Source organism: Oryza glaberrima, chromosome 7, assembly GCF_000147395.1.
Source record: "Oryza glaberrima chromosome 7, OglaRS2, whole genome shotgun sequence".
NCBI classification, from domain to species: Eukaryota; Viridiplantae; Streptophyta; class Magnoliopsida; order Poales; family Poaceae; genus Oryza; species Oryza glaberrima.
Window position 1 is genome coordinate 19,295,867 of NC_068332.1, and position 142,562 is coordinate 19,438,428.

Here is a 142,562-nt window from a genome sequence, read left to right on the forward strand (position 1 = left end):
ATTTAACTATTTAGTGACGACTCTAATACGATATTGACAGAATTTAGAGAAAAGTATTTAAAAAACGATACTCGGTCAGTCGAGAATTTTCTTTCCACCATTTCCATCCCTATTTTACACACACTCAAAAGTCAAAACGAAGCCCTGTCCTGAATTGGTCTGTTCAACAAAGCGGGCCGTGGCCCATGCCTCGAGATTCCAGCCCAATCATGAAAACGTGGGCTATAACACGATTACCGAAATGGGCCAGATTTGTCCTATGAAGCCTGATGAGCCCAAAATGTCACGGCCTATTAACATTAATCTGCGGAGGCCGGCCCGCCGCCGCCGCCGTCGCCGTCCTCCGTCCACCCAACGGATTGCGAATGCGGATTGGATGCGTTTTAGGGATTTGAGCGAGCGATTTTGAACAACGTATGATCTGTTCGCGCATGTTTTGAGCAATTGAACTGAATGTAGCTTTATGCGTAAGTCTCCTCAAGTATTGATCCTGTAAAATTAGGATCTTATCTTTCTATGCTCTGTTCTACATGGGAGAGAGAGAGAGAGAGAGAGAGAGAGAGAGAGAGAGAGAGAGAGAGAGAGAGAGAGGTTCAAATGGTTCCAAAGCATTCAATCTGTAGAGTAACCTTTTTGAAGTTGATGCTGACTTGCCGAGTTTGCAATTTAATGAGCATGGACCGCTGCCTGAAGCCTGACTCTAGGTTTGCAATGAGAAATGGCATCAGAGCGTCAGGCAGGTGAGAGGCTTATATATATTGGGTAGAAATGAAATTAATATATCCACTAATACATGAAGCCCCAAAATAAATTTTGGGTGCTTAGTTGAGAAGCAAAACGAATTCTGCACCTATAGCACAAGCACACGGTTAATTCCAGGCTATTCTTACAATCTTACTACGTGATGGGGTTCTTGCTCTGCGTCAAAATTCTGCGCCTATAGCACAAGCATTGGTTGTTGGCTTGTTGCATCGGACACTGGATGCAAATCTGTCACTTGACGCTTTGCTCCTCAGCAGCGGCAGAGAGCTTGTACTTGAGATAGGCTCTGATGAAGGTGTCCAGCTCGCCGTCCATGACGCCGGTGATGTCCGACGTCTCGCAGGCGGTGCGGACGTCCTTGACGAGCTTGTAGGGGTGGAAGACGTAGTTGCGGATCTGCTGCCCCCACTCCGCCTTCACCGCGTCGCCGCGGATCTGCTTGATCTCCGACGCGCGCTGCTCCTCGGCGATCACCAGCAGCTTCGCCTTCAGCCGGCTCAGGGCCTTTATCTTGTTGGCCAACTGGCTCCTCTCCTCTGCAAGGTTTTGCAAGGAAAATATGGGAATATCTACTCGTGTAGTTACAGTTCTTGATGCAAAATTGCAAATACATTTCAATGGCAAATTCTCAGGTACAGAGTTAAGTCATGGTGTTTATGTGATAAAACTGAATTTAGCTACACATTTAACTATGGTCACAACGAGGGATTAGGTGGTTTTGATCATTTGGAGGATGTCTTGCTCAGTTCTTTACTTTACTTCAACGATTACCAATTTCATTTTTTCTTTTTTGGGTCTTTTGATGACCACATCATATCAAACTAAGATTGGGGGTCTTACCCAAACATGACAAAACTACCTATTTATGCAACATATGTGAAGGCATGGAGCCAATGATTACCAGATATTCAGATTCACAGCCGTAACAAAGATATGACACATCATGCAAGCTGCATTGACCATCTTTGAGTACAAACCTGTGCAACGAACAGCGATGCCCGTGGGAATATGGACCATGCGAACAGCCGTCTCCACCTTGTTCACATTCTGGCCTCCTTTGCCGCCTGCTCTAGTGAAGCTTATCTCCAGATCCTCTTCGGGTATTTCTACATCCATGGACTCTTCTGGCAGTAGAGGCATTACTTCAACACCAGCAAAGCTTGTCTAAAGAAATTAACACATTTAACAGAAAATTGAGCATAAATAGAGTAGATGTATTTTCTTTTCAAACTTGCGAGAATATGTATATCAATCGCGAAAGAGGAACTGAAAACCTACACATACCTGCCTAAGCCCTTTAGCATTGAATGGGGACTGACGAACAATTCTGTGTGTCCCTTTCTCCCCAGAGAGATACCCATAGGCATATCTTCCTTCTAATTCAATTGTAGCTGATTTTATTCCAGCTTCTTCACCAGGGGATTTCTCAACCACTCTTGTCTTGTACCGCTGCTTCTCTCCCCACCTAACATACATCCTCAGTAACATGTCAGCCCAATCCTACAAATTTAAGCCATTAAAAAAATTATAATCACAATTTGCTCATCTACAATATTTTTTTTTCTCCAGAAAAACACGAAACATCATCTATCGCCATTCTTATATGAGATAATGTAAGTTGAAGTGCACATCTTTAGAATTATATATACTACTACATATATAAAGTACGCGATAAATCCTGACACCTGGAAATCCAGTTATGGACAGTATGGATTTATAATCATCAAGAAGGTCATTATCATACCATACATTCACATGTGCACTAGTTTTCTAGCTGATGTTTATTCGGGGTCTCAAGGTCATCTTTTATAGTAACAGATAGAAATAGGACATGTATGAAAAAGTTATGATAATGGTACATATTTGGTACTAGAAGTATAATATCGGCAATAATAAAAGCTAACTTTTCTACTAGCGCAACAAGACTAAATGAACAAGTCATAAGATCCTAGAAAACTAAGACAAAAAACATCTTTCATACATTGTGAGCTAAGAAGGAAGCATGAGAATTAGTGAAAGCATACCTGGGCATCGGTGCCACCAGCACCTGCAGTAATATTAATCACAGCACCTTCCTTGTCATAAGGTCCAGAAAGAAGCTGAGTCATCTCAAAGTTATCTAGTGCTTTGTTTAATGCCTTTATGATCTTTGAGGCTTCTTCAAGAAGGCCAGTATCTATAGAATCTAACTCCTCAGTGAGCTTCACAATGGTCTCAGCTTCTTCAACCTGTAAATAACAATGGAAAGGCCACAAGCAAGAAGCCAAGAACTAGTGTTGGTAACCAATTAATTCCAGAAGTCATGTTCTTCAACCAAAATGGACAGCTTCTGTCGATTCTCAACTGTATTATGGATATACGCAGCAAATCTGTACTTCCTCCGCCCCCCCCCCCCCCCTCCCCCCCAACCAAAAAAAAAACAACCTAGGTGGATTAGACATCACGTAAGACAACGAATTTGGACAGGCGGTGTCAAACCTCCACCTAGGTTGGGTTTTATTGGGACGGAGGGAGGTACACATTATTATTAGTTACCATTACTTGTATCCTATCATTTATGAACGCGGCAAATCCACATTATAATAATGAGAATTACTAATTTACTATAGGAGGTATTAAACAATCATTTCAATATATATAGCTATAGTATAATAACAATTAGAATTCTACATCATTCTGTATCATCTCTAGTATGGGTGGAGAAGAATATCGAGTTGGTTAAACCTGCGACTTCAAATCGTTGAGAAGCTTGACTCTATCTTTGACCTCTGTCAGAGCAACAAGTATCTCTTGTGCCTTGGAAGGATCATCCCACAAGGAACTATCTGCAGATTTCTTCTCGAGCGAAGCGATTTCCTCCTCAAGCTGATCCAAACCAGCAGACTGCCTGACTTCACCGACACGCGCTAGAGCCAGCTCGACATCCTTCCGCAAAGCATAGAAATCTGTCACCAACTTCTAAGCATAAGGATCAAAACCCTGGCATTCATGGTCTCATGGACCGAAAGAAACACGATCTGCTATCCTGATTTGAGAATGTGGGGAAATTAGTTACCCTGCATGGCCCATTCGGTAGCCTCCGAACTTTCTGCAACGCTCGATTGGCCTCCTGACCCAGAGGATGCAGATTGCACTGTGTTGACCCAAGTCTGTCAATGTTTCATCCAGAGGATAAGAAAACTAAAGCATAAAATAAAACCATTTTTCCCTATTCAAGCTAGCATCTGTTCCAATTGTCGAGTTCGCACACATTACAAAACTTTGCATTATGCGTACTAGCTAACATCAAGTACGGTACAAGCAGTTTAATCGCAATTCGCAACAGAAAAAACAAACCCTAAAATCCTGCAAAACTTGAACGAGTACAAGGCAAGTAAGAACTGAAGCTCACCAGGAACGGAGGACCTGCGGCGGCGGCTGACACGGCAATAAACGGGTACGGGAGGGACTCCGGCAGTGCAGACCCTCCGGTGAGCGGCGGAGCTGGGGTACGGAGAGGCGCGCGCGGCCGCCAGGAGCAGCCGCGGGCAGTCAATCATTGCCGCACTTCAGCTACAGGACAAGGAGCGGGAGTGGGCGAAGATGGCCACCGGTAGGCGACGCGCCGACGAGGGTGTGGGGCTGGGGCGGCGGCGGCGGCGGCTCGCCGGCGAGCGGAGCGGGGCGGAGGAGGCGAGGCGGGAGTAGAAGCGAGCGAGTGGCGAAGGGGATGATGGGGGGTAGCCGGGAAGGGGATGATAAGGATCGGACGGTGGAGATTAATCAGTAATACCAATATAATTGCCAAAAAAATGTAAGAGAAAAATATCTGATACGGGTCCAAGAACAACCTTCAGGACTTATTAAGGTTTTGTAAAACCTTAAATTTAGTTTAAAAAAACAATAGTCAAAGATCAATTTTAATTTTAGAGCTGGTTTGGTTTGCAGGCTAAATTGACCTTACCAATATTTATCAATTTAGGCTAAATTGACCTTACTAATATTTATCAATTTATGATTAGAGGCTGTTTAGATTGATGTCATTTTCAACTATATTATTTTTTTTTGGTAAAGTTGTCAATAATGTGTCTACGTTTAGTTAGTTGCCAAATTTTGGTAAATATATAAGAAATCATGTCAAAATTTTCATAATATTACCAACTTGCCAAAATTTTGGTATTGCCAAAATTTGATAAGGTTTGTTTATTGGCTACAATCTGAACATGCCCTTAGTGTGTACTTGATTTGAAGCCAAATTTTGTCAAGCCTAAAAAAAAGGCCATTTCACTAGTTAACTTAGGATATTTTGGCTCTCACCCAAACACAACTTTGCCTTGCCAAGATTAACCATACTAAAACTTGCTACTCCCTCCATATTTTAATATATGACACCGTTGACTTTTCGACCAACGTTTAACCATTCGTTTTATTAAAAATTTTTGTGCAAATATGAAAATATTTATGTTATGTTTAAAGAATATTTGATGACGAATCAAGTCATAATAAAATAATTGATAATTACATAAATTTTTTGAATAAGATGAATGGTCAAACGTTGGACAAAAAGTGAACGGCGTTATACATTAAAATATGAAGGTAGTATTTGGTATTTTCAAAAGTTAGTAAAGTCAAGTTAGGCCACAAAACCAAATCAGCCCTTAAAGACCATTTTAAATTCCGTTTGGTAGTTTGATAGGTTCTTTCGACAATAAAGCGCTACCGACTAAAATTATAAAGCAATGTAACTTTGATGCCATTTTCAAAATTACCAAATTTTTGTAAAGTTGCCAAAAAAATGGCTACATTTAGTTTACTGCTAAATTTTGGTAAAGTTGAAATAGATGAATTTTTGGTGCTGGTCAAGGTCTTGGTTGCTCGCATTTCATAAAAGCTGAAATGAATAGCACATGAACCAAAACAGCAGATATTCCAATTGAAGAATCGAGATGTTCAAGAACCTGCAAGCCGAACAGATTCCAGCAATACCACACAAATCCGTTCCTCCTCTCACGTGTCACTGTGTTCCTGCTCTCTCACGTGTCGCTGTGTCAACACAATCTCAAGAGGCAACAATCCAGAGTTCAAAACAAATACGAAACACTCCAGAGCAAATATGAAACACTCCAGCAATTTGGGAGAAATGGAGCAAAATTCAGTGTGTTTAGGGACAGTACGACTGGTAGCTATCTCCAGAAAGGAGTAACATCGCAACCTGACTCGAAGGTTCAGCACATAAACTTTGGGTGTTACATTCAAAATAAGACAGATAAAATCTCAGCATCTAATAGCTACTAATGCGAACGGGAGCAAGCATTCCTGCTGCTACAAACAGCATGGTCTGGCTTTGATGCTTAAACCTCCTGGACAGTCAAACCTGAAGAAAGAAATTGACAATCATTGAGTTAGCAATGATGATCAATTGAACAAAAAAGAAATTTTGTACTGAATGAACAGCAGAACAGTAATGCATAGATACATAGTGCAAAACGTGTATAATTTCTGGATGAACAGCTTATGATCCAAGGATATCTGGAAAGCATGAAATTAGCTGGTCTTGTAGGCTACATCATTTTTTGGAAAAATATACAAAACCTTAGTTGGTGCTGGCTTTGTCTGCTGGACCAGATAGACAACTATGATGTCCTTGCTTAGTAGGTTGTTTCGTAGCATATTTGATCTGAAACAGAACTGGTATGCCCAGTGCTGTAATTACTTTTGTTGGTTTTCCAAAGACGAGGTAAATGACATTTTCTACTCTGCCAAAAAATTGTCATATATATGGCTTTACTTATGCACCGTGACATTTATACTGACATGAATACATGGAAATGACAATTAAAAGCTATACAGAGAGGAAGATGATTGCAACCGCGCAATCTCATCCCGGGACAAGTTCCAGACTTGCCAGTATCCTACAGCAAGATTTCCATGACTATCTCGAGAGACATTAGTTGGGTATCATTACACACAATGCGATTTCCAGACTAAATGGAAGGCCAATTTATCAACAACTCCACCTGATCAGCATGCCAGTTCAAATTGAATCCACAAAAGAACATGCATAACCATTCCATACCACATTCTCAGCCAGCCTTTTTAAATCGTAAAGCATGAAAAGATTTAACGATTCGTTCCAACAAAACACATGATTTCGCACACAGCAGCGACGTTTCCTTACTTAAAGAGAATACACAGGCAGTGGATAATGGAATACGGACCTGGGGGGAGCGACTGCTTGAGCTTGTTGGCCTTGTCGGCGTCGAAGACGCAGAGGGTGTAGAGGTACTTGGAGCAGCGCACCTTGAACTTGACGGCGTCCTTGGTCCTCTTGATCCGCACCGACCTCGCGTCCTTCCTCCTCGCCGTCAGGAGGAAGTCCTTGATCTCGTGGATCTGCTTCGGCTGCGAGGGTACAGCAACACCACAAACCAAACAACAACGGGGTCAATCGCACCGCCACCGCGCATCCGCCGCAAGCCAGGCGTAGCCATCGCGGCGGGGAAGAGAGGAGAGGAGAAGAACTCACCATGGTGGAAGGCGTTGCTGCTCGCTGCCGAAGAGAGTTGAGTTGAGGAGGCTGCGGCGGCGCAGGTGGAGAAGACGATCGAGGAGGCGAGCGAGACGGGAACCCTACTTGCTTTATATGTGTGTGTGTGTGTGTGTGTGTGTGTGGGGGGGGGGGGGGGGGGGGGGAGCAAGCAAACCTACTACCCTCGGGCCCATTAATCCAGACGGCCCAGTATGGCCTAGGCCGCCGGCCCATGAGGAAAATAGTATCCCCGTTATATTATTACTTGTAGTTTTTTTTTAATTTTTTCATTACTTTTTTTATAAATTTCAATTCAAACAAATTTCCTCAAACCATACTGGAAGTTACCCCTACCATGGCTAGGGTTTACCAAACCATTTGGGGTGGCGGGGGTGGGGTTACCGCCACCCCACAGTTTGGCGGTTACCGTGGTAACAGTACGGTTATCGCGAGGTATACAGTGGTTTCAAAAACTGAAAATATTACCGTACGGTTTTGTAAACCCTTATCGTGGCCCAGATCCGCGAATATACTTAGTTGATTTACATTGTTATTGAAAAAAAAAGATCAATTCATTTGGTAGACTCTCGGGCTGGCATGTGGGGTCCTCCCGCTTCCAGACTAAGAATTATGAGTATAGGAATGCGATTAAAAATGTTAAATCTGATCTAGCATCCTCTTTTAGGACCAATCAAATCAGGTATGTGGGCACAAAGCCATATTAAACTTGGAGAAGTTCACACAAAACAGGACGTTTTCGCACCCTTGAAGGCGTCAATCATGGTCGCGATATGGACTGAAACTCTGCAAGTGTCATCATAATTCATAGTACCAAGTAATATGCTCCAGAAGTCCAAATGCTATTTTTACAAAATAACCAACGTATCCATAGTTGGCATCTTAGACAAAAGAAACAGTAGAAGCACATCACTAGTTATTATGTTGGAAATCTACTACCCCAGTCCCCAGGTAATCCAATGGAACTCCTGCTTGAGATTGCTCTTATGAACAATAAAATTCTGCTGAAAATTCCCAACTTGTTCGCCTACAGTACTTCAAAAGGTGCATACGAAAAGCCTGCCTAAGCACTCCCTGATAATATATCTGAAAATGAATAAAACACAACCTCAGTAGTCAGTATAACAGACTATGATAGATTTCCCCAAGCAAGTTAGCATATGGTTCGATTTTTAATTGCTCTAGCTATGAGATATGTCTAAATATTGAAATTCTGAAAGAGCATGTGAGGACCTTTAGGAAAACTCAACACTTATAAACACTGAAATTGTACTGTCTAAGAGATGACCATGATTAACTCGCTGTAGGGAGCTGTATCGAAGAGCTAACTTTAAGAAATCAGCAACTTCCAGTCTAGATTGAGGACTGCATAAATCAACAAAAGAAACAACCGTTAGAACTTAAAAGTAACTACTACTTCCATGTTGCAGAACACCATAACTTCATACTATGAAATAGTAGAGCATACTATGCACAGTGTTAGCTCCCTTCTGTTGAAAACCTAGGATTTGTTGGGAGCAACTTTAAAATATTATTCTGAAAATGTAGCAATTTATGCTGACAGCTGTTTGGTGGTAGTTAAAGCCAGATAGCCTTGACCTTCACTGACTTTGGGTTTTCTCTAATTATTTGGCTTACATCTAGGACAAAATTGTGTAAACAGAAACAAATGAGGTAAAGAATTAATTTTGGTTTTCTTCAGCACAAATCAAACCTGAACATCCATGGTTGAGGAAAAACAATCTCGAATGATTTCATAATATATTTAATAATGGAATATATTTTAAATGTCAATGGACGGCAATACTCAAATATTTATTACAGATAATTAGAAACAAAGTCAAATGTATCAAAAATTTAAACAAAGTTATAAGTCTAATATTGCAGGAGAAGACTAACATGACAGTGTGACTTACCACACTAGGATTAATTGTTTTACTGGTTGCCAAATGGACCAAATCGCTTCCAAATATGCTCCATTAAGTCCCTTCTAAGTCGTGTATGTGTCGGTGGAGCAGAAACAGAAGCATTTCTCTGTAGCACTTCAGTAAAAGAATCAGCAGGCACAGTGTCGATGTCTGATAAAATAACAGCCAATGTCCCTGAAATTTCATCTGAGTCAAAACAAGCACTTGCCATATCTTTCTCATCCTCAATTGTCATGTTGTGAAGTATAATGCAAGCTTGCATGATTTTTGCAAGAACCTCTTGTTGAAAGAAACGAGTTGGACCACGCACAATGGCAAAACGAGACTGTAGAAGTTGGAATGCTTCTTGGACGTCCTTCCTTGCTCCTTCTTGATGCCGTGCAAATAATCGATCCTTTTCGCTCTGAGGGAGGAATACTGTTTTAATGAAGACATTGCCTTCTGGGTGTGTTTTATCAGCAAGATAGTAACCCGTATTGTATTGCTTCCTGTTGACAAAGAATTGCACCTGAGTATCTTGGCCTTTCAACACCTCGGTGAACAACTGTGGTTGACTGAGAATTTTCATCTCATTGTTGGACCCAATGACACCAAAGAAAGCATGCCATATCCAGCGGTCATGTGAAGCAATTGCTTCAAGAATCATCGTAGCAGCACCATGATCGGTATGAGTAAGGTGACACTTCCATTTAACTGGGCAATTTTTCCACTCCCAACGCATACAACCAATACTTCCTAACATGCCAGGGAAGCCCCGTGCCTCATTCACTTGTAGTATATGTTGCATATCCTCACTAGTGGGGCTTCGCAAATATTCTTCACCAAAATTGTCGATCACCCCTTCCACAAACCGCTCCAAACACTCTAGTTCTGTGCTCTTACCAATTTCTACGTATTTTTCATTGGCATCACCGAGGGAACCACATGCTAATATATGAATGGCTGCTGTGCATTTTTGCAAAGGTGAGAGCCCTTGACGACTGGAGGCATCTCTCCTGTTGGTGAAATAGGGAGACCACTCACCTAAGGCATGGACGATACGCAGAAAAATGGGTTTTCTCATCCGGTACCTTGCACGGAACTGTTTATCACTGTAGATTGGATCTTGAGAGAAGTAATCTTTCACAAGTCGTTGATGGCCCCCTTCATGATTCCTGTTTAAAGATTTCCGTTCACCCCTTGGATGGTGAGATGTACCAGCCTTCCGAGCTTCAATCTTGGCCTGAATTTTCACAGTGATCCGTTCAAGCAAATTGTCCATGATGCTTTGCTCAGAAATGAATTCTTCTATAGTGTATATGCTGGCTGGGTCGATGATGTTATCTTCGGAATCATCTGAACATGAAGATGTGTCTAATTGCTGGGACATACCTGAAAAGAGAGAGGCGTCTCATATTTTTCGGACGTAAGAAGGGTGACTCATATCTAATGGTACACGAACAAGTAAAATACTCTAGTGACCTCAAGTCCAAATAAAATTATACAGCAGAATTGAGCTTAGACAAAAAAAAAAAAATCTTATACCTCACTTATAAAAGAAACTTGATAGCTCAATGTAGGGTGAAACAGGAGGAGCTCAATGTCTGTTCTAAACTAGACTGTTACTAACATACTAATGGTAGCCACTTTGGGATCCATTATATTTTATTGTAGTTAATGAAATCTAAATGAATGGCATTGTTAATCATGCGTCTGCATTCTTGGGCTTCTAATCTCAAGGATTTGCTTGGTATGAAGTATGAACAACTAGCACTCTAGCAGTCCCCCAATTTATGCTGACAAAAAATAATTGGATGCTCACTTGCCCATTAAAACAATCTAGTACTCCATTTAATAGTTCCACGAGATATAAGATAAGGAAAAAAAAAGTAATTTACCTCCTCCGTGCGACCGTGCGGGAGGGAGAGGGATCGATTGATCGGTGAAGGCCACTGCGGGGGGGAAACCGTAGGTTTGAGGGCACAGTCACACAGGAGGTCCCGGCGTCTTTTCACGGCGAGGAGGGCAATCGGCGGAGGACGAGCGCTCGACGACCGAGGGAGGAGATAGGGTTTCGCGATGTTCTCGGTGCAGGAGGCGGCGACGGTGGCGCAACGCTAATACCGGAGGAACCGTACACAGGGCGGAAGGAAGGAGGAGGAGGAAATGGGCGGCGGCGGCGACGGTGGCCGCTGCGAAATCGGCCGGCGGCGAGCTAGGTCCGGCGGCCGCCAACGCGATGAGTCGCGAGGGGAGAGATGAGTGTTGTCGTGGGCCAGTGGGAGTAGGCCTTACTCTGAGCATGGGCCGAGCCTCTAATAAGTAAAGCCCAGTATTTTTTTTCGCGAAGTCGCCTTTGCCCACCAGGTAAGGAAAAATTACACCGAAGGTCCCTAACTTGTCATCGAGTTACAAAATCGTCCTCCAACCACAAAAACAGATATATGACATCCCTTAACTCACAAAACCGTTCACTTTAGGTCCTCGGGTGGTTTTGACCTTGATTTTGTCCAACGTGGCGGCTGAGTCAGCGTGGGACCCGCATGGGCCCCAAATGTCAGGTCGGCACGTCAGCACACTCTCTTTTTTCTCTCCTCTCCCTTCCTCTCTCTCACTTTTCTGTCTCGAGGAGCACGACCAATAGCCGGTAGGGGAGGAGGGCCGGCACGGCAGGCGCGCCGGCGGCTGGCGGCGGAGGAGGTCTAGCACGGCGAGTGCGGCGGGCGCGTTCAGCGGCCGACATGGGAGGAGGGCCGGCACGGCGCAGTGGGCACGGCTGGTGGCCGGCAGGGGGAAGCGTGGCGGAGAGGAGGGCCGGTGCGACGGGTGGCGGTCGGCGGTCGGCGATGGAGGAGAGCAGCTGAGAGGAGGGCTGGCGCGACAGGCGGTGGTCGGCAACGCGGGCGGCGGGGAAGGAGCGGGGTTGGTCTGACGATGGGCGGGGAGAGGAGAGGAGCTGGAGACGGGCACGGTAGCGGCGCCACCGGGGACGGCCTCTTCCTCGCCCTCGCCTCGCCTCGTCTCGTTCTCCGCTTTGCTCAACAGGAGGCGACTCTAGCAGTCGCCCGTGCATCCTCCTAAACCTGGTGGCGGTGGCCCTCGTTGGCAGCGGTGGCGCTCGCTGACGAGGACGAGCGGGGAGAGATCTCTAGAAGCGGCGGCCGACGAAGAGGAGCTTGGCATTGGCGGTGGCGGTCGTCGGCTAGACCCAGCGGGCGCCGTCCCAGAGCATGACGCGTAGGCGCGACGCCGCCAGCTCGCAGCGCCACGCAAGAAGGACTTGGAGCAGCAGCGGCGGTGAAGAGGATGCCGGCGAGCACGCAGGGAGAGGGAGGAGGCGGAGCGGAAGCAGGCCGGGGCTCTGAGTCTACCAAGTCCACATCCGCGCCCACCAAGCTAGCCCGCCGATACCACCGCCGCCGCGTGGTCCCTTCTCCCATGTCGCCCCTTCTCCCGTGTCCCCACGTCGCCTGTCGCCGGCGCCGCCTAGCTCCTTCCCCGCCGGTGCCGTGCAGCTACTCCCCCATTGCCGCCGCCCAGTTCTTTCACGCCGGCCGTTCGCCGTGCCCAGCTGCTGCCCTGCCGCTCGCGCCCACCGTACCGTACCCAGCTGCTCTCGTCACCTGTGGAGTGTGAAAAGGGGGGGGGGAGGAAGAGAGGTGGAGAAGGGAGGGCAAGTAGAGGCTGAAATGTGGGTCCCACGCTGAGTGGGCTGCCACTTTAGTCAAAACCGCCGAAGGACCTAGTTTGCACTAGTTTTGTAAGTTAGGGGATGCGTTGTATCTGGTTTTACGGTTGGGGGACGATTTTGTAATTCGATGACAAGTTGAGGGACCTTCGGTGTACTTTTTCCACCAGGTAACTAAGGCTACTAGGCCGCATGTTTTGGGCTAGCCCGGATCGGGATCCTTGGTGAGTTTCACATGTAATTCTGGTGGGAAAAGTTCAGTTGGGGTCTCTCATCTTGTCGTCGAGTTTTAAAATTGTCACTGCACCGGAATACCTGATATAGCATCACTAATCTTGCAAAATCAGGTCACATTGGGTCCCAAGGCAGTATTGCTACTGGTTTTTGCTGACGTGACGGCTGAGTTGATGTGGGACCCACACATCAACAGCCCAATCTTCTGTCCCCTCTCTTCCTATCTCAATCCACCTCCAACTCGACCACCAACGAGATTTCCGATACATAGTGGCATTGAGGCAACTGGGACTTTGGGAGTTGCCTCACCATCTCCCCCTTGTCAACGCCACCGAGTTCGACGAGATTGCCGACAACATAGCGGTGCGGCGTCCGTCGTGCCAAGCGTGTCTAGCCCGTGTGCCCATTGCCGGCTGAGCTAGAGGTGGATTAAGATGGGAAGAGAGGGGAAAGGATTGGGTTGCTAACATATGGGGCCCACATGGGTCCCACACTAACTTAGCTGCCACGTCGGCCAAAACCGGGAGCAATGATGCCTAGGGACTCAATGTGACCTGGTTTTGTAAGAATAGGATGCGTTATACCTGATATTTCGGTTCAAGATTTGAAACTCAACGAAAAGATGAGGAAACTCAAGTTAACTTTTTTCTGATTCTGGTTCTCTTCAACGTTACTCCCTTCGTCCCCGAAATATAGTTATATCCTTCGATCGTCTCCCAAAACACCGTTTAGCAGTTCAGAAAATGTGCACACATAACAAGCAGTTCGTGTTGATTTATTTTTTTTATCTATGGGAGAAACTTGACAGCACATACACAATTCATTACAAGTTACCTGTGAGTGTTAAGACTAACAAGTTCATGGTGACTCCAGTGTCCTTTTTGCATGTCTCCGCACCTAGATGTACGGGTGTTAGCGAGCGTCTCAGCACACTGGCGCCTGTCGTTTAGGCATATTATATTCTTCTTTTGTTTTAATCTATGCTAGAACAAATGGATCAAAATTCTAAGTTGTGAGATGTATGACATTATAGAACAACTAATGTCGGCAAAGTTTCAGCTCAACAATAAAAAATAGACCAAAATAAAACACATGCATTAATTTATCATTGTTTAATTTGCTCAGAAGAAGAGAAGTGTGGAAGACACACAATCAACCCCTCATCATGTTTTGTTCAGAAGAAGAAAAGTGTGGAAGACACAATCAAGCCACACAACTTTTAACATCCAAAAGTTGCACGAATTAATCTTGCAATTTTAAGGACAATCAAACATAAGCAACACCAAAAGCACACACAGGAGTGTTCACCAAAGTTGCTATTCGTTCAATCTATTACACCCATTATAGCACCATGTATTTATGTGTACATTTTCCTCTACACTAAATTAATATTGTTCTACTCAATGTCGCAATCTAATGTGTGTAATTGGCATAGATTTTGATTTTTTTTTTGCATGAGTGGAGACCGGCAGAAAAAAAAAAAAATGACAACTTCCTAAGAACTTTTGATCATCATAGATGTCCCAAAGCTATTGATAACTTCTTATCATAGATGTCCCAAAGCTATTGATAGCTAATTCTTCAAGCGGGTCCAATGAGATCTCTTGATCCCTCAAGTTTGGCGGTTGGTGACAAGTGTAGTTGGGCTCACAGTGAATATGAATTTCTGAGATAGAAAAAAAAATGAAGTGATATAAAAAAGAGCTGATTTTGATATACGAAGTAAATCGATGAAAGGTACTCAAGCTATAGATTTTATTGCTAGAAACTCACAGCAATCTATAATACAATAATAGACATACTTTTGGACATATTTTGAGAGAACTTTTGATCCACCTGCTTTTCTTGTGAAGGTGTACAATGATTAGGGCAAGCATGTGCTGATTCTTTTCTACAATAAGCCCTAGCTCTGAAATATATGGTAAATTCACATTGCGTATAAATTTTTTCTGCTCTTTCGATTCCTAACAAAGTGCCACCAAATGAATAATCAGAGTATAATTAATACAAATTGTACTACCAAAACACTGGTCTATTGATCTGTTTATGGTGGGTAATGTAACAGTGTGATTATATTTATATATAATAGTAACTAACTTGTGTTAGTCACATATTTTAAGACAAGTAAAGTTGTGCTAGGGACATACAGGCATGAAAATATATCTCTCATCTGATACTGCTAGGGGATGGACTTTCATGTGACAGAAATATGAAAATCTTGAATTGACTCCTCTAGCCTAGCTAGCTAGATAATTAAGCTACATATAATAACAATGTAGTTGTTTAGTTATAATAATCAATTTGTATGCACAGTCTTTATAGTAATGTGTAATACATTAATGCTCCCATACTAAACATATATAATCATTTTTTAGTGTCATATAATGCGCAACCTAATCATTAATTAGACCCTCCTGCAAAAAAATTAAACAAAACTAGACCCAAAAAGAACACAATAACAAGTCAATTTAGTACTCACACACATACTAATTAACCTATCTCTCTATATATAAGCAGCCAAGCTGACTTATTTTTATGTATATATACTCTCTCGACAGCTACAATACCACCCTCTGCTCTTTGTGGTTAGGACAAGATTTTATCATTTTTTTAAGTCTCGTACAATCAATTCTCTATTAGGATAAGTTTATAAAATCTAATAAGTTTATATGATATTATGATAATACTTTTCAATAAAAAAAATATACTATTAAGCATTTGAGAAATATGCTAGTAATGGTTGGAGTTTTATAAGCTTAATTGACCACAAAATCCTGTTCTACAAACATTGAATATTTATGACCGTAAATCCATAATATAATTAAGTCCATATACTGGCTCTAACAATGTAAAATGTTGAAGGCATAATAATATATAAGAAGATGAGATCTAGATATGTACCGGTTTAATACAAAATTCGATCCGTAGAATATCAGTGCAAGTGCTTGAGAATAACTCCAAGATCCTAGTATAATATGATTGGCTTCCTTGATCAATGACAAATATGTCAAAGCGAAGTCGACGCAGACGATCTTATGGAGGGCACCCAGCAGGTTCCATAACGAGCTTAATCTATTCAGGGCCACACAATATTCAACATTGTTAGAATCCATCCAAACAGATCAACCACTCATCATGTTTTGCTCAGAAGATTAAAGTGTGGAAGACACAATCAAGACACACAACATTTTAATATCCAAAGAATCTTACAATTTAAATAGCTAGAGTATGTTCCACAAGGTAAAATGTAAGATTATCAAACATAACCAACACCAAAATAGTACACATACGAGTGTTCAGCACACATGCATTCAAACACATGCATTCAGCAGTGTTCGAATTCATCCAAACAGATCAACCAATCATCATGTTTTGCTCATAAAATTAATAGTGTGGAAGACACAATCAAGCCACACAACATTTAATATCCCAAAGTTGCGCATATCTTACATTTTAAATAGCTAGAGTATGTTCCACAAGGCAATATATAAGACTAATTCAAACATAACCAACACCAAAATAGTACACACACGAGTGTTCACTAGAGTCACTATTCCGGTAATCTATTACAGCCATTATGGCACCATGTATTTATGTGTACCTTTTTGTCTACACTAAATTATTATTGTTCAACTCGATGGTGCACTATGATGTGCATAGCTGGTGTTGATTGTGCGAAAACTATTTGTATGAGTGGAGATTGACGGAGGAAACTAATGACACCTTCCTAAGTACTTTTGAGTTTATTATGATAAAATATATCAACTGCTTCTCATCATAGGTGCCCCCAAAGCCATCGATAGCTAGTTCTTCAAGCGAGCCCAACGAGATCTCTTGATCCCTACAGTTTGGCGGTTGGCGACAATCACAGTTGGGCTTGCATGAATATGAATTTTCTGAGATACATAAAGAATTGAAGTGATATAACAAAAAAAAAGCCAATTTTGTTATACGAAGTAAATCGATAAAATGTATTCAAGCTATAGATTTAATTGCTAGAAACATACAACATTCAATTATACAATAATAGACATACCTTTGGACATATTTTGAGAGAAAACCTTTTGGTCCACTTGCTTTTCTTGAGAAGGTGTACAATTGTTGGGTCGAGCGTGTGATGTTTCTTTTCCACAATGAGCTCTAGCTCTAAACAATATGGTAGATCCACATTGTAGAAATTTATTTTGCTCTTCCTATTCCTAGCAAAGTGTCACCAAATAAAAATAATCAAACTATAACACAAGTTGTACTACCAAAACACTGGTCTATCGATCTATTTATGGTGGGTAATATAACTATGTGAGGATATTTAAATATAATAACTAACTAAATTGTGTTAGTCACATATTTAGTTAGGTAGGGACAAGTAAGGTTGTGCTAGAGACATAAATGCATGAAAATATACTTAGACCTCTCATCCGATACTTTCATGTGACAGAAATACAGCAATATAGAATTCTAGAATTAACTCCTCTAGCCTAGATAATTAACTACAGTAACAATGTACCTGTTTAGTTATAATATATCATTATTTGTGCACGATTTTTATAACAATCTAATACATTAATGCTCCCATACTGAACATAATCAATTTTTTAGCATCATATAATGCACAACCTAATTAAATAGACCCTCCCCGCATCATCGTCGAGCTGTAGCTGTGGGAGGCTAGTCCAGACACGGACCTAGCAGTGGTAGAGCACGCAGTTGCAGATAGCCTCGACCACGGGGAGGAAGATGAGGATGTGGTGGAGCAGCGCGTTGGCGAGCGAGCTGATGCAATCGGGACCCTCATAGGTGGCGCCACCGTCGTGGCCGGATCCGCCGGAGACGGAAGCTCTCTCGCACCCGCGTTTGTCCAGTGAGCTCCTGCCGTCGCGAGCCATGGGGAGATGGATCTAGGGTTTGTGGCGGCTGACTGGCGGGAGCGCTGCTGCCTCAACACTAGAGCGAGTGGAGTTGGGGAATTGTGGCGGTAGCTAGGGTTCCGAGAAATGGGTCGTACTTTGCTACTAATGGTCTCTAGTTATATTACACACAGGCGTCCGCTTGAGTGGCTGAGTGGGAGGAATGGTGTGCTGGTAGCGGAACCCAAAGTGGCCAGTAGATTCATCTGGACCATCCATTGAAACATCCAATGGTATAATCATGTTTGCACTCAGGAGTATATCAAAGCTGGCGGTTGGCTGTGATGCTGAGCAAAGGGAGCAAGATGAAGAAGAAACATATTGGGGGTACGAGCGTGCATCGTTGGATGACAATGGATGGTGGGTTAGATGGAAATGCACGCTCGTGATTTTGCCATAGAAAGTCAGAGGATCTGCATCTGAAGAAGAGGTGGACACATGTATGTCACAGGACTAAAACTATGGATTTAAACTGCGGTGACAAGGTTGGGATGGTGATTTGTTTGGTTTGAAAAGTTGAAGTGTGTAAAATATCGGGTATTGGAGTTAGTATGATAAATCAAACTTTTGCAATATATAGTAAATCAGACTAAACCCCTATAGTATATATATATACCATAGAGTTCATACAACCCAACGACATACAACTATACAAGTGACTTTAATTTCACACGTATAGTTTGCATTAGGTTCATCGATCAAATTATAAGTGCAAACCAACAATGAGGGGGCACGCACTTTTATCCTTTAGTTAGCTGTCTCATAAAGATTGCAAATGAATGGCCACCCAACTAGTTAGCATAAAAAACTAGCTAGGGTTCTTTCATTACAATATTAAGAGAGCACATTCCAAAGGAATGAATACACATATAAAGTATTCCAGCAAACATATATATATATATATATATATATATAAGCTAGTTACCAGAATAGTGCACAAGGATTGTAGTTTTCCACAACCAAATTTTGGTACAGGTACATACTCAAAAAGTTTAATAAAATCACAGCACACTTCTTGAATGTTACCGGTACCCCTCAAGCCTTTGTCACTGTAATTGTTTCCATTCCGCTATAGCAGGATATCTCCCTACACGGAAAGTTCAACTCGATGGTGCATCCAGACGTGGATAGTTTACGTAGATTGCGTAGAAAGCGTCTATATGAACAAAGCCAACTTGAGAAAACAACAGTGATCTTTTTAAGCACTTTTGAATTCCGCATAATAAAGTATATCAGCCTTTTCCCTTCACATTCACCCCAGATGTGTTTGACACATAGTTGTTCAAGGGAGTCTAGCGAGATATCTTCATCCCACCATTTTAATGGTTCGTGGCAATTGCAATTAGACATGCAACATGGAGCACATCTTTTATCCTGAAACACAAAAGGAGAGACATAGTGATATAACTATATATATATAATGACTGAGAAAGTAAATGATCTCGATAACTAACAGTGCCAAAAAAAAAAGTAGATATGTTTTGGGCAAAGAGAGATGAAACGTAGATATTAAGAAACATACCTCAGGATGATATGGATGTAGTGTAAGAGTTAGGTTTCTGATGGAGCTATTTCTCTTGAGGAAGTGTACAACACTTGAGCCGTACGACTTATGCCCTTTTGCTATCACGCCGAGGTCTAGCTCTGAATAGTAAGGAAGTTGGACACTGTATATAAGGCTCTCTTGCTCTTCTGAATCCTACAAAATTAACATCGTCACCAATTGAATAATTAAACAAGGGAGTTATACACTTTCACGTGATTAAAACTAACTGTAATAAATTAATCTTCATAAAAACAGCATTATGTTTACAGCAGGGTACTGTAATTTTTTTTTAAAAAAACTTGTATACATTTGAAAAGTTGTGTGTTACTCACATTTTACTAGCTTGCTATTTGACCTATGTTAGTCACACAAAATGATTTGAAGATCTATTTATTGAACCATATACTACGTCAAGTAATTTAATTTAAACATAGTCAATACTTGAAGAAATATTGATTTATTGTAGCCTGAGAGGAGTAGCTCTTCAAGAATTAATAAACACAAACGAAAAAGTCCACTACCGAATATTGTAGTGGATAGACCTAAAAGTGTGACTTACACAAAAATTATAAACCAAATTAGCTGTGATATATATTGACAAACTAAATTCTATGCTTTTCTAAAAAAAAAAGCTAAATTAAAAAATGTTTGGAACGTAATTTACCCACCACGCCACATACTAATAAACGTCAATAAGAGAAATAAATAAAAATAAATAAGTAAATTAATGAATAAATAATACCAGTGTAGCAGTCATAGGAGAAGTAAGCTTTAGAACATCAGCCCCAGAAAAAAGCTCCAAGATCTTGGTGAAATCCGATTGCCCTATGCTGCGGATAATATGAGAAGGAAGCTCTCTGACGATGAGCTCGCTGAGGCACGTCGGTAACCTAATCCACTCAACCTCGTCGGGGCACGCGTCCTCCCAACCGAGCTCCTCCAACGCCGGCGCGTAGAGCCGCATCACCGCCGCCGCGCCGCCGCCGTTCCAGGGACGACAGGATCTCGTTTCGTCGAAGCAGTACTCCACTCGCATTCTGCGGAGGTTTCCGGCCTCCACTTCGAGCCGTCGGAGACGAGAGACCGAGGCGAGGCGCAGGCTGAGGAGCGACTCGCTGCGGAGGGTGAGCGCCTCCACGCCGGCGATGTGCTCGAGCTCGAGGCACTCCAGGCTCGGGCACCGGCGCGAGACGACGCCGCTGATGCCCTCGCCGGCGTCGCTGAACCGGAGCTCGGACATCTGCAGCTTCGTCAGGCGGGTGAAGTCTCCGTCGCCGGCGGCGTCGAGCGCCAGCCCGGAGGAGTAGAGGGAGGTCTACGTCGCCCGCTCGAAGCACGGGAGGTCGAGGAAGGCGCGCGCGTCGTCGTCGTCGCCGCCGCGGCCTACCTGGCTCGTCACGGCGAGGTCGAAGCGGCCGGTGACGCGCCGCGCGGCGAAGCCCGCCCACGCGGAGGCCCGGTCCCCGTCGACCTCGGGCCAGACCCAGTGGTAGGTGATGGCGAGGTCGGCGATGTCCACGTCGGCGGCGTAGCGGCGGAGGATGCCGTCGTAATGGTCCGGGATGTGCTCGGCCTTCGTCGCCTCCTCCTCCAGGAGGTGCAGCCGCGGGACGCGCTTCCAGACGCCGACCCACCGGCGGGACAGCGCGCTGGTGCGGACGGCCTCCGGCGTGGTCACGAAGCTCAGGATATGGTGGAGCAGCTCGTCGGGGAGGCGGCTGATACGGTCCGGACCACCGTAGCCACGGCCACCGCCGGCGCCGGCGCCGACGGATCCGCCGGACAGAGAAGCCTTCTTGTGCGCGATGCACCTGTAAGCCATGGGGGAAATGGAGATTTGAGCGAGCTCTGAAGGAGAAGAAATGGAGGAGAAATCTAGGGTTTCGTCTCGTGGCGGCGCGTTGCTGCGTCGATCGAGCGAGAGGAGGAGGCTTTACATAGCTAGCGGATGCAGCGGTTGTCTGGGAGAGCGACAACTGATGCATGTGACCGTTGGGTTCATCTGAGCCGTCCATCACGCGAGTATGTATGAAACCGTCCGAAACCTAGCTAGCTAATTTTTCCTTTTTCAAAACTGATCAATCCCTGTCTAGCGCTTGTATGTGTGAAACAGTTCGAAACCTAATTACCTACGGACCAATCCCTGCACTCTGGAGCTCAAGTCTAATGCATGGAATGATCGATGCATTCCCATATATATGAAAAAAAAAAAAGAGATGCCTGCGTTGTACTATGATGGAAGTACAGTAATTAACTTACTTGAACATGGAAAAATTAATTCTTTGGTTATATTAATCAATATATCACATAGTGCTGATTATAGTAATTCTTTGGTTTCAGAATCTGGAAATTCCTCATCTCATGTTTAGATTCATATATACTATTAATTAGTAATATATGCCACATCTCCTATTATGTTTATTTATTTTGAGACGGAGAGTGTATTTATGAGGTGATTTTTGGATGAGCACGTATCATAAAAGAAATAGAATCGTAAATTTATGGGAGATTGCGTCGCCATCCTTTGCTCTGAACGTGCAGCCTGGAATATTTTACAAATTAAAACAGGGTGATCTCTTGCTAGCAAAGAAAATACACTGCCTTCCAAGCCAAGGAATTTCGTTCCTTGGTATCTGTGGCTAGCTAGCTGCTCTGCGCTGTTGCCTGCAGCATGTACCGATTGTAAAGACGATGAACAGTCCCTGATTGTACCTATATATTCCCCAGTAGAAATATATTGTAAAGTCGATGAACAGTCCCAGCTGGTTGATTTTAGGCGGCTGATCGATGATTTCTCTGAAAGATGTTCTGCCCGTTCCAGAATTGAAACCGGGCAAAATAAAAAACAAGAGTGAAGTGCTCCGTCGTTTCGTTTATTCGGGGAATAAGGGAAACGGTATATTTGCAAACGAAAAATAATATGTGAATAAAACTTTTATATATATATGTGTTCTAAGTGACCTAAAAGCAAAAGCTGAAAAATAAACTCCGATGAAAAAACCTCAAAATCCCAGTAAAAAAAACCTCAAAATAATCAACTCTAAATTTAAAGTTGAAAATTTAAATTTTGGCTGATAAGAATAAGCATAAGCGAAAAAATGAGGCTGATAAGTATAAGGACTATCTTAAACTTATGCGAGTGTGTCATCTTGGTATCACTCTCAAAATATATTTCTAAATTCTCAAATTTGTCTTGGGTGTCAGCATGCAGGTCTAAAAAGATTCAAATCCACTCTTTACGTTGACTTAATATGTTATGGTAGCATCTACATGTCAGTGAGGCGTACATAATCTGCTAAAGCAGCTTATCATCAAATAATATAATTCGCCAGCAATTTCAGTATACTGTTGATATATATGAAATGACACATTTTCAATCACGTACATACATATACCACCGGCATATATATACTGAAATGTGTTATATATACTACGTATATGTCTAGATTCGTATGTAGTACTACAATATGTCACATCCGGCACTATGTTAGTTTCTAGTCATTAATATTATCTAGGGATCGAACTAAATATATATACTTTGTGAAAGGTTCCACACAATCTTGTCCTAAATGATAAATATTTTTTACCGGGGCGGGTATCTCTTAATATATGCCACACAATCTTGTCCTAAATGATAAATATTTTTTTACCAGGAGGATATCTCTTAATATATGACCGTGTAATAATATAATATCATAGTTACATTTTCTCATTTCAGGGGAAAGAATATCATGTGATCACTGAATTATATTGCATTAGCGCGCATGCGATTTCTTGAAGAAGTAATAATCTTTGCAAAACTTCAGCTGAAATTAGCATGAGGTTGATTGTGCGGAACTAATTAATAAAGGCAGCACCAGAAAACTTAGAAAGATGGAGTAGATTGCATTAACTGCCGTCGTTCGCTCTGAACTTGCGTGGGTGATCTTGCAGGCCAAGAACTTGCAAACCAAGAAATCTCATCTGCAACTTTTTTGACCGACGTATGTCTGCAACATCTGCTTCATTGGAAGTGCATGCGCAGTAGAAGAATTGATGAACATTTGATGGAAGTGAGCAGCCCCTTGTTGACTTCAGATAGTTTTTGGTTATAGAGACGATTTTGTTTTAAAGATGCTTCATATTCTTCTCTCATCAGAGAATCTGAACGAAACCAATGAAATATAAGCAGCACTTTGTGATGCTAATTTTTCTATGTTCAAGTAATTAATTTAATTACTGTACTTTCATCATACAAACGCAGGCATCTTTTTTTTTTTTACATGGGAATGTATCATTCCATATTTCCATTAGACTTCAGCTCCAGACAGGGATATTGATCAGTAGAATAGGTAATTATTACAGTATTTTTTAGAACAGGTACTTAGGTTTCGGACGGTTTCACACATATACAATCTCCAGTTCAGACAGGGATTATCAGTTTTGGATGTAGATGTCTGGTTTGAATCCATTTCCAAAAAAAGAAAAAAAAAGGATCGACCAGTATTATAGGAAATAAGCTAGGTTTCGGACGGTTTCACACTCACAAATACAGTACTCGCGTGATGGACGGCTCGGATGAAGCCAACGGTCATGCATCAGTTGTCTCTCTCCCACACAGCCGCTATGTAAAGCCTCGGAGCATAGGCAGCCTCCCGTACTCCTCCTCCTCTCGCTCCAGCAACGCCGCCACGAGACGAAACCCTAGATTTCTCCTCCATTTCTTCTCCTTCAGAGCTAGCTCAAATCCCCATTTCCCCAATGGCTTACAGGTGCGCCGCGCACAAGAAGGCTTCTCTGTCCGGCGGATCCGTCGGCGCCGGCGCCGGCGGTGGCCGTGGCTACTACGGTGGTCCGGACCGTATCAGCAGCCTCCCCGACGAGCTGCTCCACCATGTCCTGAGCTTCGTGACCACGCCGGAGGCCGTCCGCACCAGCGCGCTGTCCCGCCGGTGGGTCGGCGTCTGGAAGCGCGTCCCGCGGCTTCACCTCCTGGAGGAGGAGGCGACGAACGCCGGGCACATCCCGGACCACTTCGACGGCATCCTCCGCCGCTACGCCGCCGACGTGGACATCGCCGACCTCGCCATCTCGTACCACTGGGACTGGCCCGAGGTCGACGGCGACCGGGCCTCCGCGTGGGCGGCCTTCGCCGCCCGCCGCGTCACCGGCCGCTTCGACCTCGCCGTGACCACCCAGGTAGGCCACGACGACGACGCCGTCCTCGACCTCCCGTGCTTCGAGCGGGCGACGGAGATCTCCCTCTACTCCTCCGGGATGGCCGTCCGCCTCCCGGCGCTCGACGACAACGCCGCCGGAAACTTCACCCGCCTGACGAGGCTGCACATGTCCGAGCTCCGCTTCAGCGACGCCGGCGAGGGCATCAGCGGCGTCGTCTCGCGCCGGTGCCCAAGCCTGGAGTGCCTCGAGCTCGAGCACATCGACGGCATGGAGGCGCTCACCCTCCGCAGCGACTCGCTGCTGAGCCTGCGCCTCGCGTATGTCCCGCTGCGGCGGCTCGACGTGGCGGCCGGCAACATGCGCAAGATGCGGGTCAAGTACTGCTTAGACGAGACGAGCCGCTGTCCGTGGACCGGCGGCGCGGCGATGCGGCTCGCCGCGCCGGCGCTGGAGGAGCTCGGCTGGGAGGACGCGTACCCCGACAAGGTCGAGCTGATTAGTTTACCTAGCTGTCTCATGGAGGTCGCCGTCGTCGAGCTTCCTTCTCATATTATCCACGAGATCGGGCAATCAGATTTCACCAAGATCTTGAAGCTTTTCTCTAGTGCTCATGTTCTAAGGCTCACTTCTCCTATGACTGCTACAGCTACACTGGTATTTATTTCTTTATTTATTTGTTTAGTTATTTATTTATATTTATTTATCTTGTTGATGTTTAATTAGTATTTTGTCGTGCGTAAATTATGTCCTTGAGATTGTTTAGGTACATCGAATTTAGATTTTTTTTAAAGAAAAGCATAGAGTTTAGTTTGTCAATATCACAGCTAGGTTGGTTTATATTTTTTTTATCAATGTACATCTTTTTGTGTAAGTCACATACTCACACTTAATTAGGTTCATCCACTAGTTTAGCAACTAATGGATCTCGCTGAAATTCTTGCATGCCTTTATGATGCTATATATCTTCTTCTGCGTGCCCTCTGCAGATCAAGAAGTAGGCAATCACAATGTAAGCTACATACATATACATACGTTAGGGAAATATGAAGTTAATTAGTAAGTTGGGACCGAATAATTTGGCCTGTGCACTGACCTTACATGAGTACTATTGACAGTGTGTATTTACAATATTCCGTAAGTAGTGGACTTTTCGTTTGTGTCACTCCTTTCAGGATACAGCATGTTTTTTAATATTTCGTGTGAAAGTATATAAATACCTTGTTTAATTATTCCATTGGTGATGATGTTAATTTTGCAGGATTCAGAAGAGCAAGAGAGCCTTATACACAGCGTGCAACTTCCATACTATTCAGAGCTAGACCTCGGCGTGATAACAAATGGGCATAGCTCGTTTGGCTCAACCGTTGTACACTTCCTCAGGAGAAATAGCTCCATCAGAAACTTAACTCTTACACTAAATCCATATCATCCTAAGGTATGTTTTACCTTAATTAATTTCATCTCTCGTGCCCAAAAAATATCTACTTTTTTTTGGCACTATTAGTTATGGATCATTTGCTTTATCAATCAGTTTAGTTATATCACCATATCTCTCTGTTTCAGGAAAACAAATTTGCTCCATGCTGCATGTCTAATTGCACTTGCCACGAACCACTTAAATGGTGGGATCAAGATATCCCACTAGACTCCCTTGAACAACTAGTCATCAAACACATCTCGGGCCATCGTGAAGCAAAGAAGTTGGTATATTTTATTATGCGGAATTCAAAAGTACTTAAAAAGATAACTCTCGTTTTCTCGAATGGTCATTGTTCATATAGACGGTTTCTGCGCAATGTACGAAAACTATCAATGACTGGATGTACCATCGAGTTGAACTTTCCGTGTAGAGAGAAATACTGCTCTAGTGGACTGGAAAAAATTATAGTGATAAAGGTTTGATGGGGCAATATTCAAGAAGCATGCAGTGATTTATTGAACTTTTGTTGAGTATGTGTACCAAATTTGGTTGTGGAGAACTACTGTCCTTGTGCACTATTCTGGTATTACTAGCTTATGTATGTTTGCTAGAATAATATTGTAATGAAAGAGAGAGTTATTTTTTTGTGTTATAACTAGTCTAGTGGTCATGCATTTGAAATCATTGCGAGACAACTAACTAAATGATCGAAGTGCATGCCCCGCTTTGTTGGTTTGCGCTTATAATCTGATTCATTACAGCCTATTGCACACTGCATTGGTGATCGGAAAGTCACTTATAAATTGTTGGTTTGTATAAACTCTTGGGCATACTAGCTACAGGGGTTCAATCAAATTTGACCCCCTTAACTATAAATCGCAGAAGTTCAATTTACACCACTCAACTCCAATACAAAATATTGTACATCCTTCAACTTTTCAAACCAGAGGAATCACCACCCCCATCCTCACAGTGGTCCAAATCTGAAGTGGATTAACATATGAAAATTTTAGGGCCTCTAATTTTGGAGGCATGTTCAGTCGCCTGCACCTTGCACACCCTCACCGACAGCCCTGCATTTTGCCCAGCAGCTCGCTCTCCTCACTAGAATATCGGGGACTCTGCAAGGCGATGCAACAGCCTCTGGTCCTCTCTAGAGGCATGGTGACTTCCTTGCCGTTGCTCCCGACCTAGGCTGTGTTTAGTTCACGCTAAAATTAAAAGTTTGGTTGAAATTAGAACGATGTAACGGAAAAGTTAAAAGTTTATGTGAGTAGAAAAGTTTGATGTGATAGAAAAAGTTAAAAGTTTGAAGAAAAAATTGGGATCGCTACCTAGCGGTGTGAGGCCTCGATCGGTTGACAGGAATATAGTTGGTGCCGGCGCGAGTACTGTAGGTTTGCGGAGGTCCAGAGGGAAAACACCTGATGTGCCAGGCCTGGTGGCCGGGATGCCAGAGGCGAGGACGAGGCAACGTATAAAGGTAAGCTCAAATGCAACAACAAAAAAAGGTTATTCAAAATTTAAATTTTATTTGAAACTTTTGTTTGAAATTCTAGATTAATCTCTGAAATTCCACTAATACGATACAAGCAAGTATAATGCATTTTCAAATGCGGGTTGGTAGTCTTTTCTACTAGCACTACTGGAGACTGGAGTACTGGAGAACTGATCTTTGTTGGTTCAGCCTAAAACTACATTAGTCGCGGTTCCTATTGGAACCGGGATTAAAAATCATTTTTTGTCCCGGTTAAAAAGCTCAACACACTTTTATAATCTTTAGTCCCGGTTAGTGTTATCAACCGGGACTACAGATCATTTACTCCCAGTTGAAAAAAGCTTCCGGCCCCTAACACTTACCCTCTGGAACAAAAACTCCTCATCCCCTTTCCTCCTCTCTCTTATCCTCTCCTTCTCTTTTTTTCTCGCTGCTCTCTTATCCTCTCTTTTTTTTCTTGCAGCGAACGGCGGCAGCGGCCTACGTGCAGAGGCCCGCGTGGGAGCGAACGCCGACGGCTGGCGCGGGAGCGGGCGGCGGCGGCGGCGGCCCCGCGCGGCCTACGGGGGAGCAAGCATCGCCAGCTGGAGCGGGCGGCGGCAGCGGCTTGGTCGGCGCGAGGCAACTGCGACAGCGCGGCGGTGGATTTTGTTGATTTCTTATCTGTGAATGTGAGGATTTTGTTGATTTATTATCTGTGAACGTGATTTTTTTTATTTGTGATGCCTTTGGATTTGTATATTTGTGATGTGAATTCTTAATGCGGATGTTGATGATTTTGTGATGCTTTTGTGAATGTTGATGATTTTATGGTTGAGAGTTTAGTTAGAAATCAATATGGATACAGAAAAAACAATGAAAAAAAAACTTTACTCCCCGTTGGTGTTACTAGCCAAGACTAAAGGTCCATCTTTAGTCCGGGTATTTTAACTGGGACTAAAGATGTGTATCTTTAGTTCCGGATTCGCGCTCCCGGTTGCATACCCAGAATATAGAGGGTTGCGAACCGGGAGAGATGTGCATCTCTCCAGCAGTGTAGAATGAGTATTCAAATGCCCATTTTTATAGGAGGGGATAAGTAGCCGACTGTGAAAACAAAATTCCACATGTATATTAAGACGTCTACCACGAGATGCATTTACACACACACACATATATATATATATATGGGCTTATTAAGTTTGTGGCATACTCCAACGTAGGATGTGTCACATCCTAGTACAAGGTTGGGTATTTTTGGGACGGAGAGAGTACATTTTCAGCCCAAATTTTTTTTCCCTAATTATCAAGAAAATCCCCAAATTTTCACACGGAACTGTCTGATCTGTTCATGTAGTTCACATAAAAGTTCCCCAAAAGTGATTACATTGTAAGTAATTTTAATTTATATAACGTATAATAGTGACTTGTATGTTTTTTTTCTAAGTACGGCTATCTACTAACCGTTTTTTCGAAATCACTACATGGTTATTGACAGAAAATTGGGGCTAAAATCTTGCAAATTTCTAATATTTGCAATTCGTGTTCTGGCTATCCAACTCTGTCTCCTCCAATTTCAGCAACTGGCAGTGGTCCGACGAGTTTGGGTTTACAGTCTCGGGTTTAGGGTGAGTTAGGGGAGGGGAGATCATTGAGCTTAGAGGGATGGTCGTAGGAGGTGGCCACCCAGTGGTGGGTGGTGGACATGGGCGAACAGAAATGCACTAGAGCCACGGGGGTGGAGGAGGGTGGTGGGTGGCATAGGCGGCAGGGGCAAACTGAATCTTGTGGTTTGGATGTGGCAACTGGTGGTGATGGATCAGTGGCTGAGAGCCACCGTATACAGGGAAGAGGGCTCGCCGGCGCCGTTGATCCCTTTCGTTCAGCTTGCGAGGCTAGGCTACAAATGGGGCATCGAGCGCAAGTTCGCAAGTCGCGGTGGTGATAACGCTGGGAGTGACAAGAGGAGAGATGAGGGGTTAGGTTTAGAGGTATAATGCACGAATTTTAAAGTGGTCCAATAGTCTAGTACTTCCTCCATTTCATATTGTAAGACTTTCTAGCATTGTTCACATTCATATATATATATATATATATATATATATATATATATATATATATATATATATATATATATATATATATATATATATATGTTAATGAATCTAGACATCTATATGAATGTATGTTTATAGATGTTTAGATTCATTAACATCGATATAAATATGGGCAATGAAAGAAAATCTCACGTTGTGAAACAAAGGTAGTAGAATTTACAAGATTTATGAGATATTTTTATTTCAAATGCCATATACTTCCTCCATAAAAAAAATAAACTCTACAAATATGTTCATATTCATCTGTAGAGTTTAATTTTTTTTGGGACAGAGGAGTGGACAGGAGTCGCATTTTTGTTGTGTAACAAAGAAGCGAACCAGCATCAGACAACGACACACCAAGGTCTCGGTACAGAAGTTCCCACGACCAAGGCTCGACCGTGAGTGCAACGTGATTACACCGTTGGATGTCACAATGGACGGCCCAGATGAATCTAACGGCCATTCCTCCCACTCAACCACTCGAGCGAACGCCTATGTGTAATATAAATAGAGACCGTAGTCCGGCCCATTTCCCAAAACCCTAGCCGCCGCCACAAATTCCCCAACTCCACTCGCTCTCGTCTCGAATTCGAAGCAGCAGCGCGCGCTACCGCCACTCAGCCGCCGCAAACCCTAGATCGATCGATCTCCCCATGGCTCGCGACGGCAGCAGCTCACCGGCCAAGCTCGAGCGCGACGAGAGGGCTCCCGTTGTCTCCGGCGGCGACGCCGCCTACGAGGGCCCCGACCGCATCAGCTCACTCGCCGACGCGCTGCTCCACCACATCCTCGTCTTCCTCCCCGTGGTCGAGGCCATCCGCACCTGCGTGCTCTCCCGCCGCTGGGCCCGCGTCTGGACGGGCATCCCGCGGCTGCGGCTCGACGACGGCGCGGCGGAGGCCGTCGGCTCCTTCCCGGCCCTCGTCGACGGCGTCCTCCGCTGCTACGACGCCCGCGTGAACCTGCGCGACCTCACCGTCTCGGCGCACGGCGGGGAGGAGGAGCTCGGCGGCCTCGGGAACGACGACGTCGTCTCCCTCGTCGGCGCCGCCGCCCGTCTCGTCACCGGCCGCTTCCGCCTCGACGTGTCGCGCGGGATCAACATCTCCGAGGACTACGACGAGGAGGCCAACCTCCTCGCGCTCCCGTGCTTCGAGAGGGCGACGGAGATCGCCATCTCCATCGCCGACATGGCGGTGCAGCTGACGCCCGACAACCACCGCGGCCGCACGTTCGCCCACCTGACGAAACTGAACCTGTCGGACACCTTCGTCGCCGACGAGGGCGAGCTCCTCAGCGAGGTCGTCTCCCATGGCTGCCCTTGCCTGAAAACCCTCCAGCTCGTCGACATCCACGCCGGCGCCAGGGAGCTCACCATCCACACCGCCTCGCTCCTGACCCTGTGCGTCGTCTCAATCAACGACTTGCAACTGCTTGAAGTAGACGCAGCCAATCTCCGATGGATGAAGGTGAAGGATTGCTTCGACATCGATGCGGCGGAGACGGAGGGGTCGGCGATGTCGCTGTCGACGCCGGCGATGGAGGAGTTCTACTGGGAGGACTGCTGCCCTGAGGAGGTTAAGCTCGTCAGGGAGCCTGCAGGATTCCTCCACAAGATCGCATGCGTCGACTCTGCTTCGACATATTTGTCGTTCATCAGCGGAAGCCAATCGTTTTATACTAGGATCTTGCAGCTGTTCTCGAGCACTTGCACTGAAGTTCTTCAGATCGAATTTCCTATTAAACCGGTACATATGATCTAGATCTCATCTCTTCTTATATATTATTATGCCGTCATGATTTTGCATTATTAGAGCCTTAGTATATATGGACTTAATTATATTAGGGATTTACGTACAGTCAGAAATATTCGATGTTTTTAGAACAGGATTTGGTAGTCAATATTAAGCTTCTAAAACTCCAACCATCACTAATAATATATTTCTCAAATGCTTATCTTGAAAATAAATAATATACTTTATCCTGAAAAGTATTATCATAATATCATAAACTCATTAGATTTTAGAAACTTATCCTAATTAAGAATTGATGGTACAAATCTTAAAAATTGATCAAATCTTGTCCTAACAGCAAAGAGCAGGGGAAATAGTATTGCAGCTGCTCAAGAGAGCATATATACATATACAAATTAATCAGCTCGGCCGGTTGTATATATAGAGACAGGTTAATTAATATGTGTCTGAGTACTAAATTGAAATTGACTTGTTACTGTGTATTTTTTCTGGTCTAGTTTAAGGTTTATTTTTTGCGGGGAGGGTTTAGTTAATTAGGTTGCGCATTATATGATATTAAAAAATTGATTATGTTGGGAGCATTAATGTATTAAATTATTATAAAGATCCTGCATAGATAATGATTATTATAACTAAACATGTACATTGTTAATGTAGTACAATTATCTAGGCTAGAGGAGTTAATTCTAGATTTCTATATTTCAGTCACATATCGGATGAGAGGTCTAAATATATTTTCATGCTTGTTTGTACCTAGCACAACTTTACTTGTCCCTAGCTAACTAAATATGTGACTAACACAATTTAATTAGCTATTATATATAAATATCATCACACGGTTACATTAACCACCATAAATAGATCGATAGACCAGTGTTTTAGTAGTACAACTTGTGTTATACTCTGATTATTTATTTGGTGACACTTTACCAGGAATCGGAGGAGCAAAAGAAATTTCTACACACTGTGGATCTACCCTATTGCTCGGAGCTAGAACTCATTGTGGAAAAGAAAGAACATACTCTCGCCCCAACCATTGTACACCTTCTTAAGAAAAGCAGGTGGATCAAAAGATTTTCTCTTAAAATATGTCCAAAGGTATGTCTATTATTGTATTGCTGTGTGTTTCTCGCAATTAAATATATAGCTTGAATACATTTTATCGATTTACCTCATATATCAAAATTGGCTTATATTTTTTATATCGCTTCAATTCTTTGTGTTTCTCAGAAAATTCATATTCAATGCGAGCCCAACTGCACTTGTCGCCAACCGCCAAACTGGAGGGATCAAGAGATATCATTGGGTTCACTTGAAGAACTAAGTATCGAAGGCTTTGGGGGCACGTATGATGAGAAGCAGTTGGTATTATTTATAGTAGAAAACTCAAAAGTACTTAGGAAGGTGTCATTGGTTTCCTCTGTCAATCTCCACTCATACAAATCGTTTTTAGACAATCTACGCCAGCTATGCACATCAGATTGCACCATCGAGTTGAACAATAATAATTTAGTGTAGACAAAAAGGTACACAAATACATGGTGCTATAATGGCTGTAATAGATTGATCGGAATAGCGACTCTGGTGAACACTCGTGTGTGTACTATTTTGATGTTGGCTATGTTTTGTCTTATATATTGCCATGTGGAGCATACCCTAGATATTTAAATTATAAGATTCGTACAACTTTGGGATATTAAATGTTGTGTGGCTTGATTGTGTCTTTCACACTATTAATCTTCTGAGCAAAACATGACGATTGGTCGATCTGTTTGGATGGATTCCAACAATGCTGAATGCATGTGTTTGATTCTGGTCCATTTTTCATTGTTGATATCAAAGTTTGCCAACATTAATTATTCTAATGTGTGGTACAACACATGACTTGAATTCCGAACTATTTGTGCTAGAATGGATTTAAAAAAAGAAAAATCTACCTGAACAATAGGCGCTAGGATGCCAGGGTTTGTATAGTTATGTTTACCACCAAAATTTTGAGAATGATGGTGTTTTTTTAATGAAACTATTTGAAATGTTAATATATTTTGATTGAATTTGAACAAACTTTGACCAAATTCATAAATATTTGAAAAAATTTGAACAATTCAAGTGAGATATGTGCTTGCCCGGGGGAGGTGGGTTACAAAATTTCAAAACCTGCAGTGTGCCGATATGCTCATTTGCCACCGCCGAGTCTGTCTAGGGGTGGAGATAGGCAAAAAAGGCACGGGGTTTATTATGAACTCATTATTCTTAATACTCATAGGTGGCTTGTAATAAACTAGTAACATATATATAATATAATATGAATATATCTGTCGACAACACAGTATGTGCAACAAAATAAATTAATTCTCTTTATAGCAGTTGTTACCTCTCATATATATATAGTTTCCCTTTATGATATTTTATTTTTTGGAAAATAAGGAACGATGATAAGTTCATCAATTAGCTAGAATTGTAGTTAGCTATAGAAAGCTCTTGCTCCGCAAAGCATACAATTGTAATACACAATCATTCATAAATTGATCGCCAATATGATATATGTGCCAATGTCTTTACTATTTGCATTGCATGCTGAAAATAAAGCACCTCTCCACTGATGTTGTGTGGCAATAGGTACAGGATAAGTACTATATATCTTGAGGCGTACGGCCGTACGTTCATATATAGAGCAAAGGAAACAAGATGTCCCATATCAGCTTAGCAAGTTTAGCTACGGTGTTCGATTTATCAAATCTTTCATTTGTTGTCAATATAAATAAGAAGCACCTGACCGAGATAATCCTTCAACTGAAATGAATTTGCTTCATTAATTGAAACACAATCATATATTGAACTCCATATATAAGTTACAAGTGGTAACGTGATTCTAGCAACCATGTTATAGTCTATGTGAGTTTTCTTTCATTAATTCAATTGGTTATCATTTGGAGAGAAACAGGATTTTTCCCATAATCTAATATCGTTTATTTTAGAGATAGAAATCATTGGTTGTGTGTCTAACAGCAAAGGCCGAAGATATAAACCGTTTTTATTATTAAAAAAACATGGATGTTTTTAGTGCTGATAGTTAGTGCACTTGATTTTTTTCTTGGCTTGTACCTATCAACACATTTTTTCCATGTCCAACATAGGAATATCCTGCTTCACAAAAATGAATATATTGTTTCCCACAAGGATATTCCCCTTCATGTCTATTTTGCTGAAATTTCTGCTTGGTTTGCGCTTCACCTCTAACATGGCCTGCAAGCTGTCTTGATTTATAATTAAATGCTTCGTATTATTTTCTTTGAAACCCTGTACCCAAACGTAGCAAGAATTTTGGAGTAAGCTAGCCATGACAGCCACGATATAGCGCGTGTAGGTGCACGCACACAATTATGTCTAAAGAATCCTTACTCTCTTGTAAGCCGCCCTTATCTGAAAGTAGTGAAGACTAACAAATGAATCTTGCAGTCCGAAGTTGATTTTTTTTTTTTTGTATCTGACAACATGTGATCTTTGAGAGTAATTGAGATCAAGATATCCTTTCAGCAATTACTTTTTTCTGTAGAAAGAACAATTGTTGCATCCAGTATCGTCTTCAGCATAAATTAGCAAAGTGGGCTAGTATATAATACTTTGCAATTTTCTCTTGCATTCTGAATACGCTTATTTATTTCTACATTCTTATTTAATTTTCAAAACAGATCACCAGCTTGCTGGTTCACCAATATTATCTAGTAGTATACTTGTATAATTTATCCTTGCACAGTACTATAGGCTGAAATTTTACTTGCACTATCATTTGAATTCTCAAACTAAAATGATTTTATGGCATCAAACAAAGCCTTAATTAATTACATTGGGAGTATGTATCCGTAGTACAGCTGCCTATAAAAAAATCAATGCTTGTAAAAACTTAATTACATACATTGCAAGCTTAGATGGTTATTATTATGGATAAAAACCTACTGTAAATATACATTCTAAGATGTAAAGAAAGTTTAAAAATGTTTTGCAGAAATAGGTAATTGATAATGGGATTAGTATTATCGTATAGGATAAAACGGGTTGAATTAATGTGACAACAAATGTTAAAAGTTATTATGTTATTTTATCTGAGATACGGGAAACCACCTTTTTCTTTGATTTCGACTATATATCATTAATTTTTAATGTGCATACAGTTCTATCTGATTATATATGTGCACTGATCTATGAATCCATCAATCCATCTTGGAGCATATTTGATCTTCTGTACACGCTATTAATTTAACTCTGCCAAATTTCATTGCTATTTAGCGCTCTGCCAAATTTCGTTGCTATTTAGCTCTGTCCAATTTCATTGTTACATAATCATTGATGCCACAAATTCTGTTTCACCAATCTAGCAAATATATTATGAAAATCATAACGGGTTGCCTAGCTAATCTAAAAGATCGAGGATACATAGTCCACATTCAAGATTTATTGTTGTCATTTATATTACAATCAAAATATGAAGCTATTCGAGATTCCCAGAAATTATAATTAAGTCACTCCAATTATGTTTGGATTGTTTGGTTCAGCTCTCTTATTAAATGTTCCCATATATAATGCCAGCAGAATGATCTTGGAAAAACAACTAACTGTAAAGAACAAGTATATTTGCCCTCTCCGATTAGTTACAAGAAGAATGTTTGCATTTCAGCAAATGACTAGTCAAATCCATGTCTATTTGTATGCTTGATGTATTTTTTTTTCATTGCATCATTATTCTTCCTTAGCTAAATTTGTACTGAGAAGCATCCTAAACGTGACAAGCTCATGATCTTGTCATAGGTCCCTTCATCCTTGGCTTAATAGATTTAGCAACAATATATTGTGATTTTCTCAAGGCACATTATGGTTGCATACTGAAGAAACATTGGAGAAAATCCAGCTCATTATTATAGTGCCCCTTGAGATTTATATATCTGTATCTCTGATCTTCCAGCAAAACCAAGCAAGCAAAACCAGGCAAAAATTATGATCTATTCTATCCAACTTGTAGCTCAAAGAAAACGATTGGAATTAATTTCATGTAATAGAGAAAGGAATTAGCAATGTATTTAACTTGACCTCGGGGGGCATATATAAAAAGAAGGGATCATTTTAATTTCAATAGTATGTGATAAAAAATATTTTGAATTGCATATGTATTACATTCCAATGTCTTAAGAAAAATGTAGTTTTCGAGCATCTTTTCTCCTGAAGATAAAGATAAAGATGAAAATTAAGTGTCTTACGTAAAACGAGATGGTATTAACGTATGATTAATTGAGTTTTAATTATTACAAACTTGAAAAATATATTAATCTGATATTTTAGAGCAACCTTCATATAGAGAGTTTTCGCACGAAACACACCGTTTAGCAGTTTGAAAAAGCGTGCCACGAATATGCAAAATTTTATCCACTTTTTTAGTGAAAACGAACGGGACCTAAGTGATGAGGTATTATGTGGTAGTGATGTCACGCCCGGAATTTCTATCCAAAATTCCAAACGCTTACATGTGTGTGAACCCTCGTCCAGGAATCAGCCGAGGCACACAATAACAAATTGATAATAGAGTACAATTATTACTCTAATTAATAAGCGGATAAAATGTCATTACAGAGGTAGATAGTCCCTCTCAATCAATAAAGATCTAAGCAGCGGAAAAAAAAAGATAAACGGCACAGACGACTCCACTCCACAGGCAGCTTGACCAGGGCTATACCTCATCCTCCACACCATCAGCATCACTGTAGAACTCCTCCTCTGATGAATGATTGCAAGGTGAGTATATGACATACTCAGCAAGCCACGCAGCAATTATGCAAGTGCACAGGATAACAAAGGATGGCATAGTAGGGTTTCATTTGCATAAACAGCATTTAATAGACATTTCAGAATTTAATAAAACAGTTAAGTAATAATTAAACATTATTAATCCAACGCTATACAACATACCCTGTTGCATAGGCCCAACTATTCTGAACAACCAATCCCGGCTGCACAGTTCTATCTCCAAACCAGGAATATACCAATCCAAACCAGGAGCTAATCAAATTATTACCAGTCATAGTATCTTTTATTATGATGAGAAGTGTGAAACTAATCACGAAAGACATTGTTAGACCCGCCCATAACCGCGGGCACGGCTATTCGAATAGTTTTACTCTGGCCAGAGGTGTACCACTGTACCCACAAGACACAGCTCCACGACATGTCACCATGCGCCTTGATACCACCACGGTACCTCAGAAAGGAGCTGTGACAGTACCCCTCGCACAACACCATCCACCACAGTGCACCGTTCCTGGATCATAATCACCCCCTTATAAACAAGGCATGGACTCCCCAGCGACCCCCGTGGGCTTATCTCCGCCACTTCTCAGTCTGGTGCCCCGCAATGAACCATGCTATACAAAAGGTAAAGCCGTTGCCCACGCTGGCTTGTGGTTGGCACGGTTAATGTTTCACAACCGAAACTCGTGAACCGGTCCTTAATTGTCATGAGCACAACCATCAAAACCATGTGCTCACAACCCACCATTATCAGGTTTTAGTTGGCAAATTAATTAATTAACCAATCATGATTAACCATCATGAGTTATCATTAAGCCATCATTAAATAATAGTGAGTCATAAGTTATCCCAATAGTGTGCTAAAGTTTCTAAGCATGGCTAAGCAATCATAACTAATATCTAGCTGAACCAATATATAAAGCCCAACTAGTCAAGTTATAATAACCCGAGGTATCAAGGAATAAAGTAATCAAGAACAAAAGGGCTATAACAAACAATAGGCTAATTCCAACCAATGACATTCGAAAATAAATGCAATAGTTGAATAGAAACAATAGCTTTAAACGGGATCAACATGCTCAAAGGGTTGTTTGGGATCTGTGTGACTTGCCTTGCTGGCCTTGGAACTCCTCAAATTCTTCTCCTGCGAAAACGGACTCTCCGGAAACGTCGGAATCTAAACAGAAAAGAGCAAAACACCAAAACAGCACATAAACAAGCATGAACAGTACATGTGGGTATTTTTAACATGTAAATCTCAATTTTAGAAAAATTTAGAGACTTGAACCAACTAAATCCGAGCTAAGATGAATTAGTTATGAATTTTTAAAGATTAAATCGGATTAAAACACTTATATGGATTTTAATTGAATTATGACGCAATAATGAATTATTTTTGAAAAGGAAAAGAGGATTTATTGCGTCAGCGGCTAGGGTTTGCGGTGGACCGGGTGCACGGCGACGGTTCACGAGATTGGACGACCGAGATCGATCCATCCAAAACGAACGGCCGAGATCGACCGGTCCACGGCCGGACCACGGCGGACGGCATCGATGACGTCGGCGATGACGTCACCACCGGCGGCGACCGAACCGCGCGAGCTCGCCGGCGAACGACGGCGCGGCGGCGCGAACGGAGAGCACCTACGGGTAGTGGACGGCACGGCGAACTCACCGGTGACCAAAGAAGCAGCGGAAGAACAACGGACGGCGACAGCGGCGAAGAAGAAGCGGCGGCGACCTTCGGCTTGACGACGGCGACGGTGTTCCGGCGGTCGACAGCGACGGCGGAGGGGCGGACGAGGACGGCGACGCGACGGCGACCACGACAGCGGCCTTCCCGAGCGACGGCGACGACCGGAGCGACGGCGGCGCACGGCTGGAGCGACGGCGGCGACGGCGGCGCTAAGCTACACGGTGCTAGAGCTCTACCGGCGACGAGAGGCGAAGGCGAGGGTGGCGACGGGTAGCGGAGACACCGGGGATCCTTTTATAGGGGCAAGGACACGGCGGCGAAGGCCCACGGCGGCCGGCGACGAGAAGGAAAGTCTAGGGTTCGGAGGAGAGAGACCGATCCGATTCGACATCGAATCCACGAATTTCCAAACGATTTTAGCCAACGATTCCAAAAGAGAAAAGATAGAGGAGATCCCGAAGATCATTTCCCCTCTATTGATTTCATCAGAAATGGAAAGGATCGACCGGATTTGGAAGGAGACGGCGGCGGCGCGGCGCTAGGGTTTCGGGCGGCGGCGGCGCGAGGAAGACGAAGACCTGACAGGTGGGCCCCACCTATCAGCGAGCGGGAGCGCGCGCGCGAGCGGCGGCTCGGCTGCGGACTGGGCCGGCTTGGGCCAGAGAGAGAGAGAGGGTTTTGGGCCGACTTTCGGCCCAAAGCCAAAAGAGACTTTTCAAAACTTTTTCCAATTTAAATTATTCATGAAATGCAATTCCATTTATTAAAAATACTTCCTTAGCTCAAATAAATCCCAGAAAAATTTAGGAATTATAGAATTAAGCAAAGTATTTAATGAAATTTTATCTGGCCCCATTTTATATTGGAATTTATTATTTAAAATTAGATCTTCTCTTCTAGGCTTTTAAAATCATTTCTAATAATTCCAATTAAACAAAAATTTATATATTTAGGATTTTTAGGGTGTGACAAGTGACCTGTCTTAGGGCACATGCGCATATCTTAAGAGATACATAGCGCATACGTAATACTTCCTTCAGCACCATGTGTGGTGTCATGCCCTACTGTAGTAATTGTTGTTGTCCCTAATTAACCAGATCCAATCAACTGATTATCATATTGTAACGCTCCGCTTTTCGTGAGACGTTAAAAACTAATTCGGCAAAAATCCTAATTTCAAAAAATTTCGTTCTTTGTGTGCGAATCTAAGTTGTGCCAAGATCTCAATTCAATCTCCATCGTTGTTCCCTCTCGTCGCCATCAAAATCCTCCACCTCAAGATTCTAATTCCAATTCAATTATTCCAAAGGGCAATCGCCTCCTTTGAATCCTCGCCAAATACCTGTCCCGATTCCAAAATGTCCGAGTCCACCTTGAATCCATTCCTTGGCTCCTCCGTATTTTGCTGAGTTCAAATGATCAATTTGAATTCAAATCCCCATTCGATTCCAAATACAAAATCCCTCAATATCGACTTCCCTGAAAAAGTCTAATCTTTCTCCCTTGATCTTTTGGGCCGTTTTCACCCTCCCCAGCCCAACTCTCCATTCGTCCCACTCCATCTCCACGTGTGCCGCACGTGATCCCCACCGAGAGAGCGCCGTCTCTCCCCTTTTCTTTCTCGGTCGCTCCCTCTCTCTCTCTCTCTCGTCGACTCCCGCCGACGCCGCCTAAAAATCGGCCACCGCCTTCGATTCTCGCGCACGAAACGGTCGTGGCCGACCAAGAAACCGCGCCACGCCAGCTTCCTCGCCCAAAAACGGAAGGGGCAAGTCCCCCTTTCCACCGTCCTCCCTTCCTTTTTCCCTCCCGGGCAATGGCGCCCTGTCTCCACCCCTTGGCCGCTTGCGCTCGGAGGCAGAGCCGCTGACGCCGCTGCAGCAGCTCGCCGCCCCCACCTTGACCGCTCCACGCTGCCAGCCCGTGTTCGCGTTTCAATTTCCGCCGTCCGATCCACCGCCTCCACCGCGCCCTTGCATCCACGCCGTCGCTCGTTCCCGCGCCGCCCGACCGCCATCTCCCGCTCCTTGACCGCCTAGGTCGGTTTCCTCCCCAAACCGACTACACCACTCCTATAAAGCCCAAAGCCGAGCTCCCCTCCCCATCTCAATCCTCCCGCTTCAGACTCCTACTCCACAGCGCCATTGTCGCCCCTGCCCTGCAGTCGCCCTCGCCGTCCGTCACCAAAGCACCAGGGAGACCGGTGCGTGCGAGGACGCGAGACGAGGACTACGGGCGCCACCTCTTCTTCCCCTTCCCCGGCCCGAGGTCGCCGCGATCGTACCTCGTGTCACCGGCCGCCTTCCGCCGCCTCTCCCCGTCGCGGTGACTCCCTCCGTCCCTCTCTCTGTTTTCCTCCTCCTTAGGCTGCTAGAGAGCTCGCCGCCGCCGCTCTGAGCGCGTAGACACGCCGAAGAACCGCCGCCGCCCATCGTAGCTCGCCGGCCGCACCATTGCTCTGCACCGGAGGTAGCTCGCCGTCGCTGGCCACCCTCGGAGTCTCTATAGCCCATCCGACCCCAGAAACGAAACCCTTGAGCCCCGGAGATGCTTCCATCCCATTGAATCGAACCCTCGTCGTCGTTTCCCCCTTTGCTCGCCGCTGGTTGCCGCCGCCGCGATTCGCCGTCGCCGGCCACCCTCCGGCGAATCCGAGCCATTGGCTCACTCTCTCTTGTCTTCCTCGTCGTTCCGGTGGTCCCCCTTCCTCTCTCTGCGCCTTGCCGCCGTTCTGCCGATGCGCGCCACCGCCGCCGTCCATCCCTGCCGCCCCCTTCTTCAACCTCCCGCCGTCCGACGTGGCAGCCACGTGGGCGCCCCATCCTCGGCCTCCCTCCTCCGTTCCTTTTCCCGTGCGCGCGGTCTGCTGTAAGCCGTGAGGCTGCACGTAGGGCCTGCCTTCTCCCGTCCACCCGGCGCACCGCACCCGTGAGCCGAGTCCGCCGAGCCGTGGCGCCGTGTCCCGCGTGCGCCCTCTCCACTGTGAACCCAGCCGCCGACAAGCGGGTCCCGCCTAGGACCTCGCGTGGCGCACCCGGTCCACCAGTCCACCCTCTCTCTCTCTCCCGCGCCCCCCTCTTGGGCCGCCTCCTAGCGCCCGCGTCCGGCCCAATCGGCTCGGCCGCACATGCAAATCCCCTTGGGCCGCACCAATGCCGCCCGAGGAAGTCTGATTGACATTCCTCCTTCCTTTTCTTTTCCAAAGGGATTATTAAATCCTTTTCCCTCGTTCCATAAATCAATTCTTTATTCCATGAATCATTTCCTTTGGTCCCTCATATCAATGATCATCAATAATATTCTTGAGAATAGTATTTTTAGAAATTCCATAAACCATTTCTCGTGTTCTAGAAAAATCCAATAAATCATTTCCTTGTCCAGAAATTTCAATTAAACTTCCAAACTTCATATCTCTCGATCCGTAACTCCGATTGACTCCGTTCCACTTCCAATAATTCCATAAAATTGAGATCTATCTAATGGCACTATTAATTAGTCTAAATAGGGTTTTTCTTTTGGTCTTTTGTTTAGGTTTTCGATTGTTTGCGTATAGTCGCGGTTACCGGATTTTTGTTGATCGTGGGATTTCTCGAAGATTCGTGAAGCTTCGTGAAGACCTTGAGCAAGGCAAGTCACCCTTTGATCAATTGCTCCTATAATTGGAAAAATCATTATTATTTTGTTTGCAACTTGCATTATTAGAATCACACACTTAATATGCTTGGCCTCGGTTTGCATGTCAAACCGACGGACATACCTAGTAGTCGCACTAATTCCTGTAGATTGTACTACCCTGATTCCTTGTCACACCACCCTTGTGGTACTTCGGTATTAGTGCTCTCTGAGTGCGTATACCAAATATCCCACATACATCGTTGATTGTCGAAAATTTGGGAAATGGGTTTGAGAAGCCTTGAAAACCTGACAAGTGGTGTCGGTGTGTTTGAAAATAAAATGAATTGTGAAAACTCGCGATGCGGGGGTTGTGCCTATGTGGCACTGTCCCGTATTCGCATATAAGGACCGATTCCTGTGGGAAACTCATCGAACATAATCAAAGTGCAACCACAAGGTGGAATGGGACACCCTGGCTAAGTAACTAGTCGGTTCAGGGAAACCTCGCATGCCAATAGTTGGGAACGCCGGGGCGGGGTCGGTTGGAGCCTAACCGAGTTCCTGGTAAGGCAAGAACGAGAAGCTTGCTAACTTACCGATCTAGGTGGTTGGAGTTTGATTTGTGAAAACTAAAATGGCCTAAATTTATGTGAGGATTTGATCCTTCTATGTGGCATGAGGTATCCCTGGGTCGGCTTGGGAAAGGCTTTGTTGCGAACCTCCGATACCGATAGGTGTTTGGAATAAGTTCGTATCCTGTGGGTAAAGTGTACCCCTCTGCAGAGGTTAACTAACCGTTCGAACAGCCGTGCCCACGGTCATGGGCGGATGTGAGGTGGTTCCCGTTGCGTAGATTTGTTTGCCTGTGCTTTGTGAAAAGTTGTTGTGGTGTGGGAATCGTAACCAGAATCAACCTATATGGCAGATGGATGACCTGAGTGGTCAGAAACGAATCTGTGTGATTCGGGATGTCTGCGGGCATCATAGACTAGGCTTCCCGAGTGGAAGCGGATTGTTGTGCTGCTGGGCAGCTGGACTCTAGGAGTCCGAGAAAATGAATAAGGCTCTGGGAGCCGCTTAATCAAGTAAAATGGCTTTGGGAGCCGAGAAGTAATGATCTGACCCGAGAGGTTGGTACATTACCATTTGAGTTGTTGAAAAGCATCTCTTAAAGTCGAATCGAGACGCAAGTCTCTTTTCGACCCAAACTTAAAAAAAAAAGGTAAATCACTTAGTGATTCCAAAATGCATTCAAACAAAAGATTTGCAAAATAACCTTGCCTCTCTTCCAAGCTTGCATTAAACACCTAAATTCCCGTGACTTGCTGAGTACGTAAGTACTTACCCTTGCTCTATATAAATATATATAGTTCCTCCGTCGTGAAGTGAAGATGAAGTGAAGTGAAGATTAGGGTTTCGTCCAGGTTCCCAGCCGTCGCCTGTGGTGTTGGGTGTTAGTCCGTTGGTTCCGCTGCTGCTGCTGTTGTTGGTGTTTCCCTCGTCCGTGTCGTCGGTTGCATTCTCAGGCTGTTCTGAGCTGCAACCTAAGTTAAGGTAAATAAGTCCTCTATTTATTTTAAGGATTGCGATGATTCATATTTGTCACCGTGGGTACCAGTGCTATGTCCTGGGACTGGTACTGAGATCGCGGTTTCGTAGGAAGCGGTTCGCGCCGTTTTTCCTACGACAAGCTCCTGTCAGATTCCGTTGTATGGCGGTGCCAGATTGGGATGTGACACATATGAAAGTATCCGAGGAATTTAGTTAAAACAAAGGTATATATACTAATTAACCTTTGCTCACAATTTATTTCAGTATCATCTGTTTTTATTAGCTATTCAATTCTTAATTAGTACGGACCTAATTAATGGGGGGAGGGAATTGAACAAATAGTTAATATAAAGCATCCAATCTGAAGAAAATGATGGAATTTTTTTTTTAAAGTCAGTTCATGGACTGATATTTATGCATTTAAACCGGTTACTAGGAACTTGGTGTTCCATCCAAATGTATATGAGCAAAACAGAAGCAGAGCTTATATACTGACTTGTAACTGACGATGGCGCGAGGGTGTGGGATAGGGGGTGGGATTGTGTTAGGCGCCATCTAATACTGATTATTCATTTGGTGACACTTTGGTAGGAATCAGGAGAGCATATATAGTATATTTGTCAAAAATGTGAAACTGATGTATTTTCAAAGCTAGAGCTCGTTGACTGTTGTTAGATAGCAGCAGGAAATTCTTTGTCCTTGAATCGGGGTATTAAGGAAGAATAGGTTGTTCCAGCTAGATACCGTCAAGAATTCCTGACTATTGCATGGGAACAGATTCATGTTAGAAGTATTTTTTCCTTTCCAATATTTCTCTATTGGGGGTTCTCTCGTTCCTTTTATTGAGCATAATGATGTGAATCGAGCTTTAATGAGTTCTAATATGCAGCGCCAAGCAGTTCCGCTTTCTCGGTCTGAGAAGTGCATTGTTGGAATTGGATTGGAACGCCAAACAGCTCTAGATTTGAGGGTTTCTGTTATAGCCGAATGTGAGGGAAAGATCATTTCTACTAATAGTCACAAGATCCTTTTATCAAGTAGTGGGAAGACTATAAGTATTCCTTTAGTTAATATCTAACAACAGTCAACGAGCTCTAGCTTTGAAAAATACATCAGTTTCACATTTTTGACAAATCTACTATATATGCTCTCCTGATTCCTACCAAAGTGTCACCAAATGAATAATCAGTGTTAACACAAGTTGCACTACCAAATTTTATTTAAAAACTCTGATCGATCTGCTTATGGGGTATGTTGTAATGTAGTAGCGCAAAGATATTTATACTATGTAAATTGTGTTAGTCACATATTTTAAGATTAGCTAGCAAAGTTGTGCTATTGACACAATTAAATGAAAAATATATTTAAGTCGCCCATCTGATTGATTAATTGAACATAATTGACACACTAGTGGATGGACTTATGTGTGACTTACACAAATGTGGAAAGCAAATATGTAATTAACTCCTAGCTGAGATCAACACAACACAATAACTGTATGTCATATACACACAACTAGTATCATCGATTTATTAATATCACACACACAACAACTAATACGAATTAATACACAGTCAATTAACTACTCAATCGATTATATCCATATATTAATTCACATCTCGCTTTTAATTAGCCGGCAGCTACAAGCTAGTAATAATCTAACTAAGTTGATATAATTAAAATCATCGGCATATAATATAAAAAGATGAGAGACACATACTGGTTTAATAGGAAATTTGATCTGTGAAACATCATTACATCAGTGCAGGTACTCGAGAAAAGCTCCAAGATCCTACTAAAATGCTTCGAAGTGTCGATCGATGACGAAGATGCACTTCTGGAGGCATTCGGTTTCTGATCAGCTTGACCTCCTCAGGGCAGCAGCCTTCCTAGCAGAACTCCCCCATCGCCGGCATCGAGATCAGTGACATGGCCGAGTCCTTCAATTCAATGACGAAGCAATCCTTCACTTGCATCCTTGTGAGATTGGCTGCATCCACTTCCAGCCATTGCAGATCATTGACAGCCACGAGGAATAAGGTCAGGAGTGAGCTGGTGTGGATGGTGAGCTCTCTCACGCAGGAGTAGATGTTGACAAGCTCGAGGATCTGCAGGCGAGGACAGCCCTGCGACATGACCTCGCTGAGATACCCGCCCTCATCATCGGTGATGACGGTCTCCGATAAGTGAAGCTTCGTCAGCAGTACAAACGTTGGGCTGTCGTCGTCGGCCAGCACCAGCTGGATCACCATGTTGACGGCGATGATACGTGATCTCCGTTGCCCTCTCGAAGCATGGGAGCTCAAGGAGATCAGTGTCCTCGTCGTAGTTGTCGAACATGTCAATCCCATGCGTCACGAAGAGGTGAAACCGGCCGGTGACTAGCCGGACGACGGCGTCGATCGACGCACGGGATGATGTCATTATTCTCGAAGCCGAATTCATCCCCGAGGACCGATACAGCGAGGTCGCGTAAGAAACGAAGGGATATCCTCTCGAGAGATGAAAACACTTTCCCGACAGGAGAGCACACGGGTGCGGATGGCCTCGACCAAGGGCAAGAAGACAAGGATGTGGCGGAGAAGCTCATCAGCAAGGGAGCTGATTTGGTCGGGACACTCGTAAGCACTACCCTCGCTGCCAGATCCGCTGGCGCTAGAAGCCTAGCTCTTGCACTTCGCCGGTAGGCTGCTGCTGGCATCGCGAGCTATGGGAGAGAATTCAGGATGGGGAAGGAGATCGAAGCAATGAGAGGAATATAGGTCGGGTTCTGTGGCTGTGGCGCTGCCTTGAGAGAGCAAGAGCAGAGTAGGGAATTGGAGGTGGCTAGGGTTCTGTGAAATGTGCCAAGCTCTGCTTCTAATTTTCTGAATTTATTACACACAAGCGTCTGTCGGGTGTCTGCTTGTGAGGAATGGTGACGTTAGCTACACCTAATATTAGATTCATCTAGGTCGTCCATGTCGAGATCGATGGTATAGTCATGTTTGTACTGGCCGGCGGCAGTGGGAGCTGTCTGTGCACTAGTTAGCAAAACCACGGCAATGGGAGCTGTCTGTGCACTAGTTAGCAAAACCACTGAAATATGTAGGGAACAGCTACTAGTATGCCCCTACTTTGGAAAATGATGTGCTATGCACAACTTAACATGACTACCTACATTCTTCTCAATAAAATGTGTGCACAGTTGCACATATAACTTGAGAAAAAATGTTTCTTACACATTCTATGGTAGATATGTGAGTTTTTTATATGGTACATTAACCCAAAAAAATGAAGTGCGACTTGTAAATCAACTCAAGCCTAGGGAGGGTCCATGTTGAAAGTGCCTTAGGGGTGTGGCTGGTGACATGGGGCGGCCAAATATGCCCCTGATGCACCCACCTTGGCGAGGAGCGTGTGGAAGCGGTGGCCAGCAAAATTGCTGGTGGTTTTGAGGTGGAAGAGGAAGTCGGCAAGAGTTGTGGTGGTTGGTCTGCGTGCAAGAAGGAAGACCATCATAGCACTCTGTTTTTGCTGGCTGCAGTGGCCAGTGGCTACAAGGACGCATGGAGCACACGCGCCGGCAACTGTGTGGCTACCGCCGTGAGCCATGGGGAGAACTCCTGCTGGGGAGGGAGATCGAGTCAACGAGAGGCATCTAGCTAGGGTTTGTGTCTGCGGCGCTGCCTCGAGAGAACGAGAGTGAACTGGGGAATTGGTGGTGGCTAGGGTTCCGTGAAATGGGTCAGACTCTGCTGATAATTGTCTTAATTTATTAGTTTATTACACAAAAGCGTCCACCAAGTGTCTGGTTGTCAGGAATGGTGACGTCGACTACAACTAATGTGGCCGTTAATAAGATTCATCTAGGCCGTCCATGGAAAGATCGATGGTGTAGTCATGTTCATACTAGCCGGCGGCAGTGGGAGCTTTTGTTTGTGTGGTTGGTCTGTTAGTGTCCTGGGCACTAGTTAGCAAAACCAAGGAAATATGTAGGGGGGGTACATGTATTCTTTGGAAAAGGATATGCTCTATACACAACTTAACTTTTTTTAATGACTCGAGTGTTTTACTGGTGGTGCAACATTACTACCTTGATTTTTCTCAAAAATATGTGCTGTGCACAATTGCATGTATAGTTTGAAAATTAATAAAATGTTTCTTCCACATTCTCAAGTAGATATTTGAGGGGTTTTTACATATAGTACATTGAGCGTAAAAATTAAGGAGGAGTATCAAATGTTCACCTATCACTAGGACATCATTAAGGTGAACACAACCTCAATTGGAGGCGACCTAGGTTGGTCCCAAGACCCAGGCCAGCTATAAAAATATCTCCAAAGTGCCTCTAGAGTAAAAGTATTCTCTATGATTTTGAAAGTGCTAACTCCTGAATTTACAGCCAATCTGAAAAATCACTCTAGAAAAGTGTCTCTACTTAAGCTTTTTGTTGTAGTGGGAGCACCGTAGTATCATCAAAAAAACATAAATCCCCCTCCTTCTGCACCAAGCCAAATTCCCAGACAGTACCCCGCTGATGAAGTGCAATACTATAGATCCTCGATGCAAGGAAAATCAATAGCTTCCTAATGATATGTTCTTCCATGTCCTCTTGGTTATGCCCTTGGTCGAGGTCAGAGGTGGACCTAGGCCTCGGGCAGACCATGCATTTTTTTCACCATGTAATAGACTTGGTTAGCAAAAGTTCAATGGGTGCAGTCCCACTTGTCATATTCCTTCTCCTCCTTGCAAGATCGTAGTGTTCGTGGTGTGTGGTAAGCTCATGCCCTAGTGTTCTTTGGAAAGAGTGAGGGCTTTCACCCATAGCACGTTGTGAAGAAGAACGATGACCTATGGGGAGGGGATGGACGACACCCTGCTCCAGATCTTGGAGAGGCACCGCTTTATCAACCTACTCGAGGCTTGGTCGATGCATGGTGGCAAAGGCCGCCTGGTCATAGCACACGGGTACAATGCATCATAGAGATCTTCGTTTCCCTCGGAATGTCGGCTTCGTCGGAAGGGAGATGGAGCTACTTGACCTTGAGTGACAACAAGCAACCAGGAAGAGGCCGAGCCAGGACTGGTGCAACTGCTCGATGTGTGCTTCATGCTGCTGGATAAGGAGAAGGACGGCCTCGGCGTGGTGGCAGAAAGGATGGTCGAGAGCAATGGCTTCTTGGCATTGCTGCCGATCATGGTGTATCTCCATGCGTGCGGTGGTGATGCAAGGGGCATTTGTTTCGTGCACTAGCCCACCGAGGCAGCTGCCCATCACTCCGTTTGCACCATCACCACAAACGCCGCCGTGGTGAGCACACAGATCACATGTGAGCCGTGGGCGGCTTGCCTGTCGGTCTTCAAGGTCGCGCTAGCCATCGCTGTTAACCTGCCAAGGAAGGATTTGTCGTAGTTCGCCATGCCGTTTGTGGAGCATGGTGTCCAACAGAACGCCAAGCATGGTAACATCCATCACAGTGCTCATCGGAAGAGGCAGCAGGGAGGAGGAATCTAATGAGTGGGACCAAGAGCATTTTTTACCTGCCACACTATTTATCCCTGCCATGAGTAAAATCACGATGTTTTTGTTGTAGTGGCCCTATGTGACCATTTGTTTCATCTGAGCCGTCCATTATATTATTGTAAGATATATATTGTGAAGTCACATTGTAATTATTTCTATTTGCCAGCTGTGGGAGCTTGCCTATTTAATTATGACTACGGATTAGCAGTTTGCTGCACAGCCAATGTAAGGATCATAATATTCACTAGCTAGCTAGCTAGCTAGTTAGGTTTGAAATTTCCATTTAATTAGTTGTTAAAGGAGAATGAACTTTAATGGATACTCAACACTTTTGTGGAAATTTGAATATGTGCACACATTTTGATATTGTGTAATATGCAGACTACTGCTGTACTATTTTGTGGAAAGGACATACACGACTATTTTTTTATGTGTGTGTGTGTTGTGAGGGGAAGGGGGGCTCAAGTAATCTAAAAATGTGTTGTGTACACTTGTATATATAGTTTCAGAGGGATTGAACAATTAAATCATTATCAATTATGTGTAGTTTAGACAAACTAATTATTATGTATATTGTTCACCGCTCAACGTTTAAAATTATTTAACTTACCTCCGAGTCCAAACAAAGTTGTGATTTTCCCTTACGTGACACATGCATAGACCCAACAACAAATAAAAAGTTAAAAATTGGTAGACTCCGCCAATCTTGTTGGCCTCTCTTCATGTGTGTGTCTCTCCCTCTCACGTCTCTCTAGTTACCAATACATGCCCTATGCGTAAACTGTTGTCCAAGAAAAAATGTTGCAGATTGCTTCCCTGTGTAGATTTCTTGCTCCGTTCTTATCATCTCTCTGTCGGTGAGCAAAAAAACAATGTTTCCTCTTTTCCTCCGCCGGATCCCCTTTCCCCTCCATCTCTGGTGGCCGTTGGTCACCTGCGAGGGGAGGGGTGTTTTGAGGAGCCATCAGGTTTATCCCGTAGTCGGGTTCATTCCATTGTAAATCGAGTTTATCTAGTACTAGGTTCTCTGCTTCTTCCCTTTCCTGTATAGCTCGATGGAGATGCCACAACACCCATCTTCTTCGTCCTGGCTGCCTCCTTCCATGGCCGGTTTGAGCTCCAAATCCAAAGCTTGATCTGCCTTGCGCCATTTGAAAAGCTGTTATGGGATTCTATACCAGTGTTTGAGTCAACAAGTGCAGCATATTTGCCCCATTGTGGGAGGTCTCTGTAGCACCCGTATTTTTTTATTTTCATTTATTTAAAAAGTTTGTCATTTAAAAATTGGAGTTAAATTGGTTCTTAATTGTTTTTGTGCCATTTTGGATATCAAATCGTCTCTTAGAACTCCTTTCAATTTCTGTGAAAACCCTAGACAAAATTCAAATTCAAATCCTTTGAAATCTCCTCAAAATTCAAACTCTACAAATCTCTGTAAAATTGCGAAATGTCACTGTTCATTTGGGCCTCCTTCCCTTCTCTCTCCCTCGGCCCAACTCCTCTCCACCCCTCCTCTCTTGGAATAAGTTCATTTTAGGTCCCTTAACTTTACACCGAATCCGATTTTCATCCTTCAACCCAAAAACCAGATACAATCAGTCCCTGAGCTATCAAAACCGGTGCAAACGAGGTCCCTCGGCAGTTTAGAAGGCGGTTTTGGCTGACGTGGCGCCAACGTGGCCAGTTTGACTTGGTCTTCGTCCCACGTGGCATTTGACGTGGTCGTTATGTGGCAATTCTATCCCAGAAAAATAATAAAAACAGTGGCCCCACATGTCAGCTAAACACAAAAAAAATAGTAATGGTGGGGCCCTGGGCCCCACCTGTCAGCTTCGCCTGCCTTCTTTCCTCTCCCCTCTCTTCACTAGCTGTACGCCGTCGCGGAGGCGCTCCACCTCCGGCGCCGGCGACTCCCTCAGTCTGGACACGTCGGCGACCGCCACCAAGAACGCCTCCCACCACAGCACGTCGGCGAACAACGGCATGTACCTGTTGGCGACCAGCACTGTCACGCACAGGCGACATGTCGTCGCCGTCAGCTCGTCACGCACCTTCGCAGTCTTGGATTGCGAACAGGACGAGGAAGTACTTCGGGAGGTGGAGCGTAACTGGAACCACGAGCGGCGGTGGGCTGCCCAGGGGCTAGCGGGGCGGTGCTGGGCGCTAAAGATGATGGAGAGGAGGCCGCTCACGAGGACAACAGCCCGCGTCATTATTCTTGATACTGGCCAATTAATTCTTGATTCTTTGTAGATGCGATGATTTTAGCTTGAGCAAAAGCAGTAGAGCTTGAATGCTTGATACTGTACTGGTTACTCAACTTCATCGCAAGCCATCTCGGTCGCTGCCGTCTTGCTTGGCACCGCTCGCCGCCACCCTGGTAGCAGTAGCAGCAAACAATATGCGAGATTCTTCAGGGAAATACCCAGTTCTGGTGCTGATAGGCGGCGCCATGGCCGTAACGGCAGCAGTGGCTGCGTCGGTGATGACAAGCTGCAGGGGTCGAGCATGGGGATCTCGATCTTGTCCGCCTCCTCCTCCTTGCTTGTGTTGCTCTGCGCATCGGCCGAGTCGCCGCTGGAGCCTGGAGCAGTTGGTCGTCGCGGTGGAGGATGACGATGGCGAGGGGGACGGGACGAGCACGTCGGTCCAGGTCATCTTCTTCTTGCTCTTGCCCCCACCCTTCTTCTGCTCCGGCGACACCCGCTTCTTGAGGTACGTGCTCCACCTCGCCGTCGGCGTCCTCTCGGCCTCATCCCGTCGCCATCTCCCAGGAGCTCGCCGCCACTCTCCACTGCTCCACCCGCCGCCTCTCTCTCCGCCAGTCACCCCTCGGCGCCGTGGTGCCGTCGCCCCTTGCCCCTGCTCCGGCCACCGCCGCTTAGCTCCACTGGCCTGCTCCGGCCACCGCCTGTCCAGCTCCGCCCTACCTGTCGCCTCCACCCCGCTCAACCAGTCAACCCTGCTCTGCCCAGGTGGGAGAGAGAAGAGGGATGACATGTGGGGCCAAATGGGTCCCACCATTCATTATTATTTTGTGTGTAGCTGATATGTGGGCCCCATGATTTTTATTTTTTTAGGATTGAATTGCCACGTAAGCGCCATGTCAATGCCACGTGTCACGCCCCGAACTAGTCCCGAGCGGAACTAGCCCGTGACGCTCCAAATTAACCTGTTAATTGATACCAGTCCCAGGAAACAGTGCTGGTATAATAGGAAGACAGAATATCACAGCAACAGAGGTCTCTTTATTATAGAGTAGGGGTACAGTCATGTTGGGCTGCGGACAGATCCCGAGCTCACAACTGCATTACAAAAGGAACGCGGAAGCCAAGACTTGGACCACACATCACAGGCGCGACTTGGGAACTAGGCCGAAACCCTAAAACTCATCGTAGCCGGCTTGCTCCTGAAGGAACTCCTCGTCAGCGGGATCCGCTTCATCTTCTTCAGCAACTGGGGGGGGGAAATTATTTATATGGAGCAAGGGTGAGTACGAGAGTACTCAGCAAGCTATGGGAAATAAGTGTTTAATGCAGGCTTCAAAGAAGGGCTGTTGTTTTTGCAATTGATTTTATTTGAACTCTTTCCTGAAACAACTAAGTGAGTGCTTCTCAAACGACACGGATGAGAAAGTGCGTCTCGTCCGGTCGGAGTTTGTGCAATGTATCAGTCTTTTGAATTGATCAAGATTGGCACCCGGCCAATAGCTTTCAAACGGCCACCCGGGCCTGGCTGGTCCCATCAGCCGCAGATTTTCCAAACATCAAACCCATTTCACAACAGCAAAATTTCACAAGGCAGTAGTCAAACAAAACTACGCTAGGAATCACCTCACATCCGCCCATGACCGTGGGCACGGCTGTTCGGACAGTTTAATAACCTGTTATTAAACTGTCCGAACAGCCGTGCCCACGGTCATGGGCGGATGTGAGGTGATTCCTAGCGTAGTTTTGTTTGACTACTGCCTTGTGAAATTTTGCTGTTGTGAAATGGGTTTGATGTTTGGAAAATCTGCGGCTGATGGGACCAGCCAGGCCCGGGTGGCCGTTTGAAAGCTATTGGCCGGGTGCCAATCTTGATCAATTCAAAAGACTGATACATTGCACAAACTCCGACCGGACGAGACGCACTTTCTCATCCGTGTCGTTTGAGAAGCACTCACTTAGTTGTTTCAGGAAAGAGTTCAAATAAAATCAATTGCAAAAACAACAGCCCTTCTTTGAAGCCTGCATTAAACACTTATTTCCCATGGCTTGCTGAGTACTCTCGTACTCACCCTTGCTCCATATAAATAATTTCCCCCCCCCCAGTTGCTGAAGAAGATGAAGCGGATCCCGCTGACGAGGAGTTCCTTCAGGAGCAAACCGGCTACGATGAGTTTTAGGGTTTCGGCCTAGTTCCCAAGTCGCGCCTGTGATGTGTGGTCCAAGTCTTGGCTTCCGCGTTCCTTTTGTAATGCAGTTGTGAGCTCGGGATCTGTCCGCAGCCCAACATGACTGTACCCCTACTCTATAATAAAGAGACCTCTGTTGCTGTGATATTCTGTCTTCCTATTATACCAGCACTGTTTCCTGGGACTGGTATCAATTAACAGGTTAATTTGGAGCGTCACGGGCTAGTTCCGCTCGGGACTAGTTCGGGGCGTGACAAGAGATGGTATCAGAGCACAGGCTTGGCCCTAGGGCGAAACCCGACGTATAGGACGACCCTAAGGATACTAAGTTCAAAACTACTTGCGAAAAGCTAAGGTTTCTTCTTTTTCAATAGTTTGTTGCTAAAATGGTTACTGATCTTTTCTCCCTCTTTCAAAATTGTAGATGGCAGTGAACGCCAGCTTCAGTTCCCACGGTTTTGGTGAGGGTCACCACGTCGCTCAGCTTCGTGACCTCGCCCGCTTCCTTGGCTTCTCGTGTCCCGAGTACACGGGGTACTCCGTGGACCGTGTTCCCCCTCGCTGTGAGCTCTCTGTGTATCTTTACCCTCGAGGAGGTATACACGGAGCTGGCCTTCGCCCACACCACTTCACTGTGGCCAGGCCCACTCTCCAGATCGCGTACCAGGACCTCTCCTGGACTGCGCTTCGTCGCTTGGCCCACGACTACAGCCACCGTCTCGGGGGCTCTGCCTTCCGGCAGCTCCCACGCCTTCCTTCTGGCCACGCAGACGCCAGGTACCCTTGTCCGTACAGCGAGTCTCAGCCAGTGCTGACTCGCATGGTTGAGCTTTCGGAGGCTCAGGCCACTCAGCACGACCTACTCCTTGAGGCTTACCGCTCCCTTGCCCGCCGCTACGCCGCTCTGGAGGCCCGTCTGGCCGAGGAGGGTGTCACCTCAGTTGACACTGTCTCTTGGGACTCAGGCCGCCTCTGCCACGCCAGCCACCTGTCCTCCCACAGCTCTCGCGGCTCTGCTCGCACTCCTAGTGGCCCGCGCTCCCCCAGCTCGCGTGCACCGTACTCACCAGTGTACTCCCCCTACCCACACCCAGTTAGCCCCTCCTACACCCCCGGACACACTCCCGTTGCTTCCTCCCGCCGTGGCCCACGCTTCATCCGCACTGCGCGGAAGCGTGTTGTTGGTTCTTCCACCGTGTTCCGTTTCGACTACCCGGCTCCCCCACCGCCAGCGGCCCGTGCTGCTGCCGGCCCTCGACAGGTTCCGCCGGTCCCTTCGCGTCAGCCGATCGACGTTTCTTCGACTGAGGAGCCGACTACAGGAGGCAGCCAGGCAGACGAGGAGTAGAGGAGGCAGTCTTCAGCAGCCGTCCGTGTGTTAGGCCCTTTTGTTCCGCCGCCAACTCTTTTGGAGTCGTGGCGAGGTAGTGCGTGCGTGTGTTGATGAGGGTGTTGTTTGGCAGTCTGGATCTCCTAGGTGGTGTGCGTACAGTCAAGCTCGGCGTAGCTCTGTGACTTGTCCACACCCGTTGTATCAGGTGTTTTTATGATTTGAAAAATCCAGTTTATGCCTAGTGCGTGCTATCTGAGTCGTTATTTATTTTGCTCCTTGCCTTCCTAAGTGCTTATCTGATTCTTACCTCGCCCTCTTCTGGGAGTTTAGATGGCTAGCCGCCCCCGCCGTGCTGCTCGTGCACCAGCCCGCCTCGGTTTTGAGGAAGGTAGAGTTGAGCCAGAAGCAATTCATGAGTCAGCTAATGAGCAGTCTCACCACAGCAACCATTCGCACCGTACTGCTTCCCGTAATGCAGAAGTGGAACAATCTCACCGCTCACACCGCACTGCCAGTCACAATTCTGGAGAAGAACGCATCCCTTCCCCACCTCATGTGGAAAACAACATGCAACACTTGATGGCAGTTCAGACACAAATCTTGCAAGGATTAGCCGCAGCCATAGCCGGCTTTCAGCATAATGCGCATGGAAATGGTCACCCTCACATGGGCAACAATAGATCCAAGCTGACAGACTTCCTGAGGTCCCGGCCGCCAGAGTTCTCTCAGACCATCGAGCCCGTTGAGGCTGACGATTGGCTGAAGGATGTTGATAGAAAACTCAACTTAGTGCAGTGTACTCCTGTTGAGAAGACGCTTTACGCCTCTCACCAACTAAGAGGACCTGCTGCAGATTGGTGGGAGAATTACTGCAATGCACACCCTGAACCCACTAACATTACTTGGGATGAGTTTGCTACGGCTTTCCGTGCAGCTCATGTGCCTGAAAGCACTATTGACATGAAGAAAGAGGAATTTAACAGGCTTAAGCAAGGCCATAGTAGTGTCAATGAGTACCTAAGTCAGTTCAACAAGTTGGCTCGGTATGCCCCTGAGGAAGTGGACACAGACAAGAAGAAGATCAGGAAGTTCTTGAAGGGAATCACAGTTGGAATGAGGCTTCAGTTGCTTGCCCACGACTTCCCCACCTTTCAACATATGATCAACAAGGCACTTCTACTTGAGGATGCCAGAAAAGAGGCTACCGAGGAATATAAGAAACGCAAGTCTAACCATCAGGGGAATTCTTCCTGAGGCGCACCTCGCCCTCGCTTTGGTCAACCCATGCAATATCACCAATCGGTCACTCAGACTAACCGCCAGCCAGGCTACTCCCCTCGTCCTCAAATGAACCGTCCGGCACCTCAGCCACAGCAGCGTGCCCCAAGTGGCAATACTGCGCCAAACAGTGTTACCTCCTTCAAGTCACCACAAGGACCGTCAGCAGTTCAGTGTTTTCGGTGCAACCAGATGGGTCACTATGCCAGACAGTGCCCTCAGAATCCTACCAACACCAACTCAGGACATGCTAATGGCAGCACTGCCAGAACTCCTACTCCAACGACAGCTCAGTCTCGTCCTAGCTCTCAGGTAAGTGGACAAGGTTCTCGTGCTTCCAACAACCTTGGTCGAGGCCGGGTGAACCACATTCAAGCCGAGACCGCTCAGGATGCTCCAGACGTTGTGATGGGTAAGTTCTCTGTCAACTCCGTACCCGCAATAGTTCTGTTTGATTCAGGAGCTTCCCATTCCTTCATATCACAAGCTTTTGTGAAAAGAAATGGCTGGAAAACCCAAAATTTACGTGTACCAATGATAGTACATTCCCCTGGGAGGAATATAAGGGCAACTCAAATATGCCCGGAAGTTAACCTTAGAATTGAGGGAGTTGACTTCCTAGCCAAACCGATAGTCTTAGACTCGCAAAGCTTGGACATCATCCTAGGGATGGATTGGTTGGCTAAGCACAAGGGACAGATAGATTGTGCCGAAAGGTCCATCACCTTGCAGGGACCTGGGGGAAAGCAAGTCTGTTTTATCTCTAACACCCCTACCGCAAGTCGGTCTATCCTAACCTGTTTACAAGTCACCTCCTTGGAGTCGGTGCCCATAGTCTGTGAATATCCCGACGTATTTCCGGAAGAGTTAACGAGTATGCCACCAGACCGAGAGATTGAGTTCGCCATAGAACTGGCACCAGGCACCGCACCAATTGCAAAAAGACCCTACCGAATGGCAGCTAATGAGTTAGCAGAAGTCAAAAGACAAATCGAAGAATTGGAGAGTAAAGGTTATGTGCGACCTAGCTCATCCCCTTGGGGAGCCCCAGTGCTCCTGGTTAAGAAAAAGGATGGCTCAGAGAGAATGGTGATCGACTATAGAGCCCTGAATGAAGTAACTATAAAGAACAAGTACCCGTTGCCACGGATTGACGATTTGTTCGATCAACTTAAAGGAGCAAGAGTTTTCTCTAAAATTGACTTGAGGTCAGGTTACCACCAACTGAAAATCAGATCTGAAGATATCCCGAAGACCGCTTTCTCAACGCGTTATGGTCTATATGAATTCACAGTGATGTCCTTCGGACTCACCAATGCTCCAGCATTCTTCATGAACTTAATGAACAAGATCTTCATGGAATACCTGGACCAGTTTGTCGTGGTATTCATCGATGACATCCTAATATACTCCAAGAATGAGGAGGAACATGCTGGACACCTGAGGCTGATAATGGGGAAGCTTAGGGATCATCAACTATTCGCTAAATTCTCGAAGTGCGAATTCTGGTTGGACCGAGTAGCATTTCTTGGACACGTGATCTCCTCCAACGGTGTCGAAGTAGACCCCAGCAAGGTTGAAGCTGTACTTGCTTGGAACCCGCCCAAGAATGTGTCAGAGATCCGCAGCTTCCTTGGCTTAGCTGGATATTATCGAAGATTCATTGAAGGATTCTCTAAACTAGCCAGACCTATGACCGAGCTGTTAAAGAAGGAAAAGAAATTTGAATGGTCAGCAGCCTGTGAAGACGGCTTTCAAGAAATGAAGAAAAGGTTGACCACTGCCCCAGTTCTCACCTTGTCAGATATCCGAAAAGATTTCGAGATCTTCTGTGATGCATCAAGACAAGGCTTGGGATGTGTCCTAATGCAAGAACGAAAGGTTGTGGCCTATGCATCCAGGCAGCTCAGGCCTCATGAAGTCAACTATCCCACCCATGATCTCGAGTTGGCAGCCGTGGTTCATGCTCTTAAGATCTGGAGGCACTATTTAATCGGGAACAGATGTGAAGTATACACCGATCACAAAAGTCTGAAGTATATCTTCACGCAGACCGAGTTAAATATGAGGCAGAGAAGATGGTTAGAACTAAACAAGGATTACGATCTTGGAATTCATTACCATCCCGGAAAAGCTAATGTGGTCGCTGATGCGCTAAGTCGCAAGACCTATTGCAATATAGCTCAAATATGGCCAGACCAAGATCGCCTGTGCAGAGAATTGGAGAAGTTAAGGCTGACCATGGTACAGTCAGGTGTCCCTGCCAGCTTGACAGTGCAGCCTACCCTAGAATCGCAAATCCGGGAAGCTCAGAAAGATGATGAAGGGATAAAAGAATTACTAAAAATAATACAGGAAAAGAAGGACACCAATTTTTCCATAGACGATCAAGGCACAGTTTGGTACGGTCCACGCATCTGTGTACCGGCCAAGAAGGAGTTAAGAGACCTCATTTTAAAAGAAGCTCATGAGTCTGCCTACTCCATTCATCCAGGAAGTACGAAGATGTACCAGGATATCAAGGCATATTTCTGGTGGGCTGGGATGAAACGAGATGTCGCAGAATATGTGGCCCTTTGTGACATTTGCCAGAGAGTCAAAGCAGAGCATCAGAGGCCAGCTGGTCTGCTGCAACCCTTACCGATTCCTGAGTGGAAATGGGAAGAAATTGGGATGGATTTCATCACCGGTTTACCAAGAACCCCTAGCGGGTACGACTCCATCTGGGTAATCGTGGACCGACTCACGAAATCAGCTCATTTCGTGCCAGTGAAAACCACCTATGATGGAAAGAAATTAGCAGAACTCTACATGACCCATGTCGTATGTAGATTTGGCTGTCCCAAGAAGATTGTGTCAGACCGAGGCACTCAGTTCACCTCAAGGTTCTGGAAGCAGTTGCATGAAGCTCTCGGAACCAATCTAAATTTTAGCACAGCCTACCATCCGCAGACCGATGGTCAGACAGAAAGAGTAAACCAAATCCTAGAAGACATGCTACGCGCGTGTGCCCTGGACTTTGAAGGCACTTGGGATCGTTGTTTGCCGTATGCTGAGTTCTCATACAACAACAGTTATCAGGCCAGCATCCAGATGTCGCCAAATGAGGCAATGTTTGGAAGAAAGTGCCGCACTCCTTTGTGCTGGAATGAGGTTGGCGAAGCACTGGTGTTCGGTCCTGACGTACTCAAGGCAGCAGAAGAACAAGTTAAGCTGATCCGAGAACGTTTAAAGACAGCTCAGAACCGTCAGAAGAATTACGCTGACAACCGGAGGCAAGATCTTGAGTTCGAAAAAGGAGACCACGTGTACCTGCGGGTATCACCTCTCCGTGGTATGAGGAGGTTTGGGATGTCCGGCAAGTTAGCACCCCGCTACATCGGCCCCTACCTCATAACAGCCAGACGTGGCGAAGTGGCTTATCAGCTTGAGTTACCTGAAGGTCTCGCAGATGTGCACAATGTGTTCCATGTATCCCAGTTAAAGAAATGTCTTCGAGTTCCAGAAGAACAAGTTCCCCTGGGTAATATCGAGCTGGAAAAGAACCTGACCTACAAGGAAAGACCGATCAAGGTTCTTGAAGAGGCAGAACGTCAGACCCGAAGGAAGACCATCAAGTTCTACAAGGTCCAATGGAGCAATCATTCTGAAGATGAGGCAACCTGGGAACGAGAAGATCTTCTCCGCGCCGAGTTCCCAGAGCTGCTCCCTTAGGTGCTGAATCTCGGGGTCGAGATTCTTGTTAGGGGGGTTGGTCTGTAGCGCCCGTTCCGTCTTGGCGCCTAGCGGGAAAACTAGCTCTTAAAAATCCTATTTGCGAAATCCGTTTCTTTGCTTGTTGTCTAGTGCCCGTGCCATCTCAGGTCTCAAATCCCCGATCCATCGTCGAGTTCAACACTGAATCCAAATCCTTCCCAAATCAAATCCCTCCGCAAAAGTCTATTTTGCCTCCCTAGGGTTCGATGGGCCGAATCCCTCTCGACCCATCTCCCCCTCCCTCCCCGGCTCGCTCTCTCTCTCTCTCTCTCTCCCTCTCCCCCGCTCTGCCCGAGCGCTGCTCGCGCGAGCGCGCGAGCCGCGCCGAGCCCTCCCTCCTGCCCCGCTGCCATTCCCGCCGACACCGCCAAATCGTCGCCGTGCGCCGTTGCTTCCCGCGCGCGCGCGCCGTGGTGGCCGACCGCCTGGTCGCCGCCGCCGTCAGCCTCTGCCGCGCCTGCCGCGCCTGCCGCCCATGTCGCCGCTCCGCTCCAAGCCGCCTCCGCCGTCATCGCCGTCGTCATCGACTCGGCCCCGCCACTCCCCGCGCGTGCCTCCAAAGGACGGAGGCAGAGCCCCCCCCCCCCCCGGCGCGTCGCCCCCGCTCCCTCCTCCTTTTCCCGAAGAGGCAAGGGACAAGCTCCCTTTCCCCCTTCCTTTTTCTTTCTTTCTCTTCCTCCGCCGGCGTCATTCCCCTCCTCCCTGTCGCCGATTTGGCCGCTAGCCGGAGCGCCAGCTCGCTGGCTTGACCGTCCAATGTCGGTTCCCCTCCCCCAAACCGACATCGCCACCCTATAAACCCAAGCGCCATTGCCGTCCCTCTCGCCGACCGCCGCCGACGCGTGTGCCGGAGGAGCCGGCACGAGCAAGGACGCGGAAGGGGACTCCGGGCGCGCCCTCTTCTTCCTCTTCCCCGGCCCGAGGCCGGAGAGATCGCTCCCGTGCCGTCGGCCTCTCGTCACCGCGCCCTTCCCCGCACGGTAGTGTCGCCCTCCGTTCTCCCTCCTCGTTCCATCTCCTCCCCTTAGACTCGGGTAGTAGCACGAGTAGCCTCCCCGTAGCTAGCTGGCGCCGCCCCGACCGTTGCCGCCGCCCGCCGTGTGCTCGCCGCCGTCGCCGCCCGAGCTCGGAAGCGCCGCTCGTCGCCGGCCTCGCTCGGCGTAGCTCCGCCCAATCCGACGCTAGCAACGGATTCCCGTAGCCGCGTAGATGCTCTCACCGCCGGGAATCGACCCCTCGTGACCTCATCGCCGTTTCCCCCTTCTCCTGCCGCCGGTTGCCGCCGCCGCAATCCGCCGCCGTCGAGCATCCCCCGGCGAATCCGAGCCGTTGGCTCGTCTCCTCTCGTCCCGTGCAACCTCCCGGTGTGCTCGCGTTCGCCTGTATCACCGTGGTTCGCTTCGCCGCTCGCCGCCGCCGCCCGCCGTCCGTTTCGGCCGACGTCGTCGTCTACCTCCCGCCGGCCCGCGTGGCAGCCACGTAGGCGCCACGTCGGCGCCACCTCGGCCGCGACCGGGTCAAGCAGACCCCGGTCCGCCGCTTCCCTCCGCCCCCTCGCGCGCGGTCCACCGCGAGCCGTGAGGCTGCGCGTGGGCCCGCCGCACCGCGTCCTCCGCGAACCGCGCGCATGCGCCGCGCCCCCCTCCCCAAACCCTAGCACGCCCACGTGCACCTCGCTCACGGTGAGCCGAGCCGCCGACAAGCGGGTCCCACTCGGGACCACGCGAGGATGGACCCGGCCCACCGGCTCTCTCTCTCCCCTCCCCGCCCGCGCGCGCCTTGCGCCGCCCTCTTGGGCCGGCCGGCCCATTAAGCTCGGCCGAGCCGCCCCTTTCTCTCGGGCCGCGCCCTAGCCGCCCGAGGGAAGTCTAATTTCCCTCCCTCTTTCTTTTTCTTTTCTTTTCTTTTTCAAAAAGGGTTTAAATAAATCCTTTTCCTTTAGACAAAAATCCAATAATCTTAGAAATTCAATATCTTCCCAACCGTAAGTCCGTTTGACTCCGTTCAACTTCCAAAATTCCTCAAAACTCGAGATCTATCTAATGGCACGCTTAGAGGTCAATAATAGGGCTTTATTTTCGCCGTTTGTTTGAGTTGTCCCGTTTCGCGTGTAGTTTCGGAGCCCGAAGACCCGCAGTGCGAGGATTTCGAGGATCAAGCTCAAGATCTCGAGCAAGGCAAGCCACCTTTGAACATCTTGAGCCTATATTTGAACTTAATTAATTTGCTTGCAAAATGTTATGCATTGATAGGATTGCACATAATCTGTTTGCCCCGTCTACAAGGCAAACCGGTGGGCCTACCCAACTTGTTGCATCTGATCCTTCCACTGTTAATTGTTATACCATGTTCCCTTGTAACCACCTAGTTGCGCCTCGATATTCGTGCACTCTGTGCGAGTATCGACGGTCGCCTTCAAACTTAAAATCTGAGTAAGTTCTTGGGAAAAACTTGGGTTTTTACAAAAGACTTGGAAAACCCGACACCTGGGTCGGTGCTTGCGAACTAAATGAATTTCCAAAACCGCGGACCGGGGAACGTACCGGGAGTACGGTCTCCCGCTCTTGCACTTAAGGACCGTTTCCTTGGAATTTCATCCGAACATAAGACAAGTACGACCACATGGGTGGAATGGGACACCCCTGGCTGAGTAATTAGCTAATCGGGGGAGCCTTGATGCCAAGAGACATGTGGATTCGCCGGGGTGGTGTCGGGGAGGACCCCTGGGCTTCCTGGCACAGTATGGTCTGGGACCTAATCTGGTGTTGGTCTGGGACCCCTCTCGTTGGCATATGGTGAACCTGTGTCGGCTTTCGAAATGCCTTGTCATGAAAGCCTTAAGGTCTCTAGTCGTGGCCGTTCTGCACGGGCTGGATGATCCGGGTTAGTAATGTCGTGTGGGTAAAGTGTACCCCCTCTGCAAAGGTTATTAAACTGTCCGAACAGCCGTGCCCACGGTCATGGGCGGATGTGAGGTGATTCCTAGCGTAGTTTTGTTTGACTACTGCCTTGTGAAATTTTGCTGTTGTGAAATGGGTTTGATGTTTGGAAAATCTGCGGCTGATGGGACCAGCCAGGCCCGGGTGGCCGTTTGAAAGCTATTGGCCGGGTGCCAATCTTGATCAATTCAAAAGACTGATACATTGCACAAACTCCGACCGGACGAGACGCACTTTCTCATCCGTGTCGTTTGAGAAGCACTCACTTAGTTGTTTCAGGAAAGAGTTCAAATAAAATCAATTGCAAAAACAACAGCCCTTCTTTGAAGCCTGCATTAAACACTTATTTCCCATGGCTTGCTGAGTACTCTCGTACTCACCCTTGCTCCATATAAATAATTTCCCCCCCCCCAGTTGCTGAAGAAGATGAAGCGGATCCCGCTGACGAGGAGTTCCTTCAGGAGCAAACCGGCTACGATGAGTTTTAGGGTTTCGGCCTAGTTCCCAAGTCGCGCCTGTGATGTGTGGTCCAAGTCTTGGCTTCCGCGTTCCTTTTGTAATGCAGTTGTGAGCTCGGGATCTGTCCGCAGCCCAACATGACTGTACCCCTACTCTATAATAAAGAGACCTCTGTTGCTGTGATATTCTGTCTTCCTGTTATACCAGCACTGTTTCCTGGGACTGGTATCAATTAACAGGTTAATTTGGAGCGTCACGGGCTAGTTCCGCTCGGGACTAGTTCGGGGCGTGACACCACGTGGAATGAATACCTAGTCAACGGAGCCACATAGGCGCCACGTCAGCCAAAACCAAGTACAATACTGCCGAGGGACTTTCTTTACACGGTTTTGTAAGTTGAAGGATGTGTTGTACCCGGTTTTGTACTAAAGGGATGAATTTCGGACTCTGCGACAAATTGAGGGACCTAGAATGAACTTATTCCCTCCTCTCTTCTCTCTTTCCCTAAGCAGGCCGGCCCATGGCATTCTTCCTGCGCCAGCCCAGCCCAAGCCCAACACTGGTCACCTTCTTCTTCCTTGTGCCAGCCACATACATGCACGCGAGCTGCTCGACGAAATACCTACCTGGGCGCTGAGTCGTGCCGAGCCGTGTGCTACACCGAGCCGCCCTTCCGTGCACCGCGCGTCGCGCCACCCCCGAGCCACGCCAAAGCCGCTTCGCGCCAAACTCCACGAAAACCGCCTCGCCCTCTCCGGGAGACACGGAGCCACGTCGCCCCGCGTCATCCCCGTCCCGTCGCCGTCCACTCCATCCATCGAGTCGCCATCCCGTCGCCGTCGCGTCGACGCCGACGCATAACGGACGCCACGCCACCCCTCGTCATCCCGTTCCATCACCGTGTCGCGTCGCCACCTTCGCTGACGCCGCGCCATCCCGGACCTCCCACGGACGCGCGTCCCTTCGCCGTCGCCTCGTCGTCTTGTCGTCTGTCTCCTTCCGGGAAGCCGTCGAGCTCGCGCCTCCCTCTCTCTCACGTTCCATCGCCACCGCCGTGTGACGTCGCTCGCGTCGCATCGATCTGAGAACCCTACCACCCAATTTCCGGCTGTAGTCGCCGTCAGCCACGCGTCACCCACGTCTCACTGCCGTTCCCGCTCTCCGCGCGTCACTTCGTGTCTCGTCACCGTCGTTTCGCCGTCACTTCACATCGCGTCGCCACCGGTGCGTGACGCCACTCCGTCGCGTCGCCGTCCTCTCCACCCCGGAATCCTGCCCTAGCCGCTAGCCAGCTACCCCCGGAGCTCCGCGTCTAGACCGCCAGATCGACACCGCGTCTCCCGCCTATAAAAGGAGGCAAACCCGAGCTCCAATTCCTTCACACCATCGCCATCAATCTCTTCTCTCTCCTCTTTCCCTCTCTTGTTTTGCTCTCTGTTGCCGTCAGCCAAAGCCGCCACGCTCCACCTTCTAGCGACGCCGTCGCCGGCGGAGCTCCGCCGGGAGACGCCGTCGCCGGCGGAGCTCCGCCGGGAGCCGCCGCCGCCTTCCTCGGCCGCCGGTTGCCTCGCCGCATCCCGCCGCCGCGGCGCGTCGTCGTCTTGCACCCAGGCCGAGTCGAGCAGGCGAGAGGAGGAAGAAGACTCCCTCCTCAACCACTGACAAGCCGGACCCACCTTCCTTTATTCCTTCCCGCCACTGACAAGCAGGGCCCGTGCCTTTTCCCCTCTAGCAGCCACCGACAGGTGGGCCCCTCCCTTTTTCATTTATTAAGTCAATTTCCAATATTTCAGAAAATCGTTTATTCTTTGAAAATCCACAGTAAATCAACCGTAACTCCGACTGACCCGTTCAAGTTCCTAATTTTTTTCTAAAATTGAGATCTACACAGTGGCACCATTGTTTCTCTGATTTGAGCTAGTTTTATTGCCTTTTCTTAATTAGTTTTGTTTTCGCGTTTAGAACCCGAGTTCGAGGAAGCTCCGGACGCCGCTTTCGAGGGAGAAGACCCCAACCCTGTGCAAGGCAAGCCTCTTTGATCACATTGCCCCTATATTTTCAATGATATGTTGCTTGCAAAAATGCATTGTTTAGTTCACACGATTAACATGTTTAGGCCTCGGATTGTTTATACGTCCGACGGACCAATCTAGTAGTCGCACTTATATTACATAGGTTGATGTTTCCATACCTTTGATAGCTCCACAAATATTTGCGCCGGTATCGTTATATGATTACCGAGGTAGTTTCGCTTAGCCATGCTTACGTTGTTGCCGTGTGGGAAACTTGGGTTATTCCAAATACATGTTTAAAAATCCGGTACGTGAGTTGTGGAATAAAATGTGTTGTGCAAGTGGTGATGATGCGGAGTCATGCCTTTGTGGTTTGGCTACGTATTATCGTTAAGGACCGATTCCTTTGGGAAATCCATCCAAACACGTTACAGTACGACCACACGGGGATTTATGGGATGCCTCTGGCTAAGTAAATTGTTTTCACATAGGAGTTGGTGTGCCAATGGTTGTGGAATGCCGAGGATGAGGAGACGAAGTGTTACACATTTTTGCCCATCATGGGTGTCTTTCTGCCTCTATTGTGGCGTGGGAGGCATCCTCGGTATTTCCTGAGTGGATGACGGTTGTCATTGCCTGATACTCGGCTATGGATCTTAGCCCAACTAGATGGCATGCGATTTTCATGGTTTAGCTTTGGAAATGCCTTATCACGAACTTTCGTTGCCGACGGGTAAACGATGTCAGTTTCGTGTCGTGTGGGTAAAGCGTGCAACCTCTACAGAGATTAATGAACTGTTCGAACAGCCGTGCCCACGGTCAAGGGCGAGTGTAAGGTGTTTCTCATAGCGTAGATTTGTTTGACAAATATTTGTGAAGAAGTGATTATTGGGAATGGTAACGTTTCCAGAGTCCGCCTGTGTGGCAGACGGCTAACCTGGGTGGTTAGGAACGGGTCTGTGTGACCTGGGGTGTCGTCCGACACCGAGGTGTTGTTAGGGACATGATGGCGTTGTTGTGCTGAGATATCTGTGTGACTTATGTGTTGTTGTGAAAGTGAGAAGAAACTAATAGAGGAAACAAAATAATTGTTGTTCGTTGATCGTGACAAGTTGTTGCAAAGCAACTTGTGGAATGGGTCGAGGCATGAGCCTCCTCCCGAAAACTAAAACTTGACTCACTCACTAGGAGTTTTGTGAAATAAATCACTTTGCCAAAAAGGCAGCTTTCGCAAATAAAACCTTAGCTTCCTTGTTTAAGCCAAAAATGTCATTCTTTCCCCTGAATTGCTGGGTACGTTAAGTACTCACCCTTGCCCCTTATAATAATATATAGAGTATGAAGATGAAGACATCGACCCGACCGCCGAGGAGTATCTCCAGGAGCAAGCCGAGCATAAAGACTTCTAGCTAGATGTTTCGTGCCTAGCCCGAAGCCTCGCCTGTGGAATAAGTTAGTTGCCTAGGTTCTTTGCCTAGTGCATAGTTGCTTAGTCGCTTAGTGCTCCGCGCTGTTCGCTTCTGCGCCGTCGCGTTTATGGTTTTTCTGTAATATTGTGTTGCTCATCTATGGGCCTGTCCATGATAGCAACTTATGTAAGGACTACTACCCAGTGATGTAATAAATAGTTTACTTTGATTCCACATTTATTCTGTGTGTGCCAGCTAGTGTATCCTGGGACTGGTACTATATCACAGGTAATGCATAACACCCTGATGTAAATTAGCTATGTTTAGGGCTAATGAATGTCGGGGCGTTACAGTCTCCTTCCTCCACAACGACTAGGTGTGGCCGGCCATTTAAATCATCTCCGACGAGTTTGCTGCTAGCAATTTGGTGCCCTTGTCTTCGACGGAGCTTTTTCAATGTTAGATTGAATCTTGTTGTGTTCATCGGGTTCGCTTCAACCTCCACTTATGAGATGCCATCGTCAATTTCATCGTCTTGGTGATTAGATTGGAAGAAAAAGTGAAGCAGGGATTCGATTGCCTTTTTGTTTTCTGTTGGAGTCCTTTGCTTATTTTCAGGATCCCTGCGTAACTTGTTTATCTTTGAGGAGTCTTTTTGCAAATCATGTTGTATGTTTATCTGCATGGCCTTCTATAGGCAACCTAATCTCTCTTTTTTTGAGAGATGTGATGTCCACTCATACAAGTTGTGTATAAACATCCTATATTAAACAAATGCGTGAGTTCTAAAAAAAAGAGAGAAGTGTTACAGAAGTTGGACAGCAGGTTACACCACCGTGGTTCACGTTTAATCCTCAGGAGGACCAAAAGGGGGGCAGCAAGTACACTGTTATAAAACCAGCCCCGAAATCGACATCGGTAGCTAAACGCGGAAGAAAACGCCATAGGAGATCCAAAACGATGAACATCTCCGGGGCACTAATTACGGGCGCTCCTCCCCGATCCAGCATATACAGCGTATCAGAGTTACAACGACTCACGGCCGGTCGACGCCGGCAGCCGCTCCCTCTCGCTATGCTAAGTCGCCATACGGTTACAACAGGCACGCCCCTCTATTTATGAGAAAACCTAGGATAGAATCCGACTCATACTCTAGTCCTAATACCTATTACAACTCCAAGTCCTAAACTGTAACCGACTACGTACACATATTCGACACAAACTCTAACAAACTCCACCTTGGTGAATATGCCACGCCAACTTGAATCTGTTACTTGCTCGAACTTCCGTGTACCAGGACTTGAGTTGGTTCTGCCGCAGCTCACGCCGAGCCGCCCGACGAGCCTACGCCAGGCTCGCCGCCTTCAGGATCGTGCACAGCAACACCAGCATACCCATCTTCCATGACTCCACCTGCAACAGCACTCCCTTGTAACTTGTACAAACATGAGCTTGTCCTCTCACCAGTCATAACAGTCTTGCCGTCCTTCATGATATTCATGGTCTTCCTATCAGAATCTACCTGATACAACCAACCCGTCTCATGTAGGCTCCCAAGCGAAATCAAACTCTTCCTTAGTCCCGGCACGTGTCTCACATCTGAAAGTAGCACCTCGTTTCCATCATACATCTTGAACTTGACATCGCCCACTCCAACAACACGATAACTCGTGACATCGCCTAAGTAAGCAACACCAAAATCACCAGATTTGTATGAAGAGAACCACTCCCGCTTTGATGTCACATGATAGGAACTAGCTGAGTCCAACATCCACTCTTCTCCAGACTTCTCATTAGACACTGTGAGAATCTCATGACTGCTGCTATCTGAATCATCACCACGAGCTGCTAAACTTGCAATGCCACCTTTCCTCTTCTTCAGTAACGGGCAATTCCTCCTTATATGTCCAAACTCATGACACTTATAGCACCGTGCCCCCTTCTTCTTGCTCTTCGACACCCCCGCTTCATGATCATGCTTTGCCTTGACCAGCAAACTCTCAGCCTGAGAAGCCTCCATTGCCTCGTTTTTCTTTGATCTTCTCAAGTCTCGTGCAAGCAACGACAAAATTATCTCCTCAGTTTTGACAGTATCCTTGCCGTGCGTCAGGGTAGTCACCACATGTTCATAAGACGGTGGAAGCGAGCATAGAAGAATTATGGCCTTGTCTTCATCATCCAGTTTCACATCTAACTTACTTAGATCCACAACCAACTGATTGAAGACGTCCACGTGCTTCCTAAGATCTGACTCTTGCATCTGCAAACCATACAGCTGTTGTTTGAGATACAACTTACTCGTCAGCGACTTGGACATATACAGGCTTGCCAACTTGTCCCAAATTTCCTTCGGTGATTTTTCATCCATGACCTGATACATGACAGAATCCGAGAGACTCAAGCGTATTGTTGCAGCTGCCTGCGCCTTCATCTCCTCCCACTTGCTAGCATCCATCTTTTCCAGCATCGTCTCCTCAAGAGCCTTGGATATCCCCTGTTGAGCCAACAGATCCTTCAGCCTCATCTGCCAGAGAACGAAATTCCCAGTGCCATCGAACTTCACCACCTCAAATTTGGAAACCACCGTCGCCGCCATCGAAGATAATCAACTCAACCGCTGTTGCCCTGTTAAATTGATCTGCCCTGATTAATTGACCCCACCGACTAACTCAAACAGTACCAGCCGGACCAAACTAGTTTTTTTCTCTCTCCAAAAAAGCGGACCGGTTTCTTTTACTTGGTCAACCACCAGTCAAACAAAAAACAGATCGATCATGTTCCCCTTCTTCCTTCGGCTTCCTCGCTCCTCCCAGAAACCGCGCCCGCGTCGCTTTTTCCCGATGCGCCGCTGCCTCCTGCTCCTCACGCCGCCGGCCCCGCAAGAAGCACCGCGCCGCCCGCCTCAGAAACAGCCTGGGGCGCCACCGCCTCCCGCCGCCGTCACCTGCGCCGACCCCGCGAGGAGCCGCCACGTCACCTGCCTTGGGAAGCCGCCGCCTGCCACCTGGGAGCGCCCGCCGCCGAAGTCCGGTGCCGGTTCCTCGTTGGGAACCGCCACCGCCGCAAGCTCCTGCCCGAGCTGCGACGAATGCCGCCGAGTACCACGCCACCGTGCGCCGCTGTCCACCGCCTGCAATGACGCGTCTCCAGCCGCCCATGACCTCGCCGCCCAAACCACCTTTGCCTCTGTGAAAATCGGGTACGAATCTCGCCCTGTGCTAGATGATTTGTTTCGATTGCGTTGTTGCAATCCCGTGGTCCCTTTGCTGCTTTTATTGGGGAAAAACGTGTCCGATTTCCAGTCCAAATCGAATCCGTATCCAACTCCCTCCCGTGTCGAATGCGGTATCCATCCAGCTTGTCTTCGGTCGTGTCCATGCCGTGACCGACACATAGATAACTCCATGGCCGAGTCTTCCTCTGCATCATGAATCCGACAACCACCGAACCTTGCACGTCCTGGCTCAGCCCGCTCCTTCTCGGCATCACCCTGATCTCCGCCGCCAGCTCGGCTTCGACGCAAAACGCGCACACCGCCGCGACCCTGACCTCCTAGGCTTCTTCGTATCTCCAGCGGAACCTAGCACCACCGCCAAACACCACTTGCCGACTACACCAATGACTAGTGCCACTGATCTGTTGTCATCGTGATTTTCTTGATCTGTGCTAGAAACAGTAGAACCAGACCTCTCTAGGGTTGGAACCAGCACAGATGCTAGTCTAGACGCCCTATGCTTAGTTCTGCCATCCACCGCTAATACGCCGCCATTGAAGCAATTCCAGTGTGCAAATACCTGTCAACACCTCCAAAACAGCCTATAGGATCCACCCGCTCCGACATCCGATTAAACACCATCAATCTAGTCGCGAGCCGAAGCCGACAAGTCGCATGCCGTCTTCCCAGCCGCCGAACGACCCGAGCGCTACGTCTAGCCATCTCCCTATCAAACGCAACTCATCGAAAGGCCTGGGCCACCCCGCCCAAAGTGTTCGAATCCACCGATCGAGAACGCCAATCGCCTCCAGCTTCAATCAACCCGAGCGTGCGGCCGCACGTCTCCCTGTCGAGAGTAGCTCACCGGAAAGTCCGAGCCACCCACCCGAAGTGTCCGACCCACCGATTGGATCGCCAATCGCTTCCGCGGCCATCAACCCGAGCACCACGTCTAGTCATCTCCCTGTTGAAGGCAGCCATCGACGGTTCCGGCCGCCGCCAGAAGTGTTTGATCCACCGATCAAGACTCCGTTGATCGCCGCCGTGCTCCACCTTACGTCAATGCCCCTCCCTAGGCATTACAACAGGCTACGCGGTGTGGAGCACCTCCATCGCGCCTCTATCATGGACCTCCTGCAGGCTCTGATACCACTTGTTATAAAACCAGCCCTGAAATCGACATCGGTAGCTAAACGTGGAAGAAAACACCATAGGAGATCCAAAACGATGACGACACCGAGACACAATATTTGGTAATGGAGTTCAGCCGTAGCCTACATCTCCGGGGCACTGATTACGGGCACTCCTCCCCGATCCAACATGTACAGCGTATCAGAGTTACAACGACTCATGGCCGGTCGACGCCGGCAACCGCTCCCTCTCGCTATGTTAAGTCGCCATACGGTTACAACAGGCACGCCCCTCTATTTATGAGAGAACCTAGGATAGAGTCCGACTCATACTCTAGTCCTAATACCTATTACAACTCCAAGTCCTAAACTGTAACCGACTACGTACACATATTCGACACAAACTCTAACATACACCATGTCGTACTCACAGATCCGGATGGTGCAGACCTTCAGGGAGGCGGATAGATTGTTTGCAGGGCTGTCAACGAGCCAATGTCGACCAGTTCAGAAACCAACGAAAATTTGCAGTGGAGCATATAGAGGTACATACAGTGAAAATGCAAGTTCTGAGTTCTGACGCCATTTCATATCACCCTCCACAGTTCTGAGTTCTGAGTTCTCAGCTCCTCAAACAACTAATTACAATGCAGCAAATCAGAAATGCTATACATACTCAGTGCAGCACTGCGTGATCATCAGGAAAAGCAATCAGGACTGCTCTTTGCACCAATGCTCACACTTAACTTCAGTTCTGAGTTCGGACCAAACTAAGCAACAAGGGCACACTGCTCCGTACTAACAAAAATGGCATTCCAGAATGTCAAATGCTAAGAATTGCTCATGAGGACAAACTACAATGGCAGCTAAATTCTCAGCAGCTAGATCAGTTGCTCTGTTCCTTTCTTTACAGCACAGCCGGATCAAAACATGCCAGGTACATCAAGGGTAAGTAGCCAACAAATATTTTCTTACTTCAGCTCACTGTGGCTGCATAGAGGGAGTGTCCTGACTCACTTTCACTGAAATCTCTGGTCTTGCAGAACTTTGTATGACTGCAGATAGTCTCTCCCAAGCAGAGAACGAACGGTGGCAGGTTATTCTGATCCTCCTAAGGCCTGTTGCTACCCTGACGAAGACCCTCAGAAGGTCAAGCTGATGTTCCTTCCCTCCGAAGTTGAGGATCTATACTTCTCCGAGAGACCTCATCTAAATGTCCTTATTATGTCTCCATTTTGGTGGCCAATCACAGCTGCAGTTCGGTGAACATGCATGTTGAACCTGAAATTACAAGATCAGAACAAAATATGAGCTAGTAATGAGATTCATAACCTAACACATTGAGCTAGACCAGTCTAAAAAAAAACACATTGAGCAACTGATAAAACTTTATTTTGTATTACAAAGCATGATTTCAGTGCTATAAATAACTCTTATACTTAAAGTTTCATGGATCTATTTCATGGCCAACTGATTGTACGATTTAAAGGACAATGAGAAAGAATAAAAAGTGGGACATAATGATAAAGACAATTATGTGAATTTGGTCACAAAAGGCCCTGTTTATCAGTTAACTCATATCAAGAGTTACTTTTGCTATGTCATCAATAAGGCATTATTGATACCTTCCTGCCTAAATGTAACTGACGGAGCATATGTAACTCCATTTATTCAAGAATTATTATAGGTATATATAAATTAGAATACAAAAACACAATCATTTAAGATTCGTAGGAAATATATATATAATTACCTCGTAACGACCTTGTCCAATTTTTAGCTTTGATATACCAGTACACATTGCCAGAATATGCAACACACTAGCTCCATAAGCATGCCGATGCGTTATGAGGTGTAGATGCAAGAAACTAATGTCAGGGAGTCCGGTTATGCCTTCCATCAATGGCTTAACGCATCCTAGGTGCTGTAAAATTCAAGGAAGTTAATTTACAAGGGCAATCAAACAAAATGCAAAACTAACAGGGAAAGAATCAAATATGTATGGCAAAAGGCTGTATCTATGAAGAATTAGTAATTTGGTCAGAGACTAGTAAAGGTTAAGTAATTTACGTGAGGACTAGCAAAGATTTAGTGATTTGCTTGAGCCAACATTTTCAGTTTGGAAACCCTCCATATATGTCTGCTACTTTTGGATCACCAGGAATATTAATAATCTGAATTCAATTGTGCAAGTAAATTTAGATATCTGCATGGTCATGTTCAACAACCAGATAATGCTGAACCAGCAGATAACAACAAGTAAAACACTGCATCAATATATACAAAATGTAAGAATGACTGGCAATCATGCTATCTTAGTAAGACTCATATTACTACGAAGAGAAGATCGACAAACACTAAACTGAATGCAAGTATGCAACAACTGATGTTCTCAACAGAAAGAGAGTATGATTTGGAAGAATCTTCTCCAAAGATCACATATACGAAAATTTTGAACTTCAGTTCAGGATTGTTCTTCTGCTTTGTAACTCTTTCCTAATTGAGGATAATATTCACCATTCTGCAACGGAAAACACAGCCCAATAAAAAGAACTACAGAAGAATCATTGAATCAAAGCATTCAGTACTGAGCTTACAACCCCCATGACCTGTGCACTTAACTAATCCAACTGATCTTCCATTTGCAATCTGAACTTTGAACAATACACAGCTGATGACCATGCAATGATAGAGAGGAAGAAGAAGCACTCACCGGTTCAATGAAAACCAACATCTCGAGACAACGAATGCGTGAAAATAGCTTGAGAAGCCTGTCACAGCTCGGATTGAAGATGTTATGCTGTCATAAGGATAAAATGGGGAGACGCTTATCATCCGGAGGCGCCGCATCTTGTGACTATTGAAATTGACCGATTCTGGAAGGTACCAATCTAGCCATTTGAGCACCAGGAGCTCCTCCGCGACAATGCAGACGCGCGCCCTTGTAACCCGCGACGGCGAAGAACGGAAGCAACAGGATACAGCCAAGTAGTTGAGTCTCGGCACCACGGCATTGAGCCCAAACAACCCCCCGCACGGCGTACAGATTCATCGAGATGAGATGCTTCAGCCTGATCGTCAGGGAGGCCAAGCCACGGGAACACCAGATCTCTACCCCTTCCAAGAACGGCATCCTGGTATCGTCCAGGGTTAGTTCGCCGCCATTGATGTGTAAACTTAAGGTGTATAAACTTTATGTATAAATTTACTAAAATAGAAAAATAATGCGGTACAAAAAAGAAAACCAGGTGGAGGGAGAGGGGGGCGATCGCTACCGGATCCCAGGGCGATCGATCGCCCATCAGTGTTTCCGCACGCGCGCGCCGTGGGAGGCCATCGACCATATATACTGTCGCGACCGTGACGGAACATGAGGTTGTAGCAGCGTCGCGCAACGCAAGCCACAGGACCTGACGGCGACCGGCAAAGGCACGCGCGGGCGGCCGCACGGCCGCGCCCCTACACGTCGCGGGATCGCCGAGGCGGCGAGGCCGCGTCTCGCGTTCGCGTAAGCCGCGAGGTTGGAGATCGTGGAGGGTCGGGGAACCGGGAACGCCGATTGATCAATCGACTCGGTGGCGGCAGGCGCGGTCGATCGTGTATTCGTGTATCTAGGCAGCTTGATTTGTATTAGTCCGCTCGCCCTCGCTTCTATCACCGAGATAGGCCGCCGCTGCCTGCAGGCGGTGTGGACGTGTGGTTGTGCCGCGCGGCCCGCCACGCTGATTGCCTCGGCCAGCTGTGGGCTGTGGTGCTCTTGGCCAACTCGGCAGTTGGCACGGCAAAAAAAACCCACAGGATTATGCATGATCAACATACAGCAGGACTGCTCATGTTCTGATGCAATTTCACGCTCTATACAACAACGATTTTCTTCTCAGCGACTAACACAAGCAATTTCATGCTGCTACCGAACGCCGAAGAAAATCACAAATGTTCAGCGGCTCAACTCATCCGTGTGCTCCTTTTCGGTGCGCCAAACACATCACTTCAGCTCTGACAAACAAACAGAAAAGGGCATTCCAGAATGCAGAATGCTAAAATTGCTTACGAAGACAAAGAACAATGGCAGCTAAAACTTCTCTGTTTCTTTACAGCATAGCGGAGCAGGATCAAAACTTTGTCAGGTACATCAGAGATCAGTAGCCAACAGAGCTCTCTTCTTCCTTCAGTTCCCTACGGTTTGCAGAGCTCTTCTTGCTTCCCTTACTCTGACAGACTCACTTCCACAGAAGTCGCTTCTCTTGCAAAACCTCGTATATGTGCAGATAGTGTCTCCCAAGCAGCGAACGAACGGTGGCAAATTATTCTGATCATCTTCAGTGCTGGTGCTACCCTGACTAAGACCCTCAGGAGGTCAAGCTCATGTTCCTCCCCTCTGAAGTTGAGGATCTCTACTTTCCTCAGATACCTCATCGAAATGTCCGTTTCTCTCCAGTTTGGTGGCCCATCACAGATGCACTCCAGCTTACATGCATTATCAGACTGTCATCACAAGATCAGAACAAAGTACAAAGCATTAATGAGATTCATCGTCTAACACATTCAGTAACTGTCAAAGCTTCACTTTGTGCCACACTACTAAGTAAAAGGAATGATGAAAACTGAAAACAACAGCTCTATCTTATGATTATATTTTTCCTATATATTCAAGCTTAATGCATGTCATAGACTTGGAGGATGGAAAACATGTTCACATCGTGAAGCATGATTGTCAGTGGTAGATATTGCACTTGTACGAAAACTTTCATGGATCTATTACATTGCTGACAGAGTGGATCATTTAAAGGACAACAGGAAAGAAATGGTCAAAGAGGGATTTGACGATAAGGCAAGAAATTTTCAAGAGTTAACTGAATTTACTGCAGGTAAAGAAATTAGAATCAAAATGCCGTTGTTAAAAATTCATAGGAAATATAATTACCTTGAATTTTTCTTGGTTCACCAGGGTCAACTCTGCTATAGTAGTACGCTTTGTGAGAATATGCAACACACTAGCTCCATAAACATGGCCTTCTGTTTCCAAAGCTAGGTTCAAGATCCTAATGTAAGGGAGTTGGATATTGTTTCTCATCGAATCCGTAACGCTTTTTTCATCTCGAATCTGTGAAATTGTAGGAACTTAAGAGAGGCAATCTCGGACAAAATGAAAAACTAACAAGGAAAGAACAACGATTGTTTGACAAAAGGCCATACAGTTGAAGAATCAGTAATTTGCTTGCAGGCTAGTAATGTTTAGTAATTTGCTTGCGGAATAGCTAGCTTGAGTCAACATTTTCGCCCAGAAGAAATAGAAATTAATATAGACTGAACTCAATTTATATGCAGGATCATGGATCGCACTCCTCTGACGTAAAGTCAGAGGGACGTGGGTCACTGACGTGTGGGCCCAACCTTTGTGGGTCCTACATATCAGTGACAAAGTTTAAAGTCAGAGGAGACTCATCCCAGGATCATGTAACCATGTCCAACAACCAGATGTTGGTGAAACGAATGGTAATCAATGCTGATCTCTTTGATAACGACAACTCAGAAACTGCATTACTATATCCAGAATGCAAGCATGATTTGCAATAATGCTAGCTCAGTAAACTAAATTGAATGCAACAATTGATCTTTTGTAGAGAAACAAAGTATCAGTTGAGAATGTGCTGATAACATTATTTTCCAAAGGTCAAAGAAACAAACAAAAAAAAACTTCAGATCAAGATTATTCTACTGGTCTGCAACTTTCTAGCTAGATTTCCCAATAAAAACTGCAGCCGAATCAAGCATTCAGTGTTGAGCTTACAACGTATTAAAAGACGACCTAAACATAACTATTGCAACACTAAATTGATAATGAGATGATGTTCCACCTTGCAGTTCGAGCAACACACAGTTGATTACTTGATTGAAACAGAGGAAGAAGAAGAAGAAGCACTCACTAGTTCAATCACAAAACGCAGGTCAAGATAGCTAATTCTTGGATAGCGATTGAGAAGAAGCTGATAGTATCCTTCGATGAAAGCCTCGTTCGATTCAGAACAAAAAACACAGTGGGTGTGGATCATCATCAGCCGCGGCAAGTCGTTGAAGTTGAACGATTGTGGAGAGTAAAAATCCTCCCACTCGATCTCCTCCAGCTCCTCCGCGACAATGCTGACGCTGTCCACCTCATGATAGCAGAAGCATCCGACCGAACACAAGGCCTTGAGTCCAGGCACCACGGCGTCGAGCCGACGAATCCCCACCACATCGTACAGTCCCATCCAGGCCAGAGATTCCAGCCTGAGCGTCAGGGAGGCCAAGCCATTGGACCTGCGAATGCCTAAATATTCCAAGAGGGGGAGCATGGCATCGTCGAGGGTGTAGTCGCCATTGAACCGGACGTGCTCCAGGTGCAGCTCCCTGAGCTTGCCGAAGGAGCCCGACTGTGGCAGCGAGAGGCCGAGGAACCCCAGGCTCAGCGTGATCTTGGTGACCTCCGTGAGGCAGGGCAGCTGGAACCAGCTACTCGACCAGATCATCTCCTGCTCCACGACAGCCTCATACAGTATCGAGAACACCTCAAGGTCGAGAGCTTCGAACGGAGCCGAGGACCTGTTGCGGAAGTAGAGCTCGCCGGTGAGGCGGGGCGCGGCGACGCGGAGCCAGGCGGCCGTGGCCTCCGGCGTGGCTCTGTTGAGGGAGATGACCTCGAGCAGGCGGATGGCCGTGGTCTCGGAACCCTCCGTCGCGTGGGCGTGGGCGGCGAGAGCTTCCTGCACGAATCTGGAGTCGGGGGGCTTGTCGTAGCGCAAGATGAGGATGTCGACCTGGGTCCAGAGGTTGATCCAGCGCCTGGAGAGGACGCTGGTCACGGCGGCGTTGCGGGTGTCCCCGAGTTGGCCCAGGATGAAGGCGAGGATGTCGTTGGGGAGATTGCTGATGCGGTCCACTCCGTCTCCGCCGCCTCCGTCGCCGTGGACGTGGAGGTGGAGACCCAGCGCCAGGGAGAGCGGGGCGCTATCGCCTTCGCCGCCGGGGACGCGCGCAGCCGCAGCGCTATCGCCTTCTCCGCCGCTGCCGTTCAACTTGCTGAGGAGATCCTGCGTCGCGGGGCTGTCGCCTTCTCCGCCGCTGCCGTTCAACTTGCTGAGGAGATCCTGCGTCGCGGGGCTATCGCCTTGTCCGCCGCGGTCGCGCCCGTCGCCGTCGTCGTCGATGTCCATGGGAGCGGGGGCAGGGTCCGGGGGCTTGTCGGCGACGAACGTGCCGCTACCGCCCTCCCCGTCGCCGTCGCCATTGATGGGGACGATCGCCACCATGGCCTTCGAGGCGGTTTTTTTCTTTGCTTGGGGAGGTGGGTTTGGGTTGGGGGGTTTGGAGAGAGGAGGAAGACGAAGACGAAGAAGAAGACGGCGAGAGCAGAGCTGCAGAGGAGGAGGACTAAATTTGAAGACGAGCTAAGGAGAAGGGAGGGGGGGGGGGGGGGGGGGGGAGAGCCGTGGCCTTCGCTTTTTATTCCACCGGCTCGTGTGGAAGCAACGGCGGGATCGTGATGTGTCTGAGGCAATCGGGCGGCCAATCGCCGATACTGCCACGTGTTCAGGTCCAGCATGGACAAGTCAGGGTGGGTCCACATGCCAGCGAGAGATTACAGGAAGCGTACTACGAGAAGGGAAGAGAGATATAGCTCGGGAGAGCAAATGATCATGTTGACAAAAAATAATGTTACTGATTGTAGCACAGATATTAAGGGTGAGTTTGAGGAGAGGGGATTGAGAAGATTGGGAAGATGCGTAAAATGAGGTGAGCAATTAGCGCATGATTAATTTAGTATTAACTATTTTAAATTTCAAAAATGGATTAATATGATTTTTAAAGCAACTTTCCTATAGAAAATTTTTGCAAAACATACGCCGTTTAGTAGTTTGGGAAGCGTGCGCGCGGAATACGATGTCCTTTTCTCACCCAATCCCCCAGAACTCATCACAACGAACGCAGCCTAAATAACTAAAATGATATCTACCGGGATCCCGTTCTTACCATCTAGGCGAGAACCCGTCGTCCGCTTCTCACGGCGCCTACTCTGTCTACCTCCGCTTCACACGATGCCTTGTATCATTCGACAACATCACATCCTGTTGTGGCTCTTCTTTTTTCTCCACGGCCTTATGTTCCTTCCCTTTAATTTCTTTGTCGTCTCATGCTGTTCCTATCGCCTGTTGCTCTTCCTCTCACCTAGGAGATTAGAGAGCGTCCTGCTGCACCTCCTCTTGCTTGGGGTCGCGACGAGGGAGGATGGAGAGCGCCACTGTTGTGTTGAGTGAGGATCGGAGCAGCACCATTGTTGCACCGAGGAAAGATGGAGAGTAGCACCGTAATCGTCCTTGTTGCTCGGTTGTGGCGGATTTGAAACCCCAAGATCCCTAGCCATGGATTTAGCGCCACCTGAACTTTGCATCATTGTTTCCAGATGGGAGAACTCGCACCGGTAAACCATATCTATCCCTTATTCTCCCATCCCTCCTCACTCCGTCCCGACATCAGATCCAATAATCAGATAATACCGATGGGTACCAAACCTATTACCTGACAGGTATGAGGCTGTACCTATAGTGTACCATATATGATATATTCGACATCATTCCGTCCAGGCAAGATAATGTGGCACATAAGTCTCAAATAAGTTTAAACTAATGGTTTGAGTATACTCCCTCTGTCCTATGAAAATCAATCTACATACAATAAATCTGGATAGATCTGGATAGGTATCTGTCTATATTTGTTGTACTAGGTTTTATCATATTATTTTTAGGTTGGTTTTTTAAGATGGAGAGAGTAGGTTTTTTTTTAGACTGGTGAGAGAGTAGGTATTGGATACCTATTGATAACCATCACTAAACAATTGTAATGACGCGACTTTTTCAAAACGGAGCAATTTTTCGAATGGGATCATGTTGCAATTTAGAGCAGCCTCACATGTTCCCCGCTACGTAGAAGCCTCTCTCAGCAAACGTTCGAACAGAACATCGCTGCTTTCCGAATGCCGAATGCCGAGTTGCCGTTGCGTGCTCTGCTGCTCCTCCTCACAACTTCACAAGAGAAGGCGACATGGTGGCGCCGAGCCGATGAGATGAGCCGTGACAAACTGGGCCGGCCTGGTTCGCATCGGGCCGAGGCCCCCGATGGAATAACGCGGTCGGATCGATGTCTCGCTCCGGAAACCAACCTCACGCCGTGCACCGCGGCACGCGCGTGGAGTGGATCGACATCTCTCGATCGATCATGCGCACGGCCGCCCGGGCGCCGGCGCGGCAATAGCCCCCAAAACCAAAGCCATTGCCACGAAACGTGCCGAATCCGAGGCAGAAGAAGCTGGTCAAGGCGACGGATTTTCCCGCGGCGTATCGGAGGCGGAAGCCGTCGTCCCTGGTCACCCGCGGCGCCGCAAGACGGGCGCGCTGCCAAGATAGTGGCGGCACTGATGGGATGGCACGCAAACACAATCCTCGTCATGGATCCTGCGACGACGATGACGATGACGACGCAAGCAAAGGACCATCACCACGGATCTTCAGCTGGGAACACCGGCAAAGACCATCACCATGGATCATATGACAACACCAGCAGCAAAGATGAGTAGTATGGACATTGGACGCTATGACAATTACTAGGTTACTTATAATGACCAAGACTACAATACTTAAAGCATTATATATTTCCATTATGACAGTTGATGGATTATTTGGAAAATAAATCTCATGGTTAAAATAAGCCTTTTTAGCATTATATATATACTACTTCCAACACTTGGACAAGATGGATTACTTACTATGCAACTGCAGAACGCCGTAGCAAATCAGAAATGCTATGTACACACAGAGCATCCCTGCTGGATTGCCAGTGAAAACTAAAGTGAGCTGTTACGCAAAACACACCACTTCAGCTCTGACAAACATGCTGAAAAAGCCATTCCAAAATCCTAGTAGTAGATGATAACCCTTTTGCTTATGAAGACAAATGTCCACGCAAGGCAGCTAGGTTCGTCGCAGCCAGCCAGTTTATCTGTTACAGTACAGCATAGCAGGATCAAAACTTGTCAGGTACATCAAGGATCAGTAATAGCCAACAGAGCTCTTCTTTTACTTCAGGTCTGAGCAAGAAGGCGCCGCACACATCAGCTCACTACGGTCTTCACTCTTCAGTTACTCGTTACATTGCCTCACTTCCAAGGAAATCTGACTTCTTCCAACCTCTTCTGCATACGCACGTAGATCAGCACGTAGCATCTCTATCTCCCAATCAGCAACCGAACAGTAGCGGGCTATTCTTATCCTCCTAAGGCCTGTTGCTCTCCTGACTAAGAGCTTCAGAAGGTCAAGCTCATCGTCCTCCCCTCTGTAGTAGAGGATCGTTACTTCTTCGAGACACTCCAACAAAATGTTCTCGTTTCTCCAGTTTGGTAGCCAATCACAGATGCAAATCTCTGCACAAGCATCTTCGACCTGTAATTACAAGGATAAGAACAGAGTACAATGTATTAATCGTCTAATACGTCGACTAACTGTGAATACGACACTTCAGTAAGTAAAAGGAATGGTGAAAACTGAAAACAGCTGTTCTTAATCTAATGATGATTATATTTTTTCTATTCAAGTTTAATCCATGCCATATAGGATGGAAAATATGTTCACACCGTTAAGCATGATTCAGTGCTAGAAATTACTCCACTTCTACCAAAGCTTTCTTGGGTCTTTTACATTGCTGACAAACTGGATCATTTAAAAGGACAACAGGAAAGAAATGGTCAAAGAGGGACATGCTGATAAGACAAGTATGTGAATTTTACAACAAATGGGCCTATTTATCATTTAACTTATACCAAGAGTTAAATTTAATTTTGTTGTGTCATAAATAGGGCATAATTGATAACTTCATAAATCATGTGCACTTCCACTTACTCAAGAATTCACTACAGGCATAGAAATTAGAATGAAAAATGCAGTTGTTCAAAATTCATAGGGAACATAATTACCTCGAAATATTTTGGGATCATCAGGGTCAGCTTGGCTATACGAGTACACATTGTCAGAATATGCAATACACTAGCTCCATAAGAATGGCCCTCTGTAACTAAATGTAGGGTCAAGATCTTAGTGTAAGGGAGTCCGGTTATGCCTACCATCAAAGGCGTAACACCCTGCGAATTTGGAGGAAGTTAACAGAAGCAATCTCAGACAAAATGCAAGACTAATAGGAAAGAACAAAAAATGTTTGTCAAATGGCCATACAGTTGAAGAATTAGTAGTTTGCCTTACGACTAGTAATGATTTAGTAATTTGCTTGTACAAGAGCTAGCTTGGGTCAACAATTTTAGTTTGTATATCCTCCATATATGTCTGTTCCATTTCAGCCAGCAGGAAGAGAAATCAATATTGTCTGAATTCAATGACAGTCCCAAGTAAATTTAGATATATCTGCAGGCTCATGTTCAGCAACCAGATAATGGTAACGATAACTAATTGGTAATAATTGCTGATCTCTTTGGTAAAGGCAACGCAGAAACCGCATCAGCATATGCGGAGTGGAAGACAGAAAACACTAAACTGAATCTTTAGCACATCAACAAATTATCACATCAAGTTCAAGATCGCTCTGCTAGTCTGCAACTAACAAAACAGTTGGCGAACACTAAGCAATAGAAAAAGATTTTCCAATAAAAAACTGCAGCCAAATCACGCATTCAGTACTGAGCTTACAACCCAAATGACATGTGCACATATTAAAGACGATTTGAACATAACCATGGCAACAGCTAAATTGATATCCCATCTTGCAATTTGAACAATATACAGAGGAAGGAGAAGGACTCACTGTTTTGATCACAACGCGCAGCTCGAGATGGTGAATGCTTGGATAGCGATTGAGAAGCATCTGAGAGCCCTGATTGAAAGCCTCGCGCGATCCATGAGCAAAATCAGAGACAGAGACGCATAACGTCCGCAGGCGCGGCATCCTGCTGAAGTAGACCAATCCAGGCCAGTAGAAACCTGGCCACCTGAGCTGCTCCATCTCATCTGCCACAATGCTCACGCCATCAAGATGCTCAAGGAAGCATTCGGACACAGACAACTCCTTGAGCCCCGGCAACACGGCGTTGAGCCGACGCAACCACCGCATATCGTGCAGAGCCATCAGTGTCAGAGGCGCCAGCCTGAGCGTCAGGGAGGCCAAGCCACGGGACTTGCCAATGTCTAGACATTCCAAGGAGGGGAGCATGGCATCGTCCAGGGTGAGCTCGCCATTGAACCGGACGTACACCAGGTGCAGCTCCCTGAGCTTGGCGAAGACACCCGATGGTGGCAGCGATAGGCCGAGAAACCCCAGGCTCAGCGTTATCTTGGTGACCCTCATGAAGCAGGGCAGCTCGAAGCCGGCGCCCATTTCGTCCACCACCACCCCAAGCTCCTCGACCAGCTGCTCCACGACGACCATCTCGTCGTTGAGAAGTTCGAACGGAACCGAGGACGCGTTGCGGAATAAGAGCTCGCCGGTGAGGCGGGGCTCGGCGACGCGGAGCCAGGAGGCCGTGGCGTCCGCCGTGGCGCTGTTGAGGGAGGTGACCTCGAGCAGGCGGATGTGAGTGGCCGTGGAACCCTTCCTCGCGTGGGCGGCGAGGACTTCCTGCACGATTCTGGAGTCGGGGGGCTCGTCATACTGCAAGACGATGATGTCGACATGGGTCCAGAGATCGAGCCAGCGCCTGGAGAGGACGGCGGTGGTGGCGACGTTGCGGATGTCCCTGAGATGGCCCAGAATTTTGGCGAGGGTGTCGTTGGAGAGATCACTGAGGCGGTCCACGCCGCCTCCGTCGCCTTCTCCTCTGCGGTCGCGCCCGTCGTCGTCGCCGTCGATGTCCATGGGAGCGGGGGAGGGGGCTGCGACGTCCGTGGCGCTACCGCCCTCCCCGTCGCTGCCTTCGTCGATGGGGACGAGCACCGCCGGCGCCATGGCCGTCGGCGACTCGGCGTCCTTGGGTTTGATTTGCTTGGGCGAGGGGGGAGGCGAGGCGGGGTTTGGGGGATTTGGGTTTTGGAGAGAGGGGGAGAAGACGGCGAGGAGAACTAATGTTGAAGACGAAGTGAAGGGGAAGCGTGTGTGTTGGCTTTATCCCCGTCGCTCGTTTGGAAAGCAACGGTGGGATGCGAAGCGATCCTTCCCACGATCATCGTGTGAGGCCATCTCCGACACCTTTTGCCAGCGTGTTCAGGTACAGCACCGGACAAGTCAAGGTAGGTCCATATGTGAGTGAAACTGGGAGAAGAAAAAGGGTCCAGATCCCAGTTGGCTACCAGGTGAGGAGTTGGCATGATCTATGCCATTTCGTATACCTCAAGGGCTAGGATTAAGCCACGTTAATTTGTATTTAAAAAACACAGTAACTAACCATGCAACAAATAAACTTGCATCAACAACAAGTCACAGGATAATTTTTACTGCAGAATTGTAGAATTATCACAGAATTTTCATGCTTCATCTATCGTATAAATTTAGGTCCCGTTCTTTTCTTCAACAAGAGTTGGATGAAGATTAAGATTTTGGTGACACGCTTTTCAAACTGCTAAAGGGTGTGTCTCATGCAAAAAAAATTTCTAGACAAAAGTTGCTCTAAAATATCATATTAATTTATTTTTTAAACTTTTAATAATTAAACTCAATCCATCAAACGTTAATACCACCTCGTTCTGCGTAAAAAAATTAATCTTCATCTTCAAGAAAAAAGATCACCACCTAGTAAGAAAAAGTTACTCCCTCCGTATTTTAATGTATGACACCGTTGATTTTTTTATCAACATTTAACCATTCGTTTTATTCAAAATTTTTATGCAAATATGGAAATATTTATGTTAGGCTTAAAGAACATTTGATGATGAATCAAGTTACAATAAAATAAATAATAATTACATAATTTTTTTGAATAAGACGAATGATCAAACGTTGGATAAAAAGTCAACGGCGGCATACATTACAATATGGAGGTAGTAGTACATATAGCATTTTCCATAGAGTCGACGCCTCTCGATCGATCACGCACGCCCACACCTACGCACGCGAAAACCGGTCGGCTGGTCGCCCGCGGCGGCGCGGCGTCGGCGTGAACGCGGCTCGGTGGGAGACGCCGCCGCCGCTGGCGTTGGATTTTCGGCTGCGTCACGCTGGAGGGCGGGGACGTCGTACGTCCAGCTCCCGCAGCCGCAAGAACGGGAGTTACCAAGATAGTGGTGGCACCGATGGCACGCAACACACAATAATCCTCGTCGTGGATCCTGCGACGACGACGACGACGACACCAGCAAGGATCATCACCGCCGCGGACGTTCAGCTGGGAACACCGGCAAAGACCATCACCGTGGCGTGGATGTTATTGCAACACCAGCAGCAGCAACGATGAGTACAACAATGTACTTCAAGCATTATATACTTCCGTTATGACAGTTGATGGATTATCCGTGAATAAATCTCGTGGTTGAAACACGCCTTTCAGCGCTATATACTTCCAACACTTGAGAAGATCAATTACATATGCAACTGCAGAACGCCCGTCGCAAATCAGAAATGCCATGTACAGCCAGTGCGTCCGTGGTGGATTACCGGTAAAACCGTAAAAGCTACAGTGAGCGGGTGCGCCAAACACATTACTTCAGCTCTGACAATTGACAAACATACGAAAAAGGCATTCCAAATTGCTAACAAATGATAAATTTGCTTATGAAGACAAATGAACAACGCGTGGCAACTAAGTTCGTTGCAGCCAGCCAGTTTCTCTGTTTCTCTACAGCATAGCAGGATCAAAATTTGTCAGGTATTTCAAAGCTCAGTAGCCTATACTTCAGTTCGCTACGGTCGCATAGCTATTCTTGCTTCAGTTACTTTGACTCACTTCCACAGAAGTCCTAAAGCTTGCAAAACTTCGTACATAGGCACGTAGCAACTCTACCCCAAAAGCAGCTAACGAACGGTGACAGGTTATTCTTACAAGGTCAAGTGCTGGTGCTACCTGGACTAAGACCCTCACAAGGTCAAGCTCATGTTGCTTCCCTCTGAAGTTGAGGATCACTATTTCTGTGAGAGATCTCATCGAAATGTCCTTATCTCTCCAGTTTCGTGGCCGGTCACAGAGGCAGTTCACTGGACAAGCATTTTCAACCTGAAATTACAAGATCAGAACAAAGTACAAGGTGTTAATGAGATTCATCGTCTGACACGTTGAGTAACTGCAGAAGGTTCATATTGTTCGGCACCTAGGGTGTGTTTAGTTCACACCAAACTTCCCCCCAACTCCCAACTTTCCATCACATCACATCACATCCAAAACTTTCCTACACACATAAACTCCCAACTTTTTTTCCAAACTACCAACTTTCCCTAAACTTCTCCCTAATTTCATAAACTAAACACAGCCTAGTAAGGCCGTGTTTAGTTTCCCCCCTATTCCCAACTTTCCATCACATCATATCACATCAAAAACTTTCTTACACACGTAAACTTCCAATTTTTTTTTCTAAACTCCTAACTTTCTTCAAACTTTCAACTTTTTTCAGGAACTAAACACACCCTAAAAGGAATGATGAAAATTGAAACAACAGTTTTTCCTGTCATGATTTTGTTTTTCTAATCAGGATTAATGCATGTCACATAGGATGGATAATATGTTCACACAATGAAGCATGACTTTCAGTGCTACCAAAACTTTCATGGATCTATTACATCTCTGACAGACTGGATCATTTAAAAGGACAGTAGGAAATTATATTGTCCAAGAGGGCTATGATGATAAGACAAGTAATATGTGAATAGGGAAACAAAAGGCCCAGATTAAATTAATTCATATCAAGAGTTAGCTTTTGCTATGTCATAAATAGGCATAATTGATACTACATCCGTCCCAAAATACTTGTCGCTTTGAGTTTTTATTTGTAACGTTTGATCATTCGTCTTATTCAAAAAATTATGGAATTATTATTTATTTTTTAACTTGTTTATTATCAAAAGTATTTAAGTATGACTTATCTTTTTTTTATATTTACACTAATTTTTCAAATAAGACAAATGGTCAAAAGTTGCAAGCAGAAAGTCAAAGCGACATCTATTATAGGACGGAGTAGTACTACCTATGTCCCAAAATAAGCTCATTTTTCTATCATCCCACACATACCAATACAAACACTAAGAACTAGTATATCCCTACTTTATTCAATCCCAATGCAATTATTTCTCGCTTTATCTACTTCCTATACAATTATTTTTCACTTTCGCAAACTCTGATGCAATGATTGCTTAAAAATGAACTTATTTTGGGACACAAATGGGATGAGTCAAATATGGGACTGAGGGAGTAACTTCCTGCCTAAACCAACAGAGCGTTTGTAATTACACTTAAGAATTTACTGCAGGTATAGAAATTAGAATTAAAAAACGCAGTTGTTCGGAATTCATAGGAAACATGATTACCTGGAAATCTTCTTCTATTCTCAGGCCCAGCACTGCTATACAAGTACACATTGTCAGAATATGCAACACACTAGCTCCATAAGCATGCCCTCGTGTTAGTAAATTCAAGCACAAGATCTTAATGTGAGGGAGTTGGGTAATGCCTTCCATTAAAGGCCTAACGCCATGCTTGTCGCCTTGCTCCTATGAATTTGTAGGAAGTTAACAGAGGTAATCTCAGACAAAATGCAAAACTAACTGGGAAAGAGCAAAGAAATGTTTGACAGAAGGCCATACAGTTGAAGAATCAGTAATTTGCTTGCAGACAAGTAACGATCTAGTAATTTGCTGCAGAGTCAACATTTTCAGTTTGGAACTTTGGATGCTGCTTTTCGGCCAGATGTAATAGAAATTAATATAATCTGAATTCAATTGTAGTGCAAGTGAATTAGATGTATCTGCAGGCTTATGTAATCATGTTCAACAACCACATAATGGTGAAACAACTGATAATCAATGCCGATCTCTTTGGTAACGACAACTCAGAAACTGCAGCATATCGAGAAATGCAAGCATGCATGACTCGCAATTATGCTAGCTCAGTAAACATGAATGCAGCAATTGATCCTTTGTACAGAAACAAGTATCACTTGAAAATGTGCTGATAAAATTATTTTCCTAAGGTCAAGTATACATTTGAAGTTCAGTTCAAGATTGTTCTCCTATTCTGCAACTTTCTAACTAGTATTCAAGATATTCAACTCTCAACAATGCAAAAGATAGGCCAACAAAAAACTGCAGCTGAATCGAGCATTGAGTGTTGAGCCTAAACACTCATGAGCTTAGATGATCTAAACTTAACAATTGCAAGTTTGCAATAGAAAATTGCATATTCTGAAGGATAATCATCTGATAATCCACATTGCAGTTCGAGCAATACACAATTGATTACTTGACTGAAACAGAGGAAGAAGAGGCACTCACTAGTTCAATTTCAACGATCAGCAGGAGACCGTCAATGCTTGGACAGAGATTGAGAAGCATCTGACAGCTCCGATTGAAGAAAACGTTCTGCAATCCATAAGGATAAACAGCGGGGGGCAACAACATCTGCAGGCGCGGCATCCTCTTGAAGTAGACCAATCCAGGCTGGTACATATCTAGCCACCGCAGGTCCTCCAGCTCCTCTGCCACAATGCTCACACCCTCCAGATCCTCGAGGAAGCATTCCGTTACAGACAACACCTCGAGCCCTGGAAGCACGGCGTTGAGCCGACGCAACCGCCGCACATTGTACAGAGTCATCTGGGTCAGAGGCGCCAGCCTGAGCGTCAGGGAGGCCAAGCCACTGGAATGGCGAATCTCTAGCCATTCCAAGGAGGGGAGCATGGCATCGTCCATGGTGAGTTCGCCATTGAACTGGACGTGCACCAGGTGCAGCTCCCTGAGCTTGGCGAAGACACCCGATGGTGGCAGCGATAGGCCGAGAAACCCCAGGTGCAGCGTTATCTTGGTGACCCTCATGAAGCAGGGCAGCTCGAAGGCGCCCGATTCGTCCACCACCAAGCCCCCAAGCTCCTCGACCAGCTGCTCCACGACGTCCATCTCCTCGTTGAGAATTTCGGACGGAACCGAGGACCTGTTGCGGAAGAAGAGCTCGCCGGTGAGGCGGGGCTCGGCGACGCGGAGCCAGGAGGCCGTGGCGTCCGGCGTGGCGCTGTTGAGGGAGGTGACCTCGAGCAGGCGGATGTCCGTGGCCGTGGAACCATTCCTCGCGCGGGCGGCGAGAACTTCCTGCACGATTCTGGAGTCGGGGGGCTCGTCATACTGCAAGACGATGATGTCGACCAGGGTCCAGAGGTCGAGCCAGCGCCTGGAGAGAACGGCGGTGGTGGCGACGTTGCGGATGTCCCTGAGATGGCCCAGAATTTTGGCGAGGATGTCTTCGTGGAGATCGCTGAGGCGGTCCGCGCCGCCTCCGTCGCCGTGGACGTGGAGACCCAGCGTCAGGGAGAGCGCGGCGCTACTTCCGTCGGCGGCCGGGACGCTCGCCGCAGCGCCATCGCCTTCTCCTCCGCGGTCGCGCCCGTCGTCGTCGCCGTCGATGTCCATGGGAGCGGGGGAGGGGGCTGCGACGTCCGTGGCGCTACCGCCCTCCCCGTCGCTGCCTTCGTCGATGGGGACGAGCACCGCCGGCGCCGTCGGCGACTCGGCGTCTTCGGGTTTGATTTGCTTGGGCGAGGGGGGAGGCGAGGCGGGTGGTTTGGGGGATTTGGGTTTTGGAGAGAGGGGGGAGAAGACAGCGAGGAGAACGAATGTTGAAGACGAAGGGAACGGGAAGCGTGTGTGTTGGATTTATCCCCGTCGCTCGTTTGGAAGCAACGGTTGGATGCGAAGCGATCCTTCCCACGAGCGCCATGTGAGGCCATCTCCGACACCTGCCCACGTGTTCAGGTACAGCACCGGACAAGTCAAGGTGGGTCCATATGTCAGTGAAACTGGGAGAAGAAAATGGGTCAATCCCCTAGAGTTGGCTACCAGGTGAGGGGTTGCCAATTTGCCATGATTTATGCCACCCGTATAGGGTTAATTCGTATACCGCAGGGGCTAGGATTAATTGTACGTGTGTGTTTTTTAAGAACAAAAATTCTTCTGTTAATTTACTGGGGAGAACATAATTAAAATAGAGGAAACGTTGGTTGTTGTGTTTGCCGACTTGCCGTTAGAGCATCTTCAACGGTCTACTTAAATTATGACTCTCCAAACATTTATATAGCCAACTCTCCATCTGATTTGGCAAGTCAAACTTATTGTTCACTTCAACAGTCTCTCCATCTACATTCTTAAATATGAGTCTATGATAGTGGGTCCCATATGTCAGCCTCCTTACCCTTCTTCACCCCTCCACACCGCCACCGCTCCCCCTTTTCTCCGCACCGCTGCCGCCACCACTTCCTTGGCCGGGAGCAACAGCAGCAGCAGCTAGCAAAGGCAGGGGTAGCAGAGCTAGAAGTGCGGGTTTGGAGGTGGAGACAACTAGGGGTGGCTAACAAGCCAACTCGACTCATAAAATCTCGTTAAGTAGACGAGCTAGCTTGGCTCGACTCATTAACATAACGAGTTAAAAATGGAACTCGATTCGACTCGTTAAAAAGTCCGAGTTGACTCATTAAACTCGTTACACCGAAATACATGGTTTAAAATTCACATGCGGTATAATTTGTGATTCTATGACCAAAGATTATAATTGACATGCTATATATCATGACTCATAAGATTGTGCTACAATGTATAATTATGAGTTTACGACTTTTATACCTACATGAACAATTAACTTCCATCTTAATGCATCATGAGCTCAATGAGCTAACCGAGTAACTCACGAGCTAGCTCGAGTTGTCTCGTTAAGCAAGTGAGTGAAAGTTCAAACTCAACTCGACTCATTAACGGCTCGACTCGAGTCGAGCCGAGTTTTACACGAGTTGAGCTAGGCAGCTACTCATGAGTTTCGAGTTTTTTGTCCACCCCTAGAAACAACCCGTAGATAGCATAGATGATGTGGGGGCAACGACAGCAGCGCGGATTCGAGGAGATGACAGCGGTGACACAGATCCGGGAAGACGACAGCGGCATAAATTTGGGTGGACGACAGTGACGGCGGGAGGCGAACGGCATCGACATTGGCAAGAGGCGAACGGAATGGTGGACCTTGGCCGGGTGGCGTGGGACCTCCTGCTCACACCGGCAGGGGTGACGAGCGCACCATCGATCTGGCCGGAGCTGAAGTCCCACCGCTCGGCCGCCACCGTTGCCGTAGCCGATGCCATGGAGACTACGCCCGTGGGACCCAAATCCTCCAGGAGCAGTGCCAACAGCACCGTGTCACGCGCTTTCGTCTGCTCACCAGAGATGACACTATCCCTAAGCTTCTGTCGCCGGCCACCGGAGTCTCCCCCTCTACCATGCCGCTGCCAACAACGCCTGTGCCCCCCGCCTCCCTATTGCACTTCGGTGGGAATGAGAGAACATAGAGAAAAAAAAAGTAGTGGGACTCATGAATGGCAAGCGAGATAGGATGGCCAAGTTTGGCCAGGCCGAGGGCACTTTTAGCCAGTAGGATGGCTTAGCAAACTGGATGGCTAGTTTTTTATTGAGCAATTTTTCTCTTGGATGGCCAAAATTTAACTTGAAGAGTTGGAACGGAGAATCTCTCGGAGATGCTCTTACGTGATTTCCCTGATGCTCTTACATGCTTTCCCTGTTGCGCTTACATTTCACGAGGAAGGCGAAACGGTGGCGCCGAGCCTATGAGCCATAACAAATTGGGCCGCCCTGGTATGCATTAGGCCGAGGCCCCGATCGAATAACGTGGTGGGACGTACGGGGCTCGTTAGCTCACACGTACGCGAAACTGGGCGGCTGGTCGCACGCGTCGGCGTGATTCGTGAACGCGGCTCGGTGGGAGCCGCCGCCGCTGGCGTTGGATTTTCGGCTCCGTCACGCTGGAGGGCGGGGACGTCGTACGTCCGGCAGCCGCAAGAATGGGAGTTGCCAAGATAGTGGTGGCACCGATGGCACGCAACACACAATCCTCGTCGTGGATCCTGCGACGACACGATGATGACGATGACGACACCAGCAAGGATCCTCACCTTCACCGCGGACATTCAGCTGGGAACACCGGCAAATTAAGACCATCACCGTGACGTGGACGTTATTTTGCAACACCAGCAGCAGCAACGATGAGTACTACAATGTACTTAAAGCATTATATACTTCCGTTTATGACAGTTGATGGATTATTTGTGAATAAATCTCATGGTTGAAACACGCCTTTTAGCACTATATACTTCCAACGCTTGAAAAGATCAGTTACATATGCAACTGCAGAACGCCCGACGCAAATCAGAAATGCCATGTACACCCAGTGCATCCGTGGTGGATTACCGGTAAAACCGTAAAAGCTACAGTGAGCGGGTGCGCCAAACACATTACTTCAGCTCTGACAAACATACGGAAAAGGCATTCCAAATTGCTAACAAATGGTAAATTTGCTTATGAAGACAAATGAACAACGCGTGGCAACTAAGTTCGTTGCAGCCAACTAGTTTCTCTGTTTCTCTACAGCATATCAGGATCAAAACTTGTCAGGTGTTTCAAAGATCAGTAGCCAGTAGAGCTCTTCTTACTTCAGTTCGCTACGGTTGCATAGCTCTTCTTGCTTCAGTTACTTCGACTCACTTCCACAGAAGTCCTAAAGCTTGCAAAACTTCGTACATAGGCACGTAGCAACTCTACCCCAAAAGCAGTGGACGAACGGTGACAGATTATTCTTACAAGGTCAAGGGCTGGTGCTACCCGGACTAAGACCCTCACAAGGTCAAGCTCATGTTGCCTCCCTCTGAAGTTGAGGATCTCTACTTCTCTTAGAGACATCATTGAAATGTCCTTATCTCTCCAGTTTCGTGGCCGGTCACAGAGGCAGTTCGGTGGACAAGAATTTTCAACCTGAAATTACAAGATCAGAACAAAGTACAAGGTGTTAATGAGATTCATCGTCTGACACGTTGAGTAACTGCCGAAGGCATTTTGTTCGGCACCTAGGAAAAGGAATGATGAAAATTGAAACAACAGTTTTTCCTATCATGATTTTGTTTTTCTAATCAGGTTATAATGCATGTCACATAGGATGGATAATATGTTCACACAATGAAGCATGACTTTCAGTTCTACCAAAACTTTCATGGATCTATTACATCTCTGACAGGCTGGATCATTTGAAAGGACAGTAGGAAACATATTGTCCAAGAGGGCTATGATGATAAGACAAGTAATATGTGAATAGGGCAACAAAAGGCCCAGATTATCAATTAATTCATATCAAGAGTTAGCTTTTGCTATGTCATAAATAGGCATAATTGATACTACCTATGTCCCGAAATAAGTTCATTTTTCACTCATCCCATACATACCAATACAAAGACCAAGAAACTAGAATATCCCTACTTTATCCAATCCCAATGCAATTATTTCTTACTTTATATACTTCCTATACAATTATTTTTCACTTTCACAAACTTTGATGCAATGATTGCTTAAAAATGAACTTATTTTGGGAGACAAATGGGATGAGCCAAAAATGAACTTAACATGGGACGGAGGGAGTAACTTCCTGCCTAAACCAACAGAGCATTTGTAATTACACTTACTCAAGAATTTACTGCAGGTATAGAAATTAGAATGAAAAAACACAGTTGTTCAAAATTCATAGGAAATATGATTACCTGGAAATCTTCTTGGTTTCTCAGGGACAGCTTTGCTATACCAGTGCACATTGTCAGAATATGCAACACACTAGCTCCATAAGCATGCCCTTGTGTTTGTAAATTCAAGGACAAGATCTTAATGTGAGGGAGTTGGGTAATGCCTTCCATTAAAGGCCTAACGCCATGATGGCCACCTTGCTCCTATGAATTTGTAGGAAGTTAACAGAGGTAATCTCAGACAAAATGCAAAACTAACTGGAAAAGAGCAAAGAAATGTTTGACATAAGGCAATACAGTTGAAGAATCAGTAATTTATTTGCAGACAAGTAACGATCTAGTAATTTGCTGCGGAATAGCTAACTAGAGTCAACATTTTCAGTTTGGAACTTTGGATGCTGCTTTTCAGCCACATGTAATAGAAATTAATATAATCTGAATTCAATTGTAGTGCAAGTGAATTAGATGTATCTGCAGGCTTATGTAAACATGCTCAGCAACCACATAATGGTGAAACAACTGATAATCAATGCCGATCTCTTTGGTAACGACGACTCAGAAACTGCAGCATATCGAGAATGCAAGCATGCATGACTCGCAATTATGCTAGCTCAGTAAACATGAATGCAGCAATTGATCCTTTGTACAGAAACAAGTATCACTTGAAAATGTGCTGATAAAATTATTTTCCTAAGGTCAAGTATACATAAATTTTGAAGTTCAGTTCAAGATTGTTCTCCTATTCTGCAACTTTCTAACTAGTTGAGGATAATATTGAACTCTCAACAATGCAAAAGTTAGGCCAACAAAAGACTGCAGCTGAATCGAGCACTGAGCCTAAACGCTCATGAGCCTAGATGATCTAAACTTAACAATTGCAAGTTTGCAACAGAAAATTGCATGTTCTGAAGAATAATCATCTGATACTCCACATTGCAGTTCGAGGAATACACAATTGATTACTTGACTGAAACAGAGGAAGAAAGGCACTCACTGGTTCAATGTCAACGATCAGCACGACACGGTAAATGCTCGGACAGAGATTGAGAAGCATCTGACAGCTCCGATTGAACAAAACCCTCTGCAATCCATAAGGATAAACAGCGGGGGGCACCAACGTCCGCAGGCGCGGCATCCGGTTGAAGTAGACCAATCCAGGCCAGTACAAATCTAGCCACCGCAGCTGCTCCAGCTCCTCTGCCAAAATTCTCACACCCTCCAGATGCACGTGGAAGCATCGGATCACAGACAACACCTCGAGCCCCGGAAGCTCGGCGTTGAGCCGACGCAACCACCGCACATTGTACAGAGTCATCAGGGTCAGAGGCGCTAGCCTGAGCGTCAGGGAGGCCAAGCCACTGGAATGGCGAATATCTAGCCGTTCCAAGGAGGGGAGCATGACATCGTCCATGGTGAGTTCGCCATTGAACTGGACGTGCACCAGGTGCAGCTCCCTGAGCTCGGCGAAGACACCCGATGGTGGCAGCGAGAGGCCGAGAAACCCCAGGTGCAGCGTTATCTTGGTGACCCTCATGAAGCAGGGCAGCTCGAAGGCGCCCGATTCGTCCACCACCAAGTCCCCAAACTCCCCGACCAGCTGCTCCACGACGACCATCTCCTCGTTGAGAATTTCGAGCGGAACCGAGGACCTGTTGCGGAAGAAGAGCTCGCCGGTGAGGCGGGGCTCGGCGACGCGGAGCCAGGAGGCCGTGGCGTCCGCCGTGGCGCTGTTGAGGGAGGTGACCTCGAGCAGGCGGATGTGCGTGTCCGTGGAACCCTTCCTCGCGTGGGCGGCGAGAACTTCCTGCACGATTCTGGATTCGGGGGGCTCGTCATACTGCAAGACGATGATGTCGACATGGGTCCAGAGGTCGAGCCAGCGCCTGGAGAGGACGGCGGTGGTGGCGACGTTGCGGATGTCCCTGAGATGGCCCAGAATTTTGGCGAGGATGTCGTTGGAGAGGTCGCTGAGGCGGTCCACGCCGCCTCCGCTCGCCGCAGCGCCATCGCCTTCTCCTCCGCGGTCGCGCCCGTCGTCGTCGCCGTCGATGTCCATGGCGGGGGCGGGGGCGGGGGAGGGGACGTCGACGACCGTGGCGCTACCGGCCTCCCCGTCGCTGCTGTCGTCGATGGGGACGAGCACCGCGGGCGCCATTGCCGTCGGCGACTCGGCGTCCTTGGGTTTGGTTTGCTTGGGGGAGGGGGGAGGCGAGGCGAGGCGAGGCGAGGCGGGGTTTGGGGGATTTGGGTTTTGGAGAGAGGAGGAGAGACGGCGAAATGTTGAAGACTAAGGGAACGGGAAGCGTGTGTGTTGGCTTTATCCCCGTCGCTCGTTTGGAATTAAACGGTGGGATGCGAAGCGGGATCCTTCGCACGAGCGTCGTGTGAGGCCATCTCCGACACCTGCCCACGTGTTGAGGTACACCGCCGGACAAGTCAAGGTGGGTCCATATGTCAGTGAAACTGGGAGAAGAAAAGGGATAGTATATGCCTAGGACTACTATAGGGTATAAAAAGAAAAGGAAAATTCTGAAGAAAACAAATGGGTGTTGTGCAACGACATAACATTTCTCAACCAACCATGTAGCTCGTGAAAACCGAATACAATGAAACTGGGTTAGTTATCTAATTAGTTCTCCTACAGCCTCTCCGAGGATAGGAAGATAAATGGGAATCGGAAAGATGAGGGAGAAAGGCTAGTCTGAGATTCATGCGGACAGGTGTCGTGTAGAGGAATCAAGTCCTTCCTACGAGGGTAGGACTTTAGTCCTAAGCAATTTTCTTCCGGACATCGCCGATACTGCCAACGTTTCACGTACACCCGGCTAGCAGATTAGGCCCACATGTCAATGAGACTGGTAAAGAGATGACAGATTGACTGGTAGGGGAATCTAACGCACGGGATTCCATTCCCTATAACTAGACGATGTCCCCATGCTTTGGTGCGAAATATATGAATGAATATCAAATGAATATATGCTAAATGTGGTAGAAATGATGGAAGGATTTGGTTTGAGTTAAAATATTGTGAAAATGATTTAAGGAATGATAATTTAGTATGCTTGCGTGTTAAGGTTTGGAATGTAACAAAATATAGATGTAGTTGTTATGCTTGAATCAAGTACACTATTCAATTCAAGTTCCTCTATTTCGAAAAAAAGCATAGATCCAAATCAAACTGAATGAAGAAGAAACATAGGATTGGATAGATATATGTTGAAATACTGTGAAAATAATATGAGGATGATTTGATATGCTTGCATCTTGAGCTCTTGAAGGTAATAAATTATAGATTAACATATTTGCATGTTAAGATGTAATAATTGTTAGTGGATGATGATATGGCATGTTTACTTGTTAAGCTTTAGAATGTAGAGGGTTTTTACTTTATAGACGGTATATATTGGTGTGGACATGGTACTCTTGCTCTTCTTAGGCAATAGAGTTGTCGTCTCGGAGGCACACGGTCACATGTATTATCTCCTACCTAATCTCCATACCTCCCCACCTTTATGGATCTATCCCGTCGCCAGAAGAGCAGGGACCTCCAAGATGGCGGCAATGGTAGCCAACGCCAACCACCAGTCATCAACATTGGAGGGTGGCTATGTCTTGTTGTTGAGGAAGTGGATCTGTAGAGTCAATGGCCTCGACGATATCCACCACTACCGCTGCAAGCCCTCACCACCATTTGTCGTAACCCGCATCTCTCCTATCTAGATGGAGTATGTTGGCGGTTGCCACTCCCCTCCATGGCTAGGTGGCGGTAGTGCTTTGATAGGCTTAATCCCTAGCTCTAGGCTCCATATATGTATCAGGTATGGTACTCACCTAATAGCCAAAAGTATCAAATTTATTACTACACTTGTATCGTATCGTTACAATAAGCTCCCATATAATAGGATCTCATAATTTGATATGCTAAAATAAATAGGGGCTATGTAACAACATACTACTATCGTAAAAGAGGACATATCATGTACACAAAAGTTTGAATGTATTGTTCTCAAAATATCTATTTCTTATCATATACCTATGGAACGAAATTGTTAGGAAAATAAATGCACAACAGAGACAAACATTTTTACTGGAAAGCCCTTACAGGGAAAAGAAACCACGATGCTGACCGGTAATGATCACTATTGAGGATTTGGATACAAACGCAAAGGATACAATGGACCGTCATTGTGTCACACCATTCCTATGCAGCTTACATAGGATATATATAAAAGGGAAAAATTAGAGGTCATGACAGGTAAAGACTTTAAGTCCTAGTAGGAATATAATCCTATAATATAAAGTCCTATTAGGAAAATAATTTGAATATATTGCTACCTGAAATTTGGATAATATATTTAACAGGAATTCTCATAACTTTTTTTAGCGAAGGGATTACTACGGACCTATTTGGATGGTTACCCTATCAAATCTTTGCTAGTGTTAAAATCTAGGTAAGTTTTGGCACTACCAATACTTTGTGAGGGTAAGGTTGTATTTGTTATATTTGGGTTGCTACCAACATAGAACCAAAAGAAGAAACTATAGTGAAGAATGCTCTAGATTGATGCCAAATCTAACCTAAGTTATTAGTTATTACCAATAGATTAACTTCAATCCAAAGCAAGCAAAGTAAATAGTCAAAAAAGACCCTCCCATCTCTTGGGCTTCCGCCTTCCTAGCCAGCCTGCCGTGGAAACCGGCCTGGCCCCGGCCTTTTTCCAACAAAATTCAATCGTAGAATCTCCCCGTCCAGTGTAAACCGGTACGTGACAGCGTGAGGTCCACATGCCAGTTCCAGCCTAGACGCGCCGCGCTGGCGCAGCGCAACAAAAAAAAAATCTCAAAACCAGATAAACCCCACGCCCTCCCGCGCCTCCGCCTCCACCACTCGCTCCGTCCGTCGCCTCCTCCGCCTCCACCATGCCCGCCTCCTCCCTCCTCCCCCCCACCCTCCTCCCTCACCGCCACCGCCTCCGCCTCCCTCCCGCAGGCTGCTCCACCTCCTCGTCGCCCTCCGCGACCCGCTACGACTTCGACCCGCTCCTGAGCTACCTCTCCACCACCTCCTCCTCGCCGTCCCCGCCGCCGACCTCCGTGCTGCCCGTGACGGAGAGCAGGCTGGCGGCGTCGTACGCGGCCGTCCCCGCGCGGGAGTGGCACGCTCTGCTGCGGGAGCTCGCCGCCACCGACGCGTCCCTGCCGCTCGCCTTCGCGCTGCTCCCGTTCCTCCACCGCCACCGCCTCTGCTTCCCGCTCGACCTGCTGCTGTCGTCGCTCCTCCACTCGCTGTCGGTGTCGGGCCGCCTGCTCCCGCACTCGCTGCTGCTCTCTTTCCCGCCGTCGCTCTCCGACCCGCCGTCGCCGCTGCTGCTCAACTCCCTCCTCGCCGCCTCCGCCGCCGCGTCGCGCCCCGCCGTCGCGCTGCGCCTCCTCGGCCTCCTCCGCGAGCACAGCTTCCTCCCGGACCTCGCCTCCTACTCCCACCTCCTCGCGTCGCTGCTCAACACCCGGGACCCGCCCGACGCCGCGCTCCTCGACCGCCTCCTCGGCGACCTCAGGGAGTCCCGCCTCGAGCCCGACGCGCCCCTCTTCTCCGACCTCATCTCCGCCTTCGCGCGGGCCCGGCTGCCTGACGCCGCGCTCGAGCTCCTCGCCTCCGCGCAGGCCATCGGGCTAACGCCACGCTCCAACGCGGTCACCGCGCTCATCTCCTCCCTCGGGTCCGCAAGGCGCGTCGCCGAGGCTGAGGCTCTGTTCCTCGAGTTCTTCCTTGCCGGGGAGATCAAGCCACGGACGCGCGCCTACAACGCGCTGCTGAAAGGGTATGTGAAGATTGGGTCACTCAAGAATGCCGAGCAAGTGCTCGACGAAATGTCGCAATGCGGAGTTGCGCCTGATGAGGCCACGTACAGCCTACTCGTGGATGCCTATACGAGGGCTGGGCGATGGGAGAGCGCAAGGATACTTCTTAAGGAGATGGAGGCCGATGGAGTCAAACCAAGCTCATATGTGTTCAGCCGGATCCTTGCAGGTTTCCGTGATAGGGGGGAATGGCAAAAGGCATTTGCGGTGCTCCGCGAGATGCATGCGAGTGGGGTTCGCCCTGACCGCCATTTCTACAATGTTATGATAGATACATTTGGGAAGTACAACTGCCTTGGGCATGCCATGGATGCATTTGATCGGATGCGAGAAGAAGGGATTGAGCCGGATGTTGTCACATGGAACACACTTATTGATGCGCACTGTAAGGGAGGACGGCATGACCGTGCCATAGAGCTGTTTGATGAGATGCGTGAAAGCAACTGCCCGCTAGGTACAACCACATATAACATCATGATCAACTTGCTTGGTGAAGAGCAACGATGGGAGGGGGTAGAAGCAATGCTAGCAGAGATGAAGGAACAGGGATTGGTGCCAAACATTATCACATACACTACACTTGTGGATGTATATGGTCGGTCTGGCAGGTTCAAGGAGGCAGTTGATTGCATTGAGGCGATGAAAGCGGATGGCCTGAAACCATCATCTACCATGTACCATGCCTTAGTCAATGCATACGCTCAAAGGGTGAGTTCTCTACTGCGCAGTTTCCCAGATGACTTGATAGGGAGGTTAAAGTGAAGCATGCTTTACACTGTCTTTTTAAAATTTTCTTCATGCTAGGCAATACCCCAATCAAGAAATATTTGAACCTATGTAATCTAACTTTATATAGTAAGTTACTGATTTGGGAACTAATTGACTTGTGCGGTAGTATACTATAGGATTTGAGCTTATTCTTTTGGGATTGCGTTATTGGTTGCAAGAGTTTTACAAATTAGTGTTGCAGTGTTAACATAATTTTGCCAGATTAAGTGAGCTTACCAGATTCAAATTAAAACATTGGTTCTCAACTCCTCATGATTCATGCATGGAACTTCTCCAGGGTTTAGCAGACCACGCGTTAAATGTTGTCAAGGCCATGAGAGCAGATGGCCTAGAGGCTAGCACAGTAGTTCTAAACTCCTTGATCAATGCTTTTGGTGAGGATAGAAGGATTGCTGAAGCCTTCTCTGTGTTGCAATTCATGAAGGAAAATGTAAGTAGTTGTGCTGTTCTTTGTTTTGCTGTTTTGTCCTACATCGTATTACCTCTGGATGATCACATTATCTTAGAAATTTATCTGTATCTCATGAAACGTCATATATTCTGTATTCTGGATTGCAGGGTTTGAGGCCTGATGTTATAACATATACTACACTAATGAAAGCTTTAATCCGTGTTGAGCAGTTTGAAAAGGTATCGTACTCATGATTTGTGAACCTCTTCTCCAGTTGCACTTATTAAGTTACATTCAGGCACATCTGCTGAACCTATAAAATTAAACTTGTCTGCTATCATAGCTTTCACTGTACTCTGATAACCAAAACAGCTTCCTTCGTTCTACAGTGTTATAAATCATATAGTTTTCTTTGATTGTCTAGACCTGCAATTTCTGACTGATTTAAAGGTATAAGCCTGTAAGCTCCATAGAAAGCAAGCATGTTCTAAGGTGTTGCACGTTGTGGTTTGTTGATAATGTAACAGGTTCCAGTTATCTATGAAGAAATGATCACATCAGGATGTGCCCCTGATCGAAAAGCTAGAGCAATGCTGCGATCAGCTTTGAGATACATGAAACACATGAGGGTTGCATAGGAAATTTAGACGAAATTACTTATAGCTGATGCCTGACGGGAGAAGAAATGTTTCAGCCGATTTTTCTGAACATTCAATGGAAGGTCAGTGTTTCCCCAATTCTTGCACTTTGTTAGATTTTTTTTTCAAGGCAACGGTTTATCTACTTTCTGCTGAGACTTTCTGATGCATATTCCTCAGGTGAATCTCCATCTTCTGCCTTCTGACTCTTCTCTTAAGCAAGTTGAATTAATCGCGAACGCACAATATCTGCCTATTTCTTCCTAATCAGTAAGGATAAGAAAGTGCAATTTGATTGTTTCCACAAGAATGGGGACTTAAGTACAAAGACAAAGGAAAGAGGAGCTTGGCATTAGAATAAAAATACATGGAATGTCTGTGGCGACCACAAAATTATGGGATGTTTGGAATTGATATTAGCCGATGGTTCCAACCATGGTATTTCATGACACGATGAAACTGTAACACGGTACTTTTTTCAGGTGATTTCCAAATTGTATTTAGATGTACATTCTTTTAGAATTTGTGAATGGCAATACAAAACATATTAGAAATTTGGAATGTAAGTTTAAGCACATCAAAAAGTAACATCATGTTGACATGTTATTTCCATTGACTGTAAATACGTGGAAGGCTCAAGAGGTTCAGAAAGAGCTGGTAGTTCAGAGAATCAGAAAGGTTCAGAAACGGATGATAATATACTTAACATTAAGAACAGAATTCGTATTTTGAAATGGCTTACACGATAATATTGTTAATTCAGAAGGGAATGTGGGAAGTGAGCAAGTTCCACGCATGCTAATCATAAAGAGGTTCAAGCATACCAAAGTTGTGACCGAATAGAACAATTAACAGTGAAGAAATTATGGCGGTGCCACATATTTCAAACAAGATTTACACAGATGCAATGTTAAGAGCAGACACCCTAATGAACGAGATTACGTATCTAACAGCAACAACTGATAATAGCCTGACGATTAATATGGCATACTGATGGAAACTCATTGAGTTTCACTTCTTCCCTATTTGCATCCATATCCAGTCTTTCCTCATATCTATTGGAAGTGCGAAGAACCGCTGATGGACGTAGCGTGACCACCGAAACCTTGCCCTGATATTATCCGCGGCTAACGACGATCCATCATCAACCGCTACCGAAAGGTCTCGTTGACACTGAGGGACGATGACAAGATGACCCAACTTGTAAGAGCCCGAACGACGATGACACAAATCATAATTTATGGAGGTCTCCCCGTTACCACTATGAGTAGGGGTGGGCGTTCGGTCTAACCGAAAATTTCGGTCTCGGTCTTCGGTTTTTCGGTCATTTTGGTTTTTGAAAAGTTAGGACCGAATTTCATCCAAAAAAGTCAGGACCGATAAATTCGGTCTCGATCTCGGTCTGACCGAATTTGGAGGAGCCGAGGTGGGGCCGGCTGGAGGCGGCACATGCCGTCGACGCCGATGCGGCGGTGCTTGGTGGGAGTACGGTGTTGCCGCCGCGTCGTGGTGGAGGCGGAGGATAGATCCGGTGGCCGGCGGCCCGGCGCGACCGGCGAGGCGGCGTGGGCATGGAGGGCGGAGACGGCGCTGGCGATATGGAGGCGGAGGGTGGAGGGCAAAGGCTGTGCGCGAGGGATGGATAGGGATGCGGAGGGTGGAGGCGGCGGCGACAGCGCGGTGCGATGGAGGCGGAGGCGGCGCGGCCGCGCGGCGCGAGATGGAAGGGGATGCGGAGTCGGAGGGCGGAGCGATGGGGATGCGTCCTGTAGGTTGGAGTTGGTGGCCTCTAGGGTTTAGTGGTGTATTGGGCTTATTGGACCTCCTGGACCTATTGGGCCACAATTCGGTTTTCTCGGTTAATTTGATTAACCGAGCCCAATAACCGAATTACCCGAACAAATTTCAGTCTTTGATAGGCTGAGACCGAATTACTAACCGAATTTCTCGGTCTCGGTCTTTTCGGTTCGGTTCTTCGGTTCGGTCTTATTCTGTCCACCTGAGCATGCTTGTTGCTGCTTGACGGCGGCGATGACAAACGGGATCATTTCATTGGTGGATCATCGATCCTAAAATACCTAAAGTAGGAGAACATCAAAAAAATTACTAGAGCTCTTCGTCTAAGGTGGCTATGGTTTGAATGGAGGCCGCCATAAAAACTTGGATAGGGAATGAAACGCCTTGTGATGAATTGGATAAGGATCTGTTTGTGGCATCAACGAAAGTCCAAATTGGTGATGGACAAAAGGCGAAAGTCTAAAAAGTCAAGCGCCGAATCTCTGTAGGTATTCCAAGAGGAAAAACCGCACCGTCTAGGACGCCCTGCTACAAGGAAGATGGATCAACAATATCCGCCATAGCCTCACTATCCTTCTCCTTGATGAATTCTTCCATGTTTGAGAAATTCTAGCCCGTGACACCCCACAGCTAACAGAGGGGGTACAAGACTCGATTATCTGGCGATGGACAACCAATGGGGAATACAATGCAAAATCAGCATATCAATTTCAGTTCAATGGAGTGGTGCTTTCGCCATCAACAAAGTTGTCTTAGGAGGCATGGGCTTTGGCAAAATGCAATATCTTCCACTGGTTGGTGCTTCAAAACCGGGTGTGGACGACTGATCGGCTACAGATCAGGGGATGGCCAAAAAAATATTTCTATCAGTTATGCTTCCGGAATCTCGAAACTATCGATCATTTATTGTTCGAATGCCCGGTCTCGAAGCAAATCTGGTTTAGAGTTCTCATATGGTTGCACCAACGGCACATCATCGTGAAATGGAATAATAGCAAAAACCTTCTGGATTAGTGGACACAAGGAACAAGCGACCCGGGAGCAACAAAACAGAAAGGATTCGGAACTCTCTTCCTGCTCAACGCTTGGGAAATTTGGAAGGAGCGGAACGCAAGAATCTTCAGAGGAAAGGAGGTGACGGTACACTAGATGAGTAGTTGCATCCAAAAGGAATTAGGTTGGTGGAGTATGGCCGGCATTAAACACATCGGAAGAATGTTGACATGAGGAGCTAGGAGAGTTACGTGCAAGCTTGTTTGCATGTAGGTATGTTCAGTTATTTTCTCTTCTTCTTGCTTTCCTAGCCTTTGACTATTTGTATTTAACTCTCTTCTATTAATTTAAGGCCAATCAATTTTGACCGGCCGTTCAAAAAAAATTAAGGCCGAGTTTAGTTTTAAATTTTTTTTATCAAACTTTCAACTTTTCCATTACATTAAAATTTTCCTACACACAAACTTTCAATTTTTCTGTCACATCGTTCTAATTTTAACCAAACTAATTTGATGTGAACTAAACGCACCCTTATAAGTCTGACACACTGTGGATGCCGCTCGATTCCGGTGACAGCGGCAGCCGGCCGCGAGCTCCATGGCTGCTGGTCGGACGACTAGAAGAACACAATGGGGACTTGGAGGGACAAGGGAGTCAAAGATTCGTGCAAGACAGGTGTCAAGTAGAGGGACAAGGTCCTGTGTAATTTTCCTCCGCGATGGCCACACGCGACGCGCGTGGGTCCCACGTATGATCCACTCACATCCTGCCGTTGCTTCACAATAAGCGGCTGGGATAAGGCCAAGAACTACTCGTCGTCCTCACGAGAAGAGAACTGACAAATCCATAGAGACCACCCCCAACCCACGGCCATGGCGGTTCTCGTCCCGATCGACGGCGACGGCGACGGAGAGGGAGAGGGAGGTAGAGCCAAGGCCGTCACCGACCCCGCCCCCGCCCCCGCTCCCGCTCCCATGGACATCGACGGCGATCGCGGCGCACTCGACGTCCTCGCCCCCGCCCCCATGGCCATGGACCTCGACCGCGACCGCGGCCGCGACCGGGACGGATACGGCGATGGAGCGGCGCTCGTCGCCTCCACCAGCAACGGGCGCGGGCGGGGCCGCGGCCACCTCAACGATCTCCCCGAGGACATCCTCGCCGTCATTTTGCGCCGCCTCTTGGACACCCGCGCCGCCGCCAGGACCAGCTTGCTGTCCCGCCGCTGGCGCCACGTCTGGAAATGGGTGTCCGGCCTCTTCTTGCATCACTACCAGCCCCACGACTCCAGCATCGTGCGCGCCGCCCTCGCCGCCCACGCCGTGCACGCGGTCACCAACATCAACAAGCTCTACGTCGTCTGCCTCCGCAGCGCCACGCCGGACGCCACCGCCTCCTGGATCCGCGTCGCCGCGCCCCTCATCTCCGGAGAGCTCGCCTTCTGCAACAGGGCCTCGGTTCCGTTCCACATGCTCTTCGACGAGGTATTCAGCGATCCAATCGAAGAAAGAGGCGCGCTCGAGCTCCCCTGCTTCACGAGAGCGCCTGGGGTTTCTTGGCCTATCGCTGCCGCCGTCGGGCGTCTTCGCCGCGCTCAGGGAGCTGCGCCTTTCGTTTGTCCGGTTCCATGGCGAACTCACCCTGGACAATACTGTGATGCCGTTCTTGGAAGGGCTAGAGATCTACAGTGCTCGTGGCTTGGCCTCCCTGACGCTCAGGCTGAAGCATCTCAACTGGATGAATCTGTCCGCTGTGCGGGGATTGCTTCGGCTCAATGCCGTGGTGCCTAGACTCAAGTTCTTGACTGTATCCTGTTGCTTCCGTTCTTCGACATGGCTGGTTGCAATGGCGGGCGTCTGCATTGTTGCAGAGAAGCTGCAGGTGCTCAAGTGGCTAGATTGGTACTGTCCAAGATTGATCAAGTTCAGCCAGATGCCGCGCCTCTATGTGCTAAGCGTCTCCCCATTTTATCCTTATGGACGGCATCGTCAGCATACTAAATTCAATCCGATCTGTGACAGGCTTCTCAAGACATTTTCACGCATTCGTTGTCTCGAGATGTTGGTTTTCATCGAACCAGTGAGTGCTTCTTCTTTCTCTGTATCATTGCATGGTCATCAGCTGTGTATTGTTCAAGAGTAGTTTAAACTGTTAATGGAAGATCAGTTGGAATAATTAAGTGCACAGGTCATGGAGGTTGTAAGCTCAATTCTGAATGCTTTGATTCAATGATTCTGCTGTAGTATTTACTGGGCTATGTTTTTCTGTTGCAGAAAGAACAATCTTGAACTGAAGGTCGAAATTTTTGCATGTGTTCTTTGGACAAGATTCTTCCTAATCATACTTTCTGTTGAAAAGATCAATTGTCGCACACTAGCAGAATGTTGAATATTGTCCTCAGCTAGTTAAGAAAGTTACAGGCCAGGAGAATAATCTACTAAGTCACAGACCAGCAGAACAATCTTGAACTGAAGTTCAGAATTATTTTTTGTAGATGTGATCTTTGTAGAAGATTCTTTCAATTGATACTTTATTTCTGTAGAAAAGATCAATTGTCCCATACTTGCATTCAGTCTAGTCTTTGTCTTAATAGGAGTACGAGTCTTGGTAAGCTAGCATAATTGCAAGTCACGCTTTCATTCTGGATATACTGATGCAGTTTCTGAGTTGTTACCATATAGATCAGCACTCATTATCTGTTAGTTCAGCATTATCTTGCTTTTTTTAGTAGAATCAGCATTATCCTGTTGTTGAACATGATCATGCAGATGCATCTAATGATCTAAATTTACTTGCACCATTGAATTCAGACTATTGATTTCTATTCCTGGTGACCCAAAAGTAGCAGACATATATGGAAGGTTTCCAATCTTAAAATGTTGGCTCAAGCTAGATATTCTGCAAGCAAATTACTGAATCTTTACTACTCCTCAAGCAAATTACTTAAATATTTACTAGTCCGTGACCAAATTACTAATTCTTCACAGTACAACCTTTTGTCATACATATTTGATTCTTTTCCTGTCAGTTTTGCATTTTGTGTGAGGTTGCCTTTGTAAATTAACTTTGTATGATTTCACAGCACCTAGGTGGCGTTAATCCATTGATGGAAGGCATAACCAGACTCCCTGACATTAGGTTCTTGCACCTACAATTCTCAGCACATGGGCATGTTTATGGAGCTAGTGTGTTGTATATGCTGACAATGTGTACTGGTATATCAAACCTAAAAATCGGAGGAGATCGTTACAAGGTAATCATATTTCCTATGAAAATGATTGTGTTTTTGAACTCTAATTTATATACTTGTAATAAATCTTGAGCAAGTGGAATCACATATGATCCGTCGGCTTAGGCCGGAAGTTATCAATTATGCCCTATTGATGGCACAAAAGTAACTCCTAATATGAGTTAATAGATAAATAGTGCTTTTTGTGACCAAATTCACATAGTTGTCTTATCATTATATCCCACTTTGATCATTTATTCTTTGCCGTTGTCCTTTAGATCATACAATCTGCCATGAAAAAGATCCATGAAAGTTTAAGTATAAGAGTTTTTATTTATAGCACTGAAATCATGCTTTGCAATATAAAATGAAGTTTTCACATCTGCTCAACGTGTTAGGATATGAATCTCATTAATAGCTCGTATTTTGTTCCGATCTTGTAATTTCAGGATCAAGATGTGTGTCCACCGAACTGCAGCTGTGATCACCCACCGAACTGGAGAGATAATAAGGACATTTCGATGAGGTCTCTAAGAGAAGTGCAGATGCTCAACTTCAGAGGAAAGGAACATGAGCTTGACCTTCTGAGGGTCTTAGTCAGGGTAGCAACAGGCATTAGGAGGATCAGAATAACCTGCCATCGTTCGTTCGCTGCTTGGGAGAGACTGTCTGCAGTCATACGAAGTTTTGCAAGACCAGAGACTTCTGTGGAAGTGAGTCAAGCCCCCCCCCCCCCCCCCCCCCCCCCTCTTTGCAGCGACAGTGAACTGAAGTAAGAAGAAGCTTTGTTAAAAAAAGAAGAAGAAGAAGCAGCTTTGTTGGCTGCCGACCCTTGATGTACCTGGCATGTTTTGGCCCGATTGTGCTGTAAAGAAAGGAACAGAGAAACTGATCTAGCTGCGGCGAATTTTGCTGCCATTGTAGTTTGTCCTCATGAACAATTCTTAGCATTTGACATTCTGGAATGCCTTTTGTTAGTATGGTGCAGGATGCACTTGTTGCTTAGTTTGGTCAGAACTGAAAACTGATGAAGTAAAGTGTGAGCTGGACCTTTGGTGGACATAGCAGTTGTGGTTTGCTTTTACTAATGATCATGCAGGGTTGCACTGAGTATGCATAGCATTTCTGATTTGCTGCATTGTAATATTTAGTTGTATTTAGTTGTTTTAGGCGCTGAGAATACAGTCGCTGCCGCATTTCTGATTTGCTTTTTGTTTCTACCACCTCCATTTCAGATTATAAGAATTTCTAACATTGCTCCACATTCATATGGATGTTAATGAATCTAGACACATGTCTAGATTTATTAATATATATATGAATATGGGCAACGTTAAAAAGTCTTATAACTGAAACGGAGGAAGAACTATTATTATTACCTTTCCTCTCCATATGTCCCATGCTCCCATGATCCCTCCTCACAGTCTTGCTGGCATGTGAGACTCTTCCTCACCGTTTTATGATGTGACACACCGCCCGTTGGTGTATATCAACGGTCGCGCGGAACGGGCTGTCCATTTTACAGACAGCGTCCTTGCCGTCCACCTAGAAGGCACATAGGCCATGGAGGCAGAAGGAGGCTAGACGAAGGGCCTTGCCCCAGTTCAGCGTTGGCAAACATAGTCACATATGGAATAAGTTCACTTTGGGTACCTTAACTAGTGATCGAATTTGATTCGTATCCCTGAACCACGATACCGGATATCTCGACCCCTCAACTATTAAAATTAGTGCAATTTGACACCCTCAACGGTTTTAGAGAGTGGTTTTGCTGACGTGGCGCCTTCGTCGCGATATTGACATGGTCTTCTTTCTAGGTGGAATTTGACGTGGTGCTTATGTGGCATTACAATCAAAAAAATGTGTGGAACCCATTTGTTGTTCATATAAAAAAATTATTGTGGGGCCAACATGTCATCCTCTCTTCTTCCCTTCTTCCTCCTACATCTCTCTCCCTTATCTCTTTCTCTCTCTCTTTCTCTTCGGACTAGTAGCGGTAGGCGGGAGCAACAATGTAGGCACCACGTCAGTGAAACCGCTCTCTAAAACCACCGAGGGAGTCAAATTGCACTGGTTTTAACAGTTGGGAACTTAGGGGGGGGTCGAGATATCCCGTACTGTGGTTCAGGGATACGAATCAGATTCGGTCACTAGTTAAGGGAGTCAATGTGAACTTATTCCGTCACATATTGGTAGCTACTGGGCTTTGGACTGTATATTTTGTATATGGGCCTTCCAGCAAAAATCCCCATGACCAGCCCATTGTCGTCGTCGTCGCAGGTCGCGGTCTAAATGGCGATATATCACGCGATCAAATTTGTATGCAGATGAATACATATATACATCGGCATCGCCCAATTGGCCAATCATGCATCACGCACCTATCATGTATGCGTACAGCAGTCTAGCTCCTATGATGGAGAGATGGAATGGAATCGAACGATTCATAGTAGTTGCGTACAATGCATATACACGGATATATCATACTAGTACCTATCGACGAGCGCGGTGTATGATCGATCATCTTCCGCACGCAAACGCACGAGAGAGGCGAATATATTGATAGCTACTCCATCCGTCCCAGAATATAATAAAATTAGATGAGACGTATTCACTATACGAACCGGGAACATTCTAGTTGCTATATTATGAGATGGAGGGAGTAGCCCTGGATTATTGTTTATGGCATGCGGTCGTATACGACGACGATGTGGGGCCTACGGTGCGCGCGTCTTGCCGGATTGCAGGAAGATAAAAGAGAGAGAGAGAGACAGAGCGGGACCAGGACGGGGCAGCCATGGCTGCAGGCGGCCTTGCTTCGCCTGATTCAGTGCTGCCCGGCGGCTGCCTGTCTCCGCTAATCGGTGTGGCGGCACATGTCTGGAGAAGCCGTGCAAAAAAAGAAAAAAAACGAGATAACTACAAATAATATATGAACATAATTTATATATCTTTGGTTTTAACGACTTAAAGATCAATACAATTAAGTTTTATAATTTGAATTTTGGGAGTGGTTTAGAAGCCGAAAGCTACATCCACGCCTCTGCAATTAATTTGTTATTTTATAATTTAAATTTTGGGAGTGGTTTAGAAGCTGCAAGCTACATCTATGTCTCTGCAATTAAATGTGTTCTGCTTGCACATACGGAGTGCTACACATGCGGAGCCTGTTTGGTTTTCAGAGCACCCGCATTGGTAAAGTAAGGTGCTCTCTATAAAATATATATATCTCAATAATAGACTAGATTAATACTAAACCACATCAATAGTATGTCTACATAGGTATCTATAGCTCTCTCATGCATTGCCTCGTTTTTCTCTATAGACTATCTCTAAGGGCATCCTCAATGTATATTTACTAAAGTGGGTAGTAAGATGGGACCCACAAAACTATATAGTAGTTATTTTGAATCTCACAATGTATAAGTAGTAAGCTGGGTCTCACATTTAAGAGGAGTGGATGGGTGAAGTAGAGAGAAAGAATGAGAGAGAATAGAGTTTTAATATTTGTTTATTACTTGTTACCTCGTAGTAGTGCTACTAACCAGATAATACTATTGTCCACTTTATTACATGCCCCACAATGGTGAACCAGGTAGTAGGGCTTCTTACTACCTACTCCCTCCGTCCCATAATATTACAACCTAGGACTGGATGGGACATTTCATAGTACAATTCCAAATTCATTGTACTATGAAATGTCCCATCCAGTCCTAGGTTGTAATATTATGGGACGGAGGGAATACTTTTTAGCACATTGTGGATGCCCTAAGCTAGTAGATAACTTTGCTCTCTCTTTTTATTTAATATCTTCTATATAGGAAAATATGCTGATATAGATTTTTTGTAGAGAGCTTATAAATAACCATTGTGAGTGCCCTCAGAACGCCAAAGAGCTGTACGCTTGCTCACGTAGTAGTATGTACGATCTGTGGGCTACGTACGTGACAGGAGATACGATGGCTCAATAAGAAAGAAAAAACAGGTCCAATTAATTAACTGTGCCGGCTAGTGACTGTTGCTGTCAGAGGCCGGGCTGGCCCCACCAGCGAAATCGAAACTTCAGAAACGAATTAGAAGTAATACCTCCGTCCTAAAATAAGTGCAACTGTGGATATTCGTGTCCAACATTTAACCGTCTGTCTTATTTAAAAAATTTGTGAAAATTTAAAAATATTTAGTCACACATAAAGTACTATTCATGAATTATCATCTAATAGCAATAAAAATACTAATCATAAAAAATTCAAATAAGACGAACGGTCAAATGTTGAACGGGAATAATGCAAAATTGTATTTATTTTGGGACGGAGGGAGCCGGAGGCAGTTCAAAAACATAAAATCCCCGTTCTAGCTTTAATTACGGTACTCCATCCAATTTTTAACGTTTTTAATGATGGCATAGTCTCTAAATATAATATATTTTTTTTTACTTTTATTATAGTACTTCATAAGACAATCTATATACTTCTATTTGTTCTTATGTCATTAAACTAAATATTTTTAAAGTTATCAGTGGTCAATGTTATCAAGGTTTGACCTTAACACTGTTCAAAAGAATTATGGAACCAAAAGGAGTACTTCTTCCGTCTAAAAATATGTGCAGTTTTGCACTATTCATGTTAAACGTTTGACCATTCATCTTATTTAAATTTTTTTATTAATATTTTTATTATTATTAGATGATAAAACATGAATAGTACTTTATATATGACTATTTTTTAAAAAAAATTATACATTTTTTAAATAAAACGGACGGTCAAACGTTGGACACGGATACCCACGGCTGCACTTATTTTGGGACGAAGATAGTATAAAATTAAGAGTTGTGGTAGCTAAGAACCGGAGCGAGTATATAAAGTTAAGAGTTGTAGTAACTTAGAACAGGAACGGATAGGATCTCCGCATACATATGGGTAGAATCATCGAAAGGAGAAAAAATGAAAAGAAAAAATCGAGCTGACTAATGTTCCAAACTTTCAACTATTCACTATCAATGTACTCTATCTGTCCCAAAACTAAATCAGCGTCGTACTAAAATGTGTCACATATATATTCATTTTAGTATGAGATTAGTTTATTTTTTCCCTATCTGTCTCAAAACTAAATCAGCGTCGCACTAAAATGTGTCACATATATATTCATTTTAGTATAAGATTAGTTTATTTTCGGACAAAAGTAGTAGTAATGTATGCATGCCAACAGTTTGGCCTCCAATCAATGACAAGCTGGCCCACGCCGGCCATCAACCACAGTACCACGCCGACCCCACACTCTGCCTCATTGGCTACCTAATTAATGATTTTTCTTCCCTCTGTTTATTATGAAATTTCTTTCATCCGCGGTGCACAAACATTTTTTTATAGGAATCAGCATAAGATTGTGTTTTTTTATTAAATATAATAGGAGAAAATACTACCTCTATGGATAAAAACATCTCCGGCAATAGTCTCTGTTTTAAGAAAAGAAAAGAAAAACAATCTATACATTGTGGAGGTAAGAGATCATGATGCACAAACTTATAGAGTTAATAAGTTGAAATAGGTATAACAGCTCCCAAAACGGTTGTTGCGATGCGACTTAGGCTGTGTTTAGTTCAGCGCAAAGTTTATATTTTGGTTGAAATTGAAGATGATGTGACTGAAAAGTTGTGTGTGTATGACAGATTGATGTGATGGAAAAGTACTGAAGTTTGGATCCAAACTTTAGATTTAAACACAGCCTTACTTAATCTGTACAAACTAAAACATTAAAATGTTTTGAAATGGGTCACACAAGTAGAATGATCTAACATGGGTCACACAAGTTAAGAGCTTTTTGGTTTACAACCATATCAAAATATTGCTAATACCAAATTGTCGATAAGTTTTCACCAATACCAATATTTTGGTAACATTTGTGTGAATTGTGATTAACTAGTATTGGTAGCAAACCAAACATTATCAAAGTTACTATTAAAAATGTGAATATTTTGGTATGATAGGTTTTAGCTTAAAATCAAACCAGCCCTAACTTGTAGTAATATGCACGTTTGAATCTACGTGGCGGGCTGAAAAATGAAAATTGATACTTCCCGAGCTTCTCTTCGATCACCCTCACCCACCCGACTTTTCTCAGTGCAGCACCAAATTGATTGGATTAAGAGTGAGGTCGTGAATAGCTAGCTTGGAGAACGCCAATAAAAAAATGGAAAATACAGAGGCCTTGATTTTAAAATTTACAAGTTAAGGGTTTTTTCCTTGCAAATTACTCTCTCCGTCCCAAAACATAAAAACCTAAAATTCGATGAAACATTTTCTATTACTACTAATCTAGAAAAGCAGTCTATCCAGATTCATAGTGTTAGTGAATATCCCATCCAGTTTTATATAATTATATTTTAGTACGTAGAGAGTAGCAATTACCATTGACAGCACGGGAAGCTGACAAGATATATTGTTATTGGTGAGCGCCGTGTTATTAGATCATTTTGCTTGTATGGCCTGTTTTACTTAAGTTTGCACGGAGTAAGAAAGTTGTTGAAGTGGAATTTGTGTTTTTTTAGTCTTTGCACATATTTCGTATTAGCACCATGTATTGTATAGAGAGTGTAATTTACTCTTTCATCTGTGGTGAAACTTTGGGGGAAAAAATAGTACTATGAAAAAGCGGCAGTACCAACGTTAAAAATAATATAGATATTTATTTTTTTAACAACTCGCACGAGACAGTGCGAAGTTCATATTGATGAGTAGGAAAAAATTATAAGATTACAACCTTAGGAGGTCATAACTAGGAAAAGGAGAAAAAATGACCATCACCCACGCGCTGACAGCACCAAAACACTAACCCGGGAGAAGGCTAGCACCAGACCGACCGCCGCTAGGTCCACAAAGAAGCTACAGCCGAGATCGCCCAAAAACTCACCCTAACAACCGACACAAAACTACACTCTATTCACATCATTAGGATTCAGGGAGAGAGGTTGAGAGAGAAGAATGGAACCGCTCTCACCAGACCGACCGCCGCTAGGTCCACAAAGAAGCTACAGCCGAGATCGCCCAAAAACTCACCCTAACAACCGACACAAAACTACACTCTATTCACATCATTAGGATTCAGGGAGAGAGGTTGAGAGAGAAGAATGGAACCGCTCTCCCCCTAGGCCCTCCAACGTTGCCAACTTGCATAAACTAGGGCACCGATATAACAGGACCGGAATCTAGAGCGAGTTTGCATCGGAAGTCTAGGAGGAATTCAGCAAGGGGGTTGCCAAGACGACGTCTCCAAGGAGAGGAGCGACAAAACCGTCGCCGCCGTCATCCGTCGAGGTCCTAAAGAGAATCAAGATTAGGTTTTCACCCGACAGCCCCATGAGAGGAGATGAGAGGCACAACAACACCCTCAAGAGGGAGAGCGACGCTCGAAAGCGTCATTGTTGCTGGCCCGGCAAAGACCGGGCTAGGTTTTTACCCGCCGCCCACCACCTGCCTACCCGCAGCTGATGCACCATTGCTCCACCACCATCAATCCTCTATCAGCGCATGGACACCGCTGCACCGGCGCCCCTCGCCGGTCAGCCTCCGCACCGTATTGGCCTTTGCTGCCGGCCACGGCTCCACATGCCGAGTTGGCCTCCGCTATCTGCAACGCTTCCTCGTGCTGAGCTGGCCTTCGCCATCGGCTGGACCTCCTTGCGCTACCCGCCGCCTTAAGCCTTCTCGTCGTACCCGTCATTTAGCCGACAGCGTTCCTAGCCAGCACCCAGCTTCTTCCATCCCCGCCGTTGTCTCCTCCTTCCGCCAAAGGCACTGCATGGGCGTGGCCACCGTCGCCGTTGCGTCGTCACATCCTCCCACCAAGCTATTGCCTTAGACGTCTGCAGAGTCACCTCCACAACCGCGTCCCGCTGTCTCACCACCCTCTACCGTTGCCCCACCGCCTCCACGTTCGTGCCGCATCCTCCACATCCGTGCCGCCGCCTCCACGCCGCCTCGCCGCCACCGCCGGCCCAGGGGGTCAGCCTCCCGCGTCGGGGAGGCTGGAACCGGAGAGGGGGCCGGATCTGGCGAGGGGCACCAGACCCGGCGTCGTGCCACCGCCACACCGTCGTACCCTAGCGCCTCGCCGTAGCCGTCATCACAGGGGGCCGGCCTCCCGTGTCGGGGAGGCAGGATCCGGACGGCAGGGTGCCGGATCTGGCGCGGAGGGTGCCAGACCAGCATCGTCGCCTCGCTGTCGCCACCTAGTCCACCCAGCTGCTGATGTTGTCACCTTCGATGCCGGCGGCCAGGCTGTCGCGCTCTTCGCCCAACACCCGCCGCTGTCCCAGGAGCTGGCCGGGGTCGTGGGCTCCGACCTCGCGGCCTTGGGGAGGAGGCCATGTTGGCGCCGTCCTTGCGGTGGCCGCGCGGTTTTCGGTGGCCTGCTCGGGTGGCGGTGAGGCGGAGGAAGGAGGGGAGCGGGGGTGGTGGCGCACCGGTGGCGGTTGCCAGCCGTGTCGTCCCTACCCTGAAGTGACACGGGATGGGGAAAGTTAGTTACTTATATATATTTATTTGAAGAGAGAATCCATTATATGCCATTGAGTTTGTCACATGTCTACAATTTGCCACTGACTTTGTCGCATTCTATAATATGACATCGACTTTTGCTAAACTTCTATGATTTACCATCGCCGTCTGGTTAGTATCCGTTAGTACTGTACAATTTTGTCCAAATGACCAAAATACCTCTGAGACAAAAACTTCCAAAATTTGGACAAAAAATCTGAAATATCATATTATAAACATAAGATTGTAAACATCGAAAATTTAGCAAAAAAAACTTAGAATATGATGTTTCTAAATTTATATCCAAATTTTAAAATTTTTGTCCCAGGGGTATTTTGGTCATTTGGACAAAATTATAACAGAGACTAACCGGACGGTGATGGTAAATAGTAGAAGTTAAGCAAAAGTCGATGATATATTGTAGAACATGACAAAGTCAGTGGTAAATCGTACACCATAGCAAACTCGATGGCATATAATGGATTCTCTCTTATTTGAAACACAGTGCATACGTGAACGCTTGTATAAACGCACGCATACTAACTCAGCAACTCCAAAGGGTAACATTTAGACGATTCTGAACAGTTAATGTAGCTATTTATAAATGAAATTTTACATTTTAACGAGTTAATTACGCAACCGCTTGTCCCACCAAATATACCTTTTTTTTTTTCACCGTATTACTTTCTTATTTTAGTAAATTTATACATATAAAGTTTATACACCTCAAGTTTACACATCTAAAGTTTAGAGACCAAAAGTTTATAAGTCAAAAAGTTTATATATCCGATTCAAATTTGAATTTGAATTCAAATATTTTTTATATATAGTATTTCTATACATCTAATGTTTATACACCTAAAGTTTATAGACCTAAAGTTTATATATCCGATTCAAATTTGAATTTGAATTATATCTGATTCAAATTTGAATTTGAATTCAAATATCCTATTCAAATTTGAATTTGAATTCAAATATTTTTCATATATAGTATTTCTATACATCTAAAGTTTATAGACCTAAAGTTTATATACCCGATTCAAATTTGAATTTGAATTCAAATAATTCAAATATTTTCTATACATCTAAAGTTTATACACCTAAAGTTTATAGATCCAAAGTTTATAAGTCAAAAGTTTACATACCCGATTCAAATTTAAATTGAATTCAAATTTGTTATACATAAATTTTTCTAAATTGTTTTTTAATTTTTTTTTTGTGGTGTACTGTAATAGGAAGGGAAGAAAGGGAGGAGGAAGGGGAGAAGTGGGAGGAGTGCGAGCGAGGGAGGGGGGGCGGACCGATCGCTGGGCGATCGCCCTGGCGATCGATCGCCCATTAGGGCCCCCCTTAAATGAGCCACATGGCGCCTCTCATCATCTACTTATTGTCTTATTATCGACTGTAACCAAATTTTTAATTTCAAAACTTGATTTTAAGTTGATTTTGAGCTTTTCCATTCATCATAGATTATTTTCGAGCATTGCCTTCTAACCACAAGGTCAAACTCCTTGCCGTCACGCAGCTATCGCATACGTACACACGATCAGCCGATGCAGGGCGCGATCCAAACCACTGCTCACGTACGTGTACCACCCGGTTGACGCCTTGACGGCCGGCTTCGGTCGGTGCTTGAAACTGCGTTGTGGGTAGTAGTACACACGTAGAACAGTACGGTACGCTCGACAAAACGGCAGGCGCATTGTGGTGACGCAGACGCCGCGTGGTATTGTGCTCGCTCGGCTCCAGCCTCCAGCCACACTACATACGCAACACCACACTCACACTTCACGAATGTATCCCCTAACACATGCTCGAAAAGATAGAAACCAGCGACGTATCCCTGATCTTTCTAAAGTCCTATTAAAAGTCCACCTGCATGTGCGTAATATTTGTGGACACCAGGATTTGAACTCTGGTGGATGGTGTCATGCACCCACGACTTCACCACCACACCACTGGTGCTTTCTATTTTTAACCGTGTCGGCTCGTAGGCACGTATAAAATTTACTTCTAATTTTTTCTGTCCAGTTAAATATATAAATGAAAACATCATGACCGTATCTATATTATTTCTTGAAAAAATAAAATGAAATAAAAATGGATATCGTTTTTAACCATTTTCATCTCTACTTGGCACGAGTACAAGACGATGAGGCCGACCTATATATAAGGTCGACGGCTAACATTACCACAGTACTGGCTTGTGCTGTGGGTCTTCTGTAGCGTTGCGTGCGTGCGCCGTAACTAGCCGCGAAGGCAGGAGAGGGGAGCTATAGAGCCAATAGCCCCCAACATCGGTACAAAACTACAAATAACAATGGTACGCGCTTCGTCACTATGTAGCACAGGTTTTATGAGACCGAGTTCGTGGCCTCGCGAGACAGCCTATAGTTTGGTTCGAGCCTTTGATAAAATCTCAGGACTGTCCTTAGCGACGGCCGTTTAACACAACCTTCCTCTGGCGGCGGATGTAAGAGACTAATAAATTTCCTAGCTATATTACTCTTGGAATGAATGGCAAAGCTTATGTTATTGCTTTAAAAAAATGCTAAAATCATTATTTATAGTTGTAAACTTTTACCGGAATAGATAGTTGATGACATGATGATCATATATGGTCCTCGAGGATTTTTGTTTTGGTAACATATCCTATGTACATACGTTTTCCGTGCACATCAACTAACAAATGCAAGAAAAAATTTTAGAAAAAAAATGGACACGTACTCTTAATATATTACATATGTATGCAAAGTCTCATATTCAAATTCACTATTTTTAGCTATAACAAAAAGGCGAAGATCTAACAGTTTTAAGAGTAAAAAAGTGAAAATTTAACCGTTTTAAGTGAAAATCAAAATTTTATATTTTTTAGCTAAAATACAATGAATTTGAAGACAAGATTTCACACATAAGTCTAATGTTTCTATAATTTTCCATGACATTTACTAATTGATACGCACGAGAATCTTGTGTATATAAGATATGTTCTCTTTTTTTTTTGGCAATTATAGGTTTTCTCACAATCTTCAGTTCCCTCGAACTATGTAGATTTTCATTCAAATTCTTGGAATCATTAGCTGCGTAGTCTAGAAAATAAGTAACCGGAAGCTCGAAAAACCAATTAAAATCAGTTTCTTCAGATTCTAATCACTTAACCACTCATCAGATACTCAAATGTTTCTTAAAATCTTCAACTCTCCAAACAGTGCCATCGTCAGGGAAGAAGACGATGATGTACTGTTTAATGTTGGCCCATGCAACAGTTGGCAAGATAGCTTATATATGGCCTTGCCGTATGGTAGGGTCATCGATTCATGAGGAAGTATTGGCACTTGGGGGGGGGGGGGGGGGGGGGGGGCCTGGCTTTACGGGAAAAATGGCCTGTAAACATCAGCTAAAGCCTAGAAGCAATAGGGCCATTATGCAGGTTAATTATAGAGTTACTCAAATATCATGGAAAAAAGCAGAGGAAAAACTAAGCATGATGGCTTTCTTTGGAAAAGGAGTGCAAAGGCAATGATTTAGTTGTACATTTGGTGGAATGTGACGACGACTGTTTCTCTGGAGACCATAAACTCACAATAATTAAGAGGGAAAAGCTCTTATGGCTGATAAGAAAATATCTCCATGAACGGAATTAATTTGCAAATTAGAGACGATGGGCTTGCCATCAAGCCGCTCTGGTGATAATGTGATAAAAACTATTCAGTTATAAAAGAACAATTTGATAAAAGATTCCGGGAGAGCAATGTGTCGTCATGTTTGACAAAACAACACTCGGGTTTTCTAGAGTCCTGGTCCAACAACTAATTTCTTGCATGGATTATTATATATATATATATATATATATATATATATATATATATATATATATATATATATATATATATATATATATATATATATATATATATATATATATATAATTTAACAAGAGAACACTTTGCATATGAAAATGGCCTGGCAGTATATGCTATGGTATACATGTCATTTATTAATAAAAAATAAACAACTCTACATAAATAAACAATTGGTTAGCTTAGTCTTATAGTACTAAGGTGAGGCCCTGGCAATTGGATTTGTGTCTGAATGAATGGATCTAGGATTCTTGTTAGGTTAGGTATTAGAGCATACTTAGGGCATACCTAGGGTATTGGGTATGATGGGAATGGGTAAAGTGATATTGATTAAACTACAAATGGAATTCGTTTCATGGAGCTCAATGATTGATGTCCAAAGTGTATCATTAGGGAAACTTGAGCCCTGAGGCATAACCTAAATTAAAAAGAAATCAAATCAAACAGTTTGTTCTCACATGAGGTCAGGGACCAACCACTTCAGTTGCTACCAATCATCTTCCTAATACAGCACGGTGATGCTTCACTGACCTGCGGGGCCAGTGTTGCTAATCTCCGGTGGGTCCCGCCTGTCATTCTCTTAGTAGACGCCTCTCGTATGCGTTAGACGCCATTAGTATATGTACTTAGGCAATTAGGTAGACTAATCAAAAGAAGAAAAGGCCAATGCTTGGAGCTGTGAGCCAGCCGTAAACAATGATCCATTACACCCCTTGGTGCCTAGTGAGTGGTTAGTGCTACCAGTACATGCTCATAATGCACATTTGTGAAATGCTTAAGCTAATTAATCAAGTACTACTACTTAATTAATCCCTAGCTAATGTTGGTTACCCCTAGCTGCCGCTGCCATGCTCTCCCAGCAGCTAGCTGGCTGGCTGGCTTTTACTATTTCGATCCCAAAGTGTCCCGGCTTTTGTGGATTAAACAAGCGTTAATTGCTATCTGAATGTGCGTGGCCTTTGGGCAAATGGCTATTCAATTCTGAAGCTTATCAACTTGGCATCTTCTTTTTGGTGGTGATTTGGAGGTTTCGTTCCGTCACAGTGCCTTCTAATTATTTGCCGGTCAGAGCGAAGGTTCTTGCGTCAGGCGTAGTGGCGAACGTAGAAAAAAAATTTACCGGGATCAAATACATAATAACTGTGTAATTATTATCTGGTATATCAATTAAAGTGGCATATTTTAGTTAGGATTGGATAAATTACCCGGGGTACGGGTAATTGTGCGTGGAAGCGCCACTAATCAGACGTACACCGGGTCAGTTTAGCTGGGGATGAAAACGGAGTGGATAATACCCGTATCATATTTATTTTTGTGTTTTTTTACTGAATACAAAAAGAATATAATTCGGATGTGAAAACAAATACAAATTATCTCAAATGTATCATGTCGAGGGCTACAAATTTGACATAAAGTTTATCTTCATTAGAGCTCATATGAAAAAGTTATGAATTATTTTTAAATATAAAGTCTTTACCGTCGTATTTGACTCAGATGATATTCAAATCCAAGTTTAGAGACCTGGGTGACACAACTGAACAAGTTGGAGGATCTAAACGAGTGATCTGTAAGTTTAGGGACCTGGATGATACAGTCGAGCAAGTTTGATGACCTGAACGGTCGATTTGCGAGTTTAGGGACCGGGGTGACACAGCGGTATAAATTTAGGGATTGGTGATAGACTATACTCTTTTTTATTCAAGTTTCCAGTTTGCTACGTGGACCTTGCATTTCCATAGTTTGGAACTATAGCAGCTAGAGTCAGAGGGAGTAATAAATTTAGACCGTAGAAAAGCTTTAAAAGGAGGCCACTAAAATTACATTAATGTAGCAAAATCATGAACGTTACAGAGATTGTGAAAAAACAATGGTTTCTTCATAATATATTGGACAAATCAAACAAACATTTATCTTGAAGTCAACATGTTCTTAACGAAAAGTTCATAGGACGAAATCGATGCTTAAACTAAATCAATTTCATAAAGTATAATTGCAGATCCGCAAGGTCAGTCAAAAAGTTCAGAGAGTGAACTTCTGAACAGTATAAACCTTAGCATGACGTTAAGCAAATACGGTAGAAGATTAATTAATAATAGCATGTCCATGGTACACAACCTTAGATTTCGTCCTATGGTGTGGGAGCCAAACACAGCACAGTACTATAAATCACACGAGTGTTCTTCACTTCATCTAAAAACTCCATTTCCAGTGCACGTAAAACCATTATTATCAACAATTCAGCAATAAGCACCACCAATAAACACAATGAACATAGGAATTTTTACAAAAAGAAAACCTTATTAACGAAAAGTACCTATTATTATTTATTGGGACCACTAAAATTCTCTCCCGTTTATGCTTTTACGGAACCAAGAGTTCCGAACTGGCAGAAAAGAACAGAAGCGAGAGAGCACATAGCGTGTGACACGGCTCGCCCCTCACGCTCTTGCTGACACACACACACAATGGTACAAAAGCAGCAGCAAGACAAGATAAAAACAGCCTCGTCCTAGGCTGCTTGCTGCAACCACTAGTGACTGAGTGTCAGTGGGCGAGTGTGTTTTCTCCATTACACTTTTCAATTTCTATTCTCTTGTTTTTTCAGTGCTACAGTAAATGATATAGTTTTTTAAGTGAATTACACTTTGGGCTACATTTTATTATCTAAGTTTCACTTTGAACCACCCTTAAATATATCTTTTCACTTTAAACCGGATAAATTTGCCATTCTTGCGATTGGGATCACCACGAACGATTTTTTTAGCACAATCAACGACCATAAACACATCAACTCTCTAGTGTACGGGCAAACTCCTCTATGTATGGTTCATATGTTTACCGAAAGGGAAGTTAGACATAACGAGAAAAGCTGTTCATAATAGTACAAACCGCAACAATAGCAAATTTATCCGGTCTAAATTGAAAAGATAGATTTAAGTGTTGGTCAAAATAAAACTTGGGTAATAAAAGGTGGATCAAAGTGTAATTTACTCTTTTAATAAAACTTTACATGTATAATTTGTTCTAAAAGGTCAAATTAATTCATTTTTAATTTTTTTAGCTTATACTTAATTGTTATCTGTTTTGTGTGCTGAAGAGAAACGTTCCCAACCCCTTCTCCCGAACACATCCTCCGAACCGTGTACAGGTACGGCCGCTCACCACACTTTGGCTGGCCACACCCTCTCAGAAGTCAGTCCCTCACCATCCATCACATGGAAACACCAAAAAAAAAAAAAAGTGCGAGAACGTACGGTCACTTTGGCTCCCGTTTTGCCCACCCAACCCGCGCAGCGAAAACCTCGCTCCGCACGCATGCACGGCCACGGACAAAAGAGAGAAGCAAAAAAAAAAAAAGAAAAAAGAAAAGTTTTAACCGACGCGGGCACGCGGCGGAGCGCGCGTCGGATGGGCAGGCGGAACAGCCAGCATCCAGCGAGAGAGAAGAGAAAAACCCCGGAAAACGCTGGAAACGGAGGGGGGGAGGGGAGGTGGTGGTGCAGCGCTTCGCTTCGGTTTTGTTGCGACGCGCGCGGGCGCGCCGCGTGAGGTTTTGGCCGCGCGCGAGACGCGGGGGGGGGGGGGGGGGGGGGGGGGGGGGGGGTGGGGATCGATCGCTCGCTCTGTTTGACAGATTCCGGGCTCCGGGGCGAGGAGGCTGTTATCACGCGACGCGCCAAGAAAAAAACGGAGGGCTCCGCCAACAGCGAAGCCCATCGCCCCTCGCGAATGGCCTCTGCCACTGCCAATGACAAATCCCCTTCTTCGTCTTGTGCAAATAATACGCACGAATTTTGGCTGTGGTTTTTGCTGCTGATTGGAGCGCGGTAGGTGGGGCCCAGCTGGGGATTAGGGGGTGGGGAGTGCTGTTTGGACGAAAATGCCCCTGGATGGAGGAACCATGGCAGCATGTGTTTGTGTCTTGGAGGAACCATGGCAGCATGTGTTTGTGTTTTGGAGTTTTATTATTGTGATGGGTTTTTTTTGGTTGTTGTTTTAGATGTTTAGTTTTTGATCTTTCAAGAAATTGTTACTCCTAGCCTTTTATGCCCTTCTCTGCATTGTTAACTATTTTGACCATCGAATTTCATATGAACTTGGTAAAAGACTATCAGTTTATTTGCTTTGTGGAATATGTGCCATGAACCAATGACAAATCTAGAGCGAAAATTATCAGGTGTCCCGTATATATGTCATTGGCATATTGAACCAACTAATACACTAATTATTGAATAGTGTAATGTGTCCTGCCAAGAGGCGTTTAAAATGCACACGTCTAAAATCTCTAGTTTTAATTATTTATAATATGATGAATACATACAATTATTAGCCTTTTTTCTAAGGGAGAAAGTATTAAACTTTTCAAGAAATAGTGGCAGGCATTTATACAATATTTAACATGTAAGTGATGAAATGGACATAATGAAATCCGGCAAGTTGTTCAGCTTGAAGTTTATTGTCATTGACACATCGCTGTAGCTGGTTGCTGCTTACTTTTCTAGTGCAATTACCACTTGAGTGATGGACATTTGTAACTTCGCAAACAATTTCACATACACGAAAATGATGTACATAAACTTTGGGTGATACAATGGTAACCACAGAAAAGAAAATGTACGATGTATTTCATTGCTAGTCTTGTAAGATAAACATCCTTGCAACCCCATCATGGCATGATTAGATGCAACAAATTACCTTGATTACAGGAGATTTGCCTGATCTTTTTTCTCGCACAAACAAGCTTGAAAGCTAGGAGGTATTATTGCCACAACTTTTTTGTCACTATCAAAATGTAATGGGTACATTAAAAATCTTTTCAGGGAATAAGTCCAGGCAAGTAAATTTTAACATGCACAAATCAGTAGCATGTTCTAGAACAACCAAAATAATGTCTCATTCAACTTAGGTAATACTTGCAACCTACTACATAAAAGAACCTTGATAGTTACTAATATAAGGCATGCATTTTAGCTACCATCGTATCAAATTTGACATTGTTCCATGGAATCCTACCTTACCAATTAAATATCCACCTAAACTGTTTTCATAATAGAGGCAAAGCATATCTAATGCTCTCTAGAATAATCGCGAAGACATCACAATAAGATCACAATGATCCCTACTTGAGGTGGACATATACATGGAATGCACTTCAGTGTGTCTTGTTGGGAACTTTTTTTTCCATTATAGTTTGAAAAGGAGTTCTAAATATGTATGTATGCGAGCTATGTTTATAGCTTATCACATAGTTGAAACTGGTAGGGTGATGATCCTCGAATACAAGTAGGAAGTTGCCATACTATGTACAATACAAACATCATAAATTTCAATCTACAACAAATTCACATAATCTATACCATATCATGTTGCTCAAAACTCCCAATCATGCAAAAGGCTTCTATACAACTTCTTATGTTGTTATAGGCATTGGAACGCCCCTTCCATCCGTTGAGTAAAATTGAAATCAAGCTTTATAGGGGCTCACTCGATTAAAGAAAAACTTGACATATGAGAAATGAATGGTTCTACTCGCTCACTAAATACACTTGCTCTTATGTTCCAAGTCCTCATTTTTTTTAGTCCATAGTATATTCTATACTGTTATGATAGATTCTATGGTTATGTATGAGCTATGCTTCTAGTTTTGTCATATAGTTGAAACCGACAAAACTAGTGACCTTAGAATCCAATTGGGTGTTAAAAAGTCATACACGCAATGCACAAACAAAGCATAACGATACACCAAGCATGGCAATATCATCGTTTATCAACAATCAGACGAACGGAAATATGGTTTATCATATAGGAAAATACCATGCCTAATGGAGTAACGGTTGATTGACTTGGTCGAAACCAACAAACAATTGATTCTAGGAAAAAAAAAGTAAAAGTTATCTGAACAAAAACAATATTTTTTGAAGGAAACTACACTAGGTGATTAACACCAGCCTGAACATTTATTGATAATATAAAGGCGTACAATTACAAGTTTAAAGATATTTACAAGGGGTGTAGGGGGGGGGGAAGAGAGGGTCTCAAGTATTCCCTAGTTCACTAAGATTGTTCACCTAAGAGCTGAGAGACAGGCGGAGTCGCTCTGGGCAACGGTGTACTAGAGCGCAAGGTCATCGATGCACCTACGTCTGACTTGGGAGGCGGAGTCATCTACTCCGTTGGAGACAAAAACAATATTAAGAGACAAACCAATAAAAAATTTTATATGTACTAAATGTCATGGTTTACTCAACGGTTCGATGGCTTGTACTTGTTTAACTTCTAGCAGAATATAAACGGCTCAAATTTTAAGGCTTTGACTAACATATAATTTATTAAACGACACACCTTATTTTCCATCATATTTGTAAATTACTTGTCAATATTACTCGTGTGTAATCTATCAATAATAATAATAATAATAATAATAATAATAATAATAATAATAATAATAAAGGAAATTCCTCTAAAGTAAAATTCCCCATAATTATGTACTAGTATTGGTTAGCCAAGGGCAAAGCTGTCATTCCAACACATCCCTCATAAACAAACTCCAGCAAAAATCAGCCGAACGAAACCCATTTTTCTCCTCTCCCGGTCTCCCCCCAATCACCTTCTTTTTTATTTTAACCCCCTTCCGGTTTTGTTTCCTCCTCCTCCTCCTAACCTTCGATCCCCCCTCCTCTCCTTCTCCCTTAAAAACCTTCCCTCTTCCTCCTCCTCCTCCCCCCCCCCCCCCCCCCCCCACCCCCACCCCATCCCCGCCGCCGCCGCGCCACTCCCATGGCCACGCAACGGCCTCTCGCCGTCCTCCTCCTCCTCCTCCTCGCCGCCTGCGCGCTGCCGCTCGCTCGCTCCCGCGCGGCGCCAAGAACGGCCGTGGGTGGCGGTGGTGGCGCGGCGGCGGCCGACACGATACACGAGCTCCTGCGGACGCACGGGCTGCCGGGGGGGCTGCTGCCGCGAGGGGTGGAGTCGTACAGCCTCGACGAGGCGAACGGGCTGCTGGAGGCGCGGCTGTCGGCGCCGTGCTACGCCAAGTACGACGACGGCGACCTGGCCTTCTTCGACACCGTGGTGCGGGGCAACCTCAGCTTCGGCGCGCTCCGCGGCGTGGAGGGCCTGTCCCAGGAGGAGCTCTTCGTGTGGCTCCCCGTCAAGGGCATCGTCGTCGCCGACCCGGGCTCCGGCGTCATCCTCTTCGACATCGGCTACGCCCACAAGCGGCTCTCCAGGTCGCTCTTCGAGGAGCCACCCGACTGCAAGCCCTCCGCCTCCGCCGGCACGGACGCCGCCGACGCCGCCAGGTGGAAGGACAGGCAAGGTGAGATTGCCGCTATTCATTCATTCATTCTTTCCCCCATCTCCTCCCTCCTCCTCGAGATGCCCTCAGATTTGTTCGAATGGTTTCTTGATTTGTTAGGATCCTCTCCTCTTCGTCTTTCCTCTCTCTCTCCTCTTTGGTTGGTTGGTAGGTTGGTAGTTTCACCTTCTTCCCTGGCGTTTGTCTCGACATCTAATCGCTGGAATTCGAACAAGATTCCGTCTCTCGGTGAGGGGGGTTTTGATCGAATTCGCCCTTCCCAATCTCTCGCTTGAACTTCATATCGCTTCCGCGATTCGCCGATTCGATCCCAAATCGGCGCGAATTCGATGAGATGCGGTCCTCCAAACATTGGATTCCGAGAGCTTTGTTAGAAGGCTAACATGGGTTTTATTGATTGATTATTAATTAGCGTGGAGTTATTTAATCTCTTGACTTCGGTTTCGACTGCGCAATCGTCTTGGATCAGTGGACGCCGGTTACAAGTTGGCAAGCAGGACGTTCTTTAGTTTGTGGCAGAGCTGGAAAGTTGGAATTTTTATGGCTTCTTGGAGTTGGAAGCTTGTGGAGGAGTAATTCTTGGAGGGGGTGATTAATGGCATCAGTTAGAACTGAATTTGGGGGCATTAACTCCGCAGGAAATTGGTTCATCTGGTGTTTGGAAATCAAAGCTGATCTTTGGCAGTGGATTTCTGAGCACTAAGGGGACATTTATTACACACAAAAGAAAAAAAACATATTCCTGCAGTATATATTTAGTACCGAGACTTCTGCATGATTCTTCTTTTCTTGCCCCTTAAGTGTTTGAATCAATTCTTTTATGATGCGGATTATAGCTCACTAGACAAGCTATGTTGGCATAATTGACTGGATCCGGTGTCGGTGGATTCAGGGCAAGAGCTATCGTTTCTGTTCTTGGTCAGATCAATTGGTTCACATAGATATATGAGAAGAAGTTTAGATTAGGAGCTTAATCTGCAATGATGTGTTAGGCAGGCAAGTTGTCAGTCTAGTGTTACAAGTGGAGAGGGGAAGAGTAAGCATTAGATGCTTGCACTCCTACTCTTCTTTGCTTTCCAAGCAAAGATTTTTGGCTGATGCATGCTCAATTCTATCGATCCATCTCCTTTAGGAATCAAATCACACGCCAAATTTCCTTCCTTAAACCTTTTCCCGTTTGTCACAGGCAGGTTAGTTGCTTTTCGATGTCCCTCTCCTTTGCAGATTGTTATCTTTCCCATGTTAGAATGTGTGTCTCGTCTTCTCATCTGTCCTTCTCTGGCCTATGGCTGTTGCTGTCTCTTTCTCACCCTTCTTCTTTCACCTCTGCCTCCATCAGAGGGTGGAAAGCTGATGAAGCTACTACCTACATACACTTGAAGAACACATCTCCGTAGATAGGAAAGGATAGAACCAAGGATGTTGTAACTGTCAAGGGCTCTCTTTGTTTCCCCAAATTGCTATACTTCACATGATTGACGTGAACCTTAAACAGTCACCCCTAAAAGAAGAAGAAAAGAGAAATCTTTCCTCCCTTTCCTTTCTACTCCTACTGTATTTCACTGTTTCTTGAGCTAAAGCCACGGTAGACTGGTAGTTACTCACTCCCTCCATGGACACTTGCACAGTGCTTTAAATCTCCATTACTGCTGCAGCCAAATGTCTGCAACTATAACTGATAAACACATGGACTGAAAAAAGCTGCTTCTTTTTCCTGTGGAATTGCAGATGTTCCTGGCCTGAGGTTCATGGGAGAGGCATCATCAGGAGCAGAAAACCACCAGGACCAGAGGTGAAGAGAGGAGTTAAAACAAGGAAATGTAATGAGGGTGAGATCCAGACAAGAAGACAGAGACAATTGGCTGAGCCAGTTTTCCCCTTGTGTAAAAATCCTGTGGTGAGATTGCTGCTGATGCTGCAAACAACAACTGCTACTGCCTGCAGAGGGTTTGGGTGTATCTACTTAAGGGAGATGTGGGTACTTTTGCAACCTGTTTTTTTTTTCTCTTTACCTTTTTTGCCTCCTCTCTCTCTCTCTTCCTCTCTCTCTAGTCCATGCACCTGTGTGATATTAAGTTTGTCAGTGATGTGTTACAAGCAAGAAAAGAACAAGGAAAAGGTGGGGTGAGAAGCCAATTGGGGCTGGTTTTTTTGAGATTCTTGAGAAGGGAATTTTCTTTGGTATGTACTGTATGTGTTGGTGTATGTATGTGTGTGTGCCAGCTCAGCAGTGAGTGAGCTGGGCACAGCACACAGGCTTGCATTGCCTTCCCTGCACTGCATGTGAGCTTGTTTGTGTTTGGCTGGCTGGCTGGCTGGTGGTTGAATGCTTCTTCTCCTGCCTAAGATGATTAGATTAGTAGTACATATACAATCATACAATACCATATGCTACTCCCTTCAATTATTCTTCAACTAGGCTGGGTCACAGGCTCATAGTAGAGCTAGCACAGAATATAATAATAATCACTATTTGGGCTATATCTCCTTCCATTCCATGTAGGAGTATCTGTTTATGTGGTGTGCAAGTCTCAATGAGTATCTTTCCATCTGTCTTTCCAATCTATATCCATGATAAAATAAATTATTTGCTCTCTTAATGGCCCTTTTGAATCAAAGGATTTATATAGGAATTTCATAGTATTCAAATTCTATAGGAAATTTTCCTATTTGGCCCTTTGATTCAAAGGATTGAAGCTTTCCAAATCCTATGAAATTCCTATGAAATGACACATTGCATGTGGATTTTAGAGGAAATTTAGCAAGAGCTCCAATCTCTTGGAAAATTTCCTTTGAGTCTATCTCTCTCACCCGATTCCTGCGTTTTTCCTGCGCTCCAATCAAACGACCATTCCTGTGTTTTTCTGTGTTTTGCAATTCTCTGTTTTACACTTCAATTCCTGTCAGAATCATATAATTTTCCTATTCCTCTGTTTTTTCTACCCTATGATTCAAAAGGGGCCCTAAGTGGGAAAAGGCTCATCAACGTCTTCAAGACTCCATCCAGCCAACGAGAAACCAGCTAATATAAATCAATCTACGATGCGTATGGAATTGACGACATGATAAGGCGATCGAAAGAGACGTGCTCTATCTCTCTCTCTCGCTGTTTCGTTGCTGCTGTCTCCTACTCTGTACCCGTTTTGTTCTTCCTGGCTTTTTTTAAATACGGGTCACTTCGATTGGTTTTGAGAAAATATCGCTAGTTCGTGTTGATGTCATCATGTGGATGGAGGTGAGAGGAGAGAAAAAATTAGTGGACAAGCGATTGCATGGGTCACTTGTTTGACAAGTTACGCACTTGCGATTTTTCGCCCAGATCTGTTTCACTTTCGGTGATTCATTTGCCGGGGCCTGTTTTTGCGATGGAAAAGTGAGTCTTTTGGCCATGGAGTGTAGAACTCGATCACACGAATGAGAGATTTCTGTTGCCACATCAAACCTGATGCCCCAGTAAAAAAAGGTATAAACACTAACGGAATCGAACCGGTTGGACCCATGGGTACAAGCTGAATCACTTTAATTCAACTAAATAAGCTAAATTTCAATCCTAACAACAGGTTGATTGACCGGAGCAAATTCAAGATGACAATGCCTAAGCTTGGGTTGGCGGCAACCCAAGCTCTCCTCAATACCTCAACCATTCTTGGTCCAAAACAAGCTTTCCACATTTGCAGTCGCCCTATAGTGTTGTTGCACATCTTAAAAAAAGTATGTCTTGCATCTCCAAAAAGAGGTACACTACATACAGTTCAGCAGGCGGTGATAGGCTGCTAAGTGCTTAACCCCCATCGCAAACCTCGTTTTAATACGGCATCCTAATGGCATGCCTACTCTGCAGGCACGCACTAAATAATTCTGTCCGCCGCTGACGGCGCAGCGGCCATGATGGCAAGCGACCCTGGACCAAGCCAGCCTGAGGCGGCGGCAGCAGCAGCAAGTCCTTGAAACTCGAAAGCCTCTCCCAACATAGGAATGCCAAAAAGAGAAGGGTACAATGATTCAGGCTGCAGCACAAGCACTGGCTGTGTGCATGGGGCTCGTGTCGTGCCTCATGCCATGGCAGTGTCAGTGGCAGAGATAGCCTGGTTTGTGTGACCCAAGCACAAAGCAAAAAAAAAAAAAAAAAAAAAAAAAAAACAGACCAAAGTAAAGGGTTTACACGCGGAAAGCTTGTGATTAGTTGTACTATTACGACACATTAAACTGGGAAACCAAAAAGGCAAGGCGAGTGTGAGCCCAGGAGAGCACCAGTGCAGGGGTGAGGAGGCGAGAACAATCATGGCATCACACAACAACGCAACAGGACGAGACCAAAGGGAGAAAAAAAAACCAAGGATGAGGAAACCCTGGGGCAGCAAAAGAACATCCTCCCGCAAAAAACCACCGGGGCAGACCCCAGACCAGGGCCTGACCCGAACAAAAACTAATGCCATCACTTTGGCCTGTTTGTGCCACTAATCTCTGTGCATTACTTTCTCAAGCCACATTATTTAACACCACCAACCTGGATGGCACCACAGGATGCTGGTATATTCCAGCAGCTGATTGCTGAAGATGCACCTGCGAGAGACGACAGGAGAAGCTTTTTTTTTCCACAGGAGGGTTTGCATTTCATCAGCAATCCACCCCACAGGTCACTATTAGTACAGGTGTGCAAGGGTGACAAAGATAGGTTGATACAATAGCATACTACTACTAGTATATGGTAAACTGCAACTGAGGACAGATACAGGAGTTCGCATCCAATTTTTTACAGGCAGAGTCTGGTACGGCTATTCGCAATTGTAGCAGTTCTATCTCACAAACTGCTCTTTGGATCAGCATGAGAAGCAAGGCAGGGTTATTCAGAAACGGTGGGGAGGAGGTGGGCCTCTGAATCTCAGAAGGGCCCGTGCGGCCCTGGCTGGAAGAACTCAAGGTCTGGGTGAGTAGTCCCAGCTGGAGGCCTCGGACGCCTGTGTGAAAAGAAATTCATAGGTTAGCATTGCCCGTTGATCAGAGCGTCAGAGAGTATCTCCCAATTAAAATAGAATTGCCTGTAAGCATTGACAGTTTTAACTAGATGCAAATGCACTGTTTTAGAGCTTTTGCGATGCAAAAGGAACATAAAAATATGTAGGATATCACTAATCTAATATCATTATGTTAATAAAAAACTATTGTTACAACTGCAGCTGAGACAGTGTCTGAAGGTTTACGGTTTGATCTGTTGGTCATGGGTTTTAAAAACTGAGTTGAGTACAGTAGTCGGTGATCTTGGAAATCAGAGATAAGCTAAGAATAATTGTATGAAAAACGTTGCTGAACTATCTTACCTCACAAAGCGAGAAGGTTCAAATCCTGGAACATCTGGTGGACCAATTGGATCATAACGACCACCCGGTGGAACACTCCTATTTTCAAATATTAAGTCCATTTATAACAGAATAAAAAGGACAGCATGGGTAATGAAATGACAAAGTGGAAGATAAAGTGGATTACCCAGGGCCACCAAAGGGCACAGGGAAGGGATTAGAAGGAAAGAAGCGTGGATCGTTTGGACCTGTTGTATGAAACAAATGTAAATCAGACTGCCGAGATGCACAAAGATAAAACAGAAAGATTCTAGGGTGTGTTCTGTGGGTGTCATATTACCAACATGCATGCTGCCACCCCCACCAATACCACTGCAAACAAAAACAGAAACTATTAATTATGTTAGCATATGCTTCATTGATATTTTACATAATCGTAAACAAACCTATGAGGATAGAAGCCTGCGCCAGGGCCAGGGAAGGCATCATCATGACCAAGTGGAGCTATTGGAGGATAAACCAAGCTGTAACAACAGAATTCACAAGAAAGAACAACTAATTAACTATCATGAAATCACTCTAATTACTCTCTTTACTAAATTTGCACACACATAGCAATACAATTATTAAGTGCATATGTACTTTTTTTTTTACATCTCTTTAATGCTATGATGAACTTCGATGTTCATGGCATATCAGTGCATATATATCAGTAGGTTAATGATGAATCAAAAAATTCCATCAATAATTACTCAGCTCTGGCTTATGTTTAGTTGACTTTCAACAAAAACACAACTTGTTCAGTCAATGTAATGCACTGAAGAGACAAGTTCATATAAACATATATTGACTCCTTCATGTTGGTTTGCTGGCGGATTTGGAAAGAACGAAATGCTCGAGTCTTCGATCAAAAGGAGAAAACTGTGGAGTCGCTGGTTGCAGACATTAAAGAAGATGTGATGGTCTGGAGAGCTGCCAGTATTTTTCAGTTTAGTGAGGAGTAGACCTTTGAGTTGCTGCTTCTGTAAATAGTTTTCCCCTTTGCTTTTTCTCGCTTTGTTTCAAAGCTTTTGCCTTGACTCGACAGTTTAATGTCGGGATACATGTATTTTACTCCCAATCTTAATGAAATTTGGTCAGCATTCTTCCGCCGACCCGGCAAAAGAGACAAGTTCATATAAGGAACCAACAATGATTCATTCAATGAAACCTAGAAAATAAGCTTATAATTGTGATATTTTGGGCGAGAGAAATTGCAGAGTACACATTACTACCACTATATGGGCCTCAACATGTTGGTTCAGTGCTAAAATAGGCACACCACACACCTTATTTAAATATTTACAAACATATATTTTCATGTTATTTTCATTATTTGCGTAGACAAGCATCACAGAAATGACAAGGAAAGAAATACAAGACATAAAATGGCAACATGACCTTAGAATTGACTACATTAAAATTTGATGGTACATGAGAAGGCAATGGATTAAGATAATTTTGGTAATAATAACAGATACATCTGTCATAATCATGGCTACCTTAAAAATGCATTCTGCTCACAATAGGTCCAAACATTCATATATCTGTAATCTTAACTGACATAATGTAGCATTGTGTTGTTAACTTGTCCAAAATAGTTTGAGAAAATAATACAGCTAGTGGCAACTTAAAAAAGGAATCACACTGCTGGTGGTCAATTTAGCAATCTATTCCAGAAAGGCAAAGGAATTACTGTGGCTCTTCATTTCTATCTATATGCCAATGGTTTTCAGAATTTAATCCGTTTATAAATACCATTGATAACTGTGGGAAAAGCAGGAACAATATAGTAAAGTTTGATAACAGTTGTAACAATGTAGAGAGAAGCAAAAAGGGCGGGCTGAATAATGAAGAATGTGCACATATAAAAGCAAAAGGAGAAATACAAATGTCTTGAGGTCATACCCAGGTTCAGTAGTTCTCAGGCCTGGATTTTCAGATCTGGAACACAAGTGCCTTATGTTAGAAAAAAAAAATCTTGGAGACAACCAGTTAAGGCACTTAATTAAAAGTTATTTTATCCCTTGAGAAGCTTCAGCTTTCAATGACACGTTTCACTAGCATTTTCCTAAACTAGCAGGCAGCTAAGATTAGAAGAATATTCAGATTATAACATAATTTTATATTAATGATGTGAAATATCATTACCAGTTTCCCATTTTATTGTTTTAAGACCAAAGGTCCAAAGCAATACAGTAGCGTCTAGTCCAATGTACGTGAACAAAATATGCACGCGCGTGCACACGCATGTGTTTTGGAGAAGAGGGAGTATTGCCAAAAAGGAAGCATAGAAAATTATCAATTACCTGTGTATTGATGAGCTAGTCTCAACCTCAGGGTTCTTGGCAGCACCAGCATCCTTCTCATCCAATTTGCTCAATGCATTTGAGTTCATGGTCTCAATTAAGCCTGCAAAGTTTTTGTACATGTTCCCGTAGTTCTTTGGCTGCTCCTCGGAGAAGAAATCCTTCACACTGCACACAAGAAACAAAAGTAAGATACCCAAAAATAAGCCAGAACCTTCAAGATGAGAAAGGAACAGTTTAATGGAACTGGCAAGTCGCAGAGTGAACAAAATAATGCATCTGCATAATACGAGATTACGTCACAGTGTTCGTTGCTAATAACCATATAATGGTTCTACACTTATTTGCACTCCATCCGTCCCAAAATATAAGGACTTCAGGATTTTTTGGAGAGACTAAGGATGAAGGGAAAAGATTATGATGCCCCTTATCATATGGGGGCTCGTTGGGGATAAGATGTGATGAAAACTAAATGAGGGGTGGTTGCTGGGCAAAATAATATCTAGAAGTCCTTATATTTGGGGACAAATTTCAAATGCTAGAAATTCTTATATTTTGGGACGGAGGAAATAGATTACTGCTTCTGCTTCTTTACATACTTAAATCGCACCAGAAACATAAGTATGGTACAAAACAAAGCAAGAAGGTGCAGCTTTGAAACATACTTGATCTGGATATTATAAGGGCCTTTATTCTGTGCCTCAAGATCCAGGACATCAATGGCAAGGACATCACCGATCACCAGACATTTTACCAATACCCGTTTCTTCTTGCCCCTCTCCTCCTTGATGTACAAAAATGCATAACAATTATCCATGCTGTTCCAACCATCAATCCCCACCTCCTCTTCACCTAAAGTTATAGGTACAATACAAAACTTACTATAAGACTAAGAACTCAGGAGAATTACTGAGCATAACCATGAAATGCAAGCAGGTGGTAAGATGTTTGCTTAAAGTCACATCTCTCTGACCACATAACAAGATTTAACTAGTGAAGACTGACTAAGACTTAAAATTATTCGGAATTTAAGAATTATGAGTCAAATACACAAAGCCATATTTATGATAAAGCATTTGCTTCCAAATATTTCACACCTTAGTTATCTAACCCCTACTCTGCAAGCTGTAGCACAGAACTAAAATCTTCAGTCTGACCCCTAATCTTCAGTGCAAGAATTTGGAATTTAAACAAAGGAACCAAATACATTATGGTGGACATAAACGCACATTGAGATTGCAGTATTGGTAAAGAAATTTCAATCACCTGCATATATGTATTAATTTTATCTCAGTTAATGCTTCGATTAAACTAGCTGCTATATTTTCTGACGAACATACAGAAGAGAGTAACTATGGCAAACGTGTATGTAAACTATGCATTTTACGCATACTATCCACATTATCCACTAATTATCGGATAAGTGGGGATGGTGGAACAAGAGAAATAGTAAGGGAGAGAAATGTTTTCAGAACATCTAAATATGTGTATATACCACAGCCATCCTATACATAGAAATGCACAAAACACTTGGAGACCCATTAGCAAACAGAGATACTCAGTGAGATTCCTATTTCCCAGTCCAAAATTTCTGTACTATAAGCAGATCCAGGTAAGTGCTAAGTTGTAGTCAAGGAACTGATGCAAAACCCACTAGAATCTATAGAAATCCAATCCATGGAACCCATTAAACTCGCCGTGACAAGTTATCCTGAAGAAAATCACACGCACATTAGAATTGCTACCAATTCAATCAGGCCTTACACCACGACGCCCTAATTCTACACAGCGGAGTACCACTCGTAGCACATCAACATCTACCAACCTAGGTATTCCAATTTCCATAAACCCAAACGCGCGAACTCTAAACTTGGGAGGTGCAAAAAAAACCTAACCGACACACGAGGAAGGAAAGTAGGAAACCCTAGGGCTAGGGCGGAAGGGGCGGCGGGAGCGAGGGAGCGCGCGCGCACCTGAGGGCGGGGGGTCGGTGAGCGCGGCGGGGCCGACGGCGCAGAGGGAGTAGCCGGCGGCGAGGAACGCGGCGTTGGCGGCGAAGGCGACCCCGTCGTGGGCGCCGCGGAAGGCCGGGCGCGCCGCCTTCACGACGGCCATCGCGGCGGCGTCGGTCACCATCGCGCGATTCGCGGGCGGCGTCACGGCGGTCGAGGGAAGGGGGAGGGGAGGCGGTGGTCGCGTTCGTGGGGTTTCGAGAGAAATCTTTGTAGTCACAGCTCCGTACACCGTAGAGTATGCAAATGCAATATACCAGTAGCATATGAATATGATACTGGAAATACGGATTTTAAATTCTATAAATTAATTTATAAAATTAATGTTTATTTATTTTAGAAGTGAACTTAATTAAAAATATTTACCCATGTGTCCAGTTAAACATTGGGCATTTGGGCGTACCGTAGATCAAGAAGTCATCATCGCTGGTGATTGGTGAACCAGGAATTGACTGTATATAAGCTCGTGTATTCTTCTTTAATTAAAAGCCGAATCTGAAGTACTTTGCATTAGCGTGAGTGTCACGGTGAAGCATCCTATATTCATATAGAAGCACTTTCTTGGGATGCAAGAAGAAGAATAGCTGAAATCAGAAACAAAATTATCAAAAACAAATGCAAAAGGCACCGGTGTAATATGCATTTACCATAGAACAAAAATTGTAAACCTAATTTTATTTTCCTTTTGATATTATAAATCTAATTTTATTTGGTTTCCCGGAAAAGAAAAGGCTGAATTTGATTCAAAGATCGAGGAAGAAAAATATAATCATCAAGTATCTGATATCTGCTCTGACCGCTGACCGGTGAGGCAGTGATGAAATGGGCCGGCAGCCTGGAAAGCAGGCCGACTTGTCAGCTGGCCGACCAGGCCCATCAATAGAACCAATGCAATATCAGGCTAGGATTTTAGGCCTTTTAGCTAGGCCGGCCCAATAGACTTAGGCTGTGTTCGGGAACTCCACCTCCCCGCATGGAAAACGATGTTGCCTATTAATGTGTGATCAATTAAGTGTAAGCCTAAATTTTTTTAAAAAAATGATTAATATACGATTTTTAAAAGCAACTTTCATATATAAAACTTTTAAAAAAACACACACCATTTAGTAGTTTGAAAAACGTGCGCGCGGAAAAAGAGGGATGTGATTTGAGAAGGAATGGGGGAGAACACATCCTTAGCATTTCTTTGTCATGGTCTCTGACAATATGGGGGTCTCAACGGATGGCTTGTTTGGCTGAGGCTTGGGCTAAGGCTTTTCAGCCAAACAAGTAGGACCCGCAAGGGAGTTGGATCATCAGTGGTGGCTAATTATGTGAACTCTCTAGTGACCATACACAAAAACTAAAAATCCCAATACCACCAGCACACAGAAAATCCTTCACCAGCCATATAAGCAAAATAAGCCAAACAATGGTTTTTCTTTGGCTGAATTGATGGCAGATTTGGCTGATCAGGCAAAGCTTCATGCCATTCGATGAGGCCCTAGGGCTATTCGGTAGAGATTGCATAGCCTTTTTGTTAACCAACACGTTTATTAGCAGATCACCAGATCTGTTTCTTATCCCTTCCGCAGTAGTAGGAGATGTGAGAAGATATGTAGAACACCCACATCTTTCTGTTTGTCCTCAAAATCATTGCAGAAGTAGACAAATTGGCACAGATATAGAATGAAGTCCTCTCTTCATTATAGATATGTTCTCGAGTATAAGCAACCTCAAACATTTCACCTTGCCACTCTATATATAGCAGCCTTAGGAGGAGATAATTTATCTCTACTATTAAGATGTAGAAAAAAAAAATAAACGAAACAAAAATAAATATGGGTAAAAATTTGATCTCTCTTATTAGTGATTCAAAAGCTAATGTTTTTTGAATAAATTATGATGAAAAAGCTTAAAATCAACTTTAAATTAAGTTTCAAAATTTAAAATGTTGGTTGCGACTGATAAACCAACAAGCAAAACATTTTTTTTTTAACGAAAGGCGAAGCTTGCCCATTCATTGAATATAGAGGGAAACAAGCAAAACAATGTAGCAGCCGGTAATTAGTAATACTATCAACTCCCAAGCCATGGATAGAAGCTTCATTAATCATCAATAACTCTTACAGAAAAGTTTCCCTCAAAAACTCTTACAGAAAAGGCCCAAAAAGGACGAAACTGCAGATCTCCATTTAGTTAGGAGTACAGATTTGGTGCAACTAAAAAGAGAGAGTGATCTGCTGGGCAAGTGAAACTGAAAAAAGCGTCCTCATGCCTGCATAGTCGGCCAACGTTAGATAATTGATCAAGTCCCATTTTTCTTTTAATCCTTCAAAAGAAGTCTCCCTTTTTGGTATGCCTGCAATTATCTGCTGGGTTAGTGAAACAGAGTGATCCTAATCCTGAAAAACGGCTTAAGAGGGGCTTTTTGGTGCAAAGCCGTAGTTTGGCTGGAAATTAGGGCTTTCTAGAGTACAAAAAGCTACTAACATTTTTCTGCCACATGCCTGCATTAACTCCCTGCTATCACAATGAACTGATCCACCGTCCAACTGGTCGCGGATTAGCTTTCTCGCCGTCCAACTCCAGAACAATGTCCTCGGAAAGCGTACAGCTCAGCCATCCGATTATCCGAATGCATGTGTGCGTGCTCGACATGCATAATTAATCCAAGAAGAAAAAAGAGGAGGAAATTTGTCACCTATTTCATCAGCAAAGGATTCTTTACAGTGTTTTGCAACGAATCTATGAGGAGGGTTACATGCGTTTGTTCATGTCTCCTCACTGTAAGAAAAGAAAAAAATTAAAGAAGAGTTTGTTTTTTTTCTTTTTTGAGGCGTGATGCGATAGAGTAATCAAGATTTGGGCTCGATCTTCTTCCTCCTCGTGATCCGGATGTAGCAGAAGACGGCGGCGAAGATGGCCGCCGCCAGGCCGCCCAGTATCACCTTGCCGCCGGCGAACTTCCGGTCGAACGGGCTGTGGTTGCGGTGGTGCGAGCTCATCGGCGACTCCGCGAAGCTCGACTCGAGAAGAGAATACACATGCAGTAGATGACCACCACCACCACCACCATCTGAAGAAGAAGAAGAAGTAGGCGCATCTGCGATGCTCGCCGCCGCGCCGCCGCCGCCGCCGTAGAAGAGAGGGAATGGCCGGCCCATCACGGCGGTCATGGCGAGCTGGCTCGACACCAAGCAGAAGAGCAGCAAGCGAGGCATCTTCAGAGAGAGAGAAAGAGAGAGAGAGATGCTAAGCTGTGAGGAGCTCTCACGATCGAGATAGCTGGTGATTGATGTGGAGAAGACGATGCGAGTGAGGGCTTCTTATATAGAGCTTGGCCGAGCCACTGTGCTGATTCTGCAAGTTCAGTTTGCTCACTAGCTCAATAATCAAAAGCAATATAGTATACTACCTCCGTTTTTTAATAGATGACGCCTTTGATTTTTTTCTCACATGTTTGACCATTCGTCTTATTCAAAAAATTTACGTAATCATAATTTATTTTGTTATAAGTTGTTTTATCACTCATAGCACTTTAAGTGTGATTTATATCTTATACATTTGTATAAAATTTTTAATAAGACGAATGGTCAAACATGTGAGAAAAAGTTAACAACATCATCTATTAAAAAACAGAGGGAGTATAATTTAATTAATAGCAGCAGAGTGTGCTGTTGAGCAAATGCTGCACGCACCCACTCTTTATGGATCTTGATTTCTAACTAGTGAATTGTCAGTCTCATGGCTGGTGGATGGTGGCTCCAGAAACATGATTGGGGGAGCTGGTGGCTTCCAGGAATCAATTGGGTCGGAGCTCTGAATTCGGAGAGGCACTGAGCAAGTGACATCTGGATTTTGGATGCAAACTCTGAATGTGATGGTAGGAGAAGTCTCAACTCGATTCAGCAATCAGCATGCAGCTACAGCTGTGTCCAGGCCTACTACAGTGAGAGGGAGGTAAAACCTTGTGTTTCTGTTCTAACAGTTTGGTTTCAGGGGCAGGTTCTTGGAAGGTGAAAATGGAACTAATATCAACTTGCAAACCTTGAGATGGATGATGATCGTGTATTTGTTTTTTACAAAGAAGGACTTGTTGTAGATCAGAGAGGGGGAAATTTTCTTGGGAGCTGTGGCTTGAGTATTTTCTTGATCTCCTTTTTGAGCAGGAGGTATTTCTTGATTCGATAGAAAAGTAGACGCAAAAGGAAGCAAGGCATTGTTAAGGTTTAAAAAATAAAGTAGCTTAACCAGAGAAATTATGAGTTTCATTTGTCTGGAACTAATTAATGCAGACTAAATGTATTGAATGTTCAGAACAAGACATGCTTTGCTTCTGAACAGCACAGAAAAATGGCGTGGAATATGATCAAATATGAATTTCATTTTTCTGGAACTAGTTAATGCAGACTAAATTTATTGAATGTTCAGTACAATACATGCTTTGCTTCTGAACAGCGCAGAAAAATGACATGGAATGTGACTGCATTGGATTTACAACTTCACATCTCATCTGAAGAAGTGTAAAATCTGGCTGTTCTTCTCACTACTGAAAAAAAAACAGAGAAGAAGAATGATTAATTCACAAGAAAATATATGACGGAAACGCCAGATAATGATTTTTCAGTGAGCAAAACCAACGAATTTCGTGTCCCCTATGGTAGTTGACCTATGATCATGTGAGATGCTTCCTCCTTGTTAATTGCAGCTTCGTGCCACTGCATGTGTGCAAGAATCACCAGACAGAGTTTAAACAAACGTTCATTTTTTAATGCGGATTTCATATAATATACCGTGTCCGTGTCATGCAGAAAGCGAACAGCGGAGGCAGAGATAGCAGGAGATGAGCTGCTCTGGTACACCATTGCTGAATTCGCTGCCTCATTTGGTTTCAGAAAGATGCCGTTCTGCCTGTTCTAGGAACATAGGATAGGAGTTAGAAGCTTCTGAGTTCTGACCGAATTGCTCTGTCTGAAGACTACATGTCAAAACTAGCACAAATTACTCTCTTCTTCTACCAATCTGCTTCCCTTATTTCCTCCTTGTGTTGCATGTTGAAAGTGACCACATTCAGTTGATCATTTCTGCTTTCTAAGTCTTGTATAGTTGTATTGAACCAAAATGACATAGATGCCTAGAAGTGCCAAGTAAAATAAGTATATGTGCACCTACTGACCTACATCTGTAGTTCTGTACTGTGTTTCGCCAAAAAAAAAAAAAAGAG

General features: G+C 45.4%; 9 protein-coding genes and 4 pseudogenes across 12 annotated transcripts; 5 read left to right on the forward strand and 8 right to left on the reverse strand.

Moving 5' to 3' along the window:
- Nucleotides 1-735: 735 nt before the first annotated feature.
- Nucleotides 736-4,477, reverse strand: LOC127779523 (peptide chain release factor PrfB1, chloroplastic). The gene is made up of 7 exons (XM_052306327.1): nt 4,154-4,477; nt 3,818-3,895; nt 3,487-3,707; nt 2,787-2,990; nt 2,047-2,262; nt 1,740-1,926; nt 736-1,298 (listed from the first exon to the last, which is right to left on the reverse strand). The coding sequence occupies exons 1-7, from the start codon at nt 4,299-4,301 to the stop codon at nt 994-996; spliced, it is 1,359 nt and encodes a 452-aa protein (XP_052162287.1). The 5' UTR covers nt 4,302-4,477; the 3' UTR covers nt 736-993.
- Nucleotides 4,478-8,062: 3,585 nt separating this feature from the next.
- On the reverse strand, nt 8,063-11,474 carry LOC127778442 (uncharacterized). Of its 4 annotated transcripts, none has more exons than XM_052305047.1 (5): nt 11,094-11,474; nt 9,527-10,587; nt 9,205-9,390; nt 8,522-8,653; nt 8,063-8,374 (listed from the first exon to the last, which is right to left on the reverse strand). In XM_052305047.1, the coding sequence occupies exons 2-3, from the start codon at nt 10,583-10,585 to the stop codon at nt 9,268-9,270; spliced, it is 1,182 nt and encodes a 393-aa protein (XP_052161007.1). In that variant the 5' UTR covers nt 10,586-10,587; nt 11,094-11,474; the 3' UTR covers nt 8,063-8,374; nt 8,522-8,653; nt 9,205-9,267. The 4 variants fall into 4 exon arrangements, with proteins under 4 accessions (XP_052161007.1, XP_052161006.1, XP_052161005.1 ...); XM_052305046.1 differs by having other exon boundaries at nt 9,494-10,587; XM_052305045.1 differs by having other exon boundaries at nt 8,577-8,653; nt 9,205-10,587.
- Nucleotides 11,475-17,802: 6,328 nt separating this feature from the next.
- On the reverse strand, nt 17,803-21,392 carry LOC127780289 (uncharacterized; annotated as a pseudogene).
- A 2,918-nt stretch (nt 21,393-24,310) lies between these two features.
- Nucleotides 24,311-28,349, forward strand: LOC127779109 (putative F-box/LRR-repeat protein At5g02930; annotated as a pseudogene).
- A 2,030-nt stretch (nt 28,350-30,379) lies between these two features.
- LOC127779106 (FBD-associated F-box protein At5g22730-like) lies at nt 30,380-109,233 on the forward strand (annotated as a pseudogene).
- LOC127779107 (uncharacterized) lies at nt 75,777-78,859 on the reverse strand. Its single transcript, XM_052305803.1, has 3 exons — nt 77,498-78,859; nt 76,495-76,674; nt 75,777-76,055 (listed from the first exon to the last, which is right to left on the reverse strand). The coding sequence occupies exons 1-3, from the start codon at nt 78,857-78,859 to the stop codon at nt 75,777-75,779; spliced, it is 1,821 nt and encodes a 606-aa protein (XP_052161763.1).
- On the reverse strand, nt 80,768-84,605 carry LOC127779105 (uncharacterized). The gene is made up of 5 exons (XM_052305802.1): nt 83,412-84,605; nt 82,573-82,737; nt 81,791-82,042; nt 81,370-81,457; nt 80,768-81,018 (listed from the first exon to the last, which is right to left on the reverse strand). Exons 1-5 carry the CDS (start codon nt 84,546-84,548, stop codon nt 80,768-80,770), a joined length of 1,893 nt encoding a protein of 630 aa, XP_052161762.1. The 5' UTR covers nt 84,549-84,605.
- LOC127779108 (uncharacterized) lies at nt 93,252-96,446 on the reverse strand. Its single transcript, XM_052305804.1, has 3 exons — nt 95,286-96,446; nt 94,313-94,495; nt 93,252-93,536 (listed from the first exon to the last, which is right to left on the reverse strand). Exons 1-3 carry the CDS (start codon nt 96,444-96,446, stop codon nt 93,252-93,254), a joined length of 1,629 nt encoding a protein of 542 aa, XP_052161764.1.
- LOC127779104 (pentatricopeptide repeat-containing protein CRP1 homolog, chloroplastic) lies at nt 99,185-102,583 on the forward strand. The gene is made up of 5 exons (XM_052305801.1): nt 99,185-100,861; nt 101,220-101,372; nt 101,501-101,572; nt 101,861-102,054; nt 102,152-102,583. The coding sequence occupies exons 1-4, from the start codon at nt 99,212-99,214 to the stop codon at nt 101,969-101,971; spliced, it is 1,986 nt and encodes a 661-aa protein (XP_052161761.1). The 5' UTR covers nt 99,185-99,211; the 3' UTR covers nt 101,972-102,054; nt 102,152-102,583.
- Nucleotides 105,597-107,977, forward strand: LOC127779111 (putative FBD-associated F-box protein At5g56700; annotated as a pseudogene).
- Nucleotides 109,234-127,105: 17,872 nt separating the features above from the next.
- Nucleotides 127,106-130,180, forward strand: LOC127779083 (uncharacterized). Its single transcript, XM_052305774.1, has 2 exons — nt 127,106-127,699; nt 129,428-130,180. Exons 1-2 carry the CDS (start codon nt 127,159-127,161, stop codon nt 129,493-129,495), a joined length of 609 nt encoding a protein of 202 aa, XP_052161734.1. The 5' UTR covers nt 127,106-127,158; the 3' UTR covers nt 129,496-130,180.
- A 2,193-nt stretch (nt 130,181-132,373) lies between these two features.
- Nucleotides 132,374-137,576, reverse strand: LOC127779082 (probable proteasome inhibitor). The gene is made up of 9 exons (XM_052305773.1): nt 137,318-137,576; nt 136,010-136,196; nt 135,345-135,512; nt 134,944-134,979; nt 133,443-133,520; nt 133,337-133,368; nt 133,184-133,244; nt 133,018-133,095; nt 132,374-132,657 (listed from the first exon to the last, which is right to left on the reverse strand). Exons 1-9 carry the CDS (start codon nt 137,478-137,480, stop codon nt 132,582-132,584), a joined length of 879 nt encoding a protein of 292 aa, XP_052161733.1. The 5' UTR covers nt 137,481-137,576; the 3' UTR covers nt 132,374-132,581.
- Nucleotides 137,577-139,437: 1,861 nt separating this feature from the next.
- Nucleotides 139,438-140,621, reverse strand: LOC127780457 (uncharacterized). Its single transcript, XM_052307363.1, has one exon. The coding sequence runs from the start codon at nt 140,557-140,559 to the stop codon at nt 140,194-140,196; it is 366 nt and encodes a 121-aa protein (XP_052163323.1). The 5' UTR covers nt 140,560-140,621; the 3' UTR covers nt 139,438-140,193.
- Between the last annotated feature and the right edge of the window lie 1,941 nt (nt 140,622-142,562).

What these genes read in the sequence shown, in the direction of transcription:
- LOC127779523 (XM_052306327.1), bottom strand. Translation starts at nt 4,301, where the DNA reads ATGATTGACTGCCCGCGGCTGCTCCTGGCGGCCGCGCGCGCCTCTCCG. An exon ending in TCAACGATTTGAAGTCGCAG is followed by an intron (nt 2,991 to 3,486) that starts GTTTAACCAACT and finishes TGTTATTTACAG; the next exon opens with GTTGAAGAAGCTGAGACCAT. An exon ending in ATGCTAAAGGGCTTAGGCAG is followed by an intron (nt 1,927 to 2,046) that starts GTATGTGTAGGT and finishes TAATTTCTTTAG; the next exon opens with ACAAGCTTTGCTGGTGTTGA.
- LOC127779108 (XM_052305804.1), bottom strand. Translation starts at nt 96,446, where the DNA reads ATGGCGCCCGCGGTGCTCGTCCCCATCGACGACAGCAGCGACGGGGAG. An exon ending in TGATCGTTGACATTGAACCA is followed by an intron (nt 94,496 to 95,285) that starts GTGAGTGCCTTT and finishes ACAAATTCATAG; the next exon opens with GAGCAAGGTGGCCATCATGG. An exon ending in GAAACCAAGAAGATTTCCAG is followed by an intron (nt 93,537 to 94,312) that starts GTAATCATATTT and finishes TTGTAATTTCAG; the next exon opens with GTTGAAAATTCTTGTCCACC.
- LOC127780457 (XM_052307363.1), bottom strand. Translation starts at nt 140,559, where the DNA reads ATGCCTCGCTTGCTGCTCTTCTGCTTGGTGTCGAGCCAGCTCGCCATG.
- LOC127779105 (XM_052305802.1), bottom strand. Translation starts at nt 84,548, where the DNA reads ATGGCGCCGGCGGTGCTCGTCCCCATCGACGAAGGCAGCGACGGGGAG. An exon ending in TGCGCGTTGTGATCAAAACA is followed by an intron (nt 82,738 to 83,411) that starts GTGAGTCCTTCT and finishes CCAAATTCGCAG; the next exon opens with GGTGTTACGCCTTTGATGGT. An exon ending in TGATCCCAAAATATTTCGAG is followed by an intron (nt 82,043 to 82,572) that starts GTAATTATGTTC and finishes TTGTAATTACAG; the next exon opens with GTCGAAGATGCTTGTGCAGA.
- LOC127779082 (XM_052305773.1), bottom strand. Translation starts at nt 137,480, where the DNA reads ATGGTGACCGACGCCGCCGCGATGGCCGTCGTGAAGGCGGCGCGCCCG. An exon ending in CTGAGAACTACTGAACCTGG is followed by an intron (nt 133,521 to 134,943) that starts GTATGACCTCAA and finishes CTGTTGTTACAG; the next exon opens with CTTGGTTTATCCTCCAATAG. An exon ending in GAACCTTCTCGCTTTGTGAG is followed by an intron (nt 132,658 to 133,017) that starts GTAAGATAGTTC and finishes CTTTTCACACAG; the next exon opens with GCGTCCGAGGCCTCCAGCTG.
- LOC127779107 (XM_052305803.1), bottom strand. Translation starts at nt 78,859, where the DNA reads ATGGTGGCGATCGTCCCCATCAATGGCGACGGCGACGGGGAGGGCGGT. An exon ending in TGCGTTTTGTGATTGAACTA is followed by an intron (nt 76,675 to 77,497) that starts GTGAGTGCTTCT and finishes ACAATTTCACAG; the next exon opens with ATTCGAGATGAAAAAAGCGT. An exon ending in TGAACCAAGAAAAATTCAAG is followed by an intron (nt 76,056 to 76,494) that starts GTAATTATATTT and finishes TTGTGATGACAG; the next exon opens with TCTGATAATGCATGTAAGCT.
- LOC127779083 (XM_052305774.1), top strand. Translation starts at nt 127,159, where the DNA reads ATGGCCACGCAACGGCCTCTCGCCGTCCTCCTCCTCCTCCTCCTCGCC. An exon ending in CAGGTGGAAGGACAGGCAAG is followed by an intron (nt 127,700 to 129,427) that starts GTGAGATTGCCG and finishes GTGGAATTGCAG; the next exon opens with ATGTTCCTGGCCTGAGGTTC.
- LOC127778442 (XM_052305045.1), bottom strand. Translation starts at nt 10,585, where the DNA reads ATGTCCCAGCAATTAGACACATCTTCATGTTCAGATGATTCCGAAGAT.
- LOC127779104 (XM_052305801.1), top strand. Translation starts at nt 99,212, where the DNA reads ATGCCCGCCTCCTCCCTCCTCCCCCCCACCCTCCTCCCTCACCGCCAC. An exon ending in TCAATGCATACGCTCAAAGG is followed by an intron (nt 100,862 to 101,219) that starts GTGAGTTCTCTA and finishes GAACTTCTCCAG; the next exon opens with GGTTTAGCAGACCACGCGTT. An exon ending in TGCAATTCATGAAGGAAAAT is followed by an intron (nt 101,373 to 101,500) that starts GTAAGTAGTTGT and finishes TCTGGATTGCAG; the next exon opens with GGTTTGAGGCCTGATGTTAT.